Source organism: Pseudochaenichthys georgianus, chromosome 22 (assembly GCF_902827115.2).
Source record: "Pseudochaenichthys georgianus chromosome 22, fPseGeo1.2, whole genome shotgun sequence".
In the NCBI taxonomy this organism is placed as follows: domain Eukaryota; kingdom Metazoa; phylum Chordata; class Actinopteri; order Perciformes; family Channichthyidae; genus Pseudochaenichthys; species Pseudochaenichthys georgianus.
Window position 1 is genome coordinate 30031563 of NC_047524.1, and position 121896 is coordinate 30153458.

At 41.8% G+C, this 121896-nt stretch overlaps 2 protein-coding genes across 2 annotated transcripts; both read right to left on the bottom strand.

Annotated features, from left to right (window-relative positions):
- Positions 1–54336: 54336 nt before the first annotated feature.
- sertad4 (SERTA domain containing 4) lies at positions 54337–107003 on the bottom strand. The gene is made up of 4 exons (XM_034112222.2): positions 106553–107003; positions 73143–73315; positions 60115–60233; positions 54337–59303 (listed from the first exon to the last, which is right to left on the bottom strand). The coding sequence occupies exons 2-4, from the start codon at positions 73294–73296 to the stop codon at positions 58494–58496; spliced, it is 1083 nt and encodes a 360-aa protein (XP_033968113.1). The 5' UTR covers positions 73297–73315; positions 106553–107003; the 3' UTR covers positions 54337–58493.
- Positions 107004–109101: 2098 nt separating this feature from the next.
- On the bottom strand, positions 109102–121378 carry LOC117467329 (synaptotagmin-14-like). The gene is given in 6 exon segments (XM_071207276.1): positions 109102–114060; positions 117553–117609; positions 118650–118679; positions 118682–118838; positions 119494–119943; positions 121112–121378. Coding segments are annotated over 6 exon segments (1263 nt in total). The 5' UTR covers positions 121367–121378; the 3' UTR covers positions 109102–113746.
- Between the last annotated feature and the right edge of the window lie 518 nt (positions 121379–121896).

The following is a 121896-nucleotide window of genomic DNA, read 5'->3' on the forward strand; positions in this document are numbered from 1 at the left end:
TTGAGTGTTGGTGTCTTTGGGTGCTCATCTGCTCGTATGACAGATGTTTCATCACAGATGTTACCCTCTTCATCCTCCCTTTCTGGTATGCACACTCAAACAACTTTCTCTTTCAAAGTGATGACCCTCATTTTGTATTAATGCTTCTGGAACTGAACTTGCATCGACACAGAATGGGTGAGAGTGTGCAGGTCTATTCATGTGTTCGCCTGTGACAGGTACACTTTGAAAAACCTCCTGTCAAGGACATCTGGTATAGTGTACCAGCTGTCATCATTGTCGGTGTCTGAAGCAAACGGTTCCTCATCCTGTTGGATGGCACTTTGCGGTCTTGTTCTGGGTTTCTTGGAACTACTTTTGGTCTTTTCATCCTCTTTTTCAGTTTCAGGAAGAAATCCACAAGGTACAGTAGTAGAAGGTCTCGGTGTAATGTCCGGTTTGCTCCTTCCTCCCTTTCAGGTTTCACAGAGTAAACAGATAAGTCTCCCATCCGTCTGTTAACTACATAAACTGTAGGCTCCAAACGATCTGCCAATTTATGTTTGTTTCGGTGCCGGAGATTACAAACCAGAACTCTATCTCCAATAGTGTTGTCACGATACCAACATTTTGGTTTCGATACCGATACCAAGTCAAGAATTGCGATTCCGATTCTTTTTCGATACTTTTCTTTTATTATTTTCATGATCAATAAAATTGTAGTTTATCTGTTAAGTGTTTTCTTACAACATGGTCTCTTCTTTATACTTGAGTTTGTGATTTCTTTGATAGTTAACTTTATATTAACATGTAATAGTACAGTAATATAAATAATTATTGACAAAATGTACATTGCAGATGTTAGCCACATTGGTAAGTTAGCTAAAAAGATAGCCATATTAGACAGTTATCATTGCCATTAATTGCCTCGTCAAACTACGAAAACGATCGTTTGTCACAAAATAAATTACACTTGTTTGACTTAGATTTGAGGGCATGGCTTGAGCATGATGTAACTATGTTATCTATCACATTCGCTAACCTGTCTGTCTCTGGATGCCGGTCGGCGAGGGGCTTAGCCAAGTTTGATGTGTTGGCTCCCTTGGTTTGCAGGGATCTAAAACATGTCTGACAGACAGGCCTCGTGGTGTCCGTAGGCTTGCCCTCACTGTCAGAGATATAGCTAAAATACTTCCAAATTTCGCTTCTGGCGTCTTTTTTGCCCTCACTGTCAGAGATATAGCTAAAATACTTCCAAATTTCGCTTCTGGCGTCTTTTTTGTCAACAAGCCGAGGTGCAGCGGCAGTTGCACTCCCACTTGCAGCCATGCTTCTCGTTTTCTCACATGCTCTGGCAGCTAGCGCGTGCACGAGAGAGGGGAGGGACTTAGAGCGTGCTTGAGAGGGATTAAAACAGCGCTTTCTCACCAGAGTACTTTTCCCCGTCATTCTTAAAGTACCGATACTAATGAAACGGAGGAAACGTAACGTTTTTAACGGCAGGGTATCGCGGTACCTTTCAAGTATCGGTACACCGTGCAACACTAATCTCCAACATCCAGTGTTGATTCTCTGACAGCTTTATCAAATCGCTTCTTGTTTTTCTCTGCAACCTTGTGAGAGTTTATCGATTCAACAGGGTTTCCCCTGGGATGGTAAGGACTTGTTCTCACCTTCCGTATGCCTGCTAATGCACATAGCTCTTTAATGGTATGAGACTCGAAGTCTCGACCCTGATCGCTATGTCGGCGTTCAGGAAAACCATAATGGACCAGGAAGTGTTCCCACAAGGTTTTGGCAACGGTGCTGGCTTTCTCGTCTCTGGTAGGAAAAGCGACAGCATATTTGGTAAAGTGATCTGTAATGACAAGTATATATTTTGTATTTCGACTGTCTGGTTCTAATGATAGAAAATCCATACAGACCAACTCCATTGGTCTGGTGGTCCGGATGTTCTCGAATGGAGCAGCCTTTTCTGGCTGGGTCTTCCTTCGCTCACATGTTTTCACTTTTCTCTCAACATCTGCAGCCATCTTCGGTCAGTAGAATCGTGATCGTGTAAGTTCCAGGGTACGTTCAATCCCTAAATGTCCCATGTTGTCATGGAGATTTTTGAGAACCGTAGTTCTTAGAACTTCGGTAAGTACAAGCTGAAATCGTGTTTCTCTCTCAGATTCACGTGTCCGATACAAAAGGCCTGATTTCATTTGAAACCTTTTCCACTCCCTGAGAATCAGATGCATTTCAGGGAATTCTGCTGTGTAATTTGCAGGTAAGATGTTGCTGCATTCCATCACGCTTAGGATCTTACTGATGACAGGGTCTTCTCTTTGAAGTTTTGTAAGGTCAGACTCGCTGTATTTTGGTACTGTAAAGACTCCCTCAGTTGACTCATTTTCATCAAAGATAGCAATAATTTCTTCAGCATTAATGGCAAGTGATTCTACATAGCCAAATGAGGTGGAGTGCTCCTGACTGAGTCCAACAGTGTGTCTTTGGCAAGTAGCTTTAACAATGTCTGGGGTCAAGGGCTAGGTTCACCTCCCAGCTGCCAACAGCTGGGAGGTGAACCTGCCAATCCTTTGGCTTTCCTCTTCTGAAATGGCATCATTTTCCAGCGCACCATGGGGTCGTCTCTAGACAGACCATCCACATCCATATTCTGCTTACCAGCCTGATATTTGATGTCAAAGGTGAATGTGGATAGTGCAGCTAGCCAACGGTAGCTTGCAGCATCAAGCTTGGCTGTGGTAAGTAGGTAAGTCAACAGATTGTTGTCTGTAACAACAGTAAAGGAGTTGCCGTACAGATAGTCGTGAAACTTTTCTGTAACTGCCCAACTCGAGCCTGTGCGATGGATACTGTTACGATGTGTGAAGCAGGTAGGACCCAAATGCAGATTAAAGTAAAAATAATTCCTTCTGCAAAACTAGGGCCACCAGGGTGGGTGGAGGGGGTCCAGAGGACGGGTCTTGGGCTGACAGCCCAGGGGCACGGCAGAGGACCAGGAAGGGGTCTCGGGCGGACGGCCCGGGGGCAAGGCAGAAGCCGAGAAGGGGGACTCGGGCGGACGGCCCGGGGGCAAGGCATAGTCCAAGGTGGGAGACTCGGGCGGACGGCCCGGGGGCAAGGCAGAGTCCAAGGTGGGGCGAAGGCCAATCAGCTCCGGAGGACGAACCGGAGCCGGTGGGACAGGCTTCGGCAGGATCCCCCACGGAAGAGGACCAGGAGTTGGCAGGACCTCCGACGAGACCGGTGCTGGCGGGACCTCCAACTGAACAGGACATAGGGTTGGCAGGACACCCGGCAGGAGAGTAGTCGGCGGGACCTCCAACGGCACAGGACCTAGGGCTGGCAGGACCCCCGGCAGAAGAGTCGTCGGCGAGACCCCCAACGGGACAGGACACAGGGTTGGCAGGACCCCCGGCAGAGGACTTGACAGCGGCACCCCCAACGGAACTGGACATAGGGTTGGCAGGACCCCCGGCAGGAGAGTAGTCGGCGGGACCTCCAACGGCACAGGACCTAGGGCTGGCAGGACCCCCGGCAGAAGAGTCGTCGGCGAGACCCCCAATGGGACAGGACACAGGGTTGGCAGGACCCCCGGCAGGAGAGTAGTCGACGGGACCCCCAACGGGACAGGACATGGAGCTGGCAGGAACCCCAGCGGAACCTCCAACAGCACAGGACATAGGGTTGGCAGGACCCCCGGCAGGAGAGTAGACAGCGGGACCCCCAACGAGACAGGACAAGGAGCCGGCAGGACCCCCGGCAGGACCCCCGGCAGGAGAGCAGACTGCGGGACCCCCAACGGGACAGGACAAAGGGCCGGCAGGACCCCCGGCAGGAGAGCAGTCGGCAGGACCTCCAACAAGACAGGACAAGGAGCTGGCAGGACCCCCGGCAGGAGAGTAGACGGCGGGACCCCCAACGGGACAGGACAAAGGGTTGGCAGGACCCCCGGCAGGAGAGCAGTCGGCGGGGCCTCCAACGGGACAGGACAAGGAGCTGGCAGGCCCCCCGGCAGGAGAGTAGACGGCGGGACCTCCAACGGGACAGGACACAGGGTTGGCAGGACACAGGGTTGGCAGGACCCCCGGCAGGAGAGCAGTCGGCGGGGCCTCCAACGGGACAGACATACGATTGATAGGACCCCTGGCAGAGGAGTAGTCGACGGGGCCTCCAATGGGACAGGACACGGAGTTGGCAGGACCACCAGCGGAACCCCCAACGGACCAGGACACTGGGTAGGGACTTAAGACGTGACTCGAGAGGGGACTCGAGAGGAGACTCGAGAGGGGAACCAAGTGGGAACTCGAGAGGGGACTCGAGTAGGGACTCGAGAGGAGACTCGAGAGGAGACCCGAGAGGGAACTCGAGAGGGGACTCAAGAGGAGACTCGAGAGGAGACTCGAGAGGGGAACTAGAGGAGAGAGGAGGGACTAGAGGAGGGACTAGAGGAGAGACTAGAGGAGGGACTAGAGGAGGGACTAGAGGAGGAACTAGAGGAGGGACTAGAGGAGGAACTAGAGAAGGGAACTCAAGAGGGGACTCGCAAGGGGAACTAGAGGAGGGACGAGAAGAGGGACAAGAGGAGGGACTAAAGGATGGACTAGAGGAGGGACTAGAGGAGGGAACTCGAGAGGGGACTCGAGAAGTGACTAGAGATGGGACTAGAGATGGGACTAGGGAATTGACTAGAGGAGGGACTTGAGTAGGGACTAGAGAAGGAACTAGAGAAGGGAACTCGAGAGGGGACTCGCGAGGGGACGAGAGGAGGGACGAGAGGAGGGACTAAAGGAGGGACTAGAGCAGGGACTAAAGGAGGGACTAGAGGAGGGACTAGAGGAGGGACTAGAGGAGGGACTAAAGGAGGGAACTCGAGAGGGGACTGGAGAGGGGACTGGAGAGGGAACTGGAGAGGGGACTCGAGAGGAAACTGGAGAGGGGACTCGAGAGGAAACTTGAGATGGGACTGTGGCAGCTGGGGCAAGAGCTGGGTCTGGAAACATGGCTGCGGGGGCCGGAATTGAGCATGGAGCACTGGAGCATGGAGGCATGGCTGCTAGCTTGGCTTTGCGCCTCCTTCTCTTAGCAGCCACCTGTAGCGTCAAAAAAGCTGAATCCGCTGAGTCCATTCTTGGTCGGTTCATAATGTTACGATGTGTGAAGCAGGTAGGACCCAAATGCAGATTAAAGTAAAAATAATTCCTTTATTCCAAGGCTATACATACACAGACAGAACAGAACACTCACCGAGGACAAGCCAAATCACAAGACGAACCGACACTGAACACTGGGAGACAGGGGCATTTAAACACAGGGTAACTAGACACAGGTGGGAACAATCAGGGGCGGGGCTGAAACTGATGAGCACAGGTGAAAACAATCAGGAAATTAGACACACCAGGGAAACTAACGACAGACATGAAAACACAGGGAAAAGAGACCAGACAATATACCAGGAGGAAAATACCCATAACCAGACATACAAAACTACAAACGTGACAAAACATGAGAATCCTGACAGATACCTCGCCTCGCTGCGAGAGAGTCCTCTACTAGCATAAGCAATCGCACGCATTTCTCCGTTCTGCTCTTGATTCAAGGCAGCTCCCAATCCTGTTGTGCTGGCATCGGTGTGGAGCACATAGGAACGTTTTGGGTCTGCATAGCCAAGGACAGGGGACGATGTTAGTTTGTGTACTATGTCCTCAAAGGCCTGCTGACACTCTTCATTCCAAGGATCACCAAAGGATTATTTTGGGTTGAGGTATTTACCATCACCAAAGCTGACTTTGACCCCTTTTCGTCGAGGTGGGTAACCTGCGGTGTGGTCGGTTAAGGGTTTGACTATCTTTGAATAATCTTCAACAAACCTTCGGTAATAACCGGTAAATCCAAGGAAAGATGGGAGTTCTTTCAAGTTCTGCGGTCTCGGCCAGGTTTTTAAGGCTTCAGCCTTTTCAGGATCAGTTTTATCTCCATCGCTGGAAACAATATGCCCCAGATAACGGACGGAATTCTGGAAGAACTTACATTTATCAGGGGAAAGCTTCAAACCATACTCCCTGAGACGGCTGAGTACATGAGTGAGCCTTCTCTCAAGCTCTTCCAATGTGTCTAAAAAGACGATTATGTCATCCAGGAAAACCAGAACTTCCTTAAGGTTGATGTCACTCATGCACTTCTCCATTAGCCGTTGGAACGTGCTTGGAGCATTGGTGATCCCTTGGGGCATCTGGTTAAACTCCCATAAACCAAAGGGACACACAAAGGCAGTTCTTTTGCTTGTCACCTTCGTCCATCTCGATCTGATAATATCCAGCCTTCAAGTCCATTACTGAGAACCACTTGGAACCTGTGAGAGCAGAAAATGACTCCTCAAGGTTTGGCAATGCGTATGCGTCTTTGATCGTCTGCAGGTTCAGTTTCCTATAGTCAATACATAAACGTATATCACCATTTTTCTTTCTTACCACAACTATTGGTGAAGAAAATGGGGATTCAGATTCTCGGATTACACCTGCATCAAGGAGAGTTTTGAGATGTTCTGAGTGACTCTTTCTTTCCACTCCTCAGGAAGAGAAGGGCCAAAGGAAAATGCCTCTTTTGAAATGTTCTCTTCTGTCTGATGACTAGAGCTGTCAACATGAGTCTTGTGACCATCTTTCTCAACTGATTGCTCCACACAAATGCCACCTGGCAAGGTTGAGTTGGATGGTTGCTCTACCAGTGCATACTTTTCTGTGCTGATTGAATTGACACACATGTGACCTTCAAGAAGAACTTTTTGCTTTGCAGGAAGGACTACTTGCTTTCCTCCCTTGAGTTTCACAAAACCAAGTTCTCCACTTGTTGCTTGGTTTCTCCTGAGTCGCAGTGTGTGAAGAACCTGCTGGTAGCCGTAGCAAGGTGAGGTAAGTGAATGAGCTGTACAATACCTTTCATACAGTGGGTCCAAAATGTTGGTGGCAATTAACAATGGAACACCTTGATTTGACTGCCTATCAAGGACAACTAAAGCCAAGGTGAACATTTCAGGCTCTGATTCAAGAAAGGCTTTAGGGAACTTCAAGTCGATTTCTACATAGCCGAAGTAAGGAACTTGTTGTCCATTAGCTCCTTCTACCTCAAGTATGTCACTTATTGGTTTGACAGGATGCTCAGATAAATGAGCTTGATAAAAGGACTTGGTTATGGTGGTGACCTGTGATCCTGTATCTAGTAAACAACTACAGTCCACCCCACCCACATTAACTTCGCCTGTACATTTGCTTCCTACTAGACGTTTTGGCAATTTACTGTTCTTTGTGACTCCGTGTTTGTGAATCACTATTTTGCCTGTAGATGGGGAACATGTTGTTTTCTTGGCTTCCATTTGGCCCTCAACAGAAGCCTGTTCTAGTTTAAAGGAGTTGTGGCAGGATGGTTCTGGCTGTCCCAGGCACGCTGCTTCTCTCGAAGTACTGTTTTCTTGGTTTCTACAAGGGTGGGATTTGGCAAGTTACTGCACACGGATAGTATGTGGCCATCCTCACCACATTTGAAGCAATACCATGGCCTCGGCCTCAACCTTCAGTTGATGTTCTGCTTGTTTGTCTTTATTATTGCATTTCTCTTTTGCACTCACCGCTTTTCTCTTCACATTAGGGATGTGCATCTCCATCACTGAGGCCGATGCGATGCGCATCTCGATACGTTGCCACGATACGATACATTAACGATACATTTGAAACACCACGCGATGCGATACGATTCACCCCTGTTGCGATACAGTTTGATACGATTTGATTCAACATTATGCGATTCGTATGGTGGCCCTGAGAGGCCAGGGTGCTACAAATAAAAGAACGCTGCAAATAAAAAAACGTTGCAAATAAAAAGAAACAGAAACGCCGCGCAAATAAAAACGCAAATAAAAAAGCCACAACGGAAGTGAATTACCGGGGACTATTATTGCTGATGCACATGCGGTTTTTTATGCGAGAGAAGAAGAAGGCTGGGGGATCTCCAGGAAACATCTCACGGGTAAGTTTATAATGTTAAATTTACACAGGATGTAGATAATAGCTGTCGCTGCCGTATTTATGACTTTAAATGACGTTATTTTGTGTGTGGGAGCAGATTATGTGTGTAGTGTATAATGTTAGTAGAACATAGCTTTGATCAAAACTGCAGAAAGCTATTTTCAAGTTGTTTGCTTGTCTGTGAAAACTGTTTGATTCTGCTCGATTTATCCGTGCAGCTTGAACCGTTTTAAATCTAGACTACCACACACACACACACACACACACACACACACACACGCACACGCACACACACACACACACACACACACACACACACACACACACACACACACACACACACACACACACACACACACACACACACACACACCACAGTATTCTTGCGTGTTTAACTGCCTGAGGCTTGTCTTGCCCTTGTCAGTGGGGAATGTCGTGATTATTGTTGGGATATTCCTTGTATTAAGCCAGCGTTGAAAGTAGTACTGATTAGTCTTTCCAAATGTGTTAGTGTTATTTAAAAACTAGTGCAGTGCCCGTTCGGGGCATGGCCGTTCAGAGCTTGTGCCCGTACTAAGCGGACCGATTGTTTGGCTCCCATAATTGCTGCTTGCAATGTTGTCCGGGGGCGTACCCGATCGGAGAGCGTAGATTCGTCAAAAATAAAGGTTTAGACAAATTCATCCCAACAAAATTCTCAAGGATGCACATCATCGTGCAATCCGCAAGCCATATCCGAAAGCTTAGGTCCATCTGACAAACAGTCAGAGAGATATGCGAGCCACAGACACACAGACACACACACACAGACATTTCTTGCTTTATAGATAGATAGATAGATAGATAGATAGATAGATAGATAGATAGATAGATAGATAGATAGATAGATGTTCATGCAATTGAAGCGCAAAGCAACCTAATGATACTTTATTTGTTTTGTTGCAGGTCATAATGTATTGTCCTTTTTGTGGACAGCAGCAGGCTTCTAAATCAGCCTTTTGCTGTTCATGTGGCAAGGACATCAAATTCCTGTGTGATGTTGATAAAACAGGCACAAGTGGAGGTAATTATTATTTTTTTATTTTTTGAATTAGGCTTAGTCAATGTACACTCTATATCTTATGAGTATGGGTGAGCACACTGTATGTCTCTCTGTTCTTTGTCATTGACGATTGATTGGACTCTTATTTGAAGCAGAGGCTACAGGAAAAAGCACACTGGAGTTATTTCGGACTTTCCGGAGTGTAAAAGAGAAGGAGAGACGAGCAGGTTTTAATGGAAGGTTGTGAAGGCACATGTTTTTGCTGAGATATACTAATAATTTGCCGACAGTCCATTCTGTCATGTACTTATAGTGTCACTGAACTAGTTGAACATTCGCCTATTTCATTGTTTCTCTGTGGATTTCAGTAGGCCTTATGAGGCTGAAAGATGGTGTACTGAAGACTGTAAGAGGAACAGGACTTCCCCTTTTGATGCGACCAGAGTCGGGTGCGGACGAATTGCAGAGAGCTGCTGAGCAAAAAAGACCTTCAACAGAAATGTACATGGCGGTCCCTACGTACTGCTCTACCCTGACGGTACAAAGATAACTAATATACCAGGAACAGAAGTACCCTTCACTCTAAACGAGTACACAGAGGTCGTGGGGAAGGCCTACCAACGTATCACACTGTACATTTGTACAGCTGAAGATTTCTTTACATCTTGTAAGTAATTGTGAAATGAATTACCAATGAAGAAGAGCTTTTTTAATTGATTTGTTTGTCAAGGAAAGCACTCTGTTGTTCTGAGTAGTCTAAAATCCTCTTATACCTGTTCTTGTATTTCACAGCTCAGGAAACCAGCTCTGAATCCAACTCATCGGATTCAGAGGTGATCATCATGAGTCCAACTTCTGCAGAATGCAATGCAGCTGATACATTAGTGAGTACTACATATCTTAGATCGCTTATATTGTAAATTCTATCTGGAAGTGAAAATGTTTCTAGATTTCACATAGACGGCATATTTTTACGATGAAACATGTCCCAAAATAGCATTTTAAATTGCGGTAAATGTTGCAGCGTCCTAACTTAAGAAAACAACTTTATTTAGTGCAGATCGCTGCAAAATCACACCGTAATAATGTGTATGTTTTTCACTGAAAGTGATAATGTAAGAAGGATCATTCCCCCTGTCGCAAATCACATACACTATCAGTCAGAATAATAGAATTCAATATTTATGTTCAAATGTGAAGTGTCACACAGATGTATTGTGTTTTACTTCCAGGTATGGGACCCTGCAGATGGAGTCGGGCACTGATTCAGCAGCTCCGCTAATTGTGGCTCCTAAACATTGTCTATTGTTCACATTTAGCCTTGTCTGAAAATATTGTCACTCAATTAATGTCTTAAACCACATGAAATAATGTGTCACGCTGACCCAGAGATCCACGTGTGTGTACATTAGAATCGTCTTTTCTTTCTAAACCAGCCCTCTGACAGCCATGATTTAAAATACTTCAACGTACCTGTCCTATCCCTGTTATGGTTTGTGATTCAGGTCTTATGTTCTGACTCACAAGAGGGCCCGGGAACATCAGGAGGTGTGCTGGAAACTGCGTGCTTTAGGTATTATACTTTCCTTTCTACAATTCAAGTATGTTTTATATGAAAACATCAACAATGTCAACTTGTGTATGTCAATTCCTCAGCAGATATACTCCGCTGTATGCACCCATTGTGATAGAGGATAAGGATGTGTGCTATGGTGTACCATTCAACATGGTCATAATGTATCTGATGACAGGGCGGGCCAGCAATCACTTTCTGAGATAACTGCAAACCTGGCCCTAGAGATTGACCATCGAGCTGTCAGCAGATTTAACATCTGTCGCTGGAACATCTGGGATGGAGCAGTCAGAGGATTCAAAAGGGCAACCTTCTCAGAAAAGAAAGACATCCTGGTGAAATCCTCTGACGATGAAGGGAGGTTTGAGGAAGGTCTCGATACAGGTGGCCCCAAGAGAGAGTGGCCCCCTCTCCCTTCTCATGAAAGAGCTGAACACGCAGCCCATATGTGATGGACCTGTGGAGAGCCGCGACCTGGTCTACAATTCAACAGGTTCTGTTTTGTGTATAATGTTTTAAAAGAACCCATATTTTAACCTTGCAGTGTTTTCAAAGATGGAAACTGATTTCATATTTCTTTATTCTGCATTATCTTGGACAGCTATCAGAGAGTATTATTTAGCAGGGAAGATGATTGCTGTGTCCATTGTGCATGGTGGACCTGGTCCTAATGTTCTGTCAGAGGATCTGGTCAGCTACATCTCAGGGCAGAGCAGTTTCAAGGCATCTGTTGGAGACATTACAGATGAGGAGATAGGGAGAGTCCTACAAGAGGTATGAGAAGGGTGTGACATTCTAGAATAGGTAAAGAGAGAGTTTTGTCCACTTAAACCATTCTTTCAAGATATACTTCTGGCATTACCATTTTTTATAATTACGTGTCATATTTTGAAATGTGTGGGACTCTGTTATCTCTTCTTTGAGATTCAGAATTCACCCTCAGTGGAGATCCTTCAGGACTTAATGATACGGAACAGCGCCATGTTGCAGACTGCTGGGTGCTTCAGACATGTCAGGTCATGTGAAGAAAACAAACGATTGTAGAGGATTACCTGAAGTGGTACATAATCCACAGGAACAACACTGCACTGAAAGGTAGGTTTTTGTATTTCATTGTTATTGCTAAAATAATTATGAAAAACGTGTTGCTGTTGTCCCAGTGTCTTGCTTACTTATTTCTACATGATGCACATGTATCTTTGCATGCATCTTTTAATTGTATTTTAGATTCAAGGCTGGACTTGAAAGTTTGCGGTGTCTGACAGCTCTGCAGCAGCATCCGGCGGTCCTGACCCCTGCTCTCTGTCATGCCGATGTGAAGCGGTCTGCTGCAGAGATGGAACATCTGTTCCAGCCTGAATTCAGTCAACAGGGAAGCAACAGAAGGGCTCAGGAAGAGAACGCTACGAGTTACTGGGCAGACTATCTTCTCGATTGTGAAGGTTAGTCAATTTGCTCTTGTCTGATTTGTATACACACAGATTATAAAAGGTTCCGGTGTTGACGGAGATAGTATTTACTGTCAATTGATTCCAATGTTCTCTACTTTTTAGAAAACGACAGCTCAGTGACCTTGGAGGAGGTGTTAGTGTCCGCTACAGGTGTGCCATGTGTGCCTCCTGCTGGTACGAGTCCTCTGCCACGCCTTCAGTTCCGATGTTCCACAACGTCAACATTCCCAATGGCAAATACCTGTGCCAACCTTTTAAAGCTTCCTCTTTTGGACACTTATGGTGCCTTCGAAGCCAACATGAACTTTGGCATTAATAATTCCCCCGGCTTTGGGTGCATTTAAACAATTAGATAACTCGTGGTAAAAGTTAATGTTGCCACACACAGTACACAGTCCGTTGTTTTAATGTCTGTCAGACCAACATGTTGTGACGTAAGAGAGATGTGAGTATTCTTCATGGCAGATTTGTCCTATTTCATATCTAACATGTGAACAACACCACACATTTGTATTGTATTGTTATTGTATTCTCGTTAGGTAGGTAAGGTAGACCGTGGTTAAATCAAGAGTTCAGAACATGTGTTAAGATGTTTTACATAAACAGTAAATAAAGACTGCAAAAGGCACCTTGTCGTGCAAATGTGCCAATTCTGTTTTGGCCATGTTATCATGTTTTACATGGACTTTGTGAAAGAGTGAAGCTGAATGACTCTTCATTAAATGGTTTAAAAGTGTTTCATTTTAACGTAAGGACTTGTTTTTCTACGTATAGCATATATGTTACACACTCGCTACAAAGATGACACGGCTGTAGCTGGTTCACAAGATTTTATTCTCAGATCCACTGTGAGAACAGAAATAACAGTAGCATATGTGACTGATGCAATGAATGAATGTTATTGTTGATTCATCAATTAGTTATGGGCTGTGTCTGAAATCACTCACTACTCACTATATAGGGAGTAGGGAATGAGAGTGATTTCGGACACGCCTTGGTCTTTGAAATGTCAGAAAGTGAAGCCTCACAGAGAACAAATTAATCCAGCGAATAATCACATTTTACAGGCTGGAACCTGCTTATATTCAAAACAAAATTAAAATCAATTACCAAAATATTAGCTGTATAATTTTCTGACGATCGACCATTCAACTGATAAGACGGATGTAACACTAAACATGTTTTACAAAAGACATGAATATGCTGTATGTTTATTTAAACAAAGAAAGGTTTCAGTCTAATGACAAAGATACAAGCTGAATATTTCACTGGACTTATCTACTCAGAATTGCAGCATTCTAAATAATATTCAACCTACATTGGAAACTTGTACACACAAAAGGTTCTGGGGGTCCGGTGGAGCCAACCCACTCCGTCTTTGCAAGTCCACAAAATGCATCTCCAGATTCTCATCACCACACACATTGTACTGGGATGATGCTTGCATGATGCCATCAAAGTGGTGCAGGGCTTCCCAGGACACTGGAAATCCACACTCCCTTCCGCCAAACCTAAGACCAGTCATAAATTGAAACATGAGTTAAGTGATTACAAATGGATCATTTAACCCCCCAAACATGCTAGATAAGCATTATAAGTTTACGTTACAGCGTATACTTCAGCGGAATATCAAAACGGCGGCCCGGGGTGCAAAAGGCATCAATGACAGCGACCCTCGACCACACAAAACAACACCATTTATATAAACACCTATCATGACAGGGCACCCACAGCCAAGTAACAATTACAAATGCGGCCCACATTGAAAATGACTTGGGCTACCTTTGATGATCAAATCACTGAAACACAAAGTCCATCCTCCTGTCCTTTTGGATGAAGCACTTGATGGCGGGTCATGCAGCTGATCCTTTGCCACTCCAGTTTATCATTGTAACTCAATCTTGAAAATGACTCTGTTAATAATTTTTTTTAATTAATCACTATCACTGAAGTGAGCCATCATGAACGAACTTATGCTAATCATAAATCTATCGATTAGATTTATGATTTGAAAATGATAAAAGTAGGGTAGACATGTTGATATTATCCGGCTAAACAAAATGTGCATTTATCTAACGTTTTAACGTCTAACCTCATTTCAAGCTATTTTCCAAAATCCTATGGAGAAATCCCATTGCTTTTTTGTCGAGGGAACCAATGCGCAGCTTACTTCCGGGTTTTAGGACGCGTCACTGCACCACTATAACACACATCGTCACCTTCTTAAACTAATGGCCTAAGTCATATTTGAAAGTTTTTCAAAAAACTGAAAAAACTGAACCAAATATAGAATATATGATATATATAAATTATTTCACACAAAAAGGTTATGACAATATATGACTATTGACGTACAAATAACACTGTCTGTCAATTGTGTAAAATAAAAGGATTAGATGACTTAGGCCAATTTACGAACATGTTGTGACTTAGGCAATCTGAAACCTGACTTAGGCCTTATTACTTCTGGAGTAAGTGACTTAGGCAAAACAGTGCACTTCTCTTTTCCGCATTACTGTGACAGACCATGGCTGGGTCGGCCACTAACAGTTTCAAATGCTAGAAGAGCATACAGAGACTCGGGAAAGAGAGGGCAGTTTGGACGTTGTTGGCCCTTTAATTCAATAGCAAACTCAAAAGGTACAACTTAAATCACTCTTAGCTAAACAAAACAAAAGGCAAGTAAATCTAACCCTGAGGAGGCATGTGCCTCTCCTCATACTCCCTCCAGCTCTTCTTTGCTGTGTTTTAATTGCAGCCAACCCTTTTCCATTTAAAGGTCCCGTGTCATGGCCATTTCGACTGATCATTATTCCATTGTTGAGGTCTACTAGAATAGATTCACATTGTTCAATGTTCCAAACTCACATTGGTTTCTCAAACAGCATCTCTATAGTCTGTGTATTCACTCTCTGTCCTACACACCTTGTTGGAGTTCCTGCCCCCCCCCCCCTCCCTGTGAGCCCACTGTGCTCTGATTGGTCAGCTCGCCCACTCTGTTCTGATGAGTCCACCACCGTTACAGCGCAACATCAGTGATTATGTGTTACCATGGCGTTAGTTAGCAACCAGGAAATGACACCAGTAAAGACAAACAGATGAGAATGCTGCGTGGGGTCTGGGTGCCGTGTTGGCGAGACGTTACGGGGCTCGTGTGAGCTGGATTACTGGTGTCGTTTCCTGGTTGCTGCGTGTTGTCTGCGAGATACCACGGAACTCAGCCTGAGCACACACACGTGAGTGTGTGGCAAACTGTGAGTGGAGATCCACGCAGCTGCGGCTGAGTGTGCCGGCAAAACTCAGCGGAACATCTCGGCTGAGAAAAGATAAGGTGTGTGTGTGTGTGTGTGTGTGTGTGTGTGTGTGTGTGTGTGTGTGTGTGTGTGTGTGTGTGTGTGTGTGTGTGTGTGTGTGTGTGTGTGTGTGTGTGTGTGTGTGTGTGTGTGTGTGTGTGTGTGTGTGTGTGTGTGTGTGTGTGTGTGTGTGTGTGTGTGTGTGTGTGTGTGTGTGTGTGTGTGTGTGGAGCTCCATTTGGACCTGGGTAAGATTACGTCACTATACTCAGGAAGAAACAATGGAAAAAGAGAAATGTCCAGCGAGGCGTTCTGGGGCAGCACAGACAGGTCTTTTCTGTGTTAGAGTTTTACTCGCTACAGGGTGCACTTTGAGGGTTTGTGACTCTGCAGACCGTTTACATGCAGAAAAACGACACAACACACAAGGGGACTGCGTGATAACCAGAGAAGCATGACATGGGACCTTGAAATCAGTTTATCCCCTGAATCTTTCTCAGTCGTCTTGATTACTCTGTGTGTGTGTGTGTGTGTGTGTGTGTGTGTGTGTGTGTGTGTGTGTGTGTGTGTGTGTGTGTGTGTGTGTGTGTGTGTGTGTGTGTGTGTGTGTGTGTGTGTGTGTGTGTGTGTGTGTGTCTAATTATGTGGCAAATTGTCAAAAATCTGATGACACTCGAAGGGCATGACATGTTTCATGGACTGAAGGTCCTGAAATGTCCTCTCCTTGATTGGCAGAGCGTCAACTTCAGCAATTGCAGCTGCTTGTTGATATTCCTGATGTAGTTGGGAGATGGTTGTGCCTGGGTGAAGGAACTTCTTGTCTTTGTAGGGCGCTGTCCTTCTGCAGTAGTGTGAATCAACAGTGGGCAGATCCTTCGACCAGTCCTTAAGGAAATCTGTGACAGCAGTTTCCAGCTTTGCATTGTTGCCACTTTGAGTAGTTGGCGGGTCTGCCACTTGTTCGTCATGGTCGATGATGTCTTTGTTCAGCCAGTGTCATGGTTCTTTCAGGGATACCAAGTGTAGAAGAAAAAAACCTTTGCACACTTTAAGATTCGTTCCATCCTGAAGTTTCAGTTGGTAGGAAAATGATGAACTGCGCCTGGATCCCTCACCAACTTTCTCTCTTTCGCTTCATGGTAACCTTTGTGACCAAAGTGGTGACGTATTACCTCTGTTCTTCCCAGTTGTCCATTGACCAAACTTTCTAAAATATCCACTGCCTCTGCTCTTCTGTAATGGATTGACAGTCTCGAGTCGTGACTCGTTGACAGAACTTCGAATTGCAGGGAAGGCCCATAGCCTTTGCAGCTATTTCTTTGCCACCTTTGGCCTTGTATGCCATTCCTTTGAGATGTTTCTTCCTGGATTCATTTTGCTTCCATGTTTCTGGGCTGAGGTATTTATGTTGTTTCCTTTTGACCGTATTGTTTTCATACATCCTCTAGATGAGGACCATAATGTTCTGAAGTTGCTGCCAGACTGTCTTCATTTTCAGGGAGAGAGGACTCATCAGAGGATGGATTGTAGTTTGGGTCTATGATAACATCATCATCATCTAAGTCTTCTTCATGGTGTGGACGGGTCTGCTTGGCATCTTCAGCAACACTCTCTTCTTCAATGAGAGTGTTTAAGTTATTGTCTGCTCCATCTGATACAGGGTCTTGGCCTGGTACATGCTGCCCCATCTGATACAGGGTCTTGGCCTGGTACATGCGGCCCCATCTGATACAGGGTCTTGGCCTGGTACATGCGGCCCCATCTGATACAGGGTCTTGGCCTGGTACATGCGGCCCCATCTGATACAGGGTCTTGGCCTGGTACATGCGGCCCCATCTGATACAGGGTCTTGGCCTGGTACATGCGGCCCCATCTGATACAGGGTCTTGGCCTGGTACATGCGGCCCCATCTGATACAGGGTCTTGGCCTGGTACATGCGGCCCCATCTGATACAGGGTCTTGGCCTGGTACATGCTGCTCCATCTCTTTAACAACGGTCTCATTTTCATTGGATGATTCCTGATCGGTGTCTGAAAAGTCAAGTGCATCTCCTACCAAAAAGGAGTAGGCGTACGGTCACAACTGTGATCATTATGAAAAAATGTTTTGTAATTGCACTGTGGTCCTATGTATTAATACATTAAAGCTATTTAATGAATATCATTTGGCCTAATTCAATTAAAAAACATGTAATCTTTCCTAATAAGATGGAAATGTAATGTGGAAAAAGGAGACAATAATACAATATTAAGAATTGAAACAGACAAACGCAAAATGTACTTTTCCTAATTCATAATTATGCAGTAATTGTAACTGTTACTTTTGAAAGGTTAGATTAGTCTTTATTGTCCCAGAAGGGAATGTGTGCATGCTTCATGGAGCTACAGTAGCTACAGTAACTATAGTACCTATAGTATAGCTTTGGTAGCTACAGTAACTATACATTGTGAAAGTAAAAGACTAGATAACTACACAACATGTATAGCCTAGCCTATAGTATAGTAAACATCACTTGCCAATAGGGGACAAGCCCTGAACCATGAAAATAACTTCATTTATCTGTACGTTTTTTCTTTTTCTTGAAGTAGCCATTTTGTAAAGCTTGTAAAATTGCCTAAGTCACAAGACAATGTGACTTAAGCCATTATCTTTTATAAATATATGGCCTAAGTCACACTCTTGACATAGGCCATTATACTATCAGGGTAGGAACAGCACTATCCTTTCAATAAGGATGTAGGCAATTTTACCAGAGGTGGCCAGCATCAAGAAGAGATGATTTAGGCAAAAAAAGCATTTTCTCCAAAATATGACTTAGGCCATTAGTTTAAGAAGGTGACGACATGCTGCATGTGACATGCATAAACTTCACAGCGGGCGGAGGATTTATTTCTTTGGAAATGTTATTTTAAATACAATTAAATCAAGTTATTTTGGTAAAACTAATGTAAAATATAACTAAAACAATATTAAAAAATATATATTTTACATTAGATTACATTGCATCTAGCTGACACATTAATCCAAAGCGACTTACAATAAGTGCATTCGACTAAGAAGATACAAACTTGAAGAAAACAGAATCATATAAGTACATCAGGTTTCAAAGAGCCAAAACATTTCAAGTGCTACTCAACTAGCTTTAGATAAGCCAGTCCTTTGTTAGTATATAAGTGCTTTGTTAGTAATTGTATTGCTCAAAGTGGAGTCGAAAGAGATGAGTTTGTAGTCTGCGCCGGAAGATGTGTAAGCTTTCTGCTGTCCTGATGTCAATTACATTTTTTTTTAATGTTTTCAAATATTATTTTTTAGAATATCTTAGACCCTCAGAGAAGGCCTAGAGTACCCTGACGGCTCGCCACTGTTCGGGCCTGTCGGTACCTTGCAACTGCCTCGGGACTCCCCCAGGATAAAATATCCCGGAAGGCCTCTGTGAAGCTGACAATTGAGCGGCCCGACCAAGTAAGGAGGCAGAGGCAGAACGTCCTGATACAACCTGGACCCGGTGTTGGAATGTATTCATCCTTGGTACATGATAAACAACATCAATTAGGACTGTCTCCAGCACTATTCCTTCTCAATGAGCCTAACACGCCAACTTGTATAGGCCCAACAATTGGACTGTACCATCACAAGGGGTGGTATGTGCAAAGATGGTTAGCTCAGATAATGAAACCAGTTAAAGAAAAATAAACATTACTTGAAAATAACAAACATCCATTAACCTGTTAAGCCCTGAGCCTGTTTTTCAGGTCTCAGGCTCGAACATGACATTCCCAGAACAAATGACCATATCTTCCCTTCTAAAAGGGTTAAATTAATAATCGTTTTTCTCAAAGTAATGATAAACCTGTGAGTTGGATGTAGAAAAGTCAGAATCAATATAGATGTTTTTCATTTTAAAGAAAATTCAGATTGAACATAAAAACTGTAAATTATAGTGTCCGTCCAAAAATGATGTTTTACTTATAGTGAAAACTACCCTTGGATGATGGTAAGGTAGACTAAAAGCTTTAGGAATCCAAAGTACAACATATAATAAGTACCCTGTATCAAGATCGATGCAAAAAAAGTGACATTTGACCTTTTTAGAGAGGTTTAGCACAAAAAAAAACTTCTGGGGTCATTTGGGTGGATTTTCCATATCTCTGGCCCCCCTTGGTCGATGTTGACGTATGACATCTCTTTCTGACCGCTAGAGCCAATAGAATTGAAGGGGAATTTCCCCCCACACACACACATGGTAAAAAAAAAAGGTGGGGGCTTTGTGCATGCAGGATTGCATCAGAGTGAACCTATCTCTCGCTCTGACATCTGGAAACGGAAAAGCAGGTTTATTTCTTATGGATTATCAGAAATCATTTCAAAGGGACACAGACACATTGGATTAACCTATGGATTAACTTCAGTAGCCTTTTTATCATTGTAATGCCATTGAAGACCACTTTTGACCAGACAACGACACAGGTAAACCATGTTAGCGTTTTTAGCTACCTAGCGCCACATGTTTTGATGTCTGTTCTTGTTAATAGCTTCGCGAGTATACATCATGGATTGATAATGTCTGTACCCATCGATTCTGTGTCATCTCACGATGCGAATCGATGGGTTGGATGTGCAGAAAGGATAAATAATAAGGTTTCATGAGTGAGTTTCGGTGCAGTAATCTGTTAGCATTTTTCGCTCGTTGCTAATTCAGAGGCTCAGTGTTAGCATTGTGGGGTTTTTAAAAAAAATGTTTTTTAAATGATCAGTGAGATGAGTTTCTGCCCGTTACATGGATATAAAACATTCATAGTTTATTAAATGTTAAGATGCCCTCAGACACTGTTTCCTGCAAGATGTTGCGGGAGGGCCCCGGTACCGGGGTCTCTCGGGCTTAACAGGTTAATTCAATTATACCTAATTAGTTTATGAAAGGAAAACATATTACAAACAAACAACATCAATGTACATGATATAAAACCACCCCTGCCTCCATCCTGCTCAATAACCCCATCCGGAATGATAAAACAAGGTTTGCCGTTTCCCCGGGGACTCTTTACGGTGACGGACCTTGGGACCGGAGAACAGGTGGAGGTGAGTGTTATGATGTTAACTACTGCAGGGATGATATAACAAATATATAACACAAATGTATATTGCTTAGTCTATAGATCTTATAAATGGATAGAATCGCTAATCACAGTTTGTTCACCCATAGGTTGGCATGCCAATCCAGCCCCCCGACATTAAGGATTAATATGTGTTTCTCATACTGACGTCAACCATTCAATAAACGGGTTTGAACGCCACACAAGCTCTTGTCATCTTTTATAAATCAAATGCTTCCTGTGCAATGTTTTACTATGGAACACATTAATATGCTTCATAAACCACCACTCCGGTTCATATCAGGGGGGCCGTTCCTCCCAATCACGCCCCTCCAAGTGTCTCCATCATTGCCCACATGTGCGTTGAAGTCTCCCAGCAAAACTAAGGAGTCCCCTTCAGGAGCCCCATACAACCCCTATCAAGAAGTAAGGTTATAGAGCCAACGTTGTGCGTAGAGGTGAGCCCCACCAGATCCAACTGGTAACGCTCCACCTCCCGCACAAGCTCGGGCTCCTTCCCCCCCAGAAAGGTGACGTGCCACGTCCCCAAAGCCAGCTTCTGCCGCCCGGGTCTGCGGACGGAGAAGCGGAGGTGTTGCCCACATTGCCTTTTCGGGCTGTGCCGGGCTCCGTGGCAAGCCCGGCCACCAGACGCTCGCCGACGAATCCTCCTTCTGGGCCTGGCTCCAAGACGATTTTTTGTAATATGATGTTTTTTCATATCTTCGACGAACTATACTATGACGTTTTTTTATATTTCCGAAATACTTAACTATGATGTTTTTTATATTTTCGACACACTATACAATGATGTTTTATACATTTTCGACATACAATACTATGACTTTTTTGGTAATATTTTCGACAAACGATATTATTACATTTTGTATGATATTTTCAACATTCTATACTATGACGCTATTTATATTTTCGACATACTATACTATTTTTTTTTGCACTTTTATTGTCATTACACAGTACAGGTACTATGTAACAAAATGGTTTCTCTGCATTTGACCCATCCTAGTGTCAGGAGCAGTGAGCTGTCATTATGAACGGCGCCCGGCTCACTATACTATAACGTTTTCTATATTTTCGACATACTATACCAGGCTCATCGGACATTTATGAGAGAAAGTCTCTAATGTCCGAGTGCAAGTGAATGCAGCACAAGATGCACGTCATGTAACCCCTCCCCCGGTCCTGGTGCGATTTCATTTGAACAGGATGGCGCAAAACGAGAAGCATTCGGACCCAAGCACTGAAGGAATGAGGTATTTGCGGTCTACACTGACAGAGAAGAGACTGTCAGTTTGGCCATACTCAGCATTGAATCAAAACGCACTAAAGCTGTTGATCTTAATACGTTTGTGAGGCGTTTTGCTGAACAAGATGGTAATCGCCGCATTCAGCTGTAATAGACATGTCAACTTGATGCTCTGCTCACGGATGAGCATACAAAACTATTAAGATGTTGACCTTACGTGTGTAAATATATTTTTTTCTTTGAGGGGGTCTGCCCCCAAAAAACATTTTTAAGTCCTGAGAAAGTCAAATAAGACGGTGTGTAAAACTACACTGCCCCGCCAAAAAAAAGTAACCACTTTGATTTAACTAGGCCAGTAGCAGAGTTGGGTGTAACGCGTTACAAAGTTACTGTAATAATATTACTTTTGTCGGTAACAGAGTAGTGTAACGCGCTACTTTTATAATTCAGTAATCACACTACAGTTACTAACATTGCCCTGACACGCGTTACTTCGTTACTTACTAAAATCAGTCATAATCAAACCTCAACAAACACCTGCAAAGAACACATGCTAAGGTGAAGCTAACGCACAGCTATTTGTTGTTTGTTTATATCACGTAGTGACTAGTCTGTTCTTCTTCTCTGTTTTCCGGTTGTTGCCTGTTTTGAATGACTCTCCTTACCGCCGCCTGCTGGTAAGGAGAGTTATTGCCACTCACGCATGCGCAGTTCGTACGTGCTCGGCTGAAGTCTTTGCGGTGTCTGGTTCCAGTGCAACACATGGCCAACACGCAGGAGAACACGCCGACGCAACAGCGTGAGCAGAGATAGACTGCGCAAAATATACAGATGGCAGGAGACAGAGGACAGCCATGGTCAGATAGGAAAACATTCAGGATCTGGATCAGTCTTATGCGACAATGGAAACTGAACTAAAGAGAACATTTGAAACTTTAGCAGTCTGTGTGATCTGCCTGCAGGGAGGGGCGGGCCGGCCCTGCGAGTAAAGTAACGAGTAAAGTAACGAGTTACTTTATGTAGAGAGTAACGAAGTAGTGTAATATATTGCTTTTTTTAAAGTAATATGTAATATGTAATATATTACATTTTTTTAGTAACGACCCCATCTCTGGCCAGTAGGTAAGGACATTCCACTGGATAATAACTGAAGTATAAAGAATGCATGACTGAAGTGATGGAGACCATGTTGAAGGCAAACAAAAAGAGGAAATAACAGGTCAAATCAAGCAAATCCCCTCTCAGATTCCACAGCAACCAGAAGAACATAAATACTGGCTGGTGATTTGATTAATCAGCTTTGTGATGGAATAAAAAATGCACAGTGCATTTCCTTAGCTGTGGGTGAGTCCACTGACACCACTGACAATGCTCAGTTGCTGGTGTTTGTGAGTTTTTATGATGAGGCAAAGGGGGAGTTTGTTGAAGATGTGTTGGGCCTGACGAACCTCAGTGGACACACAAGGGGGCAAGACATTTATAAAGCAATAATGGGAATGCTGAATGAAAGAGGGTGCAGCTGCCTTTATTCATAACTGTGCAGCTCTTACACTGCGACTCTGAGGGGTCAAGCACAGACACAATAACAATGAAAACGGCTGCATACAGATTATTTTTGTTTTTGCAACCTCGTGTTAAGAATCTTGTTGCAATTGTTTAAAAGTTTGAATGACCGTAATAAACGGACCTTTGTCTTATTGAAACATTTATTTTGGACCTTTAAGATTTGTATTTGAGTACCCCTGTACTATACTATTACGTTTTTGATGATATTTTCGACATACCATACTATGAAGTTATTTTTATTTTCGACATACTATGACGTTATTTATATTTTCGGCAAACTAAAATATGACGTTTTTTGAAAATATTTTCGTCACACTGCTATGACTTTTTTTCCCGACGTATTATACTATGATATTATTTATATTTCCGTCATACTATACTATTACGTTTTCTATATTTTCGACAAACGATACTATGGTGTTTTTTGTGATATTTTCAACATACTATACTATTACGTTATTTATATTTTCGACACACAATACAACAAAAACGTTGCAGGCGGGGAGCACTCAGAACACACACAGGATAAAGTGGAAAAAGATGCAGCAGGAATCCAGAGGTGCTGTAACAGAAAACATCTGAGAAAGGGAGGGAAACGAAAATTCAGCCATTATCTATCTATGCTTCTCTCTGTGCTGCCAGATGAGGATTTCCCAGATGTTAGAGGTAAAGGAAGACTGGGTAAGGGATGTGCAGGGAAAGTGCAGACTTTCTTTATGACCCCTTTTTCTTCCTGTGAGTTTCAAGGTTTGGTCAGGGCGGACGTACAGTAAGGGGCTTCAGTAATGTGAGGGCCTGTGATAGCATCTGTTAGCCTCTCAGAAACAATAGAGAAACAAAAAAAACAGTCGAGTTTAATGACTTGCTATAAACTCACTGAACTGCTCCTTCTCTCTCCCTCCACCTCTCCTCTCTTCTTACTTCCTCCTCCCACATCACTAATCGCTTTTTTTCCAGGGCGCATGAGAAATGATGTTTTTATGTGTTTGTCATGTGATTCCTGTGTGCTAAAAGCCTGGTTCTCATTTTTCAATGTGTGTGTGTGTGTGTGCGTGCGTGCGTGCGTGTGTGTGCGTGTGTGTGTGTGTGTGTGTGTGTGTGTGTGTGTGTGTGTGTGTGTGTGTGTGTGTGTGTGTGTGTGTGTGTGTGTGTGTGTGTGTGTGTGTGTGTGTGTGTGGAACAGCAGGGGGGTATACTGCGAAGCAGGATTTTCGCTTAGCCGGCTAAATTCAGGGAAAACTCCGGCTTTCCGGTCATCCGAAGCTGGTTCTCTTTTTAGCAGGCTAGATCTCCATGGTAATATATGCTAAGCAGCTAACCTGGTCGGGACCAGGTTAGGTTGCAGGCTAAGAGCTCAACTCAGTGAAAGCACCGCCTGCTGACCAATCAGAGCTCAGTGTGCGGAGTTTAAAGCGATCAAGTCATATTACAGGAGAAAGGAAATACAGAAAAGCTGCCGTTGCAGGAAAGACGGCCGGCAAAAATCACCGACTGTGTGAACGTGAACATTAATAGAATATCACCTCCATCTTCAGAGCAATCTGACTATTATAACATTAGCGTTAAGAAAGCTTACTTAAATATCGGCCACAACATAAGTAACCGGATCAGAGTACATTAAGTACAGTCCGCGGCATATCACTTCATAATGTATCATATATCTCCTGATCTGAGTCAGCTGAGCCGTATCTGGCCGTGCAACACTCACAGTGTCACATACTGGATGCAGAAGTATTATTTTAAGCAACACATAAATTGACGAAACACTCGAGTCAAATGTAATTGAAGTCAGATCGTGTTTTAGACGGGGCAGTGATATCATAAACCTGTTAATGTACGCATTCAAACACTTTTTCTTTTACCAGCTGTATTCACCTTGCAGGTGCAGCTCTGTGGCTTTTATCCTGGATCAAGTGTTTAAGTCATGGATGTTTAAAGTTTAACTTCTTCATTTTTGACTAGTATTAAAGTTCACTTTTCATTCAGGAAGTATGACGCTGTGCTGTCAGTACGCTTCTCCATGTTTGTGATTGGTCGAATGCTCCAGATACCACCCCTTTCATGTGAACGCGCACCTAACTAGATAGGACACGGCTGGCTTGAGCGATCCACTTGATAACCTGCGTCGTAGTACAGTTTAGCGAGAGCGCGTATGTTTTGGATTAGGCCAACCGGCTAACTCAAACATATCCAGGTTAGGTTGAACCAGCTTCGTAGTCCAGGCCCCAGGACTAAGGAGTCTCAGCTGTCTGTTTCCCAGCTGTTTGACTTCTGATGAGAAAAGTGGACACAGTGGAAGAATACTTGGCTCTGTTTGTATCTACACCTCATTATAAATAATTAATAATAAAAATAAACTTTATTTATATAGTGCTTTCACATACAAATACACAGAGAGAAAGTTAATAAAACAGTAGCATCTAAACATAGAAACACAGTAAATAGAAACTGAATGATCAGATGAAAAATAAAAGACTTAAAATAAACATCACATAAAACGAGTGACATAAAAGAGCTGACAGACTTAGCAGCCCTTAAGTATGCATGCATTCAGTGCAGTGTGTACATATTGTGTTTTTGAAACACAACTGTTCCTGAATCCCTTCTTGGGCCAAGTTGAGGGTCTGTAAGCATTTATTGAGTCGTTATAATAAAAGAAAGGGTCACAGCGAAAACTGAACAGCAGCTCGGGTGTTTTCCAGCCCTCCACTGTGCCAAGGCGCTGTTTGGACGGAGAAGGGTGGAGATATAGGATGCAGGGGAATTGCCTAATCTAGACTGCCCATTCTTTCCCACGTGAATGCTGTGTGTGTGGGTGTGAGGGGCCAGTATGAGAATCAAGAAACAGACAACATCCTCCTGCTGCACGGAGAGGGTCTGAGGAACAATAACTCCTGGTGAGTGAAGGAACACTCTGGCTGGAGGCCTGTGACTGGACAACGCTCAGCTTGTTTGAGGTCCAAAAACAAATAAGTGGAAAAGTTCCTCTCAGTTTCTTAAGCTCACACACATGCAGATGAAAACATATGGGAACCAACAAAGTGGTGCAGGGAAGACCTTATTTTGTAAGCTGACCTTGAAGTAAGCATTGTAAGGGCGCCATCGACAAAAAGCAATGGGATTTTACTATTGGATTTGGCAATATTGCAGAAAATAAGCTCCGTGGCAAACACATGTTTATAATACTTGTTCAGCACGATAATCTATTAACACCACTTTGTGATTTCTGAAGCTTAAATGAAATGTCCAGAAGTAAAGTGATAACATTAGCTAATAAACTAGATCACGTTCAAATGGCTGCGCATCACCACCGCTAAGCTAATGGCGGCTAATATGTTCGGTCTGATGAGGTTTAGTACTCTCATTCAGACACATTCACCAGTCGTGGAGAAAAAGTTAGCAAAACAAATATTTCATCCTTCATCCCTCCTTTGATCCAGATGTGTGTGTGTGTGTGTGTGTGTGTGTGTGTGTGTGTGTGTGTGTGTGTGTGTGTGTGTGTGTGTGTGTGTGTGTGTGTGTGTGTGTGTGTGTGTGTGTGTGCGCGCGCATGTGTGTGTGCGCGCATGTGTGTGTGCGCGCATGTGTGTGAGCCTGACCAAACTTCCCTACTACAGCTTGTAGCTACATCTCCAGATATAGCTGCATAGACTGTGTTGTGGCCTTACTATTCATGGAAAAACCATGTTTGCACGCACACACACACACACACACACACACACACACACACACACACACACACACACACACACACACACACACACACACACACACACACACTTAAACCCAACCTTCAGTGACTGTGTATAATCCAGAGGTTTGTCAATGGGGCTGCGCTTTAGTAATGGAGTTATGACAGTTAGGACTATAAGCCGTTTTTAGTTTTCTCCGCCTCTAAAGATTCTTGGCGTGCGAGGTCTAATTCTCCCTCTGCCCCGACTTCCCATTCATACCCTCTGCTGGGTTTTCCTCGCAGCAGCCTTCTAGGTTCCTTTCACAGGTTGTACAGAAATAACAGCCACCTTGTCGTAGCACCTGAACGCCCCTCTGCTTCCTCTGCACCACCCTTAAACCCACAGAATGTGTCTTCAGTTCTCTGAGAAATGGCACACACTAGCAAACAAACAACCTAACATGAAGAAATGAACGTATAGATGTCATTCTCACACAAATACACACATGGAGGGTGTAACTCTTCTGCACACAGAGGAGACACACATGGGGAAACTCTCGCTGTGGTGATTTCAGGGCCTGTCCGAGTACACTGCGCCTATTGTTCAGAGGCTTTGTGGGTCCCAAAGAGAGCAGGGAAGTGTTGGCCCAAAGAGAGAGAGGGGGGGGGGGGGGGGTTGTATCCATTTCTCCACACCAGGGAAAATACACTCACTCTCTCCTAACTGCTGCCACATGGTGAGCTCTTTTAAGGCATACAGTAGAGAAAACACACACACACACACACACGCACGCACGCACGCACAACATTGCATAACAGTACTAAACATCATCACACCAAACATATTAGCCGCCATTAGCTTAGCGGAGAAGTTTGTCCTCCTGGCAGGTCTCTCCTGCAGGGGGAAACGTTTCCACAGGTTTTACACGTTAAGGAAGGATTTATGACGTTTACACTCACAGCCATTAAACATTATAGAGTGAGTCAAATGGTGAATTTGCCATGAAGTAAAAAGTAACTTATTGTGTTTATATCACCATTTTTATTCTATTGTATCTCATCTTTAATTTGCATTTAACTTAAACTTCTACATTTCTTTGTATCTTTTATATATTCAGCTCCAAAATGGAGCAACTGAATGGTGAATGTTTGAGTAGACAAGGTGAATACTCCAAATAATTCAGACAGCTCCAACACTATGATATGTGATATTTTACCGTTTTTGCTTATTCTAACCCCACCCAATTTTAAACACATTTTTAATGTTTTTCTATTCTTTGGAGTTTACTTAACCATCACATCTGAATCGCGTCTTTAAGGAGCCACTGAATTCAACACTGCCGTAGGCCTACTGAGTCCTCCTCGTGATAGCCTGCCGCAAGTAACGAAAGCTAACAAAACTGGCTTGTATTTAGCATGGTTGCTAGCTAACCAACAGACTGGAGATCAACAACAACACAACACCTGCAAGAGAACCACGACTATCAACCATGCTAACGAGAGGCTGACCCACATTAAATCAATAATTAGTGATCTGATTCGAATTCTGAACATACAAGTTTCTTCTCTTGAAATGTATTTTTTAATCTATCTATCTATTTAAGTCAATCCCTCAGTTCTATTTCGTATAAAGCTTCGCCCTCTAAGGCTATCGCTATTGGGTAATCCCTCTGCACGTGTGCAGCACTGACAGACTTAATCCACTCCCACCTATGACGTGGGCCCCACCTACGGACTCACTTCCAATCCAATCCAATCCATTTTATTTATATAGCACATTTAAAAACAACAGAGTTGAACAAAGTGCTGTACATCAACAACTGTATAAAAACATAGCATAAATACATAAAAACAGACAGGACATGAAACAAATGTAATACACGAGACAATGAAACCAGATCAGAAGCCACCGACTGAAAAACTCTCCTATATGACGTAAAAACAATACAAAACACTAGTAAGGTAAAAAAAAATAATAATAATAAAAACCACATTTAACCGCACAAGTGTCACCTGGTCTGTACAGTAAAAGCCAGGGAAAATAAGTCTAAATAAGAAGTAGTCCCTACAATCTGCTCCCACTTTTCTTCAGCACTCCGTTGCAGAAGCACTGTACAGGCACAAGCTCTTTTCAGAGCTGTTTACTAGAAAGCAAACATTTCCCCCTGGCCCCATCCTCCCTCTCCTCCGGACGGGGGAGACAGGGCGGGGCTCGGTGTTAGCCGACATATGAGTTACGACCGGCTGTGGCTGGCTCGCTCCAGGGAGGAAGCGGCTTTACACAGACGATACAGGTGAGTCCTGCCGGGGATTGGAGCACGCAAACGCGGCTCTCACTCCCCAGGTGCCGTGCACTCATTGTGTCCATCTCCCTCTGGCCCACAGACAGCGGAGAGCGAACGCTCTCGTGGCTGCGGCCGGGGATGATTGGCTAGTCCAGGAGTCTTACTCTCTGGACCAAGCCCTTTATTATTGAATCCGAGTGGCGGGCAGCAGTCAGGCGACTCCTTCCCCTCCATTCACGGATCACCATGTGGTTCCCCCGGCCCCATCCTCCCTCTCCTCCGGACGGGAGAGACAGGGCGGGGCCCGGTGTCGGCCCGGCAGCCGAGCCTATAGGTTCGGCTGTGGGGCTGACCCCGGCCCCTCTATCCGCCATCTCGGCTCTGCCGTATAGGCGGTATTCTCCAGGAACTCCCGGAGATCATCGGAAAGGCAGCCACCTAATGAGATCTCCCCCGGTTCAGGAGAGCTCTCCTCCGGATGACATAAGCGGCTGCCTCATAGCCTGTCGGTTATTAGGCAGCAGGGCAACCTCCTACCCACGGTCGTAATAAGCCCATGGAGGGCCATTATTACGCATTGTGTGGACAGCACTGCACACACCTCCGCTCACCCCTTAGTGATGTTGAGCGTGAACGTGCGGTTTACTCCTAAACGGCGACATATTGAGAGCCTGTGTGAAATGCAGCGTGTGGAGGGCTCTGGCGTGGTTTACAACCAACCACAGCACATCCAGAGAATGTACACCCGGCGCTATCAGAGTACTGTATTGTACTCAGGGTGGCGGCGCGTGTGTCTGATGGACAGATGGATGAGCAGGCGGATGGGCAGAGGATAGTCTCTGCAGTTCGCCTCTCCCCCCGCAGTTCTACGGGATACAGGGAACCGCGGGAACTGTGTCTCGCGCTCCGTGCAGAGCGGCAGGAACTCTTGTTAAAAGAAAGCTTTTTTCCAGGGTTCCTCATGGGGAAGAAAAATCAGGGTTTTTTACTCCCGGTATTTTCTGGTCCCGAAAGAGACGGGCGGGGGGAATGAGACCCATCCTCGATCTGTCAGTGTCCAACAAGGGAATGGCCTTTTCCCATGCTGACGATCAAACAGGTGCTGGAGTGTTCACCAGGGAGACTGGTTCACATCCATAATCCTGAAGGATGCATTTATCCACGTAACCAGCATCCCGAAACGCAGTTCGGATTTGACCTACTGCAAAAAACTCCACGTCCTGTCAGTGGGGGTGCCCCTGAGCAGAGTGACGTCACACACCGCAGTGTTCACAGACGCATCTCTCGCAGGCCGAGGAACGTGCATGTCGCAGGCAGTGGGGGGACAGTGGCCGGCTCACATGTCTCTCCATATAAACGTGCTGGAATTAATTACTCTCCGTATGGAAAGTGCTCCAGCACTTCGTCCCGTTGCTGTACAATCAACGTATGTTGATTCAAACAAACAACAAAGCAGCGGCGGCCTACATAAATCGCCAGGGAGGTGTTCGATCAGCGCAGCTGCTGAACACACATCCTACACAGCCAAATGGACAGCGCTCCGTGGGGTGTGTAGGGAAAAGCCTGGACCCCGTTGGCCCCCCTGCCTCGTGCTGTCGTTCCTCCAGCTGTTGCTGGACAGGAATTGGCTTATAGCACGGTAAAAACATACGCTGCTGCCATTTCATCTTGCCACGTAGGTTTGGGGTCAGCACGGTGTTTAGTCACCCGCTGACAAAACGATTTCTACGGGGAGCACAGAGACTCAGACATTTGTCACGCGCTTTGGCGCCTCAATGGGTTTTTGGCTTTAGTGTTACGCGCACTGAGTAAAGCTACATTTGAAACTTTAGATCAGGTTTGTTAGAGATTTTGAGGGACAACTGGTCCGCTTTCCAAATCTCCGCGCGTCCCTAACAAGCTGGTTATCATACAGGAAGGAATCCAGAACATACAAGTATCCGTTAAAAACAATAATCTATTTTAATGGTAATATAACAATGCAATACAATCAATACATTACCATACAAAGCCATATCATATGCGTAATGTCAGGAGTATGCCTACTCCTGGCCTTGTTCACGGGCTGCCACGACCTTCCGGTCCGGGCGGCGCGAGAAGAGAGAGACAGAACAAAAAGCTGAATAGGCTTTCATACCAACAGAAACAGGAAGGGGTGGAGTTTACTCAGCCTCCACACACACACACACACACACACACACACACACACACACACACACACACACACACACACACACACACACACACACACACACACACACACACACACACACACACACACACACACACACACACACACACACACACACACACACACACACACACACACACACACCCCACACATTCCAGAGACCTCAGATGTGTCTTAAAGGATATTTAAGATAACACAAATATTTCATCCGTCATATCTCCAACTTCTGGTTACACAGAATACAAAGTAAATAAACCCACACATATACTATTCAAGATATGTAGACTTCCCTGAAACATGACATGCTAGAGATCTTAAGCAGAATATACTCTTCCCCCCACCTAGCACCCTGTCCTGCATGCCTACACCTCCCCCACAGGGCAATACAACCCTGTTTACTCTAAACAGCCCTTGTTTATAGCCCTTTTAGTCCTCACCTTTATGAAAGGATAAAACAGAGAAATCAATATAAAACACAAACACAGGTATTGTTTGAACAGTATTCACTTAACTGCTACTATTGATAATTACCAGAGAAACTCAAGGGACCTCTTTTAATATCTGGAAATTGCAACAAGACTTTCTGCCATTTCAAATGTAACACACTTCTTAAATATCAGATGCTGCAGGTTCCCCTGAAGTTCTTGTCAGCCAAAGTAGCTCTGCTCTTGGCTCTGACATCAGCTAAAGGGTGAGTGATGTGTCTGCTCTCTCTGTGGCTCCGTCATGTCTCCAGATCCAAGGAGATGGCAGCTCAGCTGTTTTGCGCCCTAACCCGGCTTTTATGCCAAAGGTGATCACAAGCTCTTTTAGATTGAGAGTGATACCTTTGGATGGCTTCTTTCCTCCTCCTCACACATCAGATGAGGAAGCCACATCTCATCTCCTCTGTCCCGTGCGCGCACTGTCATGCTATATTGCACGCACGGCTGCTTTACGCAGTTCCCAGCGTCTGTTTGTGCATTACAGAGAGCGCTCAGTAGGGCAGCCTCTGTCGGCACAGCGCCTGTCACACGGGCTGTGTGAGGCGGTGTCACAGGCGTATTTCTCCTCTGGGTTGGATCCCCCGGAGAACATCAAAGCGCACGGCACCAGAGGAATAGAGAACCGCTGTGACGCGTCGTAAAACCCGAAAGTAAACTTCTTCTTCTTCTTCTTCTTCTTCTTCTTCTTCTTCTTCTTCTTCTTCTTCTTCTTCTTCTTCTTCTTCCTTCGTAAAAAACCAATGCAATTTCATAGGATTTTGGAAAATAGCTGGAAATAAGGTCTGTGGTTGACACACATTTAAGAGAAGGATCACGTTTTGTTCAGCCGGATAATCTCCACATGTCTATCCTACTTTTATAATTTTTTAATCATAAATCTAGTCGCCAAAAGCGAAATGCTAACGTTATGCTATAAACGAACTACAAGCCAGTACAGCAGCAGGGTCGCACGACTTCAACGTCACGCCAACTTAAGATCGTTTCAACTGACTTGCACTGAAACTGCACTTTGAACACTTTAAATATATTAACATTTTAAACTGTATACCCCGTTTATCTAGGCCCGTTTTGTTTTGTTTTATGTATACATGTCACACTGTGGGAAACGATATTTCTGGATGTATAACACATGTAGAATTTTTTACAATAAAGCTGACTTTGACTTCTGTGTGCTTGCATATTTTAACAAAGCTTTTCATTTTAGCCAAACTGAATTTAACTAGAAGTCATGGCTGTGTCAATTACCAGTCTGATATCGTTTTACAAAGATGACAAGAAGAGTGTAGATAGAGGAGAGAACCACTACAAGTCAGGACACGTAAAACAGTGCAGCCTAGATGAAGGTGTGCTTACCGGTGTTGTCAGGGCTAGCATGAGGGACAAGGTTTATAGAGTGTCTGTGAGTAGTTATAGCAAGAGTACCGTTAACCTAGAGTTAATTTATTCACATTAATTCCCATCAACAAATCCATTTTATGTGTCACATGAAATCTTTATTAGGCAAGGCAAGTTTATTTATATAGCACTTTTCAACACAAGGCAATTCAAAGTGCTTTACAAAAAAGGAAAGACATTAAGAAATGGCATTTAAAATCAGTCATTAAAAAGAAAAGCTAATAAAATAAACATTAAAAGAAAAAATACATGGATAAAAGTTACAGTGCAGTTTAAGATGTGAATAGTTCAATTAAAAGCAGCGACAAAAAGAAAAGTCTTCTTGCTGGATTTAAAAGTAGTCAGAGTTGCAGCGGACCTGCAGGTTTCTGGGAGTTTGTTCCAGATATTTGGAGCATAATAACTGAACGCTGCTTCTCCATGTTTAGTTCTGACTCTGGGGACAGAAAGCTGACCAGTCCCTGAAGACCTGAGAGATCTGGATGGTTCATCATTTAGCAGGAGGTCAGAAATGTATTTTGGGCCTAAACCATTCAGTGCTTTATAAACCAGCAGCAGTATTTAGAAATCTATTCTTTGACACACAGGAAGCCAGTGTAAAGACTTCAGAGCAGGAGTGATGTGATCCACTTTCTTAGTGTTAGTGAGGACTCGAGCAGCGGCGTTCTGAATCAGCTGCAGCTTTCTAATAGAGTCTTTAGTGAGACCTTTGAAGACACCATTGCAGTAGTCCAGTCTACTGAAGATCAAGGCATGGACAAGTTTTTCCAAGTCCTGCTGTGACATTAATCTTTTAATCCTAGATATGTTCTTTAGGTGATAGTAGGCTGATTTAGTAACTGTTTTAATGTGACTGTTGAAACTCAGGTCAGAGTCCATGACTACACCTAGATCTCTGGCTTTATCTGTTGGTTTGAACATTGCACACTGAAGCTCAGCGCTAACTTTTATACGCTCTGACTTGGCTCCAAAAACCATTACCTCAGTTTTATCTTTGTTTAATTGGAGAAAGTTCTGACACATCCAGTCATTGATTTGTTCAATGCACTTACTCAGTGTTTGAATTGGAGCATAGTCTCCTGGTGAAATGGTTATGTAAATGTGTGTGTCATCTGCATAGCTATGGTAACTTATTTTGTTGTTCTTCATTATCTGAGCCAGTGGTAGCATGTAGATGTTAAAGAGAAGAGGCCCCAAGATTACAAATATTACACACCAGAAAACACAGAAATATCCATGAAATAAACATACAGTAGGCTATAAGCAATTAAAGGGATAATTGGTAGGGATGCTCCGATCGTGAATTTCGGGGCCGATCGCCGATCCGATCGAGAGGGCGGGGCCTAAATGGAAGATTTAAACTTTAAATCTTCCATTTAAAGTGATGTTTAAACTCAGTTAATGGGGCTCATTCACTGGAGCTTCCACAAACAACAATCAACTTAATTATTACATTCAAATTAAGTACATTATTCAAGTTTACATTCACTTTGGATAATAACATGGGAGAAATGAGCGGAAGCGCTCTCTTTTCCTCTCTCCCTCTCTCTCTCTCCCCCTCTCTCTCCTGACAGCCTGTCAGTATCTCATGCAGCTCACTGATCCAGTAATGAGTGACCCGACAGTGAAGAATAAACATATTTATAACTAGTGTAGCTTGTTCCAGAGGTAGATAAAATAGCTAAGTGTGTTAGGTCTAACTCTTATGTATTTTGCTCTGCTTACCGGTCCGGCGGGCGGAGCTGCAGGATTTCTGCTTCACACACGTTGCATACCGCTATTTTACTGTCTTTTTCGGACACCTTAAAATAATGCCAGACCGGTGAAGCCATTTTGGACGAGCTTGTTTTGCCGCACACAGAGAAAAGTGTCATGTATTTTACGTCATGTGATCGGCTCTCGCGATCGGCTCTCGCGATCGGCATGTTTAGAGAGCACCGATCGATCGGTAGAGAGTGAGTATCGGCCGATCGGTGACCGATCGATCGGAGCATCCCTAATAATTGGGAAGGCATTACAAATGTAAATATATTTTAAATAATAAAACAATCCCACCACCACAGGTATCTACAGGAGAAGAGGGAATTCTCTCCACAAAATGTGAATGCCCACGTGGAGAATGGAAATGCAGTCATGCGGCTGCATTAGCCATCTTTGCCATCCACACTTTCAGCTGCACTGACACCCCCTGTCAGTGGAAGAAGCCAAAGGCAGCTAAACGTACGCATTCAGTGGAGGAGCTATTTCCTCCAACCAATGACTCACTCAACCCGCTGACAAGAGAGCCCACCTCCGAAGATCGTGACTGGCTGAGGGACAGACTCGGGGGCAGGTTCTCAGGAATGTCTTGGCTCTCTCCCCCGAGCCAGAAGTGGAACACTACAGCTTGGAAACACTTACTGTTCCTGAAATTCTCAAATCTGTTGGGCATCAGGGACCTGAGGCAATTGTGGCAAGCATGGCATTATCTGAGGAGCAACAGAGGGCAATTCAGGTGGCTACACTGGTCAGCGAACCAACCCAAACTGGCATTTGTTCAGGAAAGGAAGGTTGACTGCCAGCAACGTTGGAGCTGTCCTGAGGTCACAGCGTGTGACTGCTTCCCTTAGTGCCAGGGTGCTAGGGCAACAACAGGCCCTTGATGGTGTTGTGTCTGTACAGTGGGGGACTATGAATGAATGTGAGGGCGTCAGGGCATTCACCACTGCAACCCAGATGCAGGTCCATGAGTCAGGTTTGTGGCTCTCCCAATCAGGAGTGTTGGGGGCATCTCCAGATGGTCTGGAAGGGTCTCCCGCTGTGCTGGAGGTAAAGTGTCCCTACGGAGCCAGGGAAATGACAATTAGTGAAGCATTGCAAATCAAGGGCTTCTGTGTCAGTAAGGAGGGAGAAACATTCAGCCTGCGTGAGGAGCATCCTTACTGGCACCAAGTGCAAGGTCAGCTTCACCTCACTGCAAGAAAGAAGAAGAAATAAAAAAATTGTGAATCGTTTTTAATTTACATTTACTCGCCTTTGCAATGTTGTGGTTGTTAGAGTGTTAGGCTTCCTGTCAGCTCGTCTGTTGGGAAGATATCAAATATTAGTTTCATGGAAGTCACACCGTCAAATATAAGAGCAATAGGATGTATTCATTATCTTTACTTATGTTGCGGTCTTTTCAGCAGCGCCATCTCTAAAACAGCGATACAGTCACTACCCATCATTTACATTTCACCGTGACATGGACACAAATGTAACGTCAGCTTACCTCATGGCACGAATCCAGACTCTCCTTTGGAAAACATTGGCCGGGAAACGATAGAACGAGCACGTTTCATGCGAAGACCTGTGGCTGCAACCCGGAGCAAAGCAACAAACCATTGCGTAGCTAACTAGTAGCGCTAGCTTTAGCTAACTTTAGCCAACGAAACGAACTGCCGAGTCAAATTTGAAAACACTGGTAATTAATTATTCGATAATTTGTAAAACTACGGTGTTAAAAACGACAATTTCAAAAATACAGATTCTAATGGTCAGATATAGATATACAGATACTAAAGATAGGCAGGTACTTGCTTTCAAGCAGAACACAGGGGAAAACAAACTTAGCAGGAGTGTTTACGTGTGTAGGCGTAATGACGTACAACGGCCTCGACAATTTCTGTAGTCCTATTCAGCCACTCGGTAACAACCATCGTTTTTCAGACACGTAAACTCTTCAAAAATCACCAGTGGGGTCACTGCTGATGTATTTAATGTCGTAGAACAAAACATGATTTATCTCTTAAATTTGTGTCAACCACAGACCTTATTTCGAGATATTTTCCAAAACCCTATGGAGAAAATGCATTGCTTTTTGACGAAGGAACCGGAAGTGCTAAAAATGCTAACTTACTTCCGGGTTTTACGACGCGTCACTGCGGTTCTCTATTTCCTCCTCCACGGCGTTGCACGGAGGAATGACCTTGGAAGACATTTGCACTGCTGCATCTTGGTCTTCCCCCTGTTCTTTTATTCGTGTTTATTTTGAGGGATGTCTCCCATTGCTCTCTGACACACTCAGTACTGAGTGTCCTGTCAGAGTGAGTAATGTCGGGGACTCAACTGCGTGCCCTCTCTCCTGCCTGTCGGAACTTAGAGAGCTGCCCTTTCCCCCCTCTTTGATCGTTTTAACAAGTGGGACTTTGGTCTCTACTTTTTATAAACGACAGGTAGCCTATTTAGCCTACCTTCTTTCCCGTATGGAGAATATTCATTTTTTAAATGCTATATTCCCTGGGAATGTGATGCTCCATTTACGCATAGCGAAATGGACATGGATTATTAATTGAGTAGGTGTGTTTTGTGCTTCTGGTAACGGACGGACCAGTGGGGCGTAGACTACATCCTGCTTCGCCCTTAACCCAATAGCGATAGCCTTAGAGGGCGAAGCCTTATACGAAATAGGCTGGGGTTACGTACTGTAACCCAGCTTCTATGAGTATAGGCGCAGCCCTCTAAGGTTCGGCCCCACTGGCTCCGCGAATAGCTGAAGAAAAGCTGTTTGTGTGGGAGAAGATTGTAGGGACTACTTCCTATTTATACGGAAGTGAGTCCGTAGGTGGGGCCCAAGTCATAGGTGGGCGTGGATTAAGTCTGTCAGTGCTGCACACGTGCAGAGGGATTACCCAATAGCGATAGCCTTAGAGGGCTGCGCCTATACTCATAGAAGCTGGGTTACAGTACGTAACCCCAGTCATAAATAATATATGCATGTCTGAAGACAATATGTGACCCGCTCTATCGAAATCAGTCGGAAGTCGCAACGGCTCATTTCAAAATAAACGTGGATTTGCGTAAAAAAAAGTTTTTTCAGATTTTATTTTAACTATTTATATAACGTACCAATATACTGGTATCGAAAAGTAACAACCATACATTTTATACAGTATGGTTAATTGAGCAGTCAGTATAATTTGTTTCTATGAACCATCGTAGCTAGCAAGCTAGCTAACAGCGGAGAGATTTCCACTTTCTGAAAGGGAGACACAGCAATTGTTTCACTGATAGAAGGGGGAATAGAATTGAAGCCCCATACAGTAGTAAACAAGCATTCAATAAAGTCCAACTTTGACAAAAAACACACAATCCAGTGTTTGTTGTATGTAATTATGTTTTGTCTCCTTCCAGCCTTATGTCCCTGGATGTGTTGATTCCTAAGACCGCCTGTAAACATACTGTGTAGAAAAGTATAGGTGCTTTGATAAAATAACACTCTCCTTTGCATACAAACAATTCGTTTTTACCAAAACATATTAAGCTTTAAAGAAAAACTGAGACATTTTTGGGAACAAGTTTTACTTTCTTGCCCAACATTTTTTTTCAAAGATGGATAGCAAACTTGGTCAGGGAATTAGCCATTTGTAGTATCCACACTTTAGTTTCAGTTCAAATTGAACAAACAAGACAGGTAGAGAGCTTCCAAATGGCTCGTAGGCAGGTCACTTTTATCTTTAGATAGGGATACCTAGCTACTTTGTCCATTTACCAATTTGTTATGCTAATGTCAGCTAACATGCTGCTAGCTTTTTTGTACTTTTTCAGAGTATAGACATTAAGGCGTTATCCATCTTCCTATCTAATAGAAAGCTGATGCATAATTCCAAAATATCTCTATGATTTATATTGTTCAAACTCACTCAGCTGTATACTACTGTCACAATATCTCAGATAATAATCTCATTGTTTAAAGGGGTAAAGGGGGTAAGGAGAGATGTTTGGTAGTGATTTGACCAGTTGACTGTAAGTCAAATGATGTCTACGATCTAGTTACTATTGCATGTCTGCATCATCTTTCAGCATGGTTGCACCACCCATTTGCGCTTCACAACACAATCGCTGCAATTCGAGTCAAACTGTGCTTTGGGTTGGAGACAACAAGCCGAGAGAGCGGGAGAGTGGCGTTGATCAGACACAGATGACCTGGCTTGCCTCGTATGATAAATGCATCTCGCATGGAAAAGAGTTGACATTTGAAAGTCAGAAGTGATGAGAGAAAACGATTTGTAAGGCAGGGAAAGGGCGAGATCAAAGCTAGCATCCTCACATCAAGGGTTGCAAGGTCTATAAACAGTTTTTCCCCTTTTGCTCTCTTCCTCATTCCCTATCTGTTTTACAGTCAGTGATTGTGGTGCAGAGCAGGATATAATAGGACACTATGGGTGGAGGTATGTTTTGCTTATGAGCTGATCCCAGGGGATGTACAGTTGCTGTGGAGGTAAAACAGGGATGCGGTAGGGCAAATATAGAACAAGGTTACAGGAGGACATGTTGAGGATGCTTTCAGGCTGTTATCTTCCCTCCTCCAACATTTAACCTCATTCTTTCTTTCAGGTCCATCAGGGCACATTACCGCTACATGTTGCAACATAGACGATGACTCCCACCCTCTGCACTCAGAATTCAAGCTTCTTCCTTCGGGCCGGGGGTTACTTGTCCCAAGGAGTAGAACGAAGCGCTATAAAAACAGTTTTATCCCAGCAGCTATTGCACAAATTAACACATCATAGTAGCGTCACCCAGATGCCTATTTGTATTTATTTATTTAATTTTGAATGTCCGTGTTTGTCATGTTTTCCTTCTTAAAATGTTTTTTAAATATTTTGAGATTTGGTTGAGCAGGGTATACTTGTACTTTTACTAGTCCTTTATTAGATGCTGCAATGTCACACCAGCATGACCCAAGTTGCTTTTAACAGCGATTAAACACTGCGGAGAGAAAAAGGTACTTAATGTCATCTTTAGTTGGTATCTCTGTTTATTTCAATTATAATCATCGCAGCACAAAGGCTGCTAATGAACCTTTGTTAAAGTTTAATCAACGTTATATTTATTAGCTGCGACCTTGAGGAATAAGGTTAGATGACAGTTGTGTTTGGTTTGTGACAAAGACACGTTCATACGACACAATCAGTACAGAAACAGTTGTTTTGGAAGATAAAATCATACTAGATATATGTTTAAATAAACTGATAAGTGAGCAAATGAAATTGTAGTGGAAATAAATACTGCCGAAAATTACGCAACGGCTAATCTGTTAAAAGACATTTTCCTTTTTACACTACCAGCATACACAAAGCAGTCGAGCATTTAATAATGCAGCACGTAACTACTGTATGAGCTCTGTTTTGGTCTCCTATTTGTATGTTGATTATTACACTTTATTTACCATTTAGGCTCTTTCTTTTCCTGTTTAGTTTCAGAGCGATAATTAAAAACTACTGGTCCAGGTGTAAAATGGGGATAAGAGCAGTAAAACCAAAACAATAAGCTGAAATGTGCTAAAATGCTTAATAAAGCTAAGGAGTTGCCAAGTTGGGTGGTAATTATTTTAGTTTATGTAACTACTGTTTTACATTGTACTTCATATTTTCGAGCTATTGTTAACAGGTTATCATCTTGAGACATGTAGCAATAACACAATATCAGTTGCAGTCATTAGTCATTAAAGATGAAATGCCAGAAAATGTATTTCTTAAAACAGATTTAGCGACACCACACCTCTTTAAATTAAACTGTTATTACCAATTCAATCTTTTTCATCTCATGTCACAATTTAAGTACAATTTTTCTTTTTTACTGATTCAGTGTTGGGGAGAGGGAATTACAGTCAAGCAGGGACGTGCACAGACATTTGGAGGGGCTACTGCTCTAAACTAGAAAAAGGGCCCTGCCCCCCCCCGAAAAAAACACAAGTCCTTTTGAATTTTTTTCTAAATGAAATCCAGGGAAATCTTTCGTTTTGCAGTCCATATCTCATTAAAATATCTAATGTTACTAACTATTAAAGAAAAAATGGGGACAATTCTGTTTTAATGTAGGCTAGTTTGACCATTGTAACTTCTGTGCAGACATACTGATAAAATAGGGCTTCTAAGTAATTTTCTTAAATAAACTCACTAATTAATGAAACCAGTTCAATACGCATTATTCTTATCATTCTTTATGAGCGCAGTAATGGTAAGGTATCTAATTACTTATTTATTTAGGATTCCATAACTTAATAACAGAGATGGTCAAACTAAAGTAGAGACATGGCAGAAATCCTACAATGAAGCGGGACAGTGAAGTGTTCTCCATGAGAGGGCGATCAAGAAAAGAGAGCGAGCAACCCCGTTGACGTTGAGGGAGTTTACGGAGCAGATGAAAAGACACAGAAAGACAGAAGCACAATAACAAGTATAGCCTATTTAGATTGTGTTGATGTAAATAACCGACGGTGTCAAGAGGAAGTAAAGTCCCCTGGTTTGTCCCCTACTCTAACTGCCATGAGAAAACTCAAAATCAATTTAAGCATATTTAAAAACGGGGACAGATTGACCCGGGGATTTGCCACCAAAGCCAGGCGGGCATTTGGTATGATCACCATAGCCATATGAGGCCGGGGGGCTGTCCTTTGCTTTCAGCTGTCAGATTGTAAACAAAGTCATGTGACTGGGGGCAGGTGACAGCGCTGACAAGGTGTGTTTTATCGCAGCGAGACGCTACAATACTAATTGTGGGCTTATCATGTTTATTCGGCCACAACAGAAAAAACATAAACCTCTCACTCTCTCCAGAGGGGCAGGTCAGCCAACAATGGCAAAAGGGCCATTGCCCGGGCAACATCAGCCCGTACCTGTGCACGTCCCTGCAGTCAAGGATTGAGGACATTCTCCACATAACAAGTGTTTATCAAATACCAACAGCTTCTTTCTGCACTGAGAACACAGATGCATGATGCTGGAGGGAGAGACCCAGAAACATCAACAACAGCCAGAGTTGTTATGTAAACTGAATCAAATGGATCCTATGAGGATCGACTGTGCCATGGAAGAAGATGCAGGCATAACAGTCTGTAACACATGCAGAGGGTACATCAAGGCTGTAGTCCTTGTGTGGTACAGCTGTGCATTCTGGTTTCAAGTCCTCTTGGATAATATCTTATATTTAATCTGAACTTTTCCCAAGACTTAATGACTGCAGCCGCATGGTGTTTAACTAAAGGTCTGCAGTATCTTCACATACCATAAACTGAAGGTAAGTAAAGAAAACACCTTTCCGTGGAAACGCTTCTATGGGTTGGCAAAACTACAAAATATGGTTCAGATATGACACCAAGTAATACTGCAGCATTTGAACTGTAAAGCGACATGATTTATGAGGTACATCATATATTTGGCAAACATGATCATTTCTACTTGTTAAGGGTACATGACAGCTCTCTCTGCACATATACACAGTGTGTACAGTATTCATGTGTCCATAATGTATCGAAGACGTGCTTTGCTTGACGTATCTCAAGAAAAGGAAGGCAGTCCAAGATGTCAAGTCTACCTACCTATCTTCCTTATTTACATACCTACGTCCCTACAGTACCTACCTTATATACCGACCGAACTTCATATCTACTTGTGTTCCTACCTAGCTACTCACCTATCAACCTACTCATGACCTATACCTATATTCTCAACCTTCCTAACTTCATACCTACTTACCTTCCTACCTACTTACCTATGAAATACTTACAGTATCTGCCTACCTTGCTTTCTTATGTACCTACCTAACTTCCTTTATGTTGTTATTTAATCGTCCCTGTTGTGTGAATGGTTTCTTACCAACCTATCTAACATCCAACATTGCTATCTGTCCATCTATCTATCTATCTATCTATCTATCTATCTATCTATCTATCTATCTATCTATCTATCTATCAATCAATCTATCAATCTATCAATCTACCTACCTATCTATCTACCCTTCCATCTATCCATCCATTTATATATATATATATATATATCTATCCATCCATCTATTTATATCTATCAATCAATCAATCAATCTATCTATCTATCTATCTATCAATCAATCTATCAATCTATCAATCTACCTACCTATCTATCTACCCTTCCATCTATCCATCCATTTATATATATATATATATATATATCTATCCATCCATCTATTTATATCTATCAATCAATCAATCTATCTATCTATCTATCTATCAATCAATCTATCAATCTATCAATCTACCTACCTATCTATCTACCCTTCCATCTATCCATCCATTTATATATATATATATATATATATCTATCCATCCATCTATTTATATCTATCAATCAATCAATCTATCTATCTATCTATCTATCTATCTATCTATCTATCTTATATTTGTTGTAAATAAAAGAGCAGATACAAACCTTTCTTAACGTGAACACCTAGGTGGGAAATCAAACAGGAATTGTGTGTGTGCGGTGAAGAAGGCAGAACAGGGAGAAGACAGAGAAAAGAATCCTGACAATTTGTTTCGAGCTGTGAGAGACGGAGGTGAGGCGGATGGAGGAGGGGAGGGACCTCCGAGGCTTTGGAGCCAATTCCAGGACCTTGTGATGCAAAACCAGTCCTCTGCAACAGACAGTTCCCATGGCAACGGGGAGCTGCCAAAGTTCCTTGTTGACAAATGACAGTTACCCTCTCCTTGCCCGCCAATGTGTGCGTGTGTGTGTCCGTGTGTGAATGTGTTATTTGGCAAGTCCCTTAATTCTCTTTGCCTCAGGCAAGGAGGGGTGAAGGGGTGAAGGAAAGAGGGAAAGAGGGAGAGCATTGTATTGTGTATGCAGACATGTATACAGTATTCAAACAGACACAAACACACATATAGAGTTCATGTGTTTTTTGACAAAAAATATGTCAACTAATTATTGCAGCTTTATAGCAAACAATAAAGAAGAACACGTTACAATTCAAGAAATTCATTGTTAAAAGGTTCAAATAGCTAAAAGTATTTGATTAATAGTCAACATTTTCAATTTGAACGTTGGCTAAATGTAACGTAATTACGACACCAAGTTCTGAAATGATTATCATATTACAATATGACTCAACAAACATCTTCATGTCATTAGTACTGTGGCCGCCAGGGGCAACACGCGCTGCAACCGACCGCAACACCTACATTAAAAGAAACGTGCTGCAAATATAAAAACACATGCATATAAAGAAACATCTCCACCAACTTGACGAAACATGTGCAACGTTTACTAAAAGCGCTGCAAATAAAAGAAAATGCTGCAAGAAGCTCAAAACACAACGGAAATGTGGTAAATGAATCCCTTTGAATTTGCATCTCAATATTGTATATTATATTATAAACATCTAAGTTGACTGAAGGAAAATTACAATGCTGTTTGTTGTTTGTGCTTTTAAAAGCAGTCAGTCCGGTAATAGAGTGCAGTGACACGAGAGACAGTGAGGGTGAGGAATGTGAAGTAGGAGCAGGGAAAGATGTGTGTGTGTGTGTGTGTGTGTGTGTGTGTGTGTGTGTGTGTGTGTGTGTGTGTGTGTGTGTGTGTGTGTGTGTGTGTGTGTGTGTGTGTGTGTGTGTGTGTGTGTGTGTGTGTGTGTGTGTGTGTGTGTGTGTGTGTGTGTGTGGTGAGGGCTGAGCAGCAGGATACACAGGAAGTGTCATGAAATGATGATCTTCCATTCTCACCTCGCAACAGAGCTGTCAAGATGTTCAGACCCGGGATTTAGCCTCCCCCACTTCACACTGTTGCACTCTGCCGACACACACACACACACACACACACACACACACACACACACACACACACACACACACACACACACACACACACACACACACACACACACACACACACACACACACACACACACACACACACACACACACACACACACACACACACACACACACACACACACACACACACACACACACACACACACACACACAGGACCAATGTCATACAAAAGCTGCACAGTATAGAAAATGATCCAGTAATTAGGATGCGCATGGAGAACACTTACTGGATCAAAGGAGCATTTAACCCAAAGCTCACTGATACAAGTGCATAGAGTCTCTTTAATAGTCGTTATGACAAGAGTGAGAAGTGCTTTGTTATGCTGCAGCCACACAGAGACGATACGGTCGTATCCGCTACAGTTCTCTATCAGATAGACGGTTCGGCCACACGAGGCCGACAGGGAAACGCTGAAACGATAACGCGGACGCAACGCTCTGGGGGGCCAAACGGCTCTGTGATTACGCCCTATACGATCATTTCCTGATAACAAACATACTGACGGGCTGTCAGGAGAGGGGGAGGAAAAGAGAGACTCCGTATATTATTCTTATATTATTATATAGAGTCGTTATTCATTTGTTCTAACGCTCAATAAATAACAAAGAAGACCTTGACCGGCACTTTTATAATTTTGTCCGGAAGATTTCAACTTTAACGGACATGTTGAACGGCAGAAACAAATTATACTCTGCCGCACGTTTCCCTCGTCCCTTAGAAGAGGCGGAGAGGTGGGTGTTTTTCATCTGTTGGTGGACTACCGGGGAGATTTACAGCAGGATATGGGCATAGATATGTCTCATAATTATTTGTGTGAACATAAAAATAATTTGTGTGTAAATATGTGATATGTAAATGTAAACACCATTCACAAATGCATTTAAAAGATTTGCAAACTCACAAATAAATGTGCAAGTGTAAAACGGATCTGCAAATACGCTAAATATTTTCACAAATAAAAAAAAAGATCTGTGAATATCTCTTTAACATTTACAACTTTCGATCAGGCATTTGTGAATCCATTTTGTATTTGTCGACCAAAAATGCGCTTGCGGATCTCAAATCTCTGCTCGTGGATCGTCTTTTTACACACACGGAATTTTGAGACATATTTTCCGCCGGTCTCTTCTAAAATCTACTCGTGTCACTCGGTTATTATCGGAAACCACGTGATTGCCCGCTGATGACGACATTTCCGCATGATTTCAAAGTAAGAGCATGATGGTTTGTTTAATGCTCTGTTTTTATATTATAATGAACAGCGGAACGTTAGATGCATTTTTTATCATCATCATCATCATCATCATCATCATCATCATCATCATCATCATCATCATCATCACCATCGTCACCGTCATCATCATCATCATCATCATCATCATCATCATCATCATCATCATCATCATCATCATCATCATGTTATACAGTTAGTCTGTGTTAGTTTATTGGTTCAATATAGCATATATCGAGTACTTTCCTTGATGTTGAGCCACTTTCGGGTCCCGGGGGAGGAGCTGGCAGCGAAGCAGCCCAGATAAAACTCTTTCTTCATTGTTTGTTGTGTATTCAGTCAAGCGGGTCGAAGTTACAAAGCACTTCACATTTTATTAATCGGCCTAATTTTACTTTACCAGTGCAGTAATAAAGTAATCTGTAGAAAAGCACCGTATTTAGGTTAGCCTTCATAGTAAGGCGACATTACATGTTATAATATTCATCGTGTCCTTTCTACTGTATATGCATATATTCCTGTCTATTGCTTTCATTTGTATTTAATGTTATTGTGTTTATACTTGTTTCGACACATTTCACAATTTGGGATGAATGAAGTATCTATATATGATATCCATCTATCTGTCCATCTGTCTATCTACCTGTCTGTCTGTCTGTCTGCCTACCAGGGACGTGCACAGGTACGGGCTAATGTTGCCAGGGAAACGGCCCGTTTGGCCTTTTTGGCTGACCTGCCCCTCTGGAGAGAGCGAGAGTTTCTTTGTTCTGTTGTGGCCGAATCAACATGATAAGCCCACAATTAGAAGCGTCTCGCTGCGGGAAACACACGTTCAGCGCTGTCATCTGCCGGTGCGTTCAGACCACCTCAGTGTCGGATTTTGGAAACTTGATTTTGAGTTGTCTCATGGCAGTTAGGGTATAAGGGACAACCCAGGGGACTTTACTTCCTCTTGATACCGTTGGTTATTTACAAAAAAACACCTACATATAGCTACTTGTTGTGATTGTGTGTCTTTTCATCTGTAAACTCCCTCAACGGGGCCGCTCGCTCTCTTTTCTTGATCGCCCTCTCATGGGTGAATACTTCAATGTCCCGCTTCATTGTAGGATTTCTGCCGTGTCTCTACCACTTTAGTTTGACCATCTCTGTTATTAAGTTACGGAATACTAAATAAATAAGTAAAGAGATACCTTACCGTTACTGGCTGCGCTCATAATGATAAGAATAAGAATAATGCGTATTGAACTGGTTTCATTAATTATTTAAGGTAGCCTAATTAGTTAGAAGCAGGGGTTAAATTGGGATTTGATATGTGGGGGGGGGGGGGGGGGGGGCTCTGTGTGGAGGTGCGAGAGAGGGGGGGGGGGGGGCGGAGGTCAAGGATCTCATTATTTGACCTTAAGGGATATAGGCCTACACTGTGGCCCTAAAGCAACTGCTCCATTATATGTATCAAATGCAGACATTGATGCCACCAAATGTCACAATAAAAATAGAAAGTACTACAAATAAACTGGAATTCATTTACATCTTAAATTATGAATATATATACACAAAAAAAGGTTTACAAATATCCAACCTTCAAATTGCTTTTTTAAATCAACACTGCTCTGCACACTTGCTAAAGAACATTTGTGTGTAAATCTCAATTCATTTGTAGGGCTGTGTGAGTATGGCCAAAAGGAGTAAATCTCACTGTAAACTATTTAATCATCACCAAATGCTGTGTTATTATGACCGATCATAACTCAGCTTTATGCAGACATACATTTAGCAGGTACAGGGCCGGTTCTTGGCATAGGGCGACATTTTGACTGTTTGCGCTCATCCTAATGTTCGGCCTTGATGTAACAACATTCATAATTAAGTAAATGTAACACCCTTTTCACCCCGGTTACACATTTCATTTGCCCTGTACGATGGGCGCTGTAAGTGATGAAAGTGGGGGGTGTTGGCTTATCAGGCGTCCGCAGCTCACAGCCAAAGTGGGTGTGGGATCGAGCGAGAGAGATAAATGCAATTTATGCAAACAAATATTTCCAAGGCACTCTTTTATAATTATTGGGGTAAACAGGTTTGAAATCATTCCAATGTTTACTATAGGACAGTAAACCAGACATATCGTTTAAAGGTGACATGTCATGCTTTTCCGGTTATTACCCGTCCCCTTGTGTGTTATGAAGGTTTGTATGCATGTAAACGGTGTGCAGAGTCAAAACCCTCAAAGTACACCCTGTAGCGAGTAAAACTCTAACACAGAGAAGAACTCCCCAAAACGCCTCGTTGGTGAAATGTCATCATCCATTTGATTCTTCCGGGTACATCAGGACGTCATGTTGTAACCGGAACGAAATGGACCAATCCGTGGAGCCGTTACGTTAAGTCAGCGGAGCCGTTACGTTAAGCCCCCGCTGATTGGTCCAAATTGACTTATTGTTTTTACTTCGGCTGAGACTGTGTGTGTGCTCAGGGTGAGTTTGGCTGTGTTTCGCTGTGTATCGCTAAACAAGGAAATCACACCTCCACGGAGCTCAGCGCGATTCACAACGTGAAACAATCGGACGTTGTGAATCACCCCGAGCACACACAAAGTCTCAGCCGAAGTAAAAACAATAAGTGTAGCTTGATATTGAGAAGAAAAAGTTTGATAAACGCTGTGAGAATGGGTCTGCAGAGAGAATTTCGCCACGATCGCAACTGTCTGTTATCAGCAGCAGCCCGGAGGAGACATCAGCTGAGCTGCGTGTGTGTGTGAGGAAGTCTGTGGATTGGTCAATCGGAGCACACTGGGCTCACAGGGAGGGGGGCAAGAGCTCCAACGAGCCGTTTAGTGGAGAGAGTGAATACACGTAGTTTACAGAGACGCTGTATGCGAAACAATGTGAGTTTGGAAAATTGCATAGTATTTTTCTATTGTAATATCCCTCAACAATGGTATTATGATCAGTAGAAAGGACCATGACATGTGACCTTTAAAACTTGAGAGATACAAAAATATGCAGAAATAAATGTTAACGTAAAATAAGACATGAATGAACAACAAAAATTAAATAAGTTGCATTTATTTGTTATTGGCTATGGTATGTTATTGGTTATGTTCACATATTTGGTTATTAAAATATAAACCGATCTTTTTCATATGGGTGTTTGGAGTTGTACCCCCTAGGTCAGGTCTCTAGTAATGTGTGCTCAAAGTGCACCCGATTGAAGCATTTTACTTTAAATGTTCAAACATCTCTTCCTGGGGGGGCATACTCCCGGACCCCCCTAGAGGATGTGACGTCCACACCCCAATTCAAATATGTTCATACAATACCGAATACATTTGAAGCCTTTTTGATGTATATAACCAACATGTCAATACGTTTCTGTTTTTGTAGTATATTGGTCTTTTGTAGAGATTTTTCATTTATTCTTTATATATTCTATTGTGTATTCCTTGGCTACTTTTATCTTTTCTATTATACGATTGAAGTAAATGTGGGAAGCGTTTAACAACAGCCATTTACTTCAAAGATTGTTCTCAATGTTATTCTTATTTTTGTTAATCCTGGAAGAATGCCAGACATTTTTTTTGACTGTTTGCGCTCATCCTAATTTTCGGCCTTGATGTAACAACATTCATAATTAAGTAAATGTAACACCCTTTTCACCCCGGTTACACTTTTCATTTGCCCTGTAGGATGGACGCTGTAAGTGATGAAAGTGGGGGGTGTTGGCTTATCTGGCACCCGCAGCTCACAGCCAAAGTGGGCGTGGGATCGAGCGAGAGAGATAAATGCAATTTATGTAAACAAATATTTCCAAGGCACTCTTTTATAATTATTGGGGTAAACAGGTTTGAAATCATTTCAATGTATACTATAGGACAGTAACCAAAAATATCGTTTAAAACTTGAGAGATACACATACATGTTAACTAGGTAAAATAAAATATGAATCAACAACAAAAATAAAACAAGTTGCATTTATTTGCTATTGGCTATGGTAGGTTATTGGTTATGTTCACATATTTGGTTATTAAAATGTAAACCAATCTTTTTCATATGGGTGTTTTACGGCCCGTCCACACAGCGGCGTGCGTTGCAAGCTTCACCATTCACTTTGAATGGGGTAACGTCACTTTGCTGGCGTGGCTCGCTGCAAAAGTTGAGCAATGTTCAAGTTTTGAAGCCACGGGAGAAGCGTCAGCCAATCGAATCATATGACAGTACAAGCTCTAGCCAATCAAACCGCTGCTTGCATGTCAGGGGCGGGAGATTCATGTTATTGGTTGTTGGTTGAGTTTCAGACCCGCCGGGAAGCTTCAACGCACGCCGCTGTGTGGACGGCCGTGAGAGTTGTACCCCCTAGATCAGGTCTCTAGTAATGTGTGCACCAGATTGAAGCATGTTACTTTAAATGTTCAAACATTTCTTCCCGGGGGGTCATACCCCTTGACCCCCCTAGAGGATGTGATGTCCTCACCCCAATTAAAACATCATATAATACTGAATACATTTGAAGCCTTTTTGATGTATATAACCAACATGTCAATACGTTTCTGTTTTTGTAGTGCATTGGTCTTTTGTAGAGATTTTTCATTTATTTTTTATATATTCTATTGTGTATTCCTTGGATACTTTTATTTGTTCTACTGAACGATTTTCTGGCAGGGGGGGGGCGCCAGCTAAAATCTCGCCTAGGGCAGCAAATTGGTTAGAACCGGCCCTGATGGTGTAGGAAACGGGCTCCGTGTTACAAGACGGGTCGGGGGTTTGGCGGTACCACTGCACACACACACCGCTGCAGACTCTCTGCACGAAGAAGCCACGGTGCTGCAGCTCCTGATCGGAGCAGAGACACACGTTCACTGAGCGGAAAAACTATATCCTGTCACAGAGATCTGCTATTTTAAATTGTAAAGTCAACACATATCGACCCTAAATAAAGTCTATATTAAGAACGAGAGATGTTTTGACATTATGGCTTAAACAAATGACACATGAGCGAGGGCGATGACGTCAGAGCATCGTCCTATGTGCCGGGGCTGAGCCCCGGACAGCCCCGGCCCAATTTAACCCCTGGTTAGAGGCCCTATTTTATCAGTATGTCTGGACTGCACAGACAGGTCAAACTACATTAGAACAGAATTGTCCCCATTTTGTCTTTAATAGTTACTAACATTAGATATTTTAATGAGATATGGACCGCAAAACAAAAAATGTCCCTGATTTTCATTTTTGAAATTAAGTCACCGAATGAAAGTAGTCGCCTTAGCTTATTTTGTTATGAGATGTGAATTACTGTTCAATTTAGTTGATGTAATAATCATTTGGTTTATTTTACATTAAAAAAAGGTCTTATGTTTTTGTTCGGGAGGAGGCCCTTTTTCCAGTTTAGAGCAATAGGCCCTCCAAATGTCTGTGCACGTCCCTGCTACCTGCCTGCCTGCCTAGCCTACCTACCTAGCCTACCCTACTAGTTGTTTTGTTTGGAAAGGTTTTGTCATTCTATTGCTCTTTACCGGCACCTGCAGAGCACAGGACTTTACATTGTACTTACAATTTTACATTGTAACTTTGACCCGCTTGACTGAATACACAACAAACAATGAAGAAAGAGTTTTATCTGGGCTGCTTCGCTGCCTGCTGCTCCCCCCGGGATCCGAAAGTGGCGTATAGCCTGTACTTCAACATCAATGCATGTGCTCGATATATGCTGTATTGAACCAATAAACTAACACAAACTAACTGTATCACTATAACATGATGATGATGATGATGATGATGATGGTGATAAAAAATGCATCTAACGTTCCGCTGTTCATTATAATATAAAAACAGAGCATTAAACAAACCATCATGCTCTTACTTTGAAATCATGCGGAAATGTTGTCATCAGCGGGCAATCACGTGGTTTCCCGAAAATAACCGAGTGACACGAGTAGATTTTAGCCGAGACCGGCGGAAAATATGTCTCAAAATTCCGTGTGTGTAAAAAGACGATCCACGAGCAGAAATGTGAGATCCACGAGCAGAAATGTGAGATCCGCAAGCAGAGATTTGAGATCCGCAAGCGCATTTTTGGTTGACAAATACAAAATGGATTCACAAATGCCTGATCAAAAGTTGTAAATGTTAAAGAGATATTCACAGATCTTTTTTTTATTTGTGAAAATATTTAGCGTATTTGCAGATCCGTTTTACATTTGCACATTTTTTTGTGAGTTTGCAAGTCTTTTAAATGCATTTATTACATGGCTTAGTTGAATACTCGATTCTGATTGGTCAATTCAGAACACGTGACACGTTGTTAATACCGAACAGACAGACCGCTGTCAAGGACGTATTGACCGTTGTTAAGGACGCTCACATCTTCAGAAAGAAGTCCGGTCGATTGAACTGTATACAGTTGGGCCGAAAAGCAAACTGCATGCAGTTTGCTTTTGGAACTGGGACAAGAAAAACTGCGGAGAAGTAACGGGCAGAAACCCTCCTTTTTACGCAGCGGTCCAGACATAGACATCAAACGGCGACACATATTCACTTGCTAGTTACTTTGTCATTAGGGCAGGGATATCTAGATACTTTCCAAGGTTTGACATCATGAATTGTGCTACTTTTAAAGCAAGGAGCGATGTTTTCAAATCTGTAATCAAAAAGCTCCTCAAAAACGCTATCGAAGCCTGCCGTTGCTACGTTAGTTCAAACAGTAACAACGGACTATTTTTCTTCGCGGATGCATGTCAATTTAAATCAATACATACAACTATTTTTTAAATCAATAAAATCATTTTCTAAATCCATAAAAGCATTTCAATTAATATTGGGAGTCATAACGTTACTTTGTTGAGAATGTGGCCATGTAATAAGCGGGATAATGTGCAGCGACTTGGTCATTATGGGGAAAAGAACACCTTCATGCCGATCTAGATCCCTCCGCTTCGCGTCGGGCTCCTGATCAGCCTGTCGGTGTTCTTTTCCCCATAATGACCGCGTCGCAGCACATTATCCCTTACCTTGTGAATGGTGTTTTACATTTACATATCACATATTTACACACAAATTATTTTTATGTTCACACAAATAATTATGAAACATATCTATGCCCATAGCAGGAGCACACGCTTGCCTCGGGGAGGGAGAAAAAGAGCCAGAGCCCTGCCTCTCCCCACCTCTGCGGCTAAATCCACCCTGGAGAATGAACAGAAGGGCAACCATGGCAACCATGCATGCTCGTGAAGTCTTCTTCGCTGCTTTTGGTGTATTTTGTGGCGGAAGTACAGCGCCACTTACAGGCCCGGCATATGTAATACAGCGTCTCCAGCGGGTCGAGCGGTTTCGTGTGGAAGGACACGTTTCTGATGCCGATTGCGTGTGGACGGAAGACTTTTTTGATATCGAATTCGGTCCGTTTTCGTTACCGTCTCCGTGTGGCTAGGGTAAACTGTACCTGGCTAAAGAAGAGTGAGTTATATGCTACAATGAGTGAGAAACCTGAAATCAATTAGCATTTTAGCACTTCCCCTTCCCTTGTCTCGAAGTCATGGTTAGATGACTGAAATACGGTCTGTGGTTAACAAAAAAAAGATTCTTATGTTCTTATCTACAGCATAACATACGTCAGTAAATACCCCAATGGTGAATGTCTGAAGCTTCGACAGTATGTGTCTTAAAAATGGTGGTTGCAAACAAGTGACTAAATTAGACAGTTTGCCACAGATCTTATTTTCTACAATATTCAGATTCAATCCTAATGACTTTTTGTTGAGCATGCATCCCTATATAGATATTAGGGAGTGTAAGGAAGAGTGTGGGGGAGACTTGCTCTGAGCGTAATGTCAAAACAATTTACAAGAATTGAGCAGCAAATTGACAGCTGAAAGACATTTTGGCGTGTGCAGTAACCTCAGAGGTCCCCTTTACCTGACTGTGTTAACAAAATGGTGTCCCCAAGTAATGATAACTACCAACACACACACACACACACACCCTCAGAGGTCCCCACAACACAAATGTGTAAATAATGTAATCCCCAAATAGTGATAAATACCAACACACACTCTCAGAGGTCTGCAATAGTGTATACATGTACATATACACACACTGTATGGTATTGTACTGTGAACTACAATGTTAAGGAATAAAGGAGGAAGCAAGTTTTTTTCTCAACATTTCTTTTACTCATCTTTACACTGGTCACAGAACATCACATAAATTGTCAGAGCAGAATAGCTTTTTTTATTTTGATAACAGACAATGCAGTTAAATGTTTTCGTCCCAGAAAAAAATACTGCTTTGTCAAAAATGATTCAACTTTAAAAAATACCACTGATAATCACAGGGTTTTATTATTTAGGTTTTAGAGAAACGAAATAGGCTGGTACTCAACTCGACTAGTTGTAGATGTTTCACCGGGAGGCCATCGTAGGGATGCAAACTGTTATACATCTGAAAAAACCGATATGACAAGTGGCAAGGCGGGAATAATTCCACCAAGCACAAAGAGCATCCAATTCTTTGACCTTATGGTGTGTCACACAAAATAAAAACACTACTGACTGATATTTTCTTTATGTTTTAAACTGCTTTGGTTTGTCACAAGTGTGAGGAACCTAAGCTTCAGAGGTGCCAAACGAGACACACCAACAAACAAGAAACCACTGATCATGCCGTCATGAAAGGCTCATGTATGTAGATTAGAGCTTGTTATTGTGTCTGTCCTTGATTGGTTTCTTTTAGCCTAATAACAAATGTTAAGCCTGTCAGATTTTGATAAGGACATGATATTTAGCTCTGTATGTTGAGATACATGTTTACTAAATGCTATTGCCTGCAACACTAGAAACATTATTTCTTATTGAGAGTAAGGTTGATATCACTGTCATGAATGTAAATACGAAGTAGCAACCAGTTAGCTTACCTTAGCACAAAGACTGAAACAGGTAGAAACCAAGCCCCCTGAAAGTGCGCCAAGCGTTGAAGTAGATTTTCCTAGTGGCCAAATGGTGGTACTACAACGTATGTGTCAGTCCGTGATGTCATTGGGCCCAACAATACTTTCATTTCAATAGCCCTTTGTTAAATTATTGGGACCTAAAAGTTGTACAATGCACTAAAGCCAATCTAGAATGATTTGCTTCTCCAAATATTTGGAAGAGCTGAGTCTGGGCTGTGACGCAGCGGATTGGAGGCGGGGCTCAAGGTAAACACATGCTCTATGGGCCCAGGGGCCTCATTTATAACGCCGTAGGATTCACGTGGGAAGGTTGCTTACGTAGTAGAAATCCAAAAAATAGGTACAGAAATGTTCCGACATTTTCCGATTCACCGAACATTGCGTACCGGCGAGGAAAGTGCACTTCCTACGCCGGTTTCTCTTTATAAATCACAATCGACTCGAAATGCGGTGCAGCTTTTGCGGGCTTCACGTAACGCCCATGTTTGCCTATAAATAGTCAAAGAAACGCCCATTCATTCATCCTGACTGACTGCATGAAGAAGAGCAGGAAATTACGACAGAACAGCTAAAAACATCTCACACCGTGTCAGATTTGGGTTATTTTGGGGAGGTCGAGATAAATCACATTGTTTGAACCAGAGTAGCAGCACGGAGGTCGGATCGTCACCAAAATAAATAAATAAGTGGTCCGAAAAAGGTTCATAAAAAAATACACATAGCCTTCCTCAGGCAGTGTGTTTGTACCGGGGACAGGAGACCCCCCCTTGATGAGAGACTGTAAGAAATGATCGGGGAATCCCTCCGGAGTGGAGTCATGACGACTGGATCTGAATTATGTTTTCGTATTTGGTGGTTTGTGTTCCAGCTGTCGATCAGCTGTGCGCAGCGTCTCCACTGCAGCAACTCTATTTCCACCAGTTAAAGGAAATACAACCAATGTGTTGTGTTATATTAGCTGTACAATTTACCACATATGGTGTTCTTAGCTTCCATACTCCTGTGTTTTATGAGCGACTTATCAAGTCTTAGCAAACGGCATAAAACATGATTAAACATGGTAGTACATAAAACCATGCTCGTACAACCTATAGAAATGCAAAACCGCATCATTTATGAGAAAACATTTCATAACATTAACACAACATTTCGAGGTGATTTTAAATAACATATCCGTATTTATTTTATAAATCGCAAACTTTGCGTAGATCTTTTGAGCGTATATCCCTTTATAAACGAGGCCCCAGATCCTGGAATGATCCAGGTATTTTTGAACACAAGAGTCAAGCCATGTTGGCTTCATGCGCCACTGAGCAACTTTCAAAGCAATGAACAGGCCCCGCCTCCAACACTTTATCCAAATCTCTTAGTACATCCATGGTAGAAACAGCTAGCTTGATAATATCCAAAGTTAGAGCCTCCAAGCTCTTTAATTTACCTATTGTAATATTTGTATTAAAATAGTTAAATCCATACAGCTGCCAAAGTATAACAATGACACATGTTGTTTGACTACTTCCTGGTCGGGCGCAGAAACGATTGAGAACTATGCTTACGCACAGGGACCTAAAACAATGTCATGAGCAACATCATGAACCTTTATACATCTGCGTATGCATATTTCTGTTTTTGTGCGTATCAAAAACTTTGGTCGTGAATCTATGCACAGTTTTACAAATCTAGCCAGAGTAAGGCTCCCTCGTAAAACCATTGGGATATAACACGTCATTTAGTCAGCTTTAGAAGTGCCGGTGCTGGTACTGCAAAAAGGTTTTAATTGCAAGTATATTCCCTAAAATCAAACTATTCCTTTAACTTCAAATAGAACTGAGTGAGTCTGACTTGTCCTGTTGTGGTTGCTCTACATGTGTTTCCGTGATGAACCTTATCGGTTATAAATTAATCCATGATGCTGCAGACTGTTGGTGAAACTTCCTCAGTGGACAGAGCGACCCGACCATAACAAGCCTCTCCTGATTGAATCTAAGTAAAGGAAGTTTTGAACAAGACTTTAGCAACTTCACTTGAAAGTTGCTTTCAAGTGTGTGCGTTGTCAAGACACGTAATGCTAGAAAACATGCATTGTGGGTGTTGAAATTCAGTTTGAGCTTTCGTAGACACAGCATCCCTGCATCTAACTACATGCCCATGTCCTGTTTCAGTCAAACGCAGTCACTTGGAATGCAAGATACTTAGCAACAAGAACAATTACATTAACACACAATATACAAGAATCTATAAAAACACTAAGGCACTTGAACTTGAGATTTAACATTTGAAATGTTTATGATTGTTGTCTCTTAAAGTAATTTGAAGACAAACACATGATGCCGCCGCTGCAGCACAGTCACGCGCCATTGCCTGAGACAGCTTTAAAATATACCCATGTTTCATTAAAACAACTTTTAAAATGCTACATAATATCTTGCTGACTCACGCACATACACGCACAGAAGCACACTCTCCCAAATCCACAACACCTTTTGTAGGCTTGTTTAGGGTCCTGAAACAAGACCGGTGCCCCGATAGAAACCCCACTAAGACCTTAGTGTTGTGCTGTGGGGCTGTACAAAGGGTCTTGGAGACCCTTGCAGATCCCACTCTGTGACCGTAGCCTATCTCTCTATCTCTCCAAAGTATTCCAGTGCCAACAGTGGCCAAGATCTTCCTATGTAGTTTTTTTTAATGTGATCTTAACACAAGCAACATAATAACGTTTATATGTGCGCAATCCTGAAGTTTACAGAGTAGTGCAGGAATGAGTCCGAAGCTCTGGACATGAGTTAGCATGTTAGCACACCTAAGCTCCCTCGTCTTGAAGTTGTTTTTCAACGTATTTCTTGTTATATTTCCAAAATAAGGTCTGCGGTTAAAACAAGACGAAGAGGTTTCCATGCTTTGTTTTACAACATAGAATACGTCAGTTAATATCACACTGGGGAGTGCGTTCGCACCGGACGCGGTATGGTTTTTGGGTCGCATCTCGTCCGGTCAAATCAATGTAAAGACGCAGATAGACGCGAGTTCAACTTTTTCAACTTTGCCGTCAAATTCACGTTACGAAAAATATATGTTATTATGTAGAGATTATCATTCTGAATGGAACCTGTTAAGTATCATAAACATGTGTTTGCCACAGAGCTTATTTTCTGCAATATTCCAAAATCCAATGGAATAATCACGTTTGATATTTGTGGAGGGAGCCCCTGTGACGCTAACCTCCGGGTCGGCCTACGAAAACATGCACCACTGTATCAGCGCATCCACATAAAGCTGACTTGGCATTACTATAGTAGGTAGCTCACACCTCCATCGTCTGAGGAGGACGTATCTTTATCTGAGGACAGCTGTCGTCATGGTTACATTTACATTCTCAGAAAGCAAGATCAGTGTCTATGAGCCCTGCGGTGCCACGGGCTGACTTTTTGAAGAACAACCTGCCCTTCCTCCTCTTCCTCCTCCTCTTCCTCATCTTCCTCCTCCTCTTCCTCCCTATCTGTCATGCAGCGGTCTTCCTCTGTCCTTGTGTGTGCGTGACCCAGCAAGGTCCTAGTCCTGCTTTTCTGGCTTGACTTGTCCTTAACAACATCCAGGGAAGGCCCTGCCTCTCTCCTATCATCTTCTTCTTCCTCCCCCTCTTCTTCATCTTCCTCTTCTTCCTCCTCCTCTTCATCCTCATCGTCATGCTCTTCTATTGCCACTGTCAGCCCTAACTTACTATGGCCAGCTAGCTGAAAGAAAGAGGAGTGCGGTGCAGACGGGCAGGTGGAGAGTGCTGCGTCGTACATGGAGAAAGGCAGGTGGAGGTAGTGTCCTGCAGCCGCCGCCGCTGCGTAGATGCAGCAGCACGTCTGGGCGGAGTCGGGGCGTAGATCCCCCTGCCCCGCACGGACCACCCGGAAGCGCTTACGGAAAGGAGGTCCGGCTTGGGGTGCTGAGCAGATGCGGGTGGGCACTGCTCCGTGGAGGGCCTGGTGGGAGGGGTTAGCGCTGGGGGCCGGGGGGCTGGGGCTGAAGGCGGCGTTTGGGGGGAAGCACCAGTCGGCGCTCTGGAGGAGGATCTCGGTCCGCAGGCGCCGGAGGAGGTTGTTCACGAGGACGGAGCGCCGGAGGAAGGCCTCGGGGTCGTCGATGAAGCGCATCTTCTCCAGGGAGAGGCGCAGCACGTGGGCGCGCTCCTCCAGCACCGGAGCAACCTGAGGACACGTTAGAGATAGAGCCCGGTCAGCTGATAGAAGATATAGAGTGAGTCTATCGCTAACCTAACTCTACCAATGTAGCACTACCAATGGCAACAAGTACATTTACTCAACTATAGTACTTAAGTAATATTTTGCCTGACTTGTAACTGCTAATATACTAAGTATTTGACATAGTAAATTGGCCCCACATTGATAAGCTGCAACATTTAAATGATCCAACATGCATTTGTCATTTATAAAAACTGTATGATATCTATACCTTTTAATACATGAAGTACATTTTGCTCGTAATACTGGTACTTCTACTTAAGTCACAGTTTCAATGAGGGCTTTTACTTGATTTCTACTTAAGAAAAGGTTCCGAGTACTTCTTCCACCAATGGGCACTACCTGTATAGCCCATCTGATGGGAGCAGTGTTGTATGCTTGCATGCAGATGTATACAATGTATGGTGCCCTTATACGTTCCCATACCTGAAACAAATATGTAAGTCATGCACAACAGAATTTTGATGACTCCTAAGTGTCTGTTATTTCTGTTCGGATGACTATAGAGGACACTTTGTAATCACATTACATCATATAGGACATGTTGGTGGAATATGATTTCTGACACAGTGACAGTCAAAATGAATGATGACGAATGATACGGTATAATAGTAAGCAGTTTTGGCAGCTTTGACATTTTGTTGTAAGCTAAATTCACAGTAGAAAATGATACTGGAGTTATTTAAGAGTATTGTAATGAGGTCAGTTGGGATACACTGTGCACTGGGTGTAAGAACGTGTGTGTGTCAAAACGTACAGTCTGGCAGTACGTCCTGAAGCTGAAGGGCGGCTCATCCTCATCATCCACAAACTTCCTCTTGAAGTACGCAATCCTTGATACTGAGACGTGATCAGGAGCTCGTCTGCAGAGGGGGGCTGCAGACACAACGTACATTTAAGAGCTGTTAACAAGAGTGGTGTAAAAACAACATAAATATATACTAGGCATCACACTAGCCTTTGAATGGAGAACACGTTTTGTTAACAGTCACCCTGGTTACGCTCGAGTTGAACATTAGAACCAATACAAGCCTAAGGACAGCCAGCTTTTCTAGAAGAACAGCTTTCTTTGGTAACTCAGTTGATTCTGAAATGACTATACAAATAGCAGTGTACTTAAATTAATCCTTAAATGACATCTAAGCTAATTTACAGATGGCTCTGAGCCCAATAGAGATTGCCCTGAAAAATGCGCGCGGACGAAATGGCACGAAGGGTTTGGGGGGCCTCCGTCCCCCTAGAACATTTAGATGCAGGTCTTAGATGCTGTCTGGTGCATTCTCTAGACTGAATTATAAGATGAACCACCACAATATTATATTGTTCAATTTTATTCTTCATTTCACTTGTTTGTTTGTTCTTGTTTGTGTTTGCTCGCTTGCATGCCCTGCATAGCTTTAAGAAATACTTAAGTTGTTGGTCAAAACACTTTCCATCTGATGAAGGCAAATGCCTTCCCAGATGGAAAAAAGTAGAAAACATTACATTCAGTTATAACTGCCAAAACAAACATTATTTACACTATTATGGCCCCTGTTAAAAATGTTTGTAATGTTAACTACTGTAAGTTGGTCGAACGAATGCCTCCTCATCCGGAAGCTGACCGAGCAGACCCGAGCAGCAGTCGAGAGGAGCCGAGCGCATCTACGAAGCACACGTCAGAGTTCCCGTTAGCCGGCAAATCTAAATATCTTCGGTCAAAATAATTTCCCTTTAGAGCAGGGGTCTCCAACCTTTCTCCACCTGAGAGCTACTTTGAAAAAATGAAAGTGGCCAAGAGCTACTTGCATCGCATCGCTTACATTTATTCACATAGCACTCATCAGTTGAATTAAGCTACTTTTGTGTGAAATTGCAATACCTAAAGCTTATCTAAAATCTTAACTTCACATCAAGGTCCAAGAAAACGACAATTTCTCACATATTAATATGGACAACATAGTAAGTACTTATTATGGCCCACATAGTAAATACATCGCCTTAATCACCACCTTGCAAGCATCTTATGGCACGTGTACAATAAGTGCATTCACTTAGTTAGTTAGTGAGATGAATGGCGCTGCATGGAGTCCACCATACAGGTGTCTGCTGGACCCACTTAGGTTCACTCTAATGGAGTCATTCATGTTCATCAGTCGGTCTTGTTCTGTATTTAGATGTCATTCATGTCAGAAAAAGCTGCTTCACAAAGGCAATTAGAGCCACATAAAGCAGACAGGTTCAGTGCTGCTTGGTGATGTTCTTAGAGTTGTCTGGGCGTACAAGGCTCTAGAAATGTTGTGAGTTTTGCTGAGACTTAAGCTGAACATGATTTTGGAGATGTATAACCTCCATCTCCATCTCCACAGGATTGACACTGAACAGTGCAGCCATATTTTCTTCTTCTTCATGTTGACATGAAATTATAAATCATAATTAATCAATTGTATAGGTCTAGCCTCCCTATATCTGTGTGTGACATTTGTCCATCCTCAAAAACAAAAAACTAATACTTCTGCAGTCTAGCTGCAGCTTCTAGCAACGGTCTTCTGTTAAAAAAAGGACACTGAATGTCTTGAATGAGGCATCACACACATGAAGTCTGAACACAGCAGACAACAGGAGTATTTACAACAGCATTATAAAAAAAAAATAGTGCATGTGGGTGCACACTTACATTCTCTGTCTTACTGTTACATGAATCCCATGAATGTATGAGATTAAGTTAGCTTCATCATCTCAATCAGTGATTAAGTGAATAATAAAGTTTCTATCAGGTCACTGTCAGCCTGTCACTCTTATTAGTAGTTATTTTTCAGGAGGGGGCGGGGCTTGGAGGAACAGAGAGGAGACGGTGATCGCGGAAGCTTTCCTCCTGCCTTCACAAAAGTATTTATCAACTGAAAATAGCAAGAGGAGATTCATACTCTGCGATCCAAGACTTGATTAAATCCACCAAAAACCTGACATGACGATAACGAGTGTTTTTCAAAAAACACAAATCCCTCCCTGTGTGTCTCTGAGCCGCAGCGACACGGCCTGATTCAGAGCGGGTCATTCTGCCGTTGGTTCTGACTGGTGCTGCTGGAGAAAGCAGACTGCTCCGTCTGTTCCTTGATCTCTGCGTCACGGACCAATTTTATATTCGTGTGACAGAAACAATTCTAAAATAAAAACACTTTATTGTGTGGCCGAAAAATCAAGAAGCAGCGTTACTACGCTATAATCGATAATCGAGCGGCGAGCTACTGAAAAGCTGCCCGCGAGCTACCGGTAGCTCGCGATCGACGTGTTGGAGACCCCTGCTTTAGAGCAATACCGCTTCAGTTGCGCCACTTATGTGACAGACAAGAAGAGGATGTGACAGACAAGAATAGTCCATTCTAATGTCTAACACTTAATGTGGAGAAAGAGATGTCCTGTATGGGTTGATTGTGCGTTGATCTGTTGGTAATGCCTCAGGGTTCCGGTGGGCATGTAAACAAATGCATAATGCTGCGCTATACTTTGTGGCCTCACCCAGTTGCATAGCGACACTTATTGTGTAGTTGTCTTTTAATAAGCAGGTAGTCTATCATTAGCTAGAACTAGCTGGATCTGATCGATATGGACATAAACGCGAGTGAAGTCTAATCTGACGGGAGAGAGATCAGCTGCTGCTGACGAGTCGAGACTCGACACGCAGCTCTGCATGATCACCTGCAGCGGTGAGCGGACAAAACACACACTTCAGGTTAGAATATCACACGTAGCTATTTTAATTACCTCTCAAACTACCGTAACTAGTTATAGATATGTTTAGTTTTACTGTCGGGTCACTCATTAGTGGATCCGCGAGCTGCATGATACTGGCATGATAGATTGCCCGATCGGGCAACCAGCAGGTGAGGCTGGTTGGCCCGGGCCATCGGGCAGTCCTTAATGTCGAGCCCTGTAATTGCCCAGTTGCATGTGCTGCACTATGTAGTAGGGCGTTGCGATTTCCCCCCCCCTGTGTTTCCCCTAGGATGGAGTCATAGCAGTGGCGTAGCCAGGAATTGTTGTGTGGGTGGGCCTGGAGAAATGTAGGTGGGCCAGGGGGAGACATATTAAGCGTGGGGTCTGAGCTGAAACTTCATTAATGATTTTAATGATTTTTGAATGCACTAATAGAACATAAGCATAAATTAGCAGTGAAAACAAAAACATAGGCACGGCGGCCTCAGAATGTGTAAAACTGACATCCACATAGGGATGGGTATCGTTAAGGCTTTAACGGTACTACTACTTTTATCGATAGCGCTTATGCTCCAGGTTCAGTACCAACTAGGGATGCCAGCGATTATTCGATTATTCGAATATTCGCTACAGTCTCCATAATCGAATATTATTTTAAAAAATCGATTTTATTTATATATATATTTATTTTTTTGATGTCGTTTTTTTTTTTCTGGCTTAGTTTCAACCAAAATATATAAATATATATATGCTAATAATAGTAATAGTATTAATAATTGTAAATGGTCATTGGTCACACCACCAGTTTGTTTTACTGTAAACTTGGAGGAAGCCTGCGTGCAGAGCAGACTGCTGCTGCAGCACGCTACACACCGACCCCCCCCCCCACTCTCCCTCACACGTGGTGCGACTAAAGATGAACAAAGCGGCAGGTAAAAAGAGTTCCTCCTCGTGGAACTACTTCGAACTTACAAGTCCAAAGGAAGTTAAATGCAAGCTCTGCGAAAAGACGTTGGTCTATCACAATAATCGATTATTATTCGCCAGGGCTGCCGAATAATCGATTTTGATCATGGTCAGTTTCTGGCAACCCTAGTACCAACCACATCATAAAGTACGCGGACGATACGACAGTGGTGGGACTCATCAGGGACAACAAGGAACAGGCCTACAGGGAGGAGGTGAAACATCTGACAGACTGGTGGAACACCAACAACCTGATCCTGAATGTCGATAAAACAAAAGAGATCATTGTCGACTTCAGAACAAAAAGTACTGTCACCCACCACTCCACATCAACGGCACAGCAGTGAAGACCACAGCCAGCACCAAGTTCCTGGGGCTGCATATCACAAGCAGTCTGACCTGGTCCACTCACACGACATCACTATTTAAGATGGCACAGCAGCGCCTACACTTCCTGCACAGCTCCCCCCTCCCATCCTCACCACGTTCTACAGAGGAACCATAGAGAGCGTGCGGACCAGCGGCATCTCCATCTGGTCGAGAGACTGCAACACAAAGACCGGAAGTCTCTGCAGAGAGTGGTCAGGACAGCAGAGAAGATCATCTGAGTTTCTCTCCCTCCCATCAGAGACACCGCTCAGAAACGCTGCCTGACAAAAGCCCAGAACATTTTAAAGACCCCACTCGTCCTCACTATGCTCTGTTCTCCCTGCTGCCCTCCGGCAAGAGGCTCCGCAACATTAAGAGCAGAACAGCCAGATTCTGCAATAGCTTTTCCCCCAAGCCATCAGACTGCTGAACAGCAAGTAGACCAGTAACATAAAGATTACATTACGCTGTGCAAAGAGCACATATTTGTTATATAGTATGTCTATTTTATTTATATGTATAAGTCTTTATATTTTAAACGCACACTTTATCTTTAATTGTATCAGCACCACATCACTATTATTTATTTATATGTACAATTTTAGCAAGTTTTTATATTGTCCTGTTCCTGTAAGCCAGTACAACGACATGTCGTTGTAATAGTACACTCTGTGTCTTGTTGAAATGACAATAAAGTATGTCTATGTCTATGTCTTATCGATCCGGTCCTTTAACATTACTTTTATCGGTTCTTTTGGAGGAAAAAATAAGGTAAACTAACTAAACAAATTGTGAACAAAACTAACATTGCTTTTTATTTAAATTAAATACATAATATTTCACATCAAAAGAAACAACAATGTTTTAACAAATTGTATTAAATAATGTGATGACAGAACTGTAAACAGAATAGCTGAAACTTTAACAAACTAAATAACTCAGTTACCTCTAATCATAACCCATGTTTGTATCATGGAGTTAACTCGGTGTGTTGCTGCTAGCATACAGAACACCTGACGTGGAAACATTACTCGTGGAGGGGCTACAGAGCTGCTAGAAAGACGGTGGAACCCGGTGCATTCCTCCGTCTGGATGTGGAACACTTTTGCTAAATGTTTAGACAAATTGCTCGTGTTACCGCCCTGACATGATAAACTCTTATTCCACTTTTTGTAACGAGCATTGTCCACATAGACACGGCTATAGTTTAACCACACCTCGGAGCGCGTTCTCTCCGTCATCTCCTCCGTGTGTGTGTGTGTGTTGCTGCATGTAGCAGCTGCGTGTGTGTTACTGCGTGTAGCGGCTGCGTGTGTGTAAACTGCCCCGCCCCCTCGCACACAGACGGGGAGAGATCTCTTAAACGGAGTTGGCGACACTTAAACTGCAATGTAATGTTTGTGTAGCAATAATACATACAACATATATCGGGGGCACAGGTTGCTTATCCTTGACAGTCGGACAGTGGGCACACACTGAGTGTTTTCATATTCAGCAAATGTGTACACGCTAAACTGCAGACCTCAAGAAGAAATAATACTTTCATTCACTCACGGCAAAAGTTACTTTACTTACTATAAAAACTCACGGTAAAAAAATGCACTCCCTATTCCATTGTCATGAAGGTGGAATCTAACTATATCCAGAATAAGTTTTATTGGATCCAGGCTAGAAACATGTTTATTTCTGCTATAAAGTTGGGCATTTTAACATGGGGGTCTATGGGAATTGCTCCTTTTTGCATCCATCCCCTGTCGGCCACTAGATGAACTGCAGTTTGTGGCACTTCCTTCTGGGCTTCCCGGCTCTGCGCTATGAAGCGCTGATTGGCTGTGGGTGGGCCAGACGTGCATGTGGGTGGGCCCAGGCCATAATGTGAGCGCGGAGCCCTTGGAATTTTTCAGTGCGTGCGAATTGCGCCCCGCCAATTTGTTTCCGTGTGAATGCCAGCACAAGAAAGGCTCTTGAGGCCTAGTACCAGGGCCGGTTCTAGCCAATTTGCTGCCCTAGGCGAGATTTTATAAAGAATAAATGAAAAATCTCTACAAAAGACAAATACACTACAAAAACAGAAACTTATTGACATAGGTAATATACGTCAAAATGGCTTCAAATGTATTCAGTATTGTATGAACATGTTGTAATTGGGGGGTGGATGTCACAGCCCCCCCCCACACACACACACAAGGGGGGGGGGCTTTTATAGTGTTAAAAGGGTCGTGCAGGAATGAGTCTTAGAACTGGATTTAATATTTTAGCACTCACGCTTACTTCGTCTAAAAGTCAACAGTTTTTTTAAACATGTTTTGGGTTTTATGGCTAAAATAAGATCTGCTGTTAACACATGCTGAAGATATGGTCACGTTTTCTTGTATGACAGAAACAATACGTCAGTAAATACCCCACTGGTCAATAACTGAAGCTTCTATATGTCATAAAAACAACGTTGACTAAATGAGATGACAGTGGCAACGTGAAGTAGGGATGGGAACGATTAATCGAATATTCGAAATGATTCAGGTATTCGAATAATTATTCATGTATTCGAATATGAGTTATGAATATTTTTATAAACTTTTTTTTTTTTTGGGGAGTTGATTATCAAATTGAATAATTCAATGTGTATATATATATATATATATATACGACAGTGCCATAGCTAAATGTGTTAGGTGACGTCTAAAGGTGTGTTTTGCTCCGCTCACCGGTCCCTCACAGCGGGGCAGAGCTGCAGGTGCTGATCTCTCTCTCTCGTGTCCGGTTATACTTCACTCGCTTTTATGTCCAAATCCATCAGATCTAGCTAGTTCTAGCCAATGATATGGCTGCTGCCCCTCCCTACACGCAGATCACGCAGACTCAAACCTCATCTTAGGCACAAATGTGGCGCAAATGCGCTCCGCAGCCGTTGCAAGGTTCCGGCGCTAACAGTTCATGAGCGTGCTCCCCCGTCCCCTGTCAACACTCGCGACACATGAGTGGCCAGCCTAAACAACAATAAGCGCTGCTTGGCAACCGTGTGTGGCGGCAAAGTACTAGACATTGACTGGAGAGATTTAGTTTTGCCGGTATTCAACATATTTTACCAGTCATAGTCCGGTAATTATTTACACTCTAAGAAGAGTTACATTTATATATACATGCTATACCATGCTATACCCGCAACCTCCGTTCCAGCTGAGAGGGTCTTCTCTACAGCTGCTTATTGTGAATCACCTCCGCACATGAAAGCTGTAGGCCTATAGCTGTCAAACTGTGATCACCAGTTCAATACATTTGACAAATTCAACTTGGTTTCCACACTTATTTGAACATGTATGTATTTCCAAAAATTCTTGAAAAAAATTGGGTAAAAAAAAAAAATACAGAATTATTATTATTTTTACCCACTTTTTTTTATAGGATATGTACATTTCGGTTAACCGGTTAACCGGTTTTTGGGGGGTCGAATATTCGAATATACATTTGCTTTCAAATTCCCATCCCTAACGTGAAGTCATGTGATTGTGATGTAGTTAGTTTATAGCCTAACGTTAACTTTTTACTTCTGGCATTGAAGCTTAAAAGATGTGTTAATATGTAGAGATTATCCAGCTGACCAAAATATGTAAGTATCTTAAACATGTGTTTGCTGAAGATGTTATTTTCGGCAAGATTCCAAAATCCAATGGAAGAATCCTATCGCTTTTAGTTGAGGGAGCGCTTGTGACGCTAGCTTACAGGTAGGCATATAGAGAACCGCAGTGACGCGTCCTAAAACCCGGAAGTAAGTTAGCATTTTTAGCACTTCCGGTTCCTTCGTCAAAAAAGCAATGCATTTTCTCCATAGGGTTTTGGAAAATAGCTCGAAATAAGGTCTGTGGTTGACACAAATTTAAGAGATAAATCACGTGTTGTTCTACGACAGTAGATACATCAGCAGTGACCCCACTGGTGATTTTTGAAGAGTTTACGTGTCTGAAAAACGATGGTTGTTACCGAGTGGCTGAATAGGACTACAGAAGTTGTCGAGGCCGTTGTACGTCATTACGCCTACACACGTAAGCACTCCCGCTAAGTTTGTTTTCCCCTGTGCAAGTACCTGCCTATCTTTAGTAGCCTATCTGTAGTATCTTTAGATCTATATCTTACCATTAGAATCTCTATTTTTGAAATGGTCATTTTTAACACGGTAGTTTTACAAATTATAGAACAATTAATTACCAGTGTTTTCCAATTTGACTCGGCAGTTCGTTTCGTTGGCTAACGTTAGCTAAAGCTAGCGCTACTAGTTAGCTACGCAATGGTTTGTTGCTTTGCTCCGGGTTGCAGCCACAGGTCTTCGCATGAAACGTGCTCGTTCTATCGTTTCCCGGCCAATGTTTCCAAAGGAGAGTCTGGATTCGTGTTATGAGGTAAGCTGACGTTACATCTTTGTCCATGTCACGGTGAAATGTAAATGATGGGTCGTGTATCGCCGTTTTAGAGATGGCACTGCTGAAAAGACCGCAACATAAGTAAAGATAATGAATACATCCTATTAAAACCTGTGTGGCTTATATGATAAGTCTAATTAGTACAAGCAGCATAACGTTTCACCGTGTAACTACAGATTGTAGTCAGGGAAATCAGTTTGACATATTGAACTAATAACAAATAACCTCTGGCTGGCAGAGAACTCTCTGCTCCATAGCTTCTCTTGGACGTAACATCACATGTACATTTTACATTTATATTCAATTTAATATTCCATCCCTCACATACTTTTGTATATATAATAACTTATATTTTGTTTTTCTTGTTATGCTGCTGCAACACAAACATTTCCCCAATTGGGATCAATACAGTCGTATCTTATCTTAATTAATTAAGAAATATAACTATTATAATCAGTGTAGCAGCTGACACCTATTTTCAATATGGATTAATCTACCTTTATTTCTTTAGTTCAATTTTCATCTATAAAAATGTCAAAATAGTGAAAATGTTCACGAGACAAAGTGCAAGGTTATATCTTTAGATGTTATGTTTTAGCCTATGTACTGTATGTCTTAATGCTCTTATTTGTGACGGTGTGACTTCCATGAAACTAATATTTTACATCTTCCCAACAGACGAGCTGACAGGAAGCCTAACACTCTAACAACCACAACATTGCAAAGGCGAGTAAATGTAAATTAAAAACGATTCACAATTTCTTAATGTCTTCTTCTTTCTTGCAGTGAGGTGAAGCTGACCTTGCACTTGGTGCCAGTAAGGATGCTCCTCACGCAGGCTGAATGTTACTCTTCCTTACTGACACAGAAGCCCTTGATTTGCAATGCTTCACTAATTGTCATGTCCCTGGCTCCGTAGGGACACTTTACCTCCAGCACAGCGGGAGACCCTTCCAGACCATCTGGAGATGCCCCCAACACTCCTGATTGGGAGAGCCACAAACCTGACTCATGGACCTGCATCTGGGCTGCAGTGGTGAATGCCCTGACGCCCTCACATTCATTCATAGTCCCCCACTGTACAGACAAAACACCATCAAGGGCCTGTTTATGTCTTTATTAGGATCCCCATTAGCACTAGCATGAGCATTGGCTATTCTTCCTGGGGTCCTCACACACTCAAAACATACATAAACATACAACAAAATTAAAACAAAACAGCTCATAATTTCATGCTATTTACAGTGAAATGAAGTGAAACTAAAATGGTCATCCAATTATCGCCATCCTAAGGCCAAACAAAAGTAAATACAAATAAGTGTACATAATAATATATGCATACATAGCCACAGGCACAGTTAAAATTTACTTTGTAATACTTACATAATTTTTTAGCAACCATTTGAAATGTAATTTTCCTGAATGATGTGAACCGGTGCAGAGTTCCAGCTGATCATGGCTCTGTACATGACTGCTTTCTGTCCCATATTTGATTTAGATTTGGGTAATACAAACCTTCCTTCTATTGTATGTCGTGTTTGATAGGTATGTTGTGCATATTGCGCTATAAACCTTTGTGATAATATATCTGTTGTTGCCCTAGCACCCTGGCACTAAGGGAAGCAGTCACACGCTGTGACCTCAGGACAGCTCCAACGTTGCTGGCAGTCAACCTTCCTTTCCTGAACAAATGCCAGTTTGGGTTGGTTCGCTGACCAGTGGTAGCCACCTGCATTGCCCTCTGTTGCTCCTCAGACAATGCCATGCTTGCCACAATTGCCTCAGGTCCCTGATGCCCAACAGATTTGATAATTTCAGGAACAGTAAGTGTTTCCAAGCTGTAGTGTTCCTCTTCTGGCTCGGGGGAGAGAGCCAAGACATTCCTGAGAACCTGCCCCCGAGTCTGTCCCTCAGCCAGTCACGATCTGCGGAGGTGGGCTCTCTTGTCAGCGGGTTGAGTGAGTTATTGGTTGGAGGAAATAGCTCGTCCACTGAATGCGTACGTTTAGCTGCCTTTGGCTTCTTCCACTGACAGGGGGTGTGAGTGCAGCTGAAAGTGTGGATGGCAAAGATGGCTAATGCAGCCGCATGACTGCATTTCCATTCTCCACGTGGGCATTCACATTTTGTGGAGAGAATTCCCTCTTCTCCTGTAGATACCTGTGGTGGTGGGATTGTTTTATTATTTAAATTATATTTACATTTGTAATGCCTTCCCAATTATCCCTTTAATTGCTTATAGCCTACTGTATGTTTATTTCATGGATATTTCTGTGTTTTCTGGTGTGTAATATTTGTAATCTTGGGGCCTCTTCTCTTTAACATCTACATGCTACCACTGGCTCAGATAATGAAGAACAACAAAATAAGTTAGCATAGCTATGCAGATGACACACACATTTACGTAACCATTTCACCAGGAGACGATGCTCCAATTCAAACACTGAGTAAGTGCATTGAACAAATCAATGACTGGATGTGTCAGAACTTTCTCCAATTAAACAAAGATAAAACTGAGGTAATGGTTTTTGGAGCCAAGGCAGAACGTATAAAAGTTAGCGCTGAGCTTCAGTCTGCAATGTTCAAACCAACAGATAAAGCCAGAAATCTAGGTGTAGTCATGGACTCTGACCTGAGTTTCAACAGTCACATTAAAACAGTTACTAAATCAGCCTACTATCACCTAAAGAACATATCTAGGATTAAAAGACTAATGTCACAGCAGGACTTGGAAAAACTTGTCCATGCCTTTATCTTCAGTAGACTCGACTACTGCAATGGTGTCTTCACAGGTCTCACTAAAAAATCTATTAGAAAGCTGCAGCTGATTCAGAACGCCGCTGCTCGAGTCCTCACTAACACTAAGAAAGTGGATCACATCACTCCTGCTCTGAAGTCTTTACACTGGCTTCCTGTGTGTCAAAGAATAGATTTCAAAATACTGCTGCTGGTTTATAAAGCACTGAATGGTTTAGGCCCAAAATACATTTCTGACCACCTGCTAAACTATGAACCATCCAGATCTCTCAGGTCTTCAGGGACTGGTCAGCTTTCTGTCCCCAGAGTCAGAACTAAACATGGTAAAGCAGCGTTCAGTTAGTATGCTCCAAATATCTGGAACAAACTCCCAGAAACCTGCAGGTCCGCTGCAACTCTGACTACTTTTAAATCCAGGCTGAATACTTTTCTTTTTGCCGCTGCTTTTAATTGAACTATTTACATCTTAAACTGCACTGTAACTTTTATCCATGTACTTTTTCTTTTAATGTTTATTTTATTAGCTTTTCTTTTTAATGACTAATTTTAAATGCCATTTTCTTAATGTCTTTCATTTTTTGTAAAGCACTTTGAATTGCCTTGTGTTGAAAAGTGCTATATAAATAAACTTGCCTTGCCTAATAAAGATTTCATGTGACACATAAAATGGATTTGTTGATGGGAATTAATGTGAATAAATTAACTCTAGGTTAACGGTACTCTTGCTATCACTACTCACCGACACTCTATAAACCTTGTCCCTCATGCTAGCCCTGACAACACCGGTAAGCACACCTTCATCGAGGCTGCACGTGTCCTGACTTGTAGTGGTTCTCTCCTCTATCTCCAATCTTCTTGTCATCTTTGTAAAACGATATCAGACTGGTAATTGACACAGCCATGACTTCTAGTTAAATTCAGTGTGGCTAAAATGAAAAGCTTTGTTAAAATATGCAAGCACACAGAAGTCAAAGTCAGCTTTATTGTAAACAAATTCTACATGCGTTATACATCCAGAAATATCGTTTCCCACAGTGTGACATGTAGCCTATACATAAAACAAAACGGGCCTAGATAAACGGGGTATACAGTTTAAAATGTTAATATATTTAAAGTGTTCAAAGTGCAGTTTCAGTGCAAGTCAGTTGAAACGATCTTAAGTTGGCGTGACGTTGAAGTCGTGCGACCCTGCTGCTGTACTGGCTTGTAGTTCGTTTATAGCATAACGTTAGCATTTCGCTTTTGGCGACTAGATTTATGATTCAAAAATTACAAAAGTAGGAGAGACATGTGGAGATTATCCGGCTGAACAAAACGTGATCCTTCTCTTAAATGTGTGTCAACCACAGACCTTATTTCGAGCTATTTTCCAAAATCCTATGGAGAAATTGCATTGCGTTTTTGACGAAGGAACCGGAAGAAGTTTACTTCCGGGTTTTAGGACGCGTCACTGCGGTTCTCTATTGCCAGGACTATAGGATGTGGTACCAAATCCTTGGTTATCAAATAACTTTGTGGATCAGCTTCTGATTATATTCTACTTAAATGAACTACTGAATGAATTGTGAGTGATCTTTGTTACCTTGTGCACATGGCTCTTCAGAGCTGCAGGGGGGGGCTGGGTCCGACAGGCAGGTCTTAGTGCAGCGCTTTGATTCCCATATGGGTGGGAATGTGGAGGGCGGAGTGTCTCCCTCTGGGTCCAGGAAAGGATTCATGGACAAAACTAGGGTCATCTCTCTCTATGATTCAGGTCTGTGAAAAAACAGAATGGGAAAAATTCAACAACGAATATAATTCTAAACCCAAAAGGACTACATGATAATAAGATGTCACTTCAAAACATATGCCTACATGATGACATGAAAGTTAATCAAGTGAAATCAAGGTGAAATTAGTTGAATGCATCTCCTACTGTTTGTAAACTAATTGTAATGATATTAGTCTGAGAAAGTTTTCACAAAATCCTCAAATTTGTTATAAAGAATGTTGCGTATGCATTAGGTTAAAGCGGCGATATATTGTCTTAACATTGATATTGTGATATAAGAGATTAGATCGAGTTGAAATTCGGTCGGCATTACAATAAAGTTACGTCATTTCCCATACTGTACTAGTAGTTCTATTCCTTGCCTTCACCTACTTAGTCATTATATCCACATTACTAATAATTATTAAAACATTCTCATTGTGTAAAGACCAACTGTCAACTCATCATTATCATCGCAATAATCTATAACGAGGTATTTGGTCAAATATACTTGTGATATATGGTTTTCTTCATGTCACCCAGCCCAAGTATGCTTTCCATTTGATGTGGTAACTGTCAACAAGATGTGTACGATACTTGCTAATATGTACTTGTTGTGGAGGAGTAACCAGCTTCTTTGCAAGCAGCATGACAAATCTAACAACAATACTGGTGTGCAGTAAAAATTGGCAGATGGCTGGCGATATGCGTGGTACTGTTACAAGTGGGACACAGATGGAGAGATGACACCCACCCACACCATGAACTACCCGGTGATTAGTTGGTAGGAGAGTTAGCGAGAGGTTTGACACACTTGTTCGGTGAAATGGATCTCACTCGTGAAATCGCACTGCGAGGCCGTGTCAACAGCATGGTAATTGCAAATAACCTAACAAAAGATATCAAATATGTGAATTCTATAAAAATACAAGTAACGGTTAACCTGCTTATTACTAATACATTTGACAAAACATATTCAGAATATTTGTATTGCTTCAGCTAAGGGAAGTACTCCTTTACAACAAAGCAACACTTTGAACTGCAGCGAAAGCAACGTAAGTTAAAAAGACGGCAGCACTGATCAAGGTTTCCTGTAACTGGTAGTCTGTTCACATTCTCTTTTCCATTAAGTAGTCTTTAAACACTGCCAGAGCCCATACCGTGTTCCTGTCAGGTTTCACTTCCTGTCTGTCTTCTTCTGCTGTTCCCGTTAGTGTTCACTTCCTGTCTGTCTTCTTCTGCTGTTCCCAGTGTTTATATTTGAACCTCTTTCCTTCTCTTCTGCTGTTTTCTTGTTCTTCTGTGAATCCAAAGTTTCCTGCTCTTCACTTATATAAAAAGTTATATTCCAAAATATCCCATGGTGTTTTCTGATGGAGAAAAACGAATTAATTTGTTTTGGCCTCCGCTAACGTTAAATTGTCTGGACTTCTTTCTGCGGATTGATATGCCTGCACATTAGCAGTAACCAGTAATAACTTTGAAACTCAAGTGAAGCAGATCCAAAGAAACATAAGGGGGTCATATTACTTTGCAGCAGGTAGCACTAACACGCCAACAGAAACAGAGCCACACTGTGAAGACACTGAGAGCCAGTCTCTTGTGTTTCTGGAATCCGTGGAGAGAAACTCTATAGTCCTTTTGATCACGGAGAATGACAGTGATTTGATTCGCTGTTGATTCCTCCCCTTCATGCAGAATGCAAAGCCAGCTGTTTCAGGCACCGGCGGCCGACCCTCCCTGTCACCACCTTTCCTTCTCAAAGCTTCTCCTGCCCCTCCTCTATCGGCCCCCAGGAGCAGATATCATCGCCCACGACCCAGCTTGACAGACCAAACCGAGGCGACACCATCTCACCCTCAGCCATCAGGTAGCTGATTAAAATGTCCGCTTCAATAAGCTCCCTGCATTGCCTGGATGAACAGTTTTATTTCAGCTTGCTGCTTTTCTAGTGTTTGCTTTTAACTGACTAATCAGACACACCAAAGCCGGTAAAACATCACCTTCTGCTGGTACGAAACCCATCTAGCCAGCCCCAGGTAGTGATGGATTACACCGAACAGCGTTAACGGTTTATATATTTTAAGGGTTCAGCGAGCATGCTTTAATATCAACTCCAACCGTACAGTACAATGTTTGTGACAATAAAAATGCTGCAGCAATACTTCTGTCAATGTTATGCTCTGTCTTACCCTCACTCATGACACTACCTTGCTCAGAATTGCAACTTTTTCCTCAGGCATCGAAAAGCGGAACCGAAATTCACATTTCTAAATGATGCCGCTGGAATCGAAATGTTGGAACCGGTTCCGGTTCTCGGTACCCAACCCTATACCTGACCCTCTGTCTCCCAATTCCACTCTATCTTTCCAAGGCATTGGTGGCACAAAAATCTTCCTAAAACCAAAAAAGTGGTTCAATCAACAAGTAAAAGTTGGCAATAAAGGTTATCCAAAATGCTATCCCTGTATATGCATTGTTTTTTTGTACTATATACAGTATATAAATATAAAATAGTTGCGTTAGACTTTATTATTGTCTATCTATTTGACCATGACCATGATCATAATCTAGAATTACCCATTATTTTACTTTTAATTATAATAAGGCATATCTAATAGCATTTAGTTGTGATTCATTCATTGTAATTCTTAAATAATAATAAACAGAACGGATATTAATACCCTACAGCAGGGGTACTCAAACTTTTTTGTTAAAGGTCCACTTGTGAATTTTATACAAGGTCACTGGTCCGGATCAATGCCAGTAAAGTATAATATAAAATGATATACATTCATTTACATCAGAATCAGAACGTTTTTATATTTAATAATTGTTATAATGGGACACAGGGTTCGGTCCGGAGTTTAAGAAGCCCTGCCCTACAGTGACAGCATAGGCCACTGAAAACTGCGGCGATTCTGCCTATATCAACAATGCAATCTACAGAGGCGACATTTCGGGGTTTGTTTAGACAGCTGTCACATTGCAGATTAGATCTGCCTCAGCACTTCAGTCAAACTTATGAAAACATTTCCACCAGGGAAGTCATTAGAAGTATTCAAGACTTTCTGAACATTAGAATTCATTTTCAGATCTTGAAAGCACTTGCTTCACCGAATTCTCTTCAACCAAACCTTGTTGGAACGCTGTCTCGTCAACCACGTCTTTACAACCAACATGTAGATATGCATTAAGAATGATATGTTTTTAATACACACCTGTCAGACTTAACTGTAATTATAACATAACAGAAACCTTGTACTGGTTGGCGGGGGGGAACATGCATCAACCTGTGGCGGGTGTAAAGAAGCAGCTAGGGACTTGACGTGCATCAGAGAGGAAGATGTTAGGTTGTTTACATTTGCCCCAGGCCAAGAGTGTAAAAATATGATGGAAACCAAATGTGTTTTTTTGGCTATAGCTGAGATTACATTTGACCGGACTTCTTTCTGCTGATTAATATGACAGTGTTTTTAACAATGGTCTATTATCCTTAGAAACAGTTTGCTATCAAAAAAGAGGAACAGGAAACCTACTGTGAAGACACTGAGAGCCAGTCTCTTGTGTTTCTTGGATCCGTGGAGAGAAACTCTATAGTCCTTTTGATCACGGAGAATGACAGTGATTTGTTTCGCTGTTGATTCTTCCACCTCATGCAAGAGTGTGTCAACAGATGACGGACTGCAGCAGAACATTCTACTTATTTGGGAAATAAAAGACCAATACCTTCTGTGTAGGGGTGGGCGATATGACGATATATATCGTCGTGACGATATTAGGTCTCCACGATATGCTTTTTCAGAGATATCGTATCTATCGTGATAAAAAAAAAAAAGAAATTGGAAAAAAAACTATATATATATAAAAAAAAAACTTTTCCCTTCAGTTATGCTAGTCTTTTATTGCACTTCAAGTCTAAAGTTTACATTTTAATTGTTTGGCACTGACTTTTTCTCATTGATGTTTTACTTAGTTATGTTTTACCCTCCTTTTCATGTTTATTGATGTTCACTGCTAGTGCTACCTCAGAAAGTTCATTGTTATCCTGAGAACCTGTGCCTTGAAGCCATATCAAAATGTTGAATTGTTCATTCAGGGATTCATTTCAGAAATAAAACCAGCTTGAAATGCTATGTTGGTCTGTTACTCCTTTTTGTTTTAGTTTCTGTCACCTTGTAGGTGCTTGTATTGTTAAGTAACTTGAAAAATAACCATAATAACCGACATGAAAAAATATCGTGATATATATCGTCTATCGTGATACTGCTTGAAAAATATCGTGATAATATATTTATCAATATCGCCCACCCCTACTTCTGTGTTTTCCCACAACTAAGCAATGTATTCCGATGGATATTGAAGATGTAGAGGGAGAGCCCAGCTGAAAGACATCCGGTTCTATTATCTGTGTCCGTTGGAGCCTGCGACTTGGTCATGATCCATTGCATCACAGGGCTCGACATTAAGGATGGCCCGATGGCCCGGGGCCATCTAGCATTTAGCTCGGGCAATGAAGCCTCACCTGCTGGTGGCCCGATCGGGCAACCTATTATGCCAGTATCATGCAGCTCGCGGATCCAGTAATGAGTGACCCGACAGTAAAACTAAACATATCTATAACTCGTTTAGGTAGTTTGAGAAGTAATTAAAATAGCTACGTGTGATATTCTAACCTGAAGTGTGTGTGTGTGTGTGTGTGTGTGTGTTGTCCGCTCACCGCTGCATGTGATTATGCAGAGCTGCGTGTCGACTCAGCAGCAGCAGCAGGTGATCTCTCTCTCCCGTCAGATTAGACTTCACTCGCGTTTATGTCCATATCGATCAGATGCAGCTAGTTCTAGCTAATGATATGACTACCTGCTTATTAAAAGACACCTAAACAATAAGTGTCGCTATGCAACCGGGTGAGGCCACAAAGTATAGCGCAGCATTTATGCATGTGTTTACATGCCCACCGGAACCCCGAGGCATTACCAACAGATCAACGCACAATCAACCCATACAGGACATCTCTTTCTCCACATTAAGTGTTAGACATTAGAGTTGACTATTCTTGTCTGTCACATAAGTGGCGCAACTGAATACTACCCGGACAATGAATCGAATGCAACCACATTTTCGCGGGAATTTCAGTTTGTTACGGATTCTGATGCTGAATACATAATGATCAAATAATTTAAAGTCAGAGTGTATTACAATGTTTCTTAGTCCACCAAAGCAAGGTGAACAACCTGGAAAGAAGAGAAAGACTGAGCTGCAGCCCCCCCCCCCGAAAAAAGAGAATCAAAGTGATAGGTATGTGCCCAATAATATTTTCTTCAAAGTAAATATTCAATATTTTTTCTTCAAAAGTAAATATTTTCTTCATAAGTAAATATGGGCATAACATGTTTTAATAGATAATTTTTTTATGGTGGTCCAGAGACAGGAATATAATTTCACATTTGTTATGATATAAATGATTTTTTTATGGTGGTCCAGAGACAGGGATTAGAATTTGACATTTTGTATGTGTTTGCCGATGTGCTCATCAAGCACCTGGAGAAAAGATTCCAAGATCTCCAGAAAGGGAGTGTCCCTTCAAAATGTTCGATCTTCAACCCCAGTCAGTGGCCCTCTGACAGACAGAGGGCCATTGAGTCGTTGAATCAGCAAACACAAACAAGAAGAAGTGAAATTAAGAATACAATTGAAATTGTACAATATAATATTGTGGTGGTTCATCTTATAATTCTAGAGAATGCACCAGACAGCATCTAAGACCTGCAGGTCCCCCAAACCTTTCGTGAGTCCTTTCGTCCGCGCGCATTTTTCAGGGCCATCTCTATTGGACTCAGGGCCATCTGTAAATTAGCTTAGATGGCCCACAGGGCCATCTCCCAAAATCCTTAATGTCATGCCCTGCATCACATTGTGGATTGATCACACTTTATAACAGATTTAAACCGTACTTGTGTGGGCTTCATTTCAACTACTGAGCCCAACCTCCACAGAAGACCACCAACTAGGGCCAATTATGTCAGTGTTATTGAGCGCGAGTGCCACAGTTAATTAGCAGCTTTAGTCGTTCTCGATTCCCCCCTGAGCTGCTTCTTACCCGGAGCTATTTTCATCTCCATCACCTCCCTCGCTGCTGCTGCTACGTTCGCCGGAGCACAAAGAAACATGCATGCCATCACTCCCCCTGCACACTTTAGGGACCTCCCTCTCAACGCCCCCACCTCCTTTACCCCTTCTCATCCCCCAGTCTCAATCTCCCTCTCTTTCTAGCTGACACCCTTTCAACAGGGGTCACAGTCGACAGCTCTCTGAACCAGGGGGGTGAATTAACAAACAGACGAGACAGAGAAGCTTCCCAACGTGTAAAGCAATACTTCTTCAAAGAAAAGGAGGAGGAGGAGGAGACAGTGTGAACAAATAGTGTGAAGAGGAAGGGAGAGATGGAGGGTTGAGAAATAAAAACATGGAGAGAACATTCTCCTGGGGGGGGGGCAATTATACCTCTCTTTCTCCCTTTCTGTGTGTGCATCTGGCAGGAATGTGATTGAGAGCGAGCGATCGTGTTTGACAGTGTGTACTTGAGGGGAAAAAACCTGCGATTGTTCACGATTACGTTTGAGAGACGCCGCTTCACCTCTGTTCACTCTTCTCTTGTTTCACCCCTCTTCCTCTGTCTGACTCTCTATCTCGCCTTGTTTTTCATTACACCCTTTGATGATCAGGAGCTAATTGCGGTGCCGGTGCACGAGACACACTGTGGGAGGGATAGAGAATGGGAAGAGAGCATGGGGAGAGGTGGAGACAGAGGGAGGGATGGATGGGATGAGTGGAGGAAGGAGAGATAAGTGCCTGAGGAGCCTTGTCATGAGCGGAGACAGATCGCCCGCTGGGATGATTTCTGCTGCTGTGATTGACTCACTCACTCCAGCGCTGAGATACACACACACACACACACACACACACACACACACACACACACACACACACACACACACACACACACACACACACACACACACACACACACACACACACACACACACACACACACACACACACACACACACACACACACACACACACACACACACACACACACACACACACACACACACACACACACACACACACACACACACACACACACACACACAGCTTGTCGTGTCCTGAAATATGTCACAAGGAAAGTCAACTAAGGCTACAACAGTTGGCTGAGGTGCACCACATGACCACTGACAGATTCTGGATCTTCACATGCATACATAGGGGCTATTTTTTTAAATTGACAGTCTGACGAAAACCAAAATCCTTGGCATTTTTACGTGTAGATTTTTTTCAACACATCCATACGACTCCATGCTCCTTTAAAACTGGGTGGGACTTTCGGAAACAGTTCTAAATTGGTTTAAATCCTACTTAAAGGATAGAAACAACTTTGTTTCTATAGGTAAATACACATCTGAGTTGACAAATATGACATGTAGGGTTCCTCAAGGCTCCATCTTGGGGCCTCTTCTCTTTAACGTCTACATGCTACCACTGGCTCAGATAATGAAGAACAACAAAATAAGTTACCATAGCTATGCAGATGACACACAAATGTACGTAACAATTTCACCAGGAGACTATGCTCCAATTCAAACACTGAGTAAGTGCATTGAACAAATCAATGACTGGATGTGTCAGAACTTTCTCCAATTAAACAAAGATAAAACGGAGGTAATGGTTTTTGGAGCCAAGGCAGAACGTTTAAAAGTTAGCGCTGAGCTTCAGTCTGCAATGTTCAAACCAACAGATAAAGCCAGAAATCTAGGTGTAGTCATGGACTCTGACCTGAGCTTCAACAGTCACATTAAAACAGTTACTAAATCAGCCTACTATCACCTAAAGAACATATCTAGGATTAAAAGACCAATGTCACAGCAGGATTTGGAAAAACTTGTCCATGCCTTTATCTTCAGTAGACTCGACTACTGCAATGGTGTCTTCACAGGTCTCACTAAAAAATCTATTAGAAAGCTGCAGCTGATTCAGAACGCCGCTGCTCGAGTCCTCACTAACACTAAGAAAGTGGATCACATCACTCCTGTTCTGAAGTCTTTACACTGGCTTCCTGTGTGTCAAAGAATAGATTTCAAAATACTGCTGCTGGTTTATAAAGCACTGAATGGTTTAGGCCCAAAATACATTTCTGACCTCCTGCTAAACTATGAACCATCCAGATCTCTCAGGTCTTCAGGGACTGGTCAGCTTTCTGTCCCCAGAGTCAGAACTAAACATGGTAAAGCAGCGTTCAGTTATTATGCTCCAAATATCTGGAACAAACTCCCAGAAACCTGCAGGTCCGCTGCAACTCTTACTACTTTTAAATCCAGGCTGAATACTTTTCTTTTTGTCGCTGCTTTTAATTGAACTATTCATATCTTAAACTGCACTGTAACTTTTATCCATGTATTTTTCCTTAATGTTTATTTTATTAGCTTTTCTTTTTTAATGCCTTTCATTTTTTTTTTGTAAAGCACTTTGAATTGCCTTGCGTTGAAAAGTGCTATATAAATAAACTTGCCTTGCCTTGCCTTTAAGAGGAACATCTGAATGAACATATTGCAAAGGAGAGAACTATCAGGTGGAAAATGTGGTAAAAGAACAACCGTGAGGAACTCCATTCTTGTTTTCCTAAAATAACTTGACAGTGGTAGATGCCAAACATTTGTAAAGAGTGGTGCATCCAGGAGTCTCAGGTCCTCTGGGACGGGTCTGCTCTCTGTTCCAAGAGTAAGAACTAACCATGGAGAAGCAGCGTTTAGCTATTATGCCCCGACCATCTGGAACAAAATCCCTGAATCCTGCAGGTCCGCTGCAACTCTTAATACTTTTAAATCCAGACTAAAAACGTATCTTTTTGTCGCTGCATTAGAGTGAGCTGTTTATATTCACACTGCAGTATGGTTCTTATTCATCTGTTGTGTTTATTGTATTATCTTTGCTTTTTAATGCCTGTTTTTTTAAATGCCATTTTATAATGTGTTTCTGCTGTATTTATTCTTAAAATGTGTTTTATTTTCATCTATAAAGCACTTTGAATTGCCTCTTGCTAGGGGTGTAACGGTTCACAAACATTTCGGTTCGGTACGTACCTCGGTTTTTAGGTCACGGTTCGGTTCGGTACGTTTTCGGTACAGCAGAAAAAATTATCACAAAACATAACTATTAATAATTATTATTAAACTGTGAATAATGTATTCACTCAAATAAATACAAAATATAATAAAATAAACATTAAGGTGCAGCATTTCGATGAACTGAAATAATCTGTATTTGAACTTTACTGTACTAGTACTCACAAAACATAAACTATTAGTTTAGGGTTTTTAATTATTATTAAACTATGAATATTCACTCAAATAAATATAAAATATAATAAAATAAACATTAAGGTGCAGCTTTTCGATGAACTGAAATAATCTGTATTTGAACTGTACTGTACTAGTACCTAAGCAGCCAGTTTGACATTATGACTTGCTTGTCATTGTATTTTCATGTTGTTTAAAGAAAGATGAACTTGTCCACATTGCTTGCCGAAAGGGCAGATCTGCTGGCACTAGCAATGTCTCCTGCTGTGGAGAACACCCTCTCGCTAGGGACAGAGGTAGCAGATACAGCCAGGTAGCGCTTTGCTAACATGGCAACATAAGGATATTTGCCGTTTGTAATAGCTTTGGCTCGGTCTGAAGTTTTTGCAGTGGTGTAGGCTTAAATGCTAGTGGGAGTTGGGTTTGCACTTCAGTCTTTTGGTACCGGTGATATTCACGTTCGGGTGATGCCTTTTCAAATGAGTGTGCAAGTTTGATGTATTGCCAGCCGCGTAACCAATGTTAGTTGAACAATGCCGACAAACAGCTTTGGTTCGGTCCACCTGTCTTTGTCCGTCATCCTTGTACGTAACTGCGAAACCAAAATGTTCCCAAACCGGAGACTTCAATGATGCTGGAGGATTTTCGAGCTCAACTTTATCTGCGTTCGCCATTTCGACAGTTCCTCAAATTACTGATTACATTTGAACGCATCCCTCTGACCAGCTCGTCCAATTAAATGACTTGCTCGCTCTATGACGCGTTGAACACAATGGGAGCAAATTACTCTGAATGCTGCGACGCAGCACCTGAGATTACTTTCAAAAAGTTGTTCACGTTCTCAATTTTTTACGTTTAAAGTTATATGCGTTCGGTACACTTCGGTACACACGTGTACCGAACCGAAGGGCCCGTACCGAATAATTTCGGTACGGGTACGTGTACCGTTACACCCCTAATGTCCATACAAAATAGGAAGCCAAATTACACTTAAGACATATACAACTGCAACGAAAGTAACAAACACAATGCGATATCCTTTTCAATTCCAAATAACACAAATTGTGTTGCATGAACAAATAACTACAAAACAACAATACTGTAGAATAACAAAATGAATGCCGTGAATAAACCGAAATACACGTGTTGAAGCGGATCGCCCCGCGCGGGCCGAATATTCGCTGAATCGCTGCTGATTACTACCGAATATCCGGAGCCCGAAATATGGTATTCGGGACAGCCCGAAAATAATCGTTAGATTAGTCGACTAATCGATCAAATAATCGCCCGATTAATCGTTTTCAAAATAATCGTTTCCCCCCAGCACTAGTTATCCGAGCCTTATGGGAATAGTTTAGGGATCGACCGATATGGCTTTTTCAAGGCCGATACCAATTATTAGTAATCAAGGAGACCGATAACCGATATTTGGAACCGATATACATTTGCAGTAAAAATCAGAAAATCTTGGTGTCAAAATGTAGAATAACACAAACTCCAACACAACTTCTTTGAAATGCATTTAAGCATATATGTTTAATGAACTTTTAAACATCTTACAACTGGTTTCCTCTCTGTGCCCTATTCTTTAGTGCAGCCATCTGCAATGAGTTAGAGAGAGAGACAAGAAGTGGGGCTGCAGGCTGACATGCTTAACTAACAATAATGCTTAAGTTATTATATCAAACCAATGCATGTCTATCTAGCATAACATCCCAATAAGCTGCTAGCAACTGCAAAACACTAGTGCTAGCTAATGTTTTGCAAACTATTAAAAGTGAGGCTATTACAGTAGACCTAACGTTAGTCTAGTACAGGGTTCCCACGCTTGCCGTGAAAAAAATGTCCATGCTACCACCTGATTTTCCAGGTACCATATTAAGTGATGATCTATAGGCCCCTGAAGCTTGTGAAGTGTGACCTGACCATCTTCATGACCCAGCGAATCTCTGCTTCAAATACAGCTTGGCTTGAAAAAAAAGTTTTCCCCTGAGCTCCAGAGCCTTTTTCCGTAGGCTGTTCACTGCTGGTACTGGGCACCTGACTGTCACTTTCGATATCCTGGCTTGTTGGGCCGCTTCTTCCCTCTCCTGTTTTTGTACTAAAGAAATCTGTCATTCTTCTTTCATTATTTAGCTGTCCAGCTAACTTGGTGTGGGTTTGTCCTTTTGAATGGCTCTTGAGGGAAGCGACTCCCATATTGCTGATGTCAAATGACTTGCGGCAAACTTGCAATAAGCCTTGTGGACATCTCCTCCTGGTACCTCTCCAATCCAGTCCTTGTATTGAGAGTCATCTTTCCAATGTGACTTGAATCTGCCGCGTGTCATTGTCACTCACTCCCGTAATGCATCACACATTTGAGATTATGAGTCTTACTAATGAACCTAAAAGGGAAAACATAAGGCTGGTTCCCCCTGTGATTCCTCAGTACAGCAACCCCACTAGTAAGCTTAGCTTAACAGTATAGATGTATATAATCAGTCTAGGCATGATCAATGCATTTTCAAAAATGTCTCACCCCAAATGTTCCTATTTACTAGTATAATATTTTTTAAGAAAAATCACAAAATAGCTAAAAGTAGATATAAGAATGAATGTTACAAAATGTATCAAGACTAGACTATTCATGTCAACTAGTATAGAAGTAATGTCACAGCCTAATGTGAAAATGTATTGGTAGTTAGCTAGCAATGCAAGCTAGCCAACACTAGCTAGTTAGTTAGCAAACTGAATGTTGGCTAGCAAGATTGCACTCCATGTGCTTGCTAACCATCATTAACAAATCCAAATTCAAAACAAACTCAAACTGCTAGCTAGTTAGCAAGATTGCACTGCTTACTAACTAACGTTGATAAAGCCAAGTTTACCACAGTTACTTACATTTGAGGATAAACTTGCATAAGAAGTTTCACTGTAGATGTCAAGGCTCCCGTGTTGGCTGGGAAATGCATGTATTTGACCCTTCTATTGAGATCGCGAGTAACGTTATTATTCCTGAAGTCCACCAATCCGAAACTATACTTTTAAAGTCCATATCACCAAGTTGCCTACATCAAATTCCAACATCCAATATACCATATAGGATGCCAAGAGCATGCTCTACAACATGGGATCATCCGTTTCTATCTACAGTAAAAGATGTTCACATGTAAATTGTTTTTATAAACTCATCTTAATTCTGTGCTCAATAGTTTCATTTTATTACTATCTTACACCCCTAGATACATGTTGGCTAGCTAATGAGCTTCACATATCAACCTGAAAAACGGCTCCACTCGCAGCCCCCCCTCCGCACCACAGTTACTCCGCTGCGAGACGCTGCAAGCACTCCCAACTCTGACTGACTTCCCGCGTCCCTGTGTAACTGGGAAACTGATAGAATTGGATCATAAAATCGTGGAGTTTTTGCAACTTCAGCATAGGGGATTGGGATGTTTATTGAACTTCGATGTAACACATGTATGGCTCTGCTGCTCAGCGCTGCTGCTTGCTTCAGTCTGTGTCTGCGTTCTATCGCACCTGCCTGTAATCTGAGAAGGTCCCGTCTCTCTGGCTGGCTCCCGCCCGGAAAATCTTCAGTGTTGATTGACACTTCAGTAATAGCCTATCAGATAGCGCTGTGGGCGGGACATTGCTCGTGTACACAGAGTGGTGACTGCAGCCAGAGAAACGGCTGCATCAGAGCCAAAGTTTTATCGGCAATTTGATAAAAAAAAAGGCCGATACCGATAATCGGTCAAATGCGGAATATCGGCCAGGCTGATTATCGGTCGACCCCTAGAATAGATAGCAGTGAAAGAGTTCATGTCTGTGGTTTTCATATCAGAATAGATCCAAGACAGCATGAGGGGAGCAACAGCATGCAATGTGTCATCACTTAACATCTGCAAAATGAGGCAACTAATGCAATTTTAATACAGACTAACGTGGTGCAAAGAAAGGGCATTTATGTCAACAGTACAAGAATTTCAGAAAAATAATTGCTGTTGAAGTTCAATAGGGCGGCATGATTATTGTAGAAATCTACAGTTACAGTTATCAGCTCAATCACAGTGATGTGTTTCAGGGTGTTAGCTAGGGCTGCACGATTTGAGGTAATAATGTAATTGCGATTTTTCTGACAGATATTGCAGCGATTGCGATTCGAGATTTTGTTTTTAAGCGACACAATGGAAGTTTATTGTAAAATGCGGCCATATCTTCGGCTAGGAAGGTCGTATCAATGTGCTAAAGACGGGAGTCTCTAGCACCCCGGGAGCCGGAGCTACGAGTGAAAGAGCTACACTTACATGAAACTTCCGTTGGGTTGCTTTAAAGTCAAGCTTCAGTTAAAGATTCACCCTTTTAGATGTAGAACATGTGATGGAGCATTACTAACCTGACTCAGATGGTTTGTTTCACCAAACCATCTACAGGGTTCTTACACCTTTTCCAAAGTCAAATTCAAGCACTTTTCAAGCATTTTCAAGGTGCATTTTCCAGCTTTTCAAGCATCTTACAGCTGTTGTAAATTACATATATATTATATACACATACTCAAATGATTATTTCCCTACCTCACATTAAATCAGATGTTCTTTATGCTATAAACAACCAAATGTGTGTTTCGTGATAGCATTCTACATGAGGATGAAAAATTAAAGAAAAGAAAACTAAGTTTAATATTTCAAAATTAGTGATCTGTACGTAGACTAGGCCTCCCATATAACCTGGCTGAGCCAATATAAAACAATCAGCCAAAAACAATCAGCCTTTTCAATACATTATTGATTACTATTTTTGAGGTACTTTTAGTTTGGCAGTAAACATAAGTCAGAGGTAAATGGTGTACTTTGACTCCACTACATGTATTTAATCCCTTTAGTTACTTTACAGATGTGGATGAATGATGTGAAATATAATCAAGTGTTAAATCAGACTTTAGTTCCACCTGGAGTAAATCCACAAGCTACCCTGCAGTCTACAAAGTCATTCAAACTAGCTGCACCTTCACCAGCTTTGAGAACACTTTCATGATCAATCATTATAAAACATATCATATATATTATTCTGAAATGGACCAATCTGCACAACGACTACTTTTACCGTCGCTACTTTCACTATATTTTGATGAGAATACTTTTCTACTTTCACTTGAGGAACATTTTGAATGCAGGACTTTTACTGTGACAGAGTATTCCTACACTCTGGTACTTCTACTTTTACTCAAGTACAAGATCTGAGTACTTATAATTTCACTACAAGATCTGAGTTAGGGCTGGGCGATTTTTTCGGTTTTCACGATTAATTTGCATTTTTACTTTCCTACGGTTTGTGAAATGGCTGAACCGAAAAATCGCGATTTTAAAACATTTCTAGACTCCGCAGATTTGTTTTGCTTTAAGGGACGTAGTAGCTTACTCTCTCACTTTCCAGAACGCGCACAAAACTCAGCCACATTGCCTGTGACTACCCGCTCTGCAGCTCTGACCGATCTGCTGTTGTTATGCTGTGTTCGTTGTTAAGCATAACAGAGGACTCAGACATTGTACATTACATATATAACTAAACACGCCTTTTCTCCTCCTTATCTCTTTCATGACTTTTCATTTAATATGGTTTTGAACGCTGTAATCAATACTCAAGACAGGAAAAACTTCACGGCTGGTTTCATTTCTGGTAGTTCCGGTTGTTGTCTCATGCTACCCACGTCTGTAAACAAACGTATTCAAATAAACTGTACCTTCATTTTTATTCAGCAATAATAATATCTCGACGTCTATACGGTAGTTGTAGTGTTGAAATCAGTAGGTTTCGGTGTGCAACACTCCGTGTCATATCGCTACTAAATTCACCTCTATAGTAAATGGTATATTAGCCACATGCTAAATGCTAACCGGAGATGAAGGATTTTCAGAATAAAAGCTTAACAACTGCGCACGAGAACTTCTGGTTTTTCAGTATAAAACAGCATTTAAACTGACGGTATGTTTAAGGTACTTTATGCCATCAAAAACATTGATTTAAATGTATAACACTGTGCGCATGTGCAGAGCTGCAGATTGGGTAGTCACATCGCCTACTACAATCACATTCACCGCTTCACCGACAGATGTACCATACAAATTTCCACGAACACAGATGAAGAACTCATTCCTAAAAATGGTGCTACTTCAGTTGTATGGAAGTGGTTCGGGTACAAGCGGTCATACATAGAACAAACAACTGTTCTGTGTAAGGTCTGTAGAAAGACAACTTCCTAGAAAGTTAAAGGGATGTTATTTTGTTTGAGGGTATTTTTTTATTATTCATTTCATTATCATTATTTATTATTTGTTGTATTTCATTTTACACGTTTTTTCAGGGATGGCCTACGAGATTTTTTTTCCAGTTTGATTTAAAAAAGATCTTTGCACATTAATGACAGCCAAGTGCCGTATTCTTGAACAACTGATTTGTTCACATAGGCCTAGACTACTTTTTATTGTGTTAATAAAGAAAATATGTATTTAAATTTTGCCTTGGTCTGGTTTGTTTAGAAAAAAACAGAAAAAAACAGAAAAAAATCGAGGTTTAAATCGAAAATTGTCCATTAGTTAGAAGAAGAAAAAAAAAAATCGAGATTTTATTTTTAGGCCAAATCGCCCAGCCCTAATCTGAGTACTTGTACTTTTACTCAAGTACAATATCTGAGTACTTATTCCACCTCTGGTAGTGTATTAGTCTGAATTGTAGCCACAAAAATCACGCAGAGCTGCATAAAAATAGACTCACAATGGTAACAAGTGGAAAATAATATTTACAAATGTGTCCAATGATTTGTAGGTAATTTTGACTACTCAAGACACCTTTTAACCAAATTAACACATTTGTTGCAATAGTAATTTATGCACTAACTACATTACTACTACTACAACATTTGAACAATCAGTTCTTCCTCATTTTCCTCAATTGTTCATATTTGGTTTATTAAAATAATGATATTGTGGTCATTGTTAAAAATGTCTGCTATTATTATGATTATTATTATTATTTGTATAATGCGCTTTCTGCCTTCCTGTCATTAGGAGTTAGAAATGTAATGGCTATAGATTAGATTAGATCCTTCATTATCCTAAACTGCTGGGACATTTCCATACAGCCAATACTTTTATATTGTCTACTCTTCACTTACTGTCAGCATAGGTCGGCATTGATGTACAGAGCCGACAGAAGACCTTGTTTATATTGCCATCATATTGAGAGGTGCAGCCAGTGACGCGTCCTAAAACCAGGAAGTAAGCTGCTGGTTCCCTCGACAAAAAGCAATGGGATTTCTCCACAGGGTTTTGGAAAATAGCTGGAAATAAGGTCTGTGGAAAACAAACCTGTTTGATAAATGCACGTTTTGTTCTCCACATGTCTATCCTACTTTTATAATTTTCTAATCATAAATCTAATCGATAGATTATAAAAGGGTTTTAGGACGCGTCACTGCACCACTAGAAGCCAACTCCAACTCCAACTTTTATTTGAAGATTTGCTCCGCAGCAAAAAGCTGTTTGCTTTTCTCCCAACAACGACAAGCGACTCACGAAACGCTATGTTGTAGGGTTAATAAACGAAACAATTTAACAAAATTGCTAGTCAAAATACCAATACCACAGGAAACATTTTTTTTTAAACAATATTTTTAGTGGCCCGAGTGGGCAAGTGGAAAGTACGTTATGCTGGCCCGGGGTGTCTAAATAGTGCTTCCGGGCCAGCGGGCCATTTATAATGTCGAGCCCTGGGATGTAATATAATGTGTGCCGCTGGTGGACATTTTGGCACTGTTCCAAGTTGTGTTCTAATCTGTCAAAATGACGGACTGCTTTCAGATTTTTCCGTCATTGACGGAAAATATTCGGTTAACGCGACCTCTGCACCGAAGAGCAGTTTTTTGTGGCATACTTAATCAGAAGCAGTGTTTTATAATAATAACTAATAATAACTTATTACAGGAATTCCAAGATGCGTCCTCCCCTGCCCTTGCACTCTAATGCTGTGTGTTGTGTTTTTTGGTTGCATCTTAGATCGTGTTTGTGCCAGCTCGCAGCCTGTCAGGAGTCATCAGAGCATCTTGCAGTTGGTGGAGGGCCGTCTTGACCGCGATGGCGTGACTAAGCTGGGCTCAGGGCCTCCAGGGTTTCGCCCGGCGCTTTTCTCGCTGAGTGGTGACACATGTGTTGTGGCAGGGCAGCGTTACGGGGATGCATTATGGGCTATCAGGGGACGGCTTGTTGTGGCTGTGAGGGTTAACAGGCCAGATGTATTAGGGTGGGTGGTTGCATGAGGTGTATGCAGCACATTAAAGGCAGACAAGAGCATCCCTATGTGTTTTAAAAGAAGATAATACAGTTCAAATCTAAATGTCTCTTTTCTACTCCAGAAAATACATTTTTGAATAGGTTTTTCTCTACATATTAAATAAAACCTAAAGTTTGCTCGGCTGTAATAGCTATTGACTCCAACATCAATATGTGACTGCTTATGATAAGTGTTGAACTTTAGTTTTTTTAGAATTTGAGCAGTATTTCCCATATATTGATTTATTTGTGGCGGGCCGCCACAATTAAATATCGTCCGCCACAAATAGATCTCGTAAAAAAAAAAATGTTTTCCAAAAAAGATTTTTTCATAAAAAAATTAATAATGTTTGAATAAAATATATATTTCATCGTAGAGCGCAGTTACCCGCTCAGCCCCTCTTTGCTCTCAACGTTCCCTGAGCCCCTCCCCCTCCTCTCTGCAAGACATTTCTGAAGTTGGAAACCAGATGCTGCGTGCCGGAGAATCACTTCACGAATGGTTAGTATATGCATACATTTGTCCAAAATTGATGTATTCAAGTTAACTCTGATAAGTTAGTCTCTCTGTTCGTATCACGCTGTAAATCGCGGAGACCCAGCTCTTCAAATAAGTTATTAGCTAGCAAGCATGAAAGGAGCCTAGCTAGCTAGTTGCTAGCTGGGTTGTCAAGGATAGCACGCTGTGTAACATTATAGTTAGTCAACTACCGACTGCATTTAATTCTTTAACTCTGACGCTGAATGATGTTTGCTCCCTCAAACCAGATGAATATATAAACATATTTTCAGAGGCAGAAACGGGCTCATCCTGAAGAGGAGCAAACACAGCCTGGAACAGAGGTATTAGCAAGAGTACCTATAGAAACACATGTTGGTGGGACACACGCGGGAAAGCTGAACAGTCCGACCGGTGTGATTAGCTATCCAATTAATTTGTTTGAAATATTTCCAGGCTTCAACCAGTGCTAGTGTAGCAGCAAGAGAGGGTCAGGGAGCCGTGGCAGAGCCAGCTAGCTCAGAAGCAGCAGGTGAGATTGACAGCAAACACAGAGAGATATAGAAGCAGGTCAGGTTGTCAGAAAACCAGATTTCTGAGGCATCATTTCTATTCTTCTGTGCCTCATTTCTGTAATTGTGAAGCAAGCATAGACGCACTGGATTTGATCCAGAGTGGTTGAATATGCCTCCATTTAAGCCATGGCTATACCACACACAGCATGGTAAATGTGATGAATGGGCTGAGCTCTACCCCTGCCTGAGCCTCCTTGCAGGCATAGGACTAGTTATTAGTGGTGCACGATAATTATCGGCCCGATAATTATCGGTCCGATATTCGGAATTATGACGTCATCCTGATAAACCCGATAAAAGTATTAATAGCCCCGATAATATACAATATATTTTTTGGGTAAAAAAAAGACAAAAATACTGCGGTGTGGGTGGATTGGGATGAGGGGCGCTTGTTTTTCACTCGGCTCCTCCCGTTTTGCCAGTACTGTGGTATTAGTGGTTTGGGAAGAGGGGAGTTCTTCACAAATCCAGCGCTCCCTAACTCATGTCTGGCTGTGACGTAAATGGCGTGCGGCCGTGAAGCCAGGACAGTAAACAAACATGTCGTCGGTAGTATGGGACTATTTCAAAGTTTCAGAGTTAGATAGTTCGCTTGCTATTTGTATTAACAAATGCAGAAGTTCCACGAGGAGGGAAAAAGGCAACGAGCTATAATACTTCCAACCTGATTAGTCACCTGAAACATCGCCATGGCTACGATGGTGTGTTAACAGCGTACGAAAACGCCTGCACTGCTAAACTAGCGGCGAATCCAAAGCCAGCTGCAAAGGCACCGGGGCTTTTACCTATCGACGAGGCTTTTGAAAAAGGCAAGAACTTTCTTTTGGAAAATAAATATGGTCACTTTGAAGAGTCAAAACTGTTCTTGGCTTTGTTTTGTTCATAGTGGTATGTCCTTTGCTCACTACTAGGGCTGCACGATTCTTGCTCAAATGTGAATCACGATTTTCCTCCATAAGAATTGAGATCACGATTCTCACACGATTCTAGGGCTGTACCCGAATATTCGAATATTCGTTCGTTGGCCAACTATTCGGGTTTCAATTTCATTATTCGGATATTCGTTTTTTTATTTAAAAAAAAAAAAAAAAAAAAGATTTCAAAAAAAATTATATTTTTTTCTAAATGTATGCTATTAATAAAGGCGAATTGCCATATTCTTATACTATATTTATACTTTTGAATTGCACTGTTAAAATGCGGAAATATATACAATCTCAGCCTGTGCTCCTGACATCGCGTTCACTGTTCACAGTCACGAACGCAAACGGCACGCTTCACCTCGCTTCACCTCGTTTCACCCATAAAATGCCGAAGACTTCAGCTGTGTGGGACCATTTTAAATTTGACGACGGTAAAAAGAAGGCAGTGTGCCAAATATGTGATAAGAAACTGGCCTACCACGGTGGCACAACACCTCTGAAAAGTCACCTGGATGCTGTAAGTAGTAGCCTAGCTTAGCTTAGCTGTTGTGAAGTTGCCATGATGAAGCTGCTTTATCCGCCGTTTAAACAGTAACGTTAAACATGATAAAAACGTGCACTTACTTTGCTTGGAAAATAGTTGCAAGCAAGCAACCGAATTGTTTTTTTTATATTAGTTTTTTAATTTGATCAGAATAGTGAAAATAATAGGAGTAATGTGGGAACATCTGGGGCTAAGGCAATTATTGGCATAAAGTTGAGTAGCTCAGCCTAATAATAAATTGTGTCCATAGGTGCATCCCCACGCATCCCAGCCATCAACATCCTCAACAATACAGCAGACCCTACAGTTCCAAAAACCGATAACGGAGAAAAGAAAGATAGAGATAACAGATGCCATAGTAGATTTCATCGCTATGGATATGAGACCCATTTACATAGTCGAAGGCGAAGGCTTCAGAAAATTTATGAAGAAGATGGAGCCCGGCTACACTGTCCCCAAACGCTCCAGTATTTTAGATGCCATGTCTCTGAAGTACAGCGATCACCGAGACCAAATTGTAACTCAGATTGAAAACTCAACTGCCGTAAGTTTTACAACGGACATTTGGACCTCGGTGCGTATGGAGGCGTATATGGCTGTCACCTGTCATTTCATAACTCGAGAGTGGAAACTCTGTAACTTTGTTTTGGAAACCAAAGTAATGGAAGTAAACCATACGGGAGTAAATATTGCAGAACAGCTTGGAGAAGTGGCGGACGCCTTTGCCATTCCGAATTATAAGCGAGTAGCCGTTGTCCACGACAATGCCAGCAACATGAAGCTGGCAGCTGAAATATGTGTTTTGTATCTTTGTTTGACTGTTCAGGTTGTAAAATGTTATAGACGGAATGTGGAACCAGATTTGGTCCCCTGGGTTAAATGCAGAGGACACATTTAGTTTTAATGTTTGCGAGTACTGAGACAATAAATACATATAAATCGTAATAGTATGCTCTTTCTGCGCTTCTGCTTAACAGCGTGTTGTCAGGTGTCTCGGATTCGGAGCGTGTTATGAAACCTTTTGAAAAAAAAAAAAAAAATGTGAAAAAAACAAACAAATCTCTCCGCACCGAATATTCGAATATTCGCTGCTGATTACTACCGAATATCCGGAGCCCGAAAAATGGTATTCGGGACAGCCCTACACGATTCTCATCGTTTCAATGAAAAATATGTATTGCACTCTTACTCTTAGACGTCACGTGAGTACAATGAATTTAAACAGACAACATTTGTCTCTCTTGTAACAAAAACATAACTTTGTCTTTAGTCTGTAGTTGCTGAATACTGAACAAACATTACTACATTCAAAATGTGGCACCTGGACCCAACTATTGTGGTTTTAACAGACACCATCAACATCAAAGTGCTTGACTTAAATCCAAGTCTCAGTTTCTTGTAGCAAAAATATAGAGTAACTAAAATGAATTTGACAGCCAACTACTGTGGCTTTAAACAAAGTGCTTGACTTAAACTCAAGTCTCTCTGGTAACAAAACATACAGTAACTAAAATAAAGATATTGCTGCTGAGTGCTGAACATAAAAAATAGAATTTTTGCAGCTTTATAATAACAAAATGTAAACTTTGCAGTAGCACCTGTCCACAGTGACAGGACACCCAACTGCTGGACAACAACACCAACCTGTTTGTTACAGGGAGGAATGCACTTCAGTTACTCAAAATACCTCACCACAGTGCTGAATATAAAAACAAAACATTCACAGCTTTAGAATAATAATATTAAAAAAAGCCTAGCCGGCTAGCACCCAGTTCAACTACTGCACTTAAAGGTTCTTGTACTGAAAAAAACATAAACTTAAACAAAGTGATAGACTCCACTGAGTAGTAATGTCACTGAATCAAAAGGATTAACTTAAATACTGCAGTCAGTACTGAATATAAAAACGGAACAGAACATAAAGTTACAGCTTCAGAATAAATGTAAATAAAAGCCTAGCTGCCTAGCTACTAGCACAGTCCATCTACTTTTTTCGGCACAAGCACAACTTCCCTCTCACTCTCGCCAGAGTCGCCACCGGGATTTTCATCGGTGTTGTTGTCATTGTCCTCGACCTCCTCGTCACTCATTTCTGTGTCACTCATTTCTGTTTTTCTTGTACGACTAGTCGCTCTCGTCACTCTTTGCTAATCAGTGCTATTGCTAACGCTTCTGTAAACATACTGCCGGCTCCTGCCCTCACGTGCTGCAGTCAGTGAGTGTTGCCAGCAGGGCCGGACTGGGACAATAAATCAGGCCGGGAATTATACACCCAGCCAGGCCACTACCAGTTTTTTGTGCCATTTTGCTGGATTTATTTGTCAATTTTTACAGCGTTGCTGCCCATAGTGATAGCGCTCTAAATCTACTACCCAAAAATAAACATATGGACATGGGTTACTATTTAAAAAAATTTGCAAATCTATTTAGGAACCTATGTGAACATCCGGTAAGATTTTTTTTTAAATGTTGGACTTAATGCATCAATCTGGTGCATTTTGAGGGCGAAATAACGAGACTACACCCATATGAAACATAACTGTATACATTTAAATAATCATAAAATCATAATAACATGGCCATAACCAATAACATCCCATATCCAATATGAAAAAACATTGAAACTTGTTTATTTATTTGTTTTTGGTTCATTTATAGTTGTGAGTTTGTCTGTGCTCCTGAACCAGCCTCACCTGTCTCCCTCCTCTCCTCCTCTTTGAGGCAGCAGCAAAGACTAGTTTTAGCTCTCAACAAGTTGTAATAGTTTATCTTGCCTTTTTTCACCTAGTTAACGTTTTATTTTTTTATTATTCATGCATATTTTACTAATCACTCCCCCCTCAAATGGGAATATGTGTTTACATAAATGGTGACCAAACCGTTTGAGACCCACAGAGAACTTAGACTAAGTTAACTATCTAAACACTCAGAGAGTCCTTTACCTCACCTGAGCTGTAGTTATCAGTCTCTCAGTCTGACAGGAGAGGACTCTCCCCCCACCTTGTTGTTGAAACAGTTCCTTATATCCGTTAGCGCAGCTAGCTAGCACCAGATGCTAACAACAACAACAAAACACGTAACCGGTGCGCGCGCTTTATCTCACTCGCTCGCCCCACACATAACACACACACCCTCCCGAGCTTGAATGACACACAGAGACCAATCGAGTATGATCTGTATGACAGTGGCCATGTGAGCAGGCCACATCATGTAGACAGCCAGTCACCCTCTGTGAGGCAGAGTCAGACCCACATTTGCGCAGCGTTGCGTTCACAATATATACGTATATATAAAAAAAAAAAATCCTCAGGCCAGTAGGCCACTTAGCAGGCCAGGCCATCGGGAAACCTCCCGGTCCTCCCGATGGCCAGTCCGGGCCTGGTTGCCAGGTATACTTATTATAAGCCACATTGGGCTTATCCTTCTGTAAAGTTGCTTGGTTGTAAGTAATAATGGTTGTTGCGGTGGTGAGCTTGTAGATAGGTTATTTTCAAATAGCCGACCCGACATATATAGGTTTAAAGTGCTCATGTTCTTTTGCGCTTGTTTTCATAGACCTGGTTGCTTATTCCTTCCGCAAAAACTGGCAACCCCAGTGGCTGCAGCGTTAACACTGCATGAGAGGAGGAGAGACAGACAGAACACTACCATTTGGATGCGATCATGGTACTTTAATGTTAAATGTATAGAGTATATCTGCTTTACATCGTTTAAGTATGATTGACATTGCAAGTTGGTATTATTCAGAAGCAAAATAATTAAAAAATGTAAAAAAATCCCAAAAAAAAAAAAATCAGCTTGACGTCATAGGATCGCCGTAATTTAGAAATGAGATCGCATAGGTGTCTGAATCGAGATCACGATCTTTTTTCGATTAATCGTGCAGCCCTACTCACTACTAGTCTTTTTTTTACCACCAGGTGTGCAAAAACTACAGGTACATTTAATATATATATATTATATTATTATCGGTTATCGGTATCGGTCTTGAGAAGCAGGAAGTTATCGTGCATCCCTACTAGTTATCCCCGTTTCTAGTGTCAACTGTGAACGCGATTTCTCAGCGATGAACAGAAAAAGCATCACTTTGAAAATCACAACAAATTATTATGCATTTTCTTTATTAGTTCAGTTTGTGGTATTCCATTTTGCTTCATCCTCAGGTGAAAACAGACCTCCGAAACCAGCTCCAAGGAGAACCCCTGGCTGCCTGCTTGAACATCTCCATAAATGGACCCTGTCCTGAGGCCTTCCCATAAGATAGGGCATTAGAATATTTGTTCAGGAAGCCCCGTAAAATCGGATGTCAAGACAAAGGGTGCAAAGTTTGCAACAAGTAGGCTGCAAAGTTTGCACATTGTCTGATCATCTGAAGCGTTGTGTAGCCGAGCCAAATTTTATTTTGTTTGTTTGTTAGACATCCTAGTGGTGGTGTTCCAGGCGGGATTTGAACTCGGCGCTTAGCCCTCAGTTAGGGAGAATGTAATTAAATGTAAATGTATGTAATCTAATGTAAATCACTTTGGAATAAGGCATCTGCTAATTATATTTTTGGGAGAATAAACCCCACAGATCCTCAACTCCGGTGTGGCTCACTCATTTACAACGCGGGAGGGGGGGGTGCCCGCCGGATCAAATTCTGTGGGAAACACTGGTGAGGCATTCTTGCCAGTGTCTGTACATGTTAAAACAAACATGTGTTGCAGGAATTAGTCTTAAAATGTGTCTTTGAAAAGTTGCTAACAAGTGTCTAAATGATACTACTAAACGTCATCCCCGCAAAATTATTATGCACATATAGCTTAGCGCCGTTGACGCGCAGTTATGTGACCGTGATGTAGTTCCTTTAAAGCAGGGGTGGGGAACTTCCGGCCGGGGGGGGCCGTATACGGCCCGCGAGACCATTTGGTACGGCCCTCGAGGTAGGGCTAGCCGATTTTTTTCGGTTTTAACGATTAATTTGCATTTTTACTTTCCTACGGTTTGTGAAATGGCTGAACCGAAAAATCGCGATTTTAAAACATTTCTAGACTCCGCAGATTTGTTTTGCTTTAAGGGACTCCGTAGTAGCTTACTCTCTCACTTTCCAGAACGCGCACAAAACTCAGCCACATTGCCTGTGACTACCCGATCTGCAGCTCTGCCCAGTGTGCGAAAAAGTACAGGTCCCACCGTCCGGGACGTGTTATTTACAATATCGGACAAGTAGATCTTTCAATTGACTTGTCCGGCGGACAAGTGACGTTTTTCGGCCTGATTTATTGACAAATTATTGATACATTCAGTTTACAAAAGGCAGAACTCATTCGCAAATTGTACGTGTCCGCCATTGTTCGTTTGGAAATGTTAGTTTCGGTTCTGCTTGTAGATTCCTAAGGAAATGCATCTCGCCGTTTTCTGTACAGTTAGACGGGGGTGGGACGGAGCGGGAGGGAAGTGTAGCACAGTGGCAGGGTTGGGAAGCAAAACTCGGTTCCGAGTAGGAACAAATAACAATTGTCCGATGAAAATACTATTTATTTACTTTTACAAACAGTGAGCAGCTGGGCAGCTGCAGCATGTGTATTGCAGGACATGTGTAAACGTGCAAGCGTCTTTGAGTTGTAGAAAAGCGCTAGGCCTATACTGTAGGCTATAAATATAATGTATTATTATTATTATTATTATTATTATTATTAGGTTATGTCCTATGTGTTGGACATGTGTGGTTGGACTCTGTCTCACAGGCAGGTTGCAGTGTAACATCAGAGGAGACTGGGCCAATTGTACATTCTCAAACTGCACCACTTAGAACTAACTAAACAATGCAGAGATTATTTTTATATAATTGTATTCAATAACCGTAAGAAATTAAACAGTATGAAGTGATTTGTAAATAGGAATACAGATTTGACTTAATGTTTTCATAAATATTTTTTTCTCCCAGTTTGACTTATGTTTACCCTCTCAAAGAACCTGAATCGAGAACCGAAAAGAACCGGAATCGAAAAGCAGAACCGGAATCGTTAAAATCAAAACGATACCCAACCCTATGTGTAATGCAGTAAAATCTTACCGCTCACTTACGTTGAGCGGTGTCGTAAAAACCGTGGGAAAATGTAAAATACGATGACGAAGAAGAAGATTCCAGTGGCCCTAATTTTTGTCCATTCTGGACAAGTGAAAAATGTATTCGGACAAGTACATTGCCAAACTCACTTGTCCATGGACAAGTACTCTCTAAAAACTTTTTCTCACACTGCTGCCCGATCTGCTGTTGTTATGCTGTGTTCGTTATTCTCGCGTCCAGGAGAGAAGCTTTAAAATGAGACTAAATGGAGTCTGTGAGAAGGTTCAAATGGTGCTTTAATTAAAAAAGGTGCGGGTATGTTACAAGCAGGATGTTGTTCAGTCAGAAAAACAGCTGTGTTCTGGCTCTCATGAGCGAAGGGAAGAGAGCGAGCTCCACCTCTCCAGCTGTTATATCTACTCTGCTGGCTCCTCCCTATGTGCCGGTTGGCGCTGCTGGGGGCTGGCCCTCCACGTCTCCAATGTTCGTTGTTGCGCATAACAGAGGATTCAGACATTGTACATTAAATATATAACTAAACACGGTAGTTCCGGATGTTGTCTCATGCTACCCACGTCTGTAAACAAACGACATTTACAGTGTCGTCTACCTCCCAGTCAGAGCAGGTCGTCTGAGACAGACCCACTGCAGTGGTGGAAGCTACATGAAGCTAACTTCCCAAGACTGAGTAATCTGGCCAAGAAATATCTCTCCATTCCTGCCACAAGTGCCCCTTCGGAGAGGGTTTTCAGTACGGGGTAACATTGTAACATGCCAAAGAGCATGCCTCAAGCCAGAGGCAGTAGACAGGCTTGTCTTCCTCGCAAAAAACCTATAGACAACTTCCTAGAAAGTTAAATGGATGTTATTTTGTTTGAGGGTATTTTTTTATTATTCATTTCATTATCATTATTTATTATTTGTTGTATTTCATTTTACAAGTTTTTTCAGGGATGACCTACAAGAGATTTAAAAAAAATCTTTGCACATTAATGACAGCCAAGTGCCGTGGTGCTGTTTTTATTTTATTCTTGAACAACTGATTTGTTCACATAGGCCTAGACTACTTGGTAATCTCATTTATTTGTATTGTGTTAATAAAGAAAATATGTATTTAAATTTTGCCTTGGTCTGGTTTGTTTAGAAAAAAACAGAAAAAATCGAGGTTTAAATCGAAAATTGTCCATTAGTTAGAAAAAAAAAAATAAGCCATGTACAATAGGGCTGTGCATCTTCACTGGTCTCACGATTCGATTAAATTCGATATCCTGATGCATCACGATTCATACCAATGCGTTGCATCCTCAATTTTCTATATTACTGCACATGGCTTATTTTTCATCAATGCATACATGCAGTAAATACATATGAACTCTCTTTTTATTATTTAGAAAGTGCTTCAGAAATCAATAACATAAATGTCTTGACATTAATTTATAAACCAAAATAAATGAATTGTATAGGTCTAGCCTCCGTGTGTGAAGTTGTTCCATCCTCAAAAACAAAAAGCTAATGCTTCTGCAGTCTAGCTGCAGCTTCTAGCCACGGCCTTCTGTTAAGAAAGGACACTGAATGTCCTGAATGTGGCATCACACACAGGACTTGAGTCTGAACACAGCAGACAACAGGAGTATTTACAACAGCATATACAAACAAAAATAGCGCATGTGGGTGCACACTTACATTCTCTGTTTTACTGTTACATAAATCCCATGAATGTATGAGATTAAATTAGCTTCATTATATCTCAGTGATTAAGTGAATAATAAAGTTTCTATCAGGTCATTATCAGCCTGTCACTCATTATTTTCAGGGAGGGGGCGGGGCTTGGAGGAACGGAGAGAAGACGGTGATCGCGGAAGCTTTTTCCCTCCTGCCTTCACAAACTTTACACACGTATATATCGTCTGAAAATTGCTAGAGGACATTCATACTTTGCAATCCAAGACTTAATTAAATCCACCAAAAACCTGACATGATTGTAACTAGAGATGTCCCGATCCGATCACGTGATCGGGGATCGGAGCCGATCACGTGATTTTCAAAAAATCGGGGATCGGGATTTTTTTTTTTTTTTTTATAAAATATTTTATTTTTATTTAATGTTACAAAACAAAAATGACCATGTTCACGTCTTAAAGTCATCCTGACGACTTAGTTTTGTTTTAAAATTACACAACATCATGTATGTGTTGCTTTCTTTGGGCTTGTTTTCAGACCTGGTTGCTTATTTCTCTGAAATCTGGCAACAGAGTGGGCGCAGTGTCTAATAGTCGCAGCAAGCTAACGAGCGGCTACGTTCAGCTGGTGACTCGGGACAGAGAAAATGTCAGGAGTTTGGAAGTATTATAAAATTGAAAGCGAAGGCAGTGTAACAGCCAGATGCAATGTTTGCAAGGCGGAGGTTCCGCGTGGTGGAAAGAACAGAGCTACGTTCAACACGACCAATCTAATACGCCACCTGAGAAACAAACACCAACAACAACACGGCGAGTGCACAGCGGCCACTCAGGTCACGGCACTGAAACAACCAACACTTTCAGAGACTTTCAAAAGGAAAGAGAAACTGCCCCAGAACAGGGAAAAGGCCAACACAATAACAGCCAAGATAGCTTAATTCATCGCGTTGGATGTAGTAGTAGTAGTAGTAGTAGTAGAACCTTTATTTATCCAGGAAAATCAATTAAGAACAAATTCTTATTTACAATGATGACCTGACAGGAGGCAAAGGCTTCCTGAGGGGATGGGGTTTGGGAGGAAATAAAAAGACACACTCCGGGCACTACAGAACCCAGGATACAACACAAACACATAGAGCAAAGATGATAGCCGTTATCTATTACCTTTTTTTTCTCTTAATGTATTGCATAAAGATCGGATCGGGAAAAATCGGTATCGGCAGATTGTCAAAATCAAATGATCGGAATCGGATCGGGAGCAAAAAAAGGTGATCGGGACATCCCTAGTTGTAACGCGATTATTTTTGAAAAACATAAATCCCTGTCTGTGTCTCTGAGCCGCAGCGACACGGAGTGATTCAGAGCGGGTCCTTCTGCTGTTGGTTCTGGACTGGTGTTCTTGTGTTGGTGGATAAAGCAGACTGCTCCGTGTTGCTGTGCCGCTGTCACGTCTGTTCCCTGATCTCTGCGTCACCGACCGATTTGATATTAAAGTGACAGAAAAAACTTTATATTAAAGCCGCGGCCGGAAAATCAGGAAGCAACATTACTACTCTATAACCGATTATCTTCCGTCACTGCACCGAGACCGAATCGTCCACGTCCGCATCGCAATGCATCGTAGAAACGATTATTTTCAACACCCCTAATGTGCAGTAATATAGAAAATTGAGGATGCAACGCATTGGTATGAATCGTGATGCACGGGGATATCGAACCGAATCGAATCGTTGACAGGATAATCGTAATCGAATCGTGAGACCAGTGAAGATGCACAGCCCTAACGTGCATGCATGCACGAGTCATGGTAAAATATCTGGATTAAGAGGTTGCTTTTTCTTTACACAGCATGAAAGAAAGGTGAAATGTATGGGCTGTGATTTTAGTATTTTTAAGCACAGGTCAATAATTTGTACGGCCCTCGAGGATTTTGAAAAAATGTAAATGGCCCTTGAGAGGAAAAAGGTTCCCCACCCCTGATTTAAAGCAAAACATTAGTTTTTTTACTTCTGGTGATTGCATTAAAAGTTTTTTATACAATCACAAAGTGGTGTTAATCTGTGGAGATTATCCGTCTGAACAAAAGGTATTATTTGTAGGTATTATAAACATGTCTTTTTCTGCAAAAATCCAATGGAAAAATCATGCTGCTTTTTGTGGTGGGAGCCCTTGCCATGATAACTTCCGGATTGGCGTGAAAAGTTTGCCATCGCATCAATACTCAATTCTCCATCGTCTAAATCAATTCACGCTCTTTTGCAAAACTGAAATCATTGCAGACAGTAAAGTTCTGTAAGGAATCTTTAGGAAAAGGTTTTGCAGTAACTGCAGGACTTCAAGGAGAAGGATCTCAGGTAATGAATGCAGTTTTGGTAGATGATGGTGAAGTCATAAAGCATAAACAAATATGTTATTCTTTTCTATCAAGATGTCCACCTTAGTTGTGCGTCTTTCAGGAGCACAAAGGAGTATTCATGATGGGGAAGAGTTGCCTTAGGGGAAACAGAAGTCTGAGGCTACACCCTGTATCACACACACACGGACACACACACTAACGCAGCTCAACTTGTCTTGGCAGAGACAAAACAGCAGCGAAAGAAAGGGACAAAGGGAATGAGATGCAAAGCCTGGAGCCTTTTTTCCAACTACCATAACCAATGACATGACGTCTGCATAGAATTATTGAAAATCTATTGAAAACGCAATATGGACTACTGCAAAAATAAAATCTCAGGAAGCTCAATATTTGGTAAAGGCTACATTTGGGTTAAAATACTATTTGGAATCAAAAAATAGTGGCGCTGCAGCGATATCCTTGTCTACAGACTGAACAGAACATATTTGTCTGTTACAAATCGTCTTTAAAATAAATAAATACATGTTTCAATGATGATGTGAAAATTATTTTATTTTTTCCACATCATGCAGCCCTAATTTCTGTCTTTCAGTGGTAATTAGGGATGCACGATAATTATCGGTCCAATATTAGGAATTATGACTAGGGATGCACGATATTGGGTTTTTGAAACCGATACCGATAACTTCCTGCTTCTCAAGACCGATAATAAAAAAAGATTTACGCCACTAATTATTTTAATGCGATTAACGCATGTGCATTTTTTTTCCTCGGCCGCCCCGTAGTTTCAGAGCGCATCGAGTTTAAAATACCATCAACAAGCTGATGCTGACAGCCCCGCTCCTGCCGCCCGCTTGCAGCAGACCACACTTCCACGCTCACCGGCAGGCACCGACTGGCCATCGGGAGGACCGGGAGGATGTATAAAGTCAAGTGCTCGGCGCAGTTGTGGCGAAATGTCGCTCCTCTGTTTTCATTTAAACAGCTCCTTATATCCGTTAGCGCAGCTAGCTAGCACCAGATGCTAACAACAACAATGCACGTAAGGTCTCTCTCTCGCTCGGACCACACATACACACACCCTCCCGGTCCTCCCGATGGCCAGTCGGTGCCTGCCGGTGAGCGTGGAAGTGTGGTCTGCCACAAGCGGGCGGCAGGAGCGGGGCTGTCAGCATCAGCTTGTAGATGGTATTTTAAAGTCGATGCGCTCTGAAACTACGGGGCGGCCGAGGAAAAAAAATACACATGCGTTAATCGCGTTAAAATAATTAGTGGCGTAAATCTTTTTTTATTATTGGTATCGGTATTGAGAAGCAGGAAGTTATCGGTATCGGTTTCAAAAACCCAATATCGTGCATCCCTAGTGCTAATCCCTACTTCCCTTTGTACTGAAATATTCCGTTTGTTGCACTCCACCTGCTTTTTGGCAAATACCATACCATTACAGATTGGTGTATAAACATCACACCTAAAGTGGTGTTAATGTCATGCTCAGCACCACGTCTGCTGAAAGGTAGCCGTTAAAAATGCATTGCATCTCATTCAGCATGCACTTCATGTCTGCTTAGAGCCGTGTTTTGAAATGCTGCTCCAGATGTGAGTCTGAGCGCCCCGCTGAGAGAGATGAAAGGCTGGGGGGGCTGCAGGCTACCTACAGGTTCACATCCTTAATGAGCAGAAGAGTCTGCTGAGAGCCAGATATGATTGATAGCGCCGCGACAGAACTGGAAGAGGGGTAAACGCAGCGAGGGCTTTTGATAAAGACGATGGGGCGGAGGTTCTTTGGCACGAGGCAAAGAGAAGGAATCTGGCATTGGACTTGCCCGAGATCAATGCCAGCAAGCCTTCCTCTTGCTACAGCCCGACTTCTTTGGTCTGTTTGTTAAATCTGAGCTGGATGTTTCTTCCTGTTGCGTGCCCAGCTATATTCCACGTAACACACTTTTCCCTCCAAGGGAAACAAATAGCATAAGGTGGAATTCCTGGAAAATGACTTGGATGTTGTTGTTTGTCGAAGTGAAGACATAGGAGATATGTATTGCTCTTACTCCATCACACTTGATATGTTGGATTTTTTTAATCCGCTTTTAATAGTCCACTGCGAGTGAGTCAAGGCTTTTGACACTAAATCGAAGAAAGCACAGAAATGACATCGAGGAGAGAATTACAACAGAAGCTCTGCTAAATCGTCTCCATTCAGGCGGCAGCAGCAGCAGCTATACAGGCCACTTCAGGATTTGCAGCCAAAGGCAGTCCCCACGAAATAATGAAGTGAGGCTGGATGGATGCCAGGAGGGGGGCTGCTTATGTCAGCCTGCATAATGTGTTGGACCAGGGTCTCTGTCATGTCATATAGGGAGGTATTGACGGGTTAATTCTAAACAATCCAGCAGTATCACATCTAATCGTTCTATTGCAGATTATTGGAAATGTACTCAGTTCAGTAACAGTTTGCATCATTTTAACAATAATGTGAAATGTAATACACTTTTGTTTTGTTTATGAGTTCTGAGATTAGAATCTGAATTATGAGGTTTTTAGGAAAACAAATCTGACTTTTTTCACAGAATTCTGACTTTAACCTCCGAATTTTGAGTATTTTTTCTCATGTGGACCTAATTCTCTGGAAAATGATTTTATATACAAACATTCATTTAAACACAGCAACATTTAACAATAGGTAATTGTTTATCTCTCAGTGTAACCCTTTAGGCTGATGGTAAGGGCGTCAACAAAATAAAAGCGTTTGCTAAAATGTATAAATACATATAATATTATTATACTATATAATGTATCACAAAGACACACACACAGTCGTATAAACATCCCAGGCTGTGTGAGAGGAATAACTTATGGCGGCAAAATGCCCACTTTTTACCAATAATACCACTCAAGCTGATACTCACGCGACTTAAACATTAGTACACACGAGCTAAACGAATGTTATCTTACCTGTGTTGGTTTGTGTTGACTTCGTCCTCGGCTCCACACTTGCTTTGTGTTAAAAAAAATCCAACGTTGCTTTGATGAAAAATCGAAAAAGTCCCGCTGAATAAACACTACCGTGTCCTCTGTGGCAGCGAGTTGTTCTAATTTTAGCTGCTAGCAAACACGCGAACCACACTGGCGGTTTAAACGCCACTTATGTAATTACTAGTTAATGAGCGAGTTGTCTAAATACTTATCATTACTCTCACAACACGCGCGCGAAGAATCCCCGCGCTTCCCTGGTCGTTTTTCTCTTCCTCTGTGCTTGGAATTAAAAAGGTGTGTTCATGGTGTCTCGGTGCACTGGTAGTCCATTCAGGGCGGGAACCCGGGCTGCAGGTTCCGAGCAGCTCGTCGCTACGGACGGGTCGACAGTTGATTTATGTGAGGCGGAGAAAACAACATCAGCGCCGCAGCTCCATCCCTCCCAGGCAACTACTGAGGAGGCGTTCAAGGACTGCTCGGAATTTACCCAACTCTACGAGTCCTACATTGTTGATAAACTCTGTGATTTATTGTAGCCGCTGTTAACCATTTCATTTACTTAAGGGCAGCAGCCACTACTGTAAACCATCTAATTATATGTACTCATGAACTGTACTAAAGTACAATTTTGAATTATAATACCTCAAAGTTGCACATTTACATTAAACTTTAGTTCCACCTGGATTAAATTCACAAGCTACCCTGCAGTATACAAAGTCATTCAAACTAGCTGCACCTTTACCAGCTTTGAGAACACTTTCATGATCAATCATTATAAAACATATATTATTCTGAAATGGACCAACCTGCATAATGGATATTTAAGGCTAATACTTTTGTACTTTTATTAAAGTAATATTTGTAATGGAGGACTTGTACTTGTAACAGTTGTCCTGCTCTCTGGTACTTCTTAAAATCTCTAATATTCTTCCACTGAATCTTTTCATTATTGATTATGCTGGCAACCAACAATGCATTAACGATAACTCTATTTATTCTTTTTTATTTTCTGACTTTATATTTCAAGCATCTGGTCTTCAACATGACCAGCTTTATGTATACCAATAAAGTGTATACATTGAAATAAACAATTTTTTTGTTCTAATATTTATACACATATTGTATTTGATCTTATTTGTTTTTATTCTAAAATGTAGCAAAACCCAAGTCTTCTAAATCTTATTCTGATTAATTTAATATTGATATACATAACCAATATAGGTAACACGCCTCACAAACTTTGAACAGGGATTTTTTTGTATTTTTGAAATCAAACGTAATGCATTCAGTCTCCTCAATGTCACATTGATATTATTATTGTTTACCTGAAATTCTTCATTATCTTAATTCTGACAGTACTTTAAGGAAATCTAACGCTTTTTTTGGACGGATTGTGTTGAAGGGAAGGTTGTGTGTTGGAGATCTGCTCTGCAGGGATGTGACCGACAAAGAGAGGGGGGGAGGGAGCAAAGCCCCTCTCATCTGTCATGCATTTCCCCTTTGATTCAGCAGCAGCCACTGAGTCTTATTTTCCAGCATGTGTCCCCCTGGGCGCTTTGTTCTGCATTCAGCTGCAGAATGTGCTGGAGAACAGTTCATTCTTCAAATCTCTGATGTTGTTTTCTCTCCTTTTACCTCTGTTTTCCAAAAGCTAAAACTACCACTGAAAGATTCTGGTTTGAACCAAGATGGCAAAAAGCAGGGGTGTCAATTCAGTCGGACATACTAATATCTGTTCATGTGATAACAAAGCTCATATGATCAGCAGAGGAAACAACCCTATTAAGTGTTTCCAATTAACGTGCATTTTCGATTTCTATCGCTTTCTTAATAAAGACGAGAAAACATCCAATGTCCAATATGGGGGAGGTATCAGTATTTGTTGGGTTATTTTTGGGGGTTTGTGAAGTACTATTACCTTTTCTGTATGAAAAGTGCTATATTAATAAAGTTTGATTTAAATGGAATTTGGGCTCAAATAAAAAAGGCACTATATATATAAATAAAATATATATGCGTTTCAATTTATGTCCCTACACATGAACTAATGCGACTTTCACCATTTCCCTTACATTACAATTCTACAAAACACTTTTTCCCCCAAAAATATTTGTTATTTTTTACTTTCAAAAGTTACTAATTCTTTAATCTGTTATTAAATGAGACAACACCGTTAGTCAAACTCGCCTCATAGAAGTTGAGAGTAATCTGCTTTCAAACAAGACAAATAAAAAATGTATAATATGATTGAAGGTCAAATGTTTTGTACATGCAATAATTGCTCCACCTGTTGGTTGTTTTGTGTTAACATTTGAAAGGGTTGAATAACTGAATCAAGTGTGTCAAAAGCCCAACACCTTTAGAACATACTGCACTGTATACAATATGGATGTTAGCTCATACCAACCCTAGTGTAGTTGTGTTATGGTAAATGTAAGTATGTCAGCACACGAACATGTTATGAAATGTCGTAGGACAAACCACTCCCAAACAAGTGTTTTTCTTTTTTCTTTAAACAATAATATCACACAAATTCTCTCTGATACATCAATTTGTAAGACATTTTACAAATTAAACTCAGCCTGAAGTACAGAAGAAAAGTACAAGTACATTAAGACACTGTGACACCTTTTGAAAACAGTAAGGCACCGATGCCGCCTGTGGCATAGGCTGGTTCCAAACTAAAAGACAAAACAAATCACCAATTAAGAAAAGCTTAAAAGCAGAGGAATATAAAAAAAACTTGTCAAGGAAATAAAGGGAAAAAACAATAGTGGAAAGCATAAACATTTTCTTTTAAAAACATTATAAGTGGAAAACATCTTGTGTGAAAAGATTATCAGGACAAAGCGCTAACATCATTTAGAACCAAGTATTTGAGTGTGTTATACTGAAGCTAAAGGAAGGCCATAATAGTCTGCAATGCAGCTGAATAACTAATTGTGAGAAATAACCACCATTGATGAAGTAAGCGAAACATTTAAATTCCACTGAATGTATAGTACTGTCAAATAGTATTTTAGCAGTATTTCTCAATTGTGTGGTTGTGGTTATACATTGGTTTGCTTGTTTGGTTTGAGTCTTTGAATTTCAAAACCTTTTTGATGTCTCGGGTTATCCAACCGAAGTCTTATCAGGTAAAAGATTGTATTTTGATTGTTGAATTTTGGTGTCTGAATTACATTTGTCTTTTTTAACTTGAATTGGAGTTGTTTTAATTTGAGGCAAATGTCCATAATTCACATACATTAAAAAATAATTCTACACTTGCTTTTTTAAAAGGGCAATTAGAAATACATATTGTAAAGCTTTACAATCACTGGTAATGCAATTAACTAAGTTTCAGTTTTAGATTTTCAATTGCTCCAAGAAAAATAAAGCCATTTGAGCTTCCGTACATGGAAGCAAGACCTAGTGTTAACGTCCAGAACATAGATGGCACCACTAATACGATGTGTGTTCCTCTAAGGAAACTCTCAGCCTGAACATTTTCATTTTACCTACCATAATTTATATATACACGAAGAAAGAAATTCAACTTCTTCACTGATGATATTATCTTGACTGTGGAGACTGGCTGCCAGCTGACACCCACTGACGGTGTGAACGATCACACTCTTTCCCGAACACCTTCTGTTGACTCAACACCATCACTCGGCAGGCTGTTTAATTCATTGACTTAAGATCATATCAAATGATCCAGGCTGATCAAAAAACTAATAATGCCTGTGGATTTTGGATTCAACGATATGATGTGCAAGTGAGCCACAGTACTGCCATGGCGCGTCACTGTTGTGCTTCTGTTCCACACCGTTACAAATCATCAAAGGGTAAACATGTGTACGGTTGTTTTGATGTGCGCTCTCGTTACATTGCTTCAGAGACGGGGTTAAAGAGGACGCTGTGAATTCTGCTCTACAGAAAATAAATTAACAGCAAACGAGATATTGCTCACAGGGGGCTTACATCCACAAACACAATTCCCTCCCCATTATAGATCCACAAATAGATAAGAAAACATCTACTGTACATACAGTATATGGCAGACAATCAAAATGGGGGTTATTTTTGTGCCAACTCACGTTAATTAAATTGAGAAATAGTTACACCCAACGAGGAAATGCAGTAACTATCAATATCACAGCACTCCATACTGAACCAACCACACACACACACACACACACACACACACACACACACACACACACACACACACACACACACACACACACACACACACACACACACAGTTAAGAGTATATGTATTTCCTGTTGTCTGTAAATGAAGTGAAGTGAGGAAGTAGCCACAGCTAAAAATACCTGTAGACATTCTGCCAGTTTGTCAATGCACACACTGTGTACTCCCTTCAGTGAGTGTGTGCTGTCTGGAATTATGGATGCAGGTCTGTGTGCTCTCAGGGTGTGTCTGTGTCTGTTTTTGTAACGGGTCCACTTACAGAAACATATGAGCTGACTAAACCATAAGGCAAAGGAATTCTGTGCGTGCAGCCACAGTACTTATTAGCACCGGAGCGGGCGGAACAGTAACAGGCACATGTTTTTCTCACATGTACTGCTGTGATATATCAGCAGCAAGTTGACATTCTCTGTGATGTTTGACTGGTGGATGGTAACTCAATATCGCACAACCACCAAAGTAAATACAACGATGAAATGTAGGCTAACATGTCTGCCCATGCTTTGAGAAAAACATTGTGAAATGCTTATTTCCGATAAACTACAGGTTTTCTTTTCTGATAAAGATATTGTTTGTTAAAGATCATTAGTGAAACACATATTGTAAACACATGATTATTTCTTCTCAGAAATAGCTGCTATACGCCATCGAAGCACCAACCGTGTTATTTCCGATAACGTATTTTTTTCCCGATAGAAATATAGTTTTTCAAAGATCATTAGTGGAAAGCATTCTTAACACATTTCCTTTTTTTCCTCTCAGAAATCAATGCTAAACGCCAGCGCAGCACCAACCGTGAGATGTGTTGCTGTATTGCTGAGAGCGATTCATGAAAGTGTGGTTGTTTAGCTCAAATCTCGGAATGAGTTCCCTGAAAGCCGATCCAAAATGGCCAGCACTTCCTTGGCCTCTAAATTACTTAGATGACGCCTCTATCCCTAGAGAGTTCTGCTGGCTATATGTCTGAATTCAACACATCATTTGGAAACAATTGTAGTGGGCAATTGGGGTAATAGAAAGAAATAAAAAAATATGTCTACGATGCGGGATACCATTCCCTCCAAAGTATGATCACTTGGTATTGTATCGTTACATTTACAACATAGTGATTTACCTGATTTGTATACATATTCAATTCATGAAACATCTCTCACCAATGTCTTCCCTGTATGGTAAAGGTGTTCCGTTTTTGTTTCTAGCCCAAGAACAACAAGTATAGTGTGATAAATCAACACGCTCCATTTCCCAACGCATCACGAGTTGAACCACTTTGCGTCAACATTTAACATCATTATTAGCCCAACGCATCAAACTATGAAGCCTTACTATGCTCACAGTTTAAAGCAGGCGGTTAATAATGTGAATTCTAACTAAATCTACCTGGTAAGTTTTAGTAAAACAGCGTGGTTTGGGCTAGACTAAGTACATTTTGCAATAAACGTCTAATGTTGTCGCAGATAGGAAAACATTTACAGTTAAAAGCCTGATTTGTTTCATAGAGTAATAAAAGGTGCCTTGTTTGCGTCCGTATCAGGGTTAGGTCCAATTCAAGACCTTTTGTTTGACCGCCTGAAAATGTGATTGGGCTGGATTGATACATGACGAAAAGGGTAGCTAGCAGCATTGATAGTAGCTTAAGTCCACATGTCCTGCTTAAACAGAAGACATTCACACTCAAAAGAACTAGTGATGTTGTTTTCTCTGAAGCAAAGCATGGCACAGGTGCTGCCCTGTTTATTGATGCAACAGGAAGTTGCTACAATCAGCTAGCCAGTCAGGGGTAGGAAAAAGGTTTAAACCCCGTAAAACGAGATAAAAAAGCACTTCCCCGAATCAATAAATATTAATTTATCACAAGGCAAAAGTCTCAGTTAAAGGGAATTGTTAAGATTTGGCTATACCCAGATCGCAATCAACTGAATACCATTCCGTTAACCAATGTCTTTGCGAAACTGCGGTAAAACGGACGGTAAGTGCAAATCGTAGAAACTCTCAGGTCCTTCACCGTGACATAACTGTACTATAGGAGCAACACAGTCAATGTGGCGACTGGCAGAACAAAAGTTATACAAGCGTGTTGGACAACTAAGATGGCCTTTGTCCGTTCTCGTACATGGTGATGCAAAATGGCGGACTCGAACGAAGAAGTCCCACTCTCCACGAAAAACTAAAATAATTCCTTGTTTCAGGTGATTTTACACTAAAACATAGATATGAATACTATACTTGATTTATGTAAGTATATCCCATGAAAACTACACACTGGCCCAACAAATTAATATGTTTTGATATTATTTACTAAGAGTTAGAAATCACCTTCTTCTAAGTAAGCAACGAACACTTTAAACCAATTAAGAAAAACAGGGAGCAACAACACGTGAGTTTCATGGAAAGTAGAAGTATAGTAAATAAGAGATTAGGTCCTCAAAGCCTTTAACAATGGTGGGGCAATGTATATTTTAAAAGGGAAAAAACGTTCTACTTTTAATTTGAAAAGTTCTGGATTGTAAATTTAGAAAAGATTTTCTTGGTGAACCTTTAAATTCATGACATAAAGTTGTAGTAAACGTGAAGAACAACAAAACCGATGTTTCACATTGTAAACCTCTTTACAGATACTCCTGGTGGCAGTTGTGTGAGCTTGAGGTGTGTATACACACAATGACCCCTCTACTCAGAATCTGCTCGTTGAAACAGAAGCTCATCACTTGGCTGTCCATAAGAATACATCACATTACTAGCCGTACTACTAATCAATGGCTGTCAGTGATTTGTCAAACAGTGCCATGGAAATGCTTATATTGTGCAAAGTGCAGACACACGTTGTGTTGTGTCTTTTCCTTCATCCCCACTGACTGGTTCATTGGACGTCTTTCACATTCATCCATTCCAGCTCAACACATCCATGTCTTACCCATCTGGGAAATAGAAATGCTCTGTCCAGTTACCCTCACTCTTCACTTGTTCTCCTGCCGTTAGGACTCCAGCAAACTGTGCCAGCGGCAAACCTGCTGTCCTTTCGACTCTTTCATCAGAGTCCAGTGGGTGAGCTCCTCCTCTCCGGAGCTGTTGAGGCCGAGCGAAATCCATCCGATCATCTCCTTACGCTTCATGCTGCGCTTGTTGTAGACGGAGAGGATGAGCGTGACGTCCGATAGCTGGAAAAGAGCTACCTGGAAGACGAACGTCTCTTTGTACGTTGGGTTGGGCTGTCCTCGACAGATGGATGTCTTACACTTGGACATCTCGTGGCCCATGGAGTTCAGTAAGGTCAGCTTAACATATGTATCTGAGCAAGAGACAGAAGTAGATAATTAAAGAGGAAATGATGTGAACTCTAATGGCCTGTGTCCACATCGCGCCTTCTTGAAACCTTCTTGAGAACAAGTTGTTTTCCCTCCTTGCTCTACGGCCGTGTAAAACATTATATAGTAGCTAGGGCTGTCAATCGTTTTAAATATGAAATCGAGATTGATCACATGATTTCCACAGTTTACCTCTCGTTTATAATCGCACATTTTTAAATGTACCTTAGAGATATAGTTTGTTATACTCTTATAAACATGGTAATGGCCAAAGAGGATTACTTTATACAAAATGTATGTTCATTATAATTGCAATAATCCAAAACAAAAATAGCTGTAGCCACAGTATTTTCAATGTATGCTATTTTATTCTTCTACTATACTTTATATTTCTAACGCTGGTCAAAAACAATTGTCGCAGCCTTATTGCCGCAGCCCTAACAGCCCTCATAGATATTACAACATAAATGAACCGTTGACGAGATATCGTTGTGACAGAAACTATAACAAATATTTCTGCCGAGAACAGGCGCCATGTGGAAACAGGCGCTTAGACATGGGTTTAACTGATGGCACCTGACTCGAGTACTGGATCATTTGTGCAAAATCCCACTGTTTCCTCTTTTGACATTAAAGCATTGCTGCACGCTGCAGCTGTGCTTCCTCTGCAGCAGACTGTGACCCATTTCCCCCACAAGCATGTGTACTTGTAATAATGTCACTGCAGTCGGTGGCATACCATCGTGAACACATAGTGCTGCTTTTCTCCTGATCAAACACGAATCGCAGCTGTGAGTGTTCCTGATAACAGAGCGAGAACTCAAAGGGTGCGAACGGTGTTACTTCTGTCTTGTTGCTATGCAACTACTGTACGTCTAACCTGAAGCAGGGGGTCACGTTGAAGATAAAAATGGACTAGAAAAAAGTTAGTAATGCCTGTGCTTAGAGGATTAGGAGCCTCTTCTAAAACAAATGATGTAGCTCAAAATTAATGATCCTCATCAGGAAGCCCTCCAGGAGCGGCTATTATTTCTCTGACTTTGACATAATGTCAGTGTCGTGACATACATAGAGACTTGAGAGCCCAGGGCAGTGTCCCAAAATATGATGCATGGCTGCTGCAAACAAATGAGAACGTTCAAATACATATACCAAGTCCCTGATGCGGGATTGTAATGCGTCACAGCAACGGTATTAACAGACATTGCTCAAAATCGGAAATCTAGCTTAAAATTCTTATAATCAAACAAAACATACATTTTGTACAGATTGTAATTGAACTGATAATATTCCCAACTGATTCCCTTCCATTTGAGTGTAAATCAATGCCTATTCCGAATTCCGAATTTTTCATTTATCTGGCGACGAGGAGAAAAAATAACCACTGGCATTATCAAGTGATTTAGCATTCACCGTTTCCTTTCCCACTCCTCGTTTCCATGCCCAAATCATGATATAAACTGAGGCAAATCCAGCGGAAAGCAACGAGGCGAGACTGGCAATCACAATGGCTCTTTGAGTGTTTCGCCCCTCATCTCCCGCCGCACTCCGTAATAATGCTGTGTATTATGTTCCTGTCTAAGAGGGAGTATAAGGAATGAATTGCCGAGGCTTTTCATGCCGTCGAGTGCCAGCTGCCTTCCAACGCCGAGCTCACCGCCTCGACTCGCACATTCAGTTGCTCTCTTTGACATAAAAGCACAGTGGAAAAAATAGCCTTGATTTCTTTTTTGACTGCTGCTGAATGGGCTCTGTGGAGCTGGGGATGTCTTAAGTGGTCAGTAGCGGTGATGCACGGCTCGTTGGTATTGTTGCTGAATGAGAGGGGGCTGCGACTGATGATTAACTTGACTCGTCGCCTCCGTACTGTTTTGAAGATGATAGAAAAAAGCAGCTCTGAAATTGCTCCGCATCTTTCCCACGCTCTTTCCACTTTGTTACAAAGTCAATCAAGGCCTTCATGAGGATTTTGCACAAAGATTTTTCCCTGTTAGCAGATGTGACTATTTTCTAAATGAAATGTGGATTCGGAATGTGGATATGCTATTCAGGAAAGCACAAACAATATCAAAATCTGGCAGAGTAGTTATTAGTTACATGAATAAAAGGAACGCAGCAATTAATGGGAGGACCGGGCAGTGTGTCTTCCAGAATGAGTATGGATCTCTCTGTTCCTTTCTGTTTCAAATGCTGCAGCAGAACTGTACAATGTTAAATTATAACCAAAGCATGCAGAAGTGTGCCGTTAGAATAAAACCAGCAGTGGATGACGCACAGCTTTTCCTTCTAGCTGGAGTTAGCATCCTAAGTGTTACTTCTGAGGTCAAACATAAAAGACTTGCAGGCATCACGAACACGAGAGTGACACAACACCGGTAGTGAGAGTGGGAGCAGGGGTCGTGCAATACATTCAGTACACATTAAAGAACAAAGGGACAGGGGCTACAGCAAGCAGCTATCTCCATGGATACGTGTTTGAATAGGGTAAAGCATGTAATGCTATGGTTTTCTTTGAAAAGGTCATTTTGATTTAGTACCATATTTTAACTTTCCGAAACAAGCATTATGTATGTTTTGTCGAGAGTTTGATGAGAAGAATTGATACAACTCTTGTGTTTGTATGCTATGTACGCAGCAACAGCCAGGAGACTGTTAGCGTAGCTTAGCATAAAGACTGGAAGCAGTGAAAAAAGCTAGCCCACATCTGTAATTAATTACCCACCCACCAATAACTCAAAAGCTCTCAAATGAAATGATGGTATCCCTCATGACTAATTCATCCCAAATGATGACGTTATTTTGTAGTCCAACCCGGAAGTTAGCATCACAACATGATACCATGATAATGTCCACTCGCGGTCAGATGGCCGGGTGTTACCACTGCTAAGCTAAAGGTGGCTAATGTTGGGCGTGAAGACATTTGGAAGTCTAATTTATCCAATTGTTAGCAACTGCTGCTTTTATGAGAAATAGAAGGTTCAGACATTCACCAGTGGGGTGTTTACTGACATATTGTAGAAAACAGTGTGAACATCTCTTAAGCCTCTGTTAACCACAAATCATATTTCACGCAATTACTACAACTAAAAACAGATTCAAGAACATTACAGAAAGTGGTTGAATACTAACTGCTTTTCAGGTTTTAAGACTCGTTCCTGCACCATTCAATTGATCTTTTGATTTATAACTCTAAAACTGATATGCTTATTTCTTATCATATTGAACTGTTGCTTAAAGTAAAACAATTCTAATAAGTTGACAAGCTCTTGTGCTAAATGTCTATGTTTTCCTCGTAAATAATGTATTAACAAAAGATAGTTTCATATTTTAAGGGAAACCAGATAAGTAAATCAAATAGTTAGAAATGTAAACTGGGTATATTACATTGGAAAAGTGTTCCATGAAGCATCCATGAAGATAGTATGAAATGGTCGACAGCGAAAGCATCTCACTATGCGGCAGGGACAGAGACTCACCTCTGATTATATAAACCTGTCCACCTATCAAGTGTTTTAGACAACAGAACAGCCCGTCTGACAACAAGGGTTGGACAGCAGTAAGAAAAAACAACAGACCAAGATGTCAAAAAGGTAGTTAGAAAGGTTAGACATATCAGGAGCAGACATGACAGAAGATGTAAGGGAAGAGAAACAGGGTCATTAGGCCACAACATCACACACAGTTCAACAAGAGGCGTTTGAACTTCGACCCCTGGAAACCGAGCAGGAAACAGGGATCAAACCGGAGGGAAAGTGAAAGCAGGTAGAGCACTGATATAGGAATAGGTTTTATACTTCTGTCTGGATCATTCTTAGTTGAATAAATGAACATAAATAACATACATTTCTTATACATTTAACAAAGGTCTTTCACATTAGCTTGGACCACATTCAAGTTCCTTGTTTTTCTACACTGAAAAAGCTAAAACGTTGGCTTTAATTAAATGTATTATGTACATTTCACATAACTAGGTTAGTTGAAAGCAATAATATTAAGTTTAAATACAAAATATTAGGAAATCTATTGACATAAAATATTTAATTAAAGTAAACGTTTCAGTGTTTTCAGTGTAGTGTGAGAGAACCATTTACAATTATACCAATTCAAAAAGGGTTTTTACTGACAGTAAAGTCGATCACTTCAAGGGCTGTCATAAAAAAACACATTTATTAGTTTGGTTTGCTAATCTGTAAAAACATTTTTGAATAAAGTTGGTGAAGAAAAAACATGATTAATTGTTGTTACATTTGCTGTATATACGATCCGTGGTGGCACACAAATTAAAACAGCAATACTAACAATCACTGGTAAAAATGTACCATTTTTAGAATCATATTAAATTCCTGGATTCTGATGATAACATTTTATGTTACTTATATACTTCTGCTGAATATTCCCCTAAGTACTGTATAAGTGTATTTATTAGTTGATTTATATTTTGTATGGCCTAATAATCTGAATCTGTAAAGTTACTAAAGCTGTCAGATATTCAGAAACCTATTTGAAAAAATGATTTACACTGCTCATCACTCTTTTGGCAGTGACTCAAATAAAAACGTGTTAGGGTACTTACTGGGTGGCTTGTTGGCTGCCAGGTTTTTAAATGGATGCCTTTGATGATCTCCACGGAGAGACGTCCTGTCGTGGCGTTGTACACCAGGCCCACGAGGATCTCCGGTGTTGAGGTCTGACTGACAGACTGGAATGATGAGGCGCTCTCACTGCACGTCATATCGGAAAGGCTGACCTGGGAATCACCACCCTGGAAATGTTGGCAGGCATTTAGTTCATTATTTAGTTCAGTGGTTCTCAAATGGGGGTACGCGGACCCCTAGGGGTACATTGGAGTACGTGAGATTTATTTATGTTAATGAAAAAAAAGTGTGGGTTTTATATTAATAGACTTGTTGTACATATTTCAAAACACGAAGTGTAATAACTGCAGGTTGCCTCGCTGTCAGAATGACAAAGATCCTCAGTGAAGCACAAGCTCATGTTTCACTAAATTGTACAACTTATTAAAAAGATCAGTTCAATGCAACTAATGTCGTCTTAGTGTTATTGCATGATATTAAAATTGGTTTGCCATGAATTTAGTAATTGATTGTAAACATTTGAAATGTAGCATTTAAGTGTTTCTCAGTTACAATGTTGTTGTTTAATAAATCAGACGCTGATGGTGCAGCGCTGTACTGTACCTCTTTATATAGGCTTTTCCCCCTAACAAATAGTGTTTGCGCTGATCAGGGGGTACTTGGCTGCATTTTTTTTTCAATGGGGGTACATTATTGAAAAAAGTTTGAGAATCACTGATTTAGTTCACTGTATTTATAAGGAAAGTCAGGGTCAATATTCCCCTATCTAGTTCAATATTGAGAATGTTCATTTGTTTTACCTTGTTCTGAAACAGGTCTTACCGTGAGAGCACAGCATGGGTCCAATATGACGGGCACAGACATTTTGCCCTGAAGGTTGAGCTTGGTAAGGTAGAACATCTTCTCCCCGAGCACCTTCTCCTTCTTCATCCGCTTCATACTGTAAAGGCGGAATCGGATGGCGTAGTTGCTGATCATCTCTGACTCCACGTGGCTGAAGTGGAAGGTCTCGGTAAAGATTGGGCAGGGGCCTCTCTGGATTCCTGTCTTGGCTCTCTGCTTCTTGGTGGGCAGCAGCACCAGGTGGACCTGCCAGGAGATGTTCCCCGTGCGTTTCAAGTCGGGAAGATCCGACACTGCCATGATGGTAATGGCCAGCTGCTGGTCGTCTGAGTCAAAGTCAAACACAACGTCCAGAGTGCCATATTTGGCAACTGAATCTGGATCATAACCTTTAGGGAGCTGAGCTGCTGATCCACGGGCTGACATGTCCTGAAATAACCAATAAACATGTTCAATGTGCAATACAAAACTCAATGTAAATGTCTGCTTGTGCAGTTTATTTTTTGAACAAGGATGTATAAAGACAACTTGATACAAATTGGAGGCGGGCCCTTTTCATCACTAGGAAAGTTTCCCTCTGGCGCATGAAGCCAAAATGGCCTGACTCTGGAGAACTAATTTACTCATTCAGGGAACTGGGCCCATAGAGCATGTGCACTTGCAATTCCCTTAAGCCCCGCCTCCAATCAGCTGTCATAAGGACATAACGGCTCGGTCAAATTAATGGCAAGGGAAAATAACTCTGGATTTGATTTTAGGATCTAATTATACAATTAATGGTTATTCAAGTGTTAGTATTCGGAAGTTGATTTAGCTTAATATATATATATATATAAACGCAGTAACAGTAACAGACTCTTTCCCAATGTAATTCAATGGGGAAATGTATTTTAAAGATCTCCTATCATGATATTTTTAGGCATATATTATGGGTATAAGATATATCAAAATATGTAAAAAAACATATCTACTGTATGATGTGTTTTGCTCAAAATACCAAACAGATCATGATTTTAGACATCCCTCATATCCCTCTGTTTCAGCCCTGTTTATGGCGCATTTCCACTGCAGGGCCTCGCGCGGTATAGTTAGGCCTTGGTAGGCCAGGCTCACTTTATGCTGCGTTACCATTACAGTTTAGGAACTGGGGTAGTAACTATAGTAACGCAGTGTAGGCAAAGTTGTGACGTCATCTTCAATGCGAAACACAAAACCAACATCAGCCGTTAGCTGTTAGCCCTAAGAGCTCACAGCTCCTCATATCTGTTCAGAAACTGGACAAAGGTTAAACAAGTACAAACCACAGACTGCCTGAGTCATGGAGAATACAGTCGCTGCTTTATTTATGTCTGTATAGGCCGTTGTTGTGAGTGTGGACGGTCGGAGCATATATAACGTTAGCTTAGCCGATCTCCATTTAGAAAACACGCATTTTAAAAGGTTTTTCGCCTGCCGTCTGTCTGCAGCAATTGTCTCTAGCTGAATTGTACCATGCTTTGCATTGAGAAACACCTAAACACTTAAAAAACAGCAAATGTAAATAGCAGAAGTATGCAAATTAAGACTCTCAGGTACATCCTGCATCCCTGGTATTTACCTCTGGGCTGAGGACAGCTGTACTGTCACTGGGTACGTCCTCTTCGTAGCCCTTGTGGAAGTTACTCTCAGAGTCGTGGCCGTCGCTGCACTCACTGGGGCATTTGCCAAAGCACAGGTGGGGACTGCCGCTGGTGTAGGACAGATCACACTTTGCGTCTCCCAGGTCCGACAGCGTACAGGACATCCTGGGGGAGCCGTTCTCATCCTGATAGGGCGGAGGCTGAAGCTCATCCAGCGGCGGAGTTCGGCGCATCCTCTGGATGCAGTTGGCTGCTTGGGAGAAAGTCAGAAAGAGATGGAGGATCACAATTATGAACATATTTTGTATGCATCATATGATGATATGATAGAACGTACAGAGATCTTATACATGGTCACTGTTACGTCCCCCTTCTAGGGTAGAGGAAAGTGACATAAACCAGTTTGAATTGGTAAAATGACAAGCATTTATTTACACACAAGTTAAACAAAAAGGCAAGCAAACGGCGGGGCACAAACAAAAGGGGCCAAAAGGGCGCAGGCTAATCTAAGGAACAAACAGAAGGAGGACTCTAACTAAATGAGCCTATTCAAACGACAAAGGAAATAAACATAATAAACTAAATAACCCTCACTGTCACAGTGGTACACACTAATAAAGGAACTGAGCAAACCCAGCAATACTACCAAACAACAATCCAAAATGATGCCAAGTTAACCAAGGTAAATCTAATACTACACGAGTTAACCACGGTTAACAGGTTTAGTATACAAACGAAGAGCATGTAGCGAGAGGCGTCTGTT

Excerpts from the sequence above, each read along its gene's own strand:
- sertad4 (XM_034112222.2), bottom strand. The coding sequence starts at position 73,296 with ATGACCCTAGTTTTGTCCATGAATCCTTTCCTGGACCCAGAGGGAGAC. Across the intron at positions 60,234-73,142 it reads TGAAGAGCCATGTGCACAAG|CCCCCCTCTGCAGACGAGCT; the intron begins GTAACAAAGATC and ends TTGTGTCTGCAG. Across the intron at positions 59,304-60,114 it reads TCAGGACGTACTGCCAGACT|GTTGCTCCGGTGCTGGAGGA; the intron begins GTACGTTTTGAC and ends ACGTGTCCTCAG.